Source organism: Pocillopora verrucosa, chromosome 6, assembly GCF_036669915.1.
Source record: "Pocillopora verrucosa isolate sample1 chromosome 6, ASM3666991v2, whole genome shotgun sequence".
In the NCBI taxonomy this organism is placed as follows: domain Eukaryota; kingdom Metazoa; phylum Cnidaria; class Anthozoa; order Scleractinia; family Pocilloporidae; genus Pocillopora; species Pocillopora verrucosa.
This window is the reverse complement of record NC_089317.1, coordinates 1,444,033-1,576,218: the sequence shown is the minus strand read 5'-3', so window position 1 is coordinate 1,576,218 and position 132,186 is coordinate 1,444,033. Positions and strand designations below refer to the sequence as shown.

General features: G+C 37.9%; 14 protein-coding genes and 1 pseudogene across 21 annotated transcripts; 11 read left to right on the top strand and 4 right to left on the bottom strand.

The window, feature by feature from the left end:
* Window positions 1-46,326: 46,326 nt before the first annotated feature.
* On the bottom strand, window positions 46,327-57,467 carry LOC131769289 (DNA excision repair protein ERCC-5-like). Of its 6 annotated transcripts, XM_066168739.1 has the most exons (14): window positions 57,196-57,467; window positions 56,883-57,029; window positions 56,014-56,189; window positions 55,369-55,484; window positions 54,628-54,729; window positions 53,689-53,830; window positions 53,288-53,395; window positions 51,508-51,721; window positions 50,504-50,572; window positions 49,849-49,924; window positions 49,484-49,550; window positions 49,010-49,133; window positions 48,433-48,518; window positions 46,329-47,434 (listed from the first exon to the last, which is right to left on the bottom strand). In XM_066168739.1, the coding sequence occupies exons 2-14, from the start codon at window positions 56,968-56,970 to the stop codon at window positions 47,126-47,128; spliced, it is 1,677 nt and encodes a 558-aa protein (XP_066024836.1). In that variant the 5' UTR covers window positions 56,971-57,029; window positions 57,196-57,467; the 3' UTR covers window positions 46,329-47,125. The 6 variants fall into 6 exon arrangements, 5 of the variants coding, with proteins under 5 accessions (XP_066024837.1, XP_058941005.2, XP_066024836.1 ...); XM_066168738.1 differs by having other exon boundaries at window positions 56,883-57,467; XM_066168740.1 differs by lacking the exons at window positions 56,014-56,189; window positions 56,883-57,029 and having other exon boundaries at window positions 46,327-47,434.
* A 2,501-nt stretch (window positions 57,468-59,968) lies between these two features.
* On the top strand, window positions 59,969-61,069 carry LOC131769796 (C-type lectin domain family 4 member C-like). The gene is made up of 2 exons (XM_059085525.2): window positions 59,969-60,307; window positions 60,638-61,069. The coding sequence occupies exons 1-2, from the start codon at window positions 59,969-59,971 to the stop codon at window positions 61,067-61,069; spliced, it is 771 nt and encodes a 256-aa protein (XP_058941508.2).
* A 1,473-nt stretch (window positions 61,070-62,542) lies between these two features.
* LOC131769245 (uncharacterized) lies at window positions 62,543-68,314 on the bottom strand. Its single transcript, XM_059084991.2, has 5 exons — window positions 67,118-68,314; window positions 66,581-66,692; window positions 65,296-65,335; window positions 64,982-65,111; window positions 62,543-64,597 (listed from the first exon to the last, which is right to left on the bottom strand). The coding sequence occupies exons 1-5, from the start codon at window positions 67,445-67,447 to the stop codon at window positions 64,076-64,078; spliced, it is 1,134 nt and encodes a 377-aa protein (XP_058940974.2). The 5' UTR covers window positions 67,448-68,314; the 3' UTR covers window positions 62,543-64,075.
* LOC131769278 (PI-PLC X domain-containing protein 3-like) lies at window positions 67,935-71,001 on the top strand. The gene is made up of 2 exons (XM_059085014.2): window positions 67,935-67,938; window positions 68,298-71,001. The coding sequence occupies exon 2, from the start codon at window positions 68,299-68,301 to the stop codon at window positions 69,301-69,303; it is 1,005 nt and encodes a 334-aa protein (XP_058940997.2). The 5' UTR covers window positions 67,935-67,938; window position 68,298; the 3' UTR covers window positions 69,304-71,001.
* A 3,008-nt stretch (window positions 71,002-74,009) lies between these two features.
* On the top strand, window positions 74,010-79,990 carry LOC131769405 (uncharacterized). Its single transcript, XM_066169241.1, has 4 exons — window positions 74,010-74,149; window positions 75,195-75,267; window positions 79,476-79,583; window positions 79,865-79,990. Exons 1-4 carry the CDS (start codon window positions 74,133-74,135, stop codon window positions 79,982-79,984), a joined length of 318 nt encoding a protein of 105 aa, XP_066025338.1. The 5' UTR covers window positions 74,010-74,132; the 3' UTR covers window positions 79,985-79,990.
* LOC136281567 (PI-PLC X domain-containing protein 2-like) lies at window positions 75,386-76,928 on the top strand (the record flags this gene model as incomplete). The annotated part of the gene is given in 1 exon segment (XM_066168235.1): window positions 75,386-76,928. A coding segment is annotated over 1 exon segment (753 nt), but the record flags the coding sequence as incomplete, so codon positions are not given.
* Window positions 77,607-79,262, top strand: LOC136281566 (uncharacterized). The gene has a single exon (XM_066168234.1). It carries the CDS (start codon window positions 77,637-77,639, stop codon window positions 79,260-79,262), a length of 1,626 nt encoding a protein of 541 aa, XP_066024331.1. The 5' UTR covers window positions 77,607-77,636.
* A 1,972-nt stretch (window positions 79,991-81,962) lies between the features above and the next one.
* On the top strand, window positions 81,963-85,662 carry LOC131769093 (PI-PLC X domain-containing protein 3 pseudogene; annotated as a pseudogene).
* A 579-nt stretch (window positions 85,663-86,241) lies between these two features.
* LOC131769086 (uncharacterized) lies at window positions 86,242-90,631 on the top strand. The gene is made up of 3 exons (XM_059084824.2): window positions 86,242-87,951; window positions 89,208-89,383; window positions 89,665-90,631. Exons 1-3 carry the CDS (start codon window positions 86,289-86,291, stop codon window positions 90,274-90,276), a joined length of 2,451 nt encoding a protein of 816 aa, XP_058940807.2. The 5' UTR covers window positions 86,242-86,288; the 3' UTR covers window positions 90,277-90,631.
* A 1,586-nt stretch (window positions 90,632-92,217) lies between these two features.
* LOC131769331 (PI-PLC X domain-containing protein 3) lies at window positions 92,218-97,017 on the top strand. The gene is given in 4 exon segments (XM_059085058.2): window positions 92,218-94,309; window positions 94,382-94,454; window positions 95,111-95,898; window positions 95,901-97,017. Coding segments are annotated over 2 exon segments (906 nt in total). The 5' UTR covers window positions 92,218-94,309; window positions 94,382-94,454; window positions 95,111-95,135; the 3' UTR covers window positions 96,044-97,017.
* Window positions 97,018-97,593: 576 nt separating this feature from the next.
* Window positions 97,594-102,146, top strand: LOC131769412 (uncharacterized). The gene is made up of 3 exons (XM_066167973.1): window positions 97,594-99,306; window positions 100,564-100,739; window positions 101,021-102,146. The coding sequence occupies exons 1-3, from the start codon at window positions 97,644-97,646 to the stop codon at window positions 101,630-101,632; spliced, it is 2,451 nt and encodes an 816-aa protein (XP_066024070.1). The 5' UTR covers window positions 97,594-97,643; the 3' UTR covers window positions 101,633-102,146.
* Window positions 102,147-102,265: 119 nt separating this feature from the next.
* LOC131769100 (MORN repeat-containing protein 4-like) lies at window positions 102,266-103,821 on the bottom strand. Its single transcript, XM_059084850.2, has one exon. The coding sequence runs from the start codon at window positions 103,555-103,557 to the stop codon at window positions 103,096-103,098; it is 462 nt and encodes a 153-aa protein (XP_058940833.1). The 5' UTR covers window positions 103,558-103,821; the 3' UTR covers window positions 102,266-103,095.
* A 94-nt stretch (window positions 103,822-103,915) lies between these two features.
* On the top strand, window positions 103,916-110,318 carry LOC131769484 (basic immunoglobulin-like variable motif-containing protein). 2 transcript variants are annotated; one of them, XR_010717818.1, is made up of 6 exons: window positions 103,916-105,210; window positions 106,138-106,233; window positions 106,917-107,021; window positions 107,603-107,841; window positions 108,963-109,046; window positions 109,184-109,212. XR_010717818.1 is itself a non-coding variant. In XM_059085208.2 (6 exons), exons 1-6 carry the CDS (start codon window positions 104,084-104,086, stop codon window positions 109,446-109,448), a joined length of 1,905 nt encoding a protein of 634 aa, XP_058941191.2. In that variant the 5' UTR covers window positions 103,916-104,083; the 3' UTR covers window positions 109,449-110,318. The 2 variants fall into 2 exon arrangements, 1 of the variants encoding a protein (XP_058941191.2); XM_059085208.2 differs by having other exon boundaries at window positions 107,603-107,830; window positions 109,184-110,318.
* A 307-nt stretch (window positions 110,319-110,625) lies between these two features.
* On the bottom strand, window positions 110,626-118,325 carry LOC131769495 (uncharacterized). 2 transcript variants are annotated; one of them, XM_059085218.2, is made up of 9 exons: window positions 118,092-118,325; window positions 116,613-116,734; window positions 115,574-115,687; window positions 115,288-115,353; window positions 114,785-114,856; window positions 113,797-113,947; window positions 113,087-113,395; window positions 112,664-112,717; window positions 110,626-112,335 (listed from the first exon to the last, which is right to left on the bottom strand). In XM_059085218.2, exons 1-9 carry the CDS (start codon window positions 118,225-118,227, stop codon window positions 112,013-112,015), a joined length of 1,347 nt encoding a protein of 448 aa, XP_058941201.1. In that variant the 5' UTR covers window positions 118,228-118,325; the 3' UTR covers window positions 110,626-112,012. The 2 variants fall into 2 exon arrangements, with proteins under 2 accessions (XP_058941201.1, XP_058941211.1); XM_059085228.2 differs by having other exon boundaries at window positions 114,785-114,853.
* Window positions 118,326-123,443: 5,118 nt separating this feature from the next.
* Window positions 123,444-130,288, top strand: LOC131769509 (TWiK family of potassium channels protein 7-like). The gene is made up of 5 exons (XM_059085237.2): window positions 123,444-124,277; window positions 126,515-126,713; window positions 127,863-128,055; window positions 128,677-128,869; window positions 129,768-130,288. Exons 1-5 carry the CDS (start codon window positions 123,981-123,983, stop codon window positions 130,062-130,064), a joined length of 1,179 nt encoding a protein of 392 aa, XP_058941220.1. The 5' UTR covers window positions 123,444-123,980; the 3' UTR covers window positions 130,065-130,288.
* Window positions 130,289-132,186: the final 1,898 nt, after the last annotated feature.

Genomic DNA, 132,186 nt, shown 5'->3' with positions numbered 1-132,186 from the left:
CTAAATTGGCAAACCCCCTTAATTATCTGGTAAAAATGAGACTTTTGCCTGTCGTGAACAATAATATACAATATAGAATATAGAACATACATCGGATTATATAAACAAACGCCAATTGCAAAGTGTCTCACAGGAAAATTAGAGAAGTTTACATCTGCAACATTTTAGTTGTCCAAGTTCTCGATGATCTGAAGAATACAACAAGGGGAATTTTTTTCTTAAAATGTTAGACAATACTGATCAACGTTCGCCTTAACCGTTACGCAAACTAAAAGTTGAATTACCTTCATGGAAAACGTTACATCTTCCTGATGGACGAAGTTAACATTTTCCTCAATAAAGGAGAACTCGTGGTCGTTCAGCTCACAAGTTCCATCGCCGTCCTTCTTAGAGGAGGACCACTTGAAGTTTGTTGAAGAGCAACGTTGGTTTCTCAGGCACTGCTGACAGCACGAAATTAAACTTGCAGAGTCAAACCGTTTGAAAGCGCATCCCAGAAGCTGCCTATTCTCCCATTGTCTGAATTGTGAGGAACGAGATGGCGTTGAGTCGAAATTATCGTTGGTAGCGGAGACTGATGGAGTTTGAATTGACAATAACAAAAGTATGGTTTTCCACTGAGCCATCTGCAACCAAAGAACGTTACCTGTGTTGATGGAGACTTTAGGTTGCAGGGGAGAGAAAGTTATTCTTTCTTCTTCACGATACGTGAAAGATTGAATGCTTTTGAGAGATGTCCGAGCCTAAATTTTCAGTTTCTTTGAAAAATGATAATTGACTGTCAATGAAACTTAACCAAATATGACAAAATGACACTGCTTCTTCGTTTTTGTTTATTGAGGAAAATGTTAACTTCGTCCATCAGGAAGATGTAACGTTTTCCATGAAGGTAATTCAACTTTTAGTTTGCGTAACGGTTAAGGCGAACGTTGATCAGTATTGTCTAACATTTTAATAAAAAAAATTCCCCTTGTTATATTCTACAGATCCTCGAGAACTTGAACGACTAAAATGTTGCAGGTTTAAACTTCTCCAATTTTCCTGTGAGACACCTTGCAATTGACGTTTGTTTATATAATCCGATGTATGTTCTATATTCTATATTGTACATTATTTTTCACGACAGGCTAAAGCATCATGTTTACCAGACAATTAAGGGGGTTTGCCAATTTAGGACTTCAATAGCGAGCAGCTGATTGATGTCTACACTCAGAAAGCTCGGATCTCTTTAAGTAACCAGATCACGTTTTCCTGTGTTTATGCTAATTTACATGAAATCTGACACAAAAGTCCGTTTTAGGCTTTACTTAAGTTCTCAAAACGACCTTCGGGTAACTCATGCGAGCCTATTTATTTCTGAAAGACAGTGCATGGATGCCCACGATCTGAATCAGTTATTATGCCGCTGTGGAAGAAAAACTAATGGAAAACTCAAGTCTATGGCACCTGAAAACAATTCTGATGTTTACAAGTCCGTTTCGGCCTTCGGATAATTAATGTGAGCCAGTTTGCTTCTGAAACTTGCCAATATTGGCTGTTATAGCTACTCCTACTACAAAATTGTTTTCCTGAAATTGATTTATCAAAGGTAGATTTGTAACGCCCTCGGCCCCAGTTGTTCAAGGGGCGGATAACGCTATCCACCGGATATATCGCTATTCAGCGGATAAGTGCCAACAAAACGTACTGCGCTATACAACGGATAGAGATTTACTGAGCGGATAGCTTTATCACCATTTGAAAAATCAGAGGCTAAAGGATATTTTTCAGTCATTTAGCTAGTTTTCAGTCGCTAAAAACACCGCAGCCGTTGGCGGGTAACTTCCAATTTATACAGAATTAACCAATCCAATCATTGGAAACGAACAACTATCCCACATAAATTAAACTGTGCCAGTCATTGTTTGGAGGCCAAAACGAGCACAGATGATAAGGAATTTTTGTAGAACTCATACCTCGTTTCCTGTAATCTGATTGGTCGGTTTTCTCGTAATCGCACTTACAATGATTCTTTTGTCTTTATCGTCACAGATATCTACTTGTGATTGTATTTTTTTGTTTCAATTGTACTTGGTTTCCATCTTTTATAGGTTCGAAAGGTCTGCCCACTTGATTGGATTGTTTTTGGACGCTCGTGTTATCTCCTTTTCGACACCCCTACCCCGAATTGGAGCGATGCCCAGAGAATCTGTCAGACTCATGGGGCACACCTACCCATTATCAGATCTTCCGATGAAAACAACTTTATGTTCCGTCTAGCTCTGAGCCAGCCAAACGGTAAAGTCAGCGGTACATGGCTTGGACTTACACGGAGAAAACCCAAAGGTGCCTTCTACTGGGTTGATGATACACCTTTAGCGGGGCAGTTCTCTTCGTGGGCGGCTGGGGAACCGAATAATTATAAAAACGAAGAGGACTGTGTAAACATATTTTTCCAAGGAAGTCAACAGGGAAAATGGAATGACTGTCGATGTACGTGTGCGTTCCCTGCTCCACACGGGCCTGTGGTTCTTTGTCAGAAGGAAGTCAAGTGAGGGGTCAATTCCTTGGGTGTTTCGAATTGATGCAAGAATTTGTTTTTCAGCAGCAACTACGATGTGTTCGATAGAGTGAAGATAATCACAAGAAAAGGAAATATTAAGATTTTTGATCATCCTTGATCCCTGCATTTGACTTCTTTGTGAGCCTTAGAGCGTAGGATTAGGCCCTAAAAAACAGGATCAATTAATTTTAAATGGGCGATGATTCTTGTTCTCTTTCGAATTTTTTATCTGTAGGTTTAATTTTTATGCTTTTTACACTTTCTTTAACAGTAAAAACACCCTTCCGGTGCTCTCAAGCTCCCCTTGGAAACAAACGATTCGGAATTTGTAGCTCATGGGTGAAATTCTACTATTTTAGCATTAGACTGCTGCTATTTTGCATTTATTTCCTTGGATACACTTTCGGAGTATGATAAACTGATTACTCATAGGAACTCAAAGTATCTTTCCGACCAGATAACCGAAGGATTTTTTCGATTCAGCCAAGTTTAGCCCCTTTGTATGGCTGATATTGCAAAAAGATGATGAATCACTTATATCCAGAAATGCACGCAGTAAGTAAACGGCAGATTTGACGAAATTTTGTTAAAAGTAAATGAATCTTCATTGATTTGACGATTTTGGCGAATTTTGGTCAAATTCTTCAAAGCAAAATCAGCTTGGCGGAATTTACGATTTTGACGAGTTTTTCGCCATTTTCGTTACTGCACGCAATGATTTTGGACATATCTCATAAATCTTCATTCATATTTCACTTTTTATGCAGGTGTCTCTGTAGATAAGAACGTTCGGTTGTCTTAAATTGGATATTTCCCGCTTCTAAGCTATCTTTTTAACTTACTTCAGTGGTAAAAACTTTTGTGATAATAGAACATAAAACTTGCAAAGACTTAAGCGTTGAGTTTTTCACGTTCTTTTGTCCATGACAACAGTAATTTGAGGGCATCTTACCAACATTTCACTTCAGTACGTGTGTCATATATATTTGGTTGGGTTTTACTGAAAGGTAATTATTATTTTTGACATTGTTTGAACAAAGAAAATGAAATCTAAGGGTCAGGTGCAAAAACATCCCATTTGTCACATGACGTTGAGATCAGGTTTCTGAAAAAAGAACACTTTTCTTTCTTCTGTAGCCTGAAGTCTCCATCTACTCAGGGAACTCACTTTAGTTGCAAATGGCTTGGAGTAAAACAATATTACTATTATTGTTAGATCAAACTCTATCATATTTTGTTATCCAGTTAGGTAAATACGACGCAATGTTTTCTCGTTCATTACGGTTTCAACATTGGGAGAACAAGCAGCTTTTGGGGTATGCTTTCAAATCAGGGTTTGTCTCTTCAAGTTTGCTATCTTGCAGTCAGCAATGCCTAAGAAATCAATGGTGTTCTTCCACAAGCTTTAAGTTGTCTTCCTCTAAGACAGATGACGAAGGAACTTGTGAACTGAACAAGCACTTTGTCTTTTTTGTAAACAAAAACAGCAACTTTGATGACCGGACGGAATTTACTTTTTCAATGCTTCTACTGGGAATTTCAGTGCTGCATAATGATATTTGAACTTAGCTCTGCATATTGTTCGCTGTTTTAAATTATTAAAAGATGTTGTAGTGTTGTACCTTTTTGATAACGTTTGTTTAGAACTAGCTTGGACAAGAAAATTTCAAATACTCTCCAGCCCCGAGAAATTGAACGGTTTGAATTGTGCCGCAAGAGAGAATGTTCGCGGTCATTTTGCCTTTATTTCACTTGTTAAACATTACCTGAAAATGATTATTTTTTCGCAAGGAGTGAAGTTAACTTTTCAAACAGGAAGTCAAAGGATTTTGCTCATTTAGCCTAGTTTACGCCTTTGTTTGGCTGATTTTGTAAGTGGCGAGTGATTCTTCACTAATATTCCACGAGTGCAGGTGGTTTTATAGACAGGAAGCTTCGGTTTTCTTTAAATTGACATTTCTTGCTTTTAAGTTTAGTGATGCAAATTTCGACACGACATGTTTTTATCTTCAATTACTTTGGTGGTAAAAGTGATTCATGGGTTTCATAACATGTAATTATTGAGTTTAAAAACTAAAAATTGGTCGATTTTGCACGTAAGTCCTTCAAGGATCTTCGAAAAAATTATTCATTATATTAAGGTTTTCAGATTAAAATTTTGATATAGTTCCCCTTCCCAATCCCCTCCGTTTTTTTTCCACAGCGTAGCAAACAACGGCAAAAAAAATAGTGACAAAACCCAGATTAAAATATCCATTTATTAGCTAGACCGAACGCACTTCACAAATCCCCTTTTGCTAGTTATTATTATCATTAATTTAATCTATAGACCGCTTTGCTTGGAAACAAATCAGGAAAACTGGATCGAGTTAAATTCGTTCCCAGTTTTTATTGCGACTGCACTTTGCGTGTAAAAAGCAAGAGAAGAATGAGGTTAAGTGCATAAAGTCCAAGCTTAAGGGTAATCCTTCATCGAAAGCTTATCAAACAAAAAGCTTGGATTCATTTACTTAACAGTCCTGGCCCCGGTTGTTAAAAAGACGGTTACTGTTGACCCTGGTATCACTTACCACACCAGTTAGAGGTGCGTGAGCGGAAGCAATATGTCCTTACATGTAAATCTCTTTGTCTGTAACAAGTGTGAAAATATAGATCGCTTTTACCGATGGTTAATGATCATTAATTTTTTTTTCGACAATTTGGCGACGGTAAGTCTCTTTAGTTACGGTTACGCAATATATTTTTTAAATTCTTCTTGTGCTTGACATGGCATGAGCAGAGAAAATGGAAATGAAAGCTTATTTAAGTACTTCTCTAAAGAAAAAAATCAGCCATATAGCAAAAAAGAAACAGATTCCCAAGGAACCTGATATCTCCTCTACAGTTTCACTTAGAAAACTCGCTCCAGTTGCGAATGGCTCGGACAGAAACAATACTTCTATTAAGATTACTTCAAACTCCAGAAAGCTCCTCTGTCTCGAATGATAATGATATCTCCATTTCATCTCGTTCCTCTCTAACTAAAGCGTGGGATAAACTGCAGCTTGTGGGATTCTACCGGTTTAATTCTGCAAGTTTAGTATCGTGCAGTCAGCAATGCCTAAGAAATCAGTGGTGTACCTCTACAAACCACAAGTTGCCATCTAAGAAGGACGGAAAAGGAAACTGTGAGCTGAACAAGCACGAAATTTCCATTGCTAAGGAAAATATCAACTTTGTTCACCGGGAAAATGTTCCTTTTTCAGTGCTATTGCGGGCAATTCCTGTTTCACTTTGCCAAACGGTAAGGTCAGCGGTACATGACTTGGACTTACTCAGAGAAGTTCTGATCGTGAATGCTACTGGGTCGACGGAACGCCTTTAGCGGGGTATTTCTCTGTTTGGGCGCAAGGATAATCAAACAATTTTCATAGCGAAGAGGAATGTGTAAACATATCTTTTGAAGGAAGTGAACAAAGAAAGGGAATAACTGTTGATGTACATGTTGGTGGCCTGGTTTGGACGGCCTTGTGGTTCTTGTCAAAAGGAAGTTATGTAAAGGGTCATTGCCTTTGGAGCGCTGTCCTAAGGGAATATTTACTATTTATCGCTACACGAGGGGGAGAGAGGATTTTGGTGTTGGGATGACATAGTTTCAGGGGGAATAGAGGGGAGGGGGGGGCAGTCGTTGCCAACACAGTATGAAGAGGGGAACAAAAGATATAAATTGACTACCAATCAATTGCCCATGATAGAGGGAGGGGGGGGGGGGGGCAACAACTAAAATCCTCCTCCCCAACCCCTTTCCCCCGGCGACAGATAAAGACTGGTCCTTAATGCTAGAGTTGTAATGTTTAAGCTGCTACTAAGATGTTTTCGATAGAGTGAAATTTGAGCAAAATCTAGGTTGATGAACCAAAGAAAATATAAAATGTTAAGGTCCTCAAACCTTTTAGCCCTGGTTTTGATTGGCTTATGAGCCTCAGTGCTCAAGAGAGGAGTTCGGCGAGGAATTTGAGAAGAGGAAGTTTGCAACCATGCTAGATTTTGTTATCATTGAAAATGAAATAAATTCTACCGTTGAGTTATTTTTTCATTTATAATAAGTAATTAATGAATGAATTTAAGCATGATATTTAAAAATTACTCACCTCACTGTCTGTGGCTAGAGCCAAGGTAAGGTAAGTGATGTATTCTAAAGTGTTTTTGTGAACATGGATACCACCAGCTGACAAGCGGCGAGGTACATATCTACCATATGCCACTGACACTAAGATGAAAAATTGTTTAGTATGTACAAAAAAAGTGCGATAAAAGATTAATTTTATTAATCATTTATTCCGCAACGATTACCACATTTTCGGGTGCAAATCCCGCGCGACAGGCTCGAAGGTAAATAGCAAATGATATTCGGAGTTTGAGTAGCCAATCAGAGCGTGCCTTCAACGCTATTCACTGTGGCAGTATATTCTGACATGACTTATCAAAACCGAGATGTGAATTATCTGCCTCAGCCTTTGGCTTCGACAGATTCTACAGACGTGAAGTTTGATAATCCATGATATCATGCGAAAATCTAACTCAATAACTGTTTAATTATACATTTTTAGAACAATCTGCAAAAGGAGGGCTCTTTTTTCCAAGTATGATAAAGTTTGAGAACAATACACGGACGATAGACTTGGCAACTACAGGACTTTGAATGCAAAATCCGCCGCTGATATTGCACTTGTCATGTCAATTTCGAACGCTATTGTGTATCGATTGAATACTCTCGACCAATCATGATTTCATATTGATTTTAATGTATAACGATTAAGCTCAGCAGGAACCGAGCATTACTCTATTCGATCTAGGTAAATAAAAAGATCGCAGATTAACAGTGTACCACGGCACTATAGCGATTTCAGAACAAAAAAGCTGCCACTTTTAATTTCTTTTGATCATAATAGATTCAATTTCTTTGCGCTCTATTCTATATTCAATTTTTAACAACAACGTTTATAATAAAAACATTTCATCTTAAACCGACTTAAAGCCTGATTGATGATGCGATTTTTGTCGCATGGAATAATCTTGACCATCTCTGATACAGAAAAAAATAAACCAGGCGGGGAAAACCTCTATGAAGACAGGTGTTCTGTCTTCACTTTTTTCTAAATGATTCCTGTTTTCATCAAAAAGATTAAGTGCTTCTCGATATTGGATCTTTACAAGAAACATAACTAAATAATGAACAAAAACCGCTTGATTATCGCCCTTACGATGGTTAATGTCTGTTTTAGTCCTTAATTATGAAGTACACTAAATTTTTTATGTCAGTTCTGCTTCGAGTTATTTTGGCTGATAAATTGAAATTCTCCATCGAGAACTATACAACATCTTCCCGTTCATCCTATTTTACAACCCTGAAAGATACAGAGCTTATCGGATACGTAGTTGATCATTTTGATTCTCCCAGTTTGTTATCGTGCGGCCAACACTGTCAGAACACTGCCTGGTGTACTTCCACAAACTTCAAATTGTCCTCTATGAAGAACGGAAAAGGAACTTGTGAACTGAACAAACATGATTTCTCGGTCAACAGCCAAAACAGCAACCTCCGAAACCAGCTGGGAGTTACCTTTTCGCACTTACTTAAGGTAATAAAATCAGAATAATAAGGATAGCCAGTGTAATGTAGCTTGAGAGAACTCTTTGGGCTTGTAATTTGCAAGAGTTTTACGCAAGCAATGGGCCTTGTGTATTCTCTATAAGCCTGGTTTTTTTTTTCGTTAAATAAATGTCTTTCCACAACTTGGTTTGGCCCTATTGACACTGTTTACAAAAGTAAATGTTCAGATAACAGATTCAGCTTAGTTCAAGAAGGCTTAGAACGCGGCTTTGTTAAATAACGGCTAAACTTTGTTTGAATTACCGGCCCTTACTGTCTTAAGAAAGGTATCCGTCATTTTATGTTGCATTGATAAGCCAGAAAAAATCATTACAGTCATGATAATATCTATCTTCAGCCTTGCTATAGACTTGCAACCGTAAAATGGCCTCAAATTCTCCTTTGAAATTATATCAAGCTCGTTGCCAAAAGCATCACATCTCAACATCTTGCGTGCCGAATGAATCGAACATCAAATGGAACATCTTGCACAAGGTTCTAAATCTTAACTCAAGATTCTGTCTTATCCGATTACAACCGAACCAGGTACGGTAGTTTATAGTGCAATACGACTGGAGATTGTATATAACGAGGCTCTCGCACTTCCATTTTATCATAATTATTTGGAAGACATCTGCATTTTTTTTGCTTTTAAAGCGGCCATTGCCGAGCGCGAAAAATTTATTTGGTACGGCACACGAGGGTACAACCACTTTACCTTCCTTAAATGGGTTTGTTTCACCTGTGGGAGGCTTTAAGTTCATCATTCATCATCAGTAAACCACAATAATATCATATTGGACGGCTAGGAAGCAACTACTAAAAGCCTCCAAAAATTTATTAAATACAAATGTTGCTTATCCTCGTTTGGTGGAGTCGATGTCCATTTAATCCTACTTTTGGGCAGGATTCGGGTTTTCTTTAGGTATCTGGAGCCAGATCTTTATAAAAAAAAAAACCAGATATTTCACGGTTTATAAAATGCACCCAATAAACAAGGAACTCGAAAGCGAAGGACAATGCAATTAAAAACTTTTCACCTAATGTGCGAGTGCAGGCTCAATGATTGTATGAAAACCACGCAATCCCTTTCGCAATCCCCATGTCAATGCGGGTCATTTTCCTGAGCTGCTTCATCAGCGGTAACAAAAAATAATAATTATACTCTTTCAGTAATGAGAGTTTTTTTTATTTGTTTAGCATGATTAATCTAAATATAAACTTTGCTATATATTTCAATATTCTTTACCTAAAATAGATGAGTTCTCAATTTTGTGATATCCTGTTTATGCAAGTGAACTTTTAAATCGAGCTAGTTGTTGATGGAGACTTTAGGTTGCAGGGGAGAGAAAGTTATTCTTTCTTCTTCACGATACGTGACAGATTGAATGCTTTTGAGAGATGTCCGAGCCTAAATTTTCAGTTTCTTCGAAAAAATGATAATTGACTGTCAATGAAACCTAACCTAATATGGCAAAAACGAGGAAGCAGATGTTGAAAAGCTGCCATCAAATTATTGCACTGCTCACGAACAAAGAACACTAAAATCACAAAATGTTTGGTCTCTGCGTAGTAAACTTGTTCTTTGTTACGTTAAGTTCAACTTACGATTGTTTTGGTTTTAAAACAAGGAAACGAGTAGAAAGAGATAGACAGTTAAGACACGAACGAGTAGAGCTTATGCAGCTGGGTGGTGAGTCTTATGAATATGCAGGTGCCATAGACTTAAGTTTTCCATCAGTTTTTCTTTCACAGTGGAATGATAAGTGATGCAGACGGTGGGCATCCATGCACAGTCTGGAGAAACAAAAACTTACAGAAGTGCCACTTAGTGTGATTAAACAATGGCATTTGTCCTTAAAAGGTTTCATTTTAACCCACGAAAATACTTTTTTAAATCTCACTCAATTGAAATTTGCTACTGACAAAACAGTTGAAGAAAAATGAATAAAAAGATACGGCGAGACACGCTTTAAAGTAAGAAAGAAGAGGAGATTTTGAGTTTGAAATAAGGCATTTTATATGCATAAATGAGAGTTCACGATCAGTAGACTGTAGAGAGAGATAGCGAAGTTGCGCCGTCGTTAGATAAATGAGTATTTTTTTTTCTCTTTCTCGGTACATGACTAATAAACTGTTCCTTCGACAAGCCACATCTGAGTTTATTTTGTTTTAAGTATCGCTGGATCTTCATAAAAAAAACCCAGATATTTGACTGTTAACAAAATGCACCCAATAAACGAGAAACTCGAAAGCAAAGGACAATGCAATTAAAAACTTTTAACCTGATGTAAGGGTGCAGGCTCAATGATTACATGAAAACCACGCAATCCCTTAAAACCTGACCGATCTGCACAGTATTCAAATAATGTAAACTTTTCTACAATGACATTTTCCAGCGGTCATAGCCAAGATTTTTGAGACTCTTATGTCAATGTAGGCCATTTTCTTGAGCTGCTTCATCAACAGTTACCAAAAATTATAATTATGCTCTTCTAGTAATGAGAATTTTTTTATTTGTTTAGCATAATTAATCTAAATATAAACTTTGCTGTATCTTTCAATATTTTTCACCTAAAATAGATGAGTTCTCAATTTTGTGATATGCCGCTCATGCAAGTGAACTTTTAAATCGAGCTAGATGTAAGCAGGTTTCCACTGAACACAGAATATGTTAAACTATGATGTCTCTTTCGAATGTGGACAAACGACGAACAGGGTCGATTAATAATGGAATAAAAACTAAGAAATCTTTAATCATAGAGAGACAATTATGAAACGATTACAGCATAACTCATAGCAGCGTACAATCTATAACCTCGGGAACATCACATGAACATTAGATAAATTGAGGTGAACTACTGAGGAATCCAACAGTCATAAAATACTTTTTTGGCATAGAACCACTGGGGTTGAAATCCGAGGTGTACCGTTATAAGTACAGCGAGAGTCGATCCAATTTTTTTGTCGATCTTCTATAGTAAGTATGAGAACACATTTTTCGTGAGGGTAGTTTGGTTCTCCCTGCGCCCATGCTGAGAACCGACATTTGATTATCGGCGGATGTGCCCGGTGATTTTGACAAAACGTGAGTGCATCGTTCCATCTTGGAGTAGGAGTGTTATCAATAAGGTAGTATGAATTCTCATGACGAAACCAACCTTGCGGGCAATCCTATTGGTCAGTAGAAGTTGACAAAAAATCAGATCATGTCATTTCCAAAATATTATCATAACAATGAACATGAAAGGGTTGTACGTGACAGCTAATGATCTAAACAAACTATCTTCGAGTGATATGCTAGTTTAGATAACAAATAATTTTGCCATAACAATAATTAAAAGAAGTGGAGGGGAAATGTTATTTCCACCGATGGGTCGAATAATCCCATCAATGGGTAATTTCGAAATCAAAAGTCGCACACAGGCCATTAAAGACGTTACGCAGGTCAAATATCGAAAACTGGCTGCAAACAGAAAAAACTACACTTTTTACTACCTGCTTCCAGCCGTTTGAACACTCAGGTTAAAATATTTGTTACAACCTGGTACAATAGATTGTTAACATGTGTCTCACCATAGTAATGTGAGTTCATAGCAAGTTTAATTTGAGTAATGCAGTATGGTCCATATTAACACAACACTCAGCTTTAAACTTGGGTGTATTTAATCACAGACAACTGAACAAATATCCTGTAGATATGAAGAATGGGTAGGTGTACCCCATGAGTTTGACAGATACTCTGTGCATCGCTCCAATTCGGGGTAGTGTTGTAGAAAAGGAGATCACACGAGCGTCCAACAACAATCCAATCAAAGATGGAAATCAATCACAATTAAAACAAAAACACCGAAATCACACGTAGATATTTGTGACAAAAAGAAAAAAGATTTATTATAAGTGCCATTACAAAAAAAACCGACCAATCAGATTACAGGAGACGAGCTACGAGTTTACAAAAATTTCTGATCGTCTGTGCTTTTTTTGGTATCTAAACAAAGACTGGCACATTTGAATTTACGTAGGATAGTTGTTCGTTTCCAATGATGTGATTGGTTAATTTTGTATAAATTGGAAGTTACGCGTCAACGGCTGCGGTGTCGTGAGCGACTGGGAACTAGCTAAACGACTTAAAAATATCTTTTAGCCTCTGGTTGTTCAAATGGTGGATAAAGCTATCCGTTCAATAAATATCTATCTGTTGGATAGCGCAGTACGTTTTGTTGGCACTTATCCGCTGAATAGCGATATATCCGATGGATAGCGTTATCTGCCCCTTGAACAACTGGGGCTAAGGGTGTTACGTGTTACAATTTAATGGTTACACAAAAACCTTTCTCCGAAACTGCCAAAAACCAGTTACAGTTGACTTTTTATATGAGGGACAGCGGGTTCACACGCAATGTTTAATACGGACCTCTGTTATGCACGATAGTGCGATCGTTCAGCTTTAAATTCCAATTTTAGCCCCCAAACTTCGACACAGACTTACAAGTGGAGTGCTATGACTGATTCTTGAAGAAAATGCAGCTGCAATCCAAAGTTCCAACGGGACATTAAGCGCAAAACATTGGCTTTAGTTTTCGAGTTTAGTTCGCAACAACGAGTCAAAGAAGAGTATCGATAGATGCCGACCGCTGAAGTTTGGAGTTATTTGGTGGAGTTATCATAAAGTTCACCAGTTTGGGGAGCGAGGAATATCTGAAATTTCACATAAACCCAAGATGCGACGAAGGTAAACTGTATTTATGACGAAATCTGCTCCAGTGGTTCGATTTTGGTGTAGGTGAAAAACTCGCGAATGCTCGTACATGTGCTGATTCAAACGGTCATCACTTTTGAAAAAACAAAAACGTACAGGGGTTTTGTACATTTTTTTATTATAAAGGTCTAAAATCAACGGTTGTGTAGAATAGAGTCATCAACCAGGTCCCAAATCCCAAAACTTAACGTCTAAATCAAGGTTATTTACGGCCATCGGCCGATGGAGATTTCTAGTGGTCAGAATATGCTAGAATTCGCCTTTTCAAAAATATTGAGAGGGCGAATTCTAACTTTCTTGGCAAACTTGAAAGGTTTTTAAGCAATCTGATATAAATTCTGGGGCTTAACTATGCGAATCAAATATTTTACAATGTTACAAAATGCCTACTTTTCAATTTTCGAGACGTTGCGACGGTCCCTACGGATTGTGAAATAATTATGGCCCCTAATGCAGTCAGAAAATTATTTCGAATCAAACCAAATCTAATTCCTAGGTAAAGTCTTGGTAAAGTCTTTCTGTTGACAGAGTTTCAGGCAAAATTATTTTTGACGCAAAATTGACCGGGTGGAAATAAGAGAGACAGCCTCTTAAAGAGATCCGAACTTTCTGAGTGTAAACATCAATCAGCTGCTTGCTATGGAAGTCCTAAATTGGCAAACCCCCTTAATTATCTGCTAAAAATGATGGTTTGGCCTGTCGTGAAAAGTAATGTACAATATAGAATATGGTATATAAGTCGGATTATATACACAAATGCCAATTGCAAGGTGTCTCACAGGAAAATTGGAGAAGTTTAGCCCTGCAAAATTTTAGTTGTCCAAGTTCTCGATGATCTGAAGAATATAACAAGGGGAATTTTTTTAAATTAAAATATTAGACAATACTGATCAACGTTCGCCTTAATCTTTACCCAAACTAAAATTTGAATTACCTTCATGGAAAACGTTACATCTTCCTGATGGACGAAGTTAACATTTTCCTTAACAAAGGAAAGCTCGTGGTCGTTCAGCTCACAAGTTCCTTCGTCGTCCTTCTTAGAGGAGGACCACTTGAAGTTTGTTGAAGAGCAACGTTGGTTTCTCAGACACTGTTGACCGCACGATATTAAACTTGTAGAGTCAAACCTTTTGAAAACGTATCCCAGAAGCTGCTTGCTCTCCCATTGTCTGAATTGTGAGGAACGAGATGACGTTGAGTCGAAATTATCGTTGGTAGCGGAAACTGATGGAGTTTGAATTAACAATAATAAAAGTATGCGCTTATTATGCAGCTGGCTGGCGAGTCTTATGAATATGCAGGTGCCATAAACTTAAGTTTTCCATAAGTTCTTCTTCCACAGTGGCATGATAAGTGATCCAGACGGTGGGCATCAATGTATTGTCTGGAGAAACAAAAACACAAGCGAACTGCACCGTCGTCAGATAAGTGAGTGTGTTCTTTCCCTCTTTCTCGGCACATGACTAATAAACTGTTCCTTTGACGAGCCACATCTGAGTTTTTTTTTTTTTTTTAGGTATCTAGAGCTAGATCTTTATAATAAAAAAAAACCCAGATATTTCACGGTTTATAAAATGCACCCAATAAACGAGGAACTCGAAAGCGAAGGACAATGCAATTAAAAACTTTTCACCTAATGTACGGGTGCAGGCTCAATCATTGCATGAAAACCACGTAATCCCTTTCGCAATCCCTGTGTCAATGCAGGTCATTTTCCTGAGCTGCTTCATCAGCGGTAACAAAAAATAATAATTATACTCTTTCAATAATGAGAGTTTTTTTATTTGTTTAGCATGATTAATCTAAATATAAACTTTGCTATATATTTCAACATTTTTACCTAAAATCGATGAGTTCTCAATTTTGTGATATGCCGTTCAGACAAATGAACTTTTAAATCGAACTTAATGTAGGCAGGTTTCAATTAAACACAGAATATGTTAAAATGTGATGTCTCTTTCGAATGCCAAGAAACGACGAACAAGATTGACGAACGATGGAACTGATAAAAACTTAGAAATCCTTTATCATACGAGAGGCTATTATGAAACGATGACAGCATAATTCATAGCAGCGTACAAACTTTAACCTTGGGAACATAACGTGACCATTAGATAAACTGAGGTGAACAATCAAGGAATCCAACAGTCAGAAAATACCTTTTTGGCACAGAACCACTGGGGCTGGAAACGAAGGTGTACCGTTATAAGTACAAGGAGAGTCGATCCAATTTTTTGTCGATCTTTTTTGACGCGTATAAAGACACATTTTTCGTGAAGGTAGTTTGGTTCTCCCTGCGCCCATGCTGAGAACCGGCCCGCTAATGGAGTGTCGTCCACCCAGTAAAACTTATCGTTTATTTTTCTGTTCAGCCCAATCCATGCACGAGGATCTCTCCCGTTTGGTTGGCTCATTATAAGGCGAAATATGAAGTCGTTCTCATCGGCAGATTTGATTATCGGCGGATGTGCCCGGTGATTTTGACAAAACGTGAGTGCATCGTTCCATCTTGGCGTGGGAGTGTTATGAATAAGGTAGCATGAATTCTCATGACGAAACCAACCATGCGGGCAATCCTATTGGTAAGTAGAAGTTGACAAAAAATCAGATCATGTCATTTCCAAAATATTATCATAACAATAAACAATAAAGGGCTGTACGTGACATCTAATGATCTGAACAAACTATCTTCGAGTGATATGCTAGTTTAAATGGCAAATAATTTTTTTAATACCTATGATAAAAAGAAGTGGAGTGGAAATGTTATTTCCACCGATGGGCCGAATGAACCCATCCTTGGGCAATTTTCGAAATAAAAAATCGCACACAGGCCATTAACGACGTTACGCAGGTCAAATATTGAAAACTGGCTGCAAACAGAAAAAGCTACACTTTTTACTGCCTGCTTTCAGCCGTTTGAAAACTCAGATTAAAATATTTGTTACAACCTGGTACAATAGATTTTTAACATGTTTCTCACCATGCACAGTAATTTGAGTTTATTGCAGGTTGAATTTGAGTAATGCAGTATAGTCGATATTCACACAACACTCAGCTTTAAACTTGGGTATATTTAATCTTAGACAACTGGAAAAATATCCTGCGTTTGACAGTTACTCTGTACATCGCTCCAATTCGGGGTAGGGGTGTAAAAAGTAAAAAACACGAGCGTCCAAAAACAATCCAATTAAGTGGGCAATCCTTTCGGACCGGTAAAAGATGGAAATCAATCACAATTAAAACAAAAACACCGAAATCACACGTAGGTATGTGACGATAAAGAAAAAAAAATTACTATAAGTGCGCGGATTACAAAAAAAAACCGACCAATCAGATTACAGGAAACGAGCTACGAGTTCTACAAAAAATTCCTGATCGTCTGTGCTTGTTTTGGTCTCGAAACAATGACTGGCACATTTGAATTTACGTAAGATAGTTGTTCGTTTCTAATGATGTGATTGGTTAATTTTGTATAAATTCGAATTTACCCGCCAACGGCTGCGGTGTCGTGAGCGACTGGGAACCAGCTAACTGACTTAAAAATATCCTTTAGCCTCTGGTTGTTCAAATGGTGGATAAAGCCATCCACTCCATAAATCTCTATCCGTTGGATAGCGCAGTACGTTTTGTTGGCATTTATCCGCTGAATAGCGATATATCCGGTGGATAGCGTTATCTGCCCCTTGAACAACTGGAGCCCAGGGCGTTACGTGTTACAAATCTACTTTTGATAAATCAATTTCAGGAAAACAGTTTTGTAGTTGTTAATAGAAATGACAAGTTCAAACCCGAAATCTTATGTAATTTTATATAGACTTAACGATCGTTATAGGTCTCTCGTGCATAAAGAGACGAACCTGCTCTCATTGGGGGGGAGGGGGGGAGTAACTTTAACAGCCAATATTGGTAAGTTTCAGAAGCAAACTGGCTCACATGAATTATCCGAAGGCCGAAACTGACTTGTAAACATCAGAATCGTTTTCAGGTGCCATAAACTTGAGTTTTCCATTAGTTTTTCTTCCACAGCGGCATAATAAGTGAATCAGATCGTGGGCATCCATGCACTGTCTTTCAGAAATAAATAGGCTCGCATGAATTATTCGAAGGCCGAAACTGACTTGTGAACATCAGAATCGTTTTGAGAACTTAAGAAAGGCCTAAAAAGGACTTTTGTGTCACATTTCATGTAAATTAGCATAAACACAGGAAAACGTGATCTGGTAACTTAAGAGGCTGTCTCTCTTCCACCCGGTTAATTTTGCGTCAAAAATAATTCTCCCTGAAACTCTGTCAACAGAAAGACTTTACCTAGGAAAGAACAATTTGATTCGAAATAATTTTCTGACTGCATTAGGGGCCATAATTATTTCCCAGTCCGTAAGGACCGTCGCAACGTCTCGAAAATTGCAAAATAGTCATATTTTGTAACATTATAAAATATTTGATTCGCATAGTTAAGCCCCAGAATTTATATAAGATTGCTTAAAAACCTTTCTAGTTTGCCAAGAAAGTTAGGATTTGCCCTCTAACTATATCTGAAAAGGCGAATTTTAGCATATCCTGACCACTAGAAATCGCCATCGGCCAATGGCCGTAAATAACCTTGATTTAGACGTTAAGTTTTGGGATTTGGGACCTGGTTGACGACTCTATCCTGTACAACCGTTGAGTTTAGACCTTTTTCGAGTTTAGACCTTTGAGTTTAGACCTTTACCTTGGAATTAGATTTGGTTTGATTCGAAATAATTTTCTGACTGCATTAGGGGCCATAATTATTTCACAATCCGTAGGGACCGTCGCAACGTCTCGAAAATTGAAAAGTAGGCATTTTGTAACATTTTAAAATATTTTATTCGCATAGTTAAGCCCCAGAATTTATATCAGATTGCTTAAAAACCTTTCAAGTTTGCCAAGAAAGTTAGAATTCGCCCTCTCAATATTTTTAAAAAGGCGAATTCTAGCATATTCTGACCACTAGAAATCTCCATCGGCCGATGGCCGTAAATAACCTTGATTTAGACGTTAAGTTTTGGGATGTGGGATGTGGGACCTGGTTGACGACTCTATTCTACACAGCCGTTGAGTTTAGACCTTTATAGTCAAAAATATACAAAACCCCTGTACGTTTTTGTTTTTTCAAAAACCGTTTGAATCAGCACATGTACGAGCATTCGCGAGTTTTTCGCCTACACCAAAATCGAACCACTGGAGTAGATTTCGTCATAAATACAGCTTACCCGCTTTGCAGCCCGGCTTCTAAACTAAAATGCTCAATCTCATTTATACGGAGAGTGTGCTTTGATTCGTCGACTATGCTCACTGCAGCTGTTGTTCCCTTCACTGGGTGTTTCGTCAATGCATCTCTCATGTCCACGACAGTTAGAACATCGTGCCCTTCGTTGCAGGAAGCACGAATAGAGGACTTCATTGGACAGAGGATACGATCGCAAATGTCTTTACCAGACTGCGGCTTCGAGTAGTGATAACTATGAACTTCAACCCCAACTCCTTTTGCGACATCTCTCACAACGGTTACTAGGGAGCTGTTGTGATAGCAACCGGCTTCATCTAACCTCAGATGGACTTTCTGTAGCAAAGGATTCTTGACTTTCAGCTGTTTTAGAAGACCTTCGAGAATTGACGTAACTGCATACCAGTTCTGAGTACACTGATCATAGAGGTGAGCGTACGAGATGACTTCCGTCGTGTTAGACTGGCTTCGAGACACAACTCTACTAATGTGCCAACTTAACCCTCTTTCTCCGTACCGGTCACTTTGCTTCTCTCAATAGCGCAACTGCAGAAACTTGAGAATGAGTTCTTCGTCAGCAATACGCGCAAAAAATTCCGTTCTGTTCACTATCAGCACCACCGCGTGCAATTGTATGGTACATTACTCAACCATTTTCTCTTTTAGGTCATCCAATTTAAAGCCAAAACACTATTTGTCACTTTTTTCGAAAATGTTGCCCATTTTGGCCACGTACCTGTAAACATAACTTGCTTGCTGCATCAGCCATGTTGCACAAAATCAGCCATGTTGCACAAAATGTTATAGTGTGTGGCCACGCCGAGGACAACAATTTTGCTTGCATGCAACATTTCAATTAAACATTTGTCCGTTAAAGTTCTTTAGGTGTCAATGGATATTATGGTCTGCTTTATTTATAGGATCAGGTAGCGTTATATCACCTATAAGGTTCGTCCTCTTGCTGGTTACTTTTATCGGGACGTTGCCCTTGCAACAACGTCATATCCTCCGCGAGTTTGGTCTTGTGAAGCTTGTAACAAGATACGCAGATTACTGAAAAGCACGAAATACAACAATAATGCAAAATGATAATATGCAGAGCAATACTTATAGATAACAAATTAAAATTGTTGCACTATGATCACGTGACCCCGGGTACTCTCTTAAATTTCGGATAGGAGGTGTTGCAAAGGTTGTTAAACTCTGACTCTATTTAGGGATAAAAGGGCGAAAATCGATGCCTGCTTGTTTTTATATCGATAACACAAAAGGGCTCTGTGTAAATGTATAAATGTCTAAAAAAAACAGAAGGAATGTTATCTTGCATCGGCGTAAACATTGGTGTCAAGTTACTTTCCAAGTTTATTTATCTAGTATCTCGCCTTGCGTGTGTGACATAAAAAAATGCTTTTCTAAACATGTAGATGTTAGAGATAAGGTAGGGCAATAAAACCCAATGTATTACGCATTTTTCAGTGCAGTTGCTGTGTTTCCCGATTATATTCATAATTGACTAACGTTACAATTTTGTGGCGTTGGAAACTTAGGTTGTAGATTTTAAGTTTGCTTTAGAGCAATGTTACAAGTCGAAGTGTGATTTAACTTATCAAGTTACACTAGCTGCCACATGGCCTCCATGTGGTATCACGGTACGTCTCTTGGGACGAAATCACAGCAGTTGTTTTGTTTTATACCCACTCGTGTACGGGCTTTGGCCCAAATGTTAATCAAATTTCAAAATACTGAATTCTGTCATTTACCGCACCTCAATATATGTGTAGATATCATCTATATTTAAACCCTGCCCCACATTTCAGGACAATACCTGGTTGGTAAGCTAGAATTTACATAAAAATCACTAACGGGAACCTGTTGGAACGAGTTCTACAAAGATAGTGTTAATTTCCCTTGACATGTCGAGATGAACTGCATTTCTAGTATTTAGCTGCTTTTTCCGGCCGTTGTGCAGCAGGTACTGGCAAGTGCGACGTGGTTGCCAGTTTTTACCCAAGTTTTCTTTATGCTTTTCGCAGATCCAAAGTTCTTCAAGTTGATCAGGGGAAAGGTCGTGTGGCAACCCTGACCCGTTAACGGTAAGCTCATATTCTTGTACCGTTGTACCTAAGTAACATGCTTGTAGATGATCATTGATATCACCCCTCATTCTGAAAGCTTTATCAACTTCGCTGAAGACTCGCTACAGACTGAAGCCTCTCTGGTTTCGAAAAAGCACTTGCATGCCGTACTACACTTGCAGGCCTTCCAGAAAAAAAAAAAGGGCCAGCGGGTTCACCCGCAATGGTTAATACGGACCTCTGTTATGCACGATAGTGCGATCGTTCAGCTTTAAATTCCAATTTTAGCCCTCAAACTTCGACTCATAGACTTACAAGTGGAATGCTATGACTGATTCTTGAAGAAAATGCAGCTGCAATCCAAAGTTCCAACGGGACATTAAGCGCGAAACATGGCTTTAGTTTTTGAGTTTAGTTCGCAACGACGAGTCAAAGAAGAGTATAGATAGATGCCGACCGCTGAAGTTTGGAGTTATTTGCTGGAGTTATCATAAAGTTCACCTGTTTTGGGAGCGAGGAATATCTGAAATTTCACATAAACCCAAGATGCGACGAAGGTAAGCTGTATTTATGACGAAATCTGCTCTAGTGGTTCGATTTTGGTGTAGGCGAAAAAATCGCGAATGCTCGTACATGTGCTGATTCAAACGGTCATCCCTTTTGAAAAAAACAAAAACGTACAGGGGTTTTGTATATTTTTGACTATAAAGGTCTAAACTCAACGGCTGTGTAGAATAGAGTCGTCAACCAGGTCCCAAATCCCAAAACTTAACGTCTAAATCAAGGTTATTTACGGCCATCGGCCGATGGAGATTTCTAGTGGTCAGAATATGCTAAAATTCGCCTTTTCAAAAATATTGAGGGGGCAAATTCTAACTTTCTTGGCAAACTTGAAAGGTTTTTAAGCAATCTGATATAAATTCTGGGGCTTAACTATGCGAATCAAATATTTTACAATGTTACAAAATGCCTACTTTTCAATTTTCGAGACGTTGCGACGGTCCCTACGGATTGTGAAATAATTATGGCCCCTAATGCAGTCAGAAAATTATTTCGAATCAAACCAAATCTAATTCCTAGGTTAAGTTTAGGTAAAGTCTTTCTGTTGACAGAGTTTCAGGCAAAATTATTTTTGACGCAAAATTGACCGGGTGGAAATAAGAGAGAGAGCCTCTTAAAGAGATCCGAACTTTCTGAGTGTAAACATCAATCAGCTGCTCGCTGTGGAGGTCCTAAATTGGCAAACCACCTTAATTATCTGGTAAAAAAGATGGTTTGGCCTGTCGTGAAAAGTAATGTACAATATAGAATATAGTATATAAGTCGGATTATATACACAAATGCCAATTGCAAGGTGTCTCACAGCAAAATTGGAGAAGTTTCACCCTGCAAAATTTTAGTTGTCCAAGTTCTCGATGATCTGAAGAATATAACAAGGGGAGTTTTTTAATTAAAATATTAGACAATACTGATCAACGTTCGCCTTAACCTTTACGCAAACTAAAAGTTGAATTACCTTCATGGAAAACGTTACATCTTCCTGATGGATATAGTTAACATTTTCCTCAATAAAGGAAAACTTGTGGTCGTTCAGCTCACAATGTCCTTCGCCGTCCTTCTTAGAGGAGGACCACTTGAAGTTTGTTGAAGAACAACGTTGGTTTCTCAGACACTGTTGACGGCACGATATTAAACTTGTAGAGTCAAACCTTTTGAAAGCGTATCCCAGAAGCTGCTTGCTCTCCCTTGTCTGAATTGTGAGGAACGAGATGACGTTGAGTCGAAATTATCGTTGGTAGCGGACACTGATGGAGTTTGAATTAACAATAATAAAAGTATGGTTTTCCACCGAGCCATCTGCAACCAAAGAACGTTATCTGTGTTGATGGAGACTTTAGGTTACAGGGGAGAGAAAGTGATTCATTCTTCTTCACGATATGTGACAGATTGAATGCTTTATTAGAGGTGTCTAAGCCTAAATTTTAGGTTTTTTTGCTGAAATATTAGCATTTGAAAAAACTTAAAATTGACTTTCAGTGAAACACAACCAAATATGACAAACACGAGGGTGCAGATGTTGAAAAGCTGCCATCAAATTACTTCACTGCACACGGACAAAGAACGCTAAAAACACAAACGTTTGGTCTTTGCGTAGTAAACTTGTTCTTTGTGACGTAAAGTTCAACTTACGTTATTTTTTTGTTTTAAAACAAGGAAACGAGCAGAAAGAGATAGATAGTTAAGACACGAACGGTGAGCGCTTATGCAGCTGGCTGGCGAGTCTTATGAATATGCAGGTGCCGTTAACTTAAGTTTTCCATAAGTTCTTCTTCTACAGGGGCATGATAAGTGATCCAGACGGTGGGCATCAATGTATTCTCTGGAGAAACAAAAACACAAGCGAACTGCGCCGTCGTCAGATAAGTGAGTGTGTTCTTTCCCTCTTTCTCGGCACATGACTAGTAAACTGTTCCTTTGACGAGCCATACCTGAGTTTATTTTTTTTTAGGTATCTAGAGCTAGATCTTTATAAAAAAAAAACCCAGATATTTCACGGTTTATGAAATGCACCCAATAAACGAGGAACTCGAAAGCGAAGGACAATGCAATTAAAAACTTTTCACCCAATGTACGGGTGCAGGCTCAATGATTGCATGAAAACCACGCAATCCCTTTCGCAATCCCTGTGTCAATGCAGGTCATTTTCCTGAGCTGCTTCATCAGCGGTAACAAAAAATAATAATTATACTCTTCCAGTAATGAGAGTTTTTTTTATTTGTTTAGCATGATTAATCTAAATATAAACTTTGCTATATACTTAGAAATCCTTTATCATACGAGAGGCTATTATGAAACGATTACAGCATAACTCATAGCAGCGTACAAACTTTAACCTCGGGAACATAACGTGAACATTAGATAAACTGAGGTGAACAATCAAGGAATCCAACAGTCAGAAAATACCTTTTTGGCACAGAACCACTGGGGCTGGAAACGAAGGTGTACCGTTATAAGTACAAGGAGAGTCGATCCAATTTTTTTGTCGATCTTTTTCGACGCGAATATAAACACATTTTTCGTGAAGGTAGTTTGGTTCTCCTTTCGCCCATGCTGAGAAACGGCCCGCTAATGGAGTATCGTCCACCCAGTAAAACTTATCGTCTATTTTTCTGTTCAGTCCAATCCATGCACGAAGATTTCTCCCGTTTGCTTGGCTCATTATAAGGCGAAATATGAAGTCGTTCTCATCGGCAGATTTGATTATCGGCGGATGTGCCCGGTGATTTTGACAAAACGTGAGTGCATCGTTCCATCTTGGCGTGAGAGTGTTATGAATAAGGTAGCATGAATTCTCATGACGAAACCAACCATGCGGGCAATCCTATTGGTAAGTAGAAGTTGACAAAAAATCAGATCATGTCATTTCCAAAATATTATCATAACAATAAACAATAAAGGGCTGTACGTGACATCTAATGATCTGAACAAACTATCTTCGAGTGATATGCTAGTTTAAATGACAAATAATTTTTTTAATACCTATGATAAAAAGAAGTGGAGGGGAAATGTTATTTCCACTGATGGGCCGAATGATCCCATCCTTGGGCAAATTTCGAAATAAAAAATCGCACACAGGCCATTAACGACGTTACGCAGGTCAAATATTGAAAACTGGCTGCAGACAGAAAAAGCTACACTTTTTACTGCCTGCTTTCAGCCGTTTGAAAACTCAGATTAAAATATTTGTTACAACCTGGTACAATAGATTTTTAACATGTTTCTCACCATGCACAGTAATTTGAGTTTATTGCAGGTTGAATTTGAGTAATGCAGTATAGTCGATATTCACACAACACTCAGCTTTAAACTTAGGTATATTTAATCTTAGACAACTGGAAAAATATCCTGCGTTTGACAGTTACTCTGTACATCGCTCCAATTCGGGGTAGGGGTGTAAAAAGTAAAAAACACGAGCGTCCAAAAACAATCCAATTAAGTGGGCAATCCTTTCGGACCGGTAAAAGATGGAAATCAATCACAACTAAAACAAAAACACCGAAATCACACGTAGGTATGTGACGATAAAGAAAAAAAATTTATTGTAAGTGCGACTACAAAAAAATCGACCAATCAGATTACAGGAAACGAAACTTTATATTTAATCACTGACAACTGAACAAATATCTGGTAGATATGAAGAATTGGTAGATGTGCCCCATGAGTTTGACAGATACTCTGTGCATCGCTCCAATTCGGGGTACAGTTGTAGGAGATAACACTAGCGTCCAAAAACAATCCAATCAAGTGGGCAATCCTTTCGGACCGGTAAAAGATGGAAATCAATCACAATTAAAACAAAAACAACGAAATCACACGTAGATATTTGTGACGATAAAGAAAAAAGATTTACTATAAGAGCGATTACAAAAACCCGACCAATCAGATTACAGGAAACGAGCTACGAGTTTTATAAAAATTCCTGATCGTCTGTTCTTGTTTTGGTCTCTAAACAATGACTGGCACATTTGAATTTACGTAGGATAGTTGTTCGTTTCTAATGATGTGATTGGTTAATTTTGTATAAATTCGAGGTTACCCGCCAACGGCTGCGGTGTCGTGAGCGACTGGGAACCAGCTAAATGACTTAAAAATATCCTTTATTCCTCTGGTTGTTCAAGTGGTGGATAAAGCCATCCGCTCCATAAATCTCTATCCGTTGTATAGCGCAGTACGTTTTGTTGGCATTTATCCGCTGAATAGCGATATATCCGGTGGATAGCGTTATCTGCCCCTTGAACAACTGGAGCCCAGGGCGTTACGTGTTACAAATCTACTTTTGATAAATCGATTTCAGGAAAACAGTTTTGTAGTTGTTAATAGAAATGACAAGTTCAAACCCGAAACCTATATGTTATTTTATATAGACTTGACGATCGTTATAGGTCTCTCGTGCATAAAGAGACGAGCCTGCTCTCATTGGGGGGGAGGGGGGTAGTAGCTATAACAGCCAATATTGGTAAGTTTCAGAAGCAAACTGGCTCGCATGAATTATCCGAAGGCCGAAACTGACTTGTAAACATCAGAATCGTTTTCAGGCGCCATAAACTTGAGTTTTCCATTAGTTTTTCTTCCACAGTGGAATAATAAGTGATTCAGATCGTGGGCATCCATGCACTGTCTTTCAGAAATAAATGGGCTCGCATGAATTATTCGAAGGCCGAAACTGACTTGTGAACATCAGAACCGTTTTGAGAACTTAAGTAAAGCCTAAAAAGGACTTTTGTGTCACATTTCATGTAAATTAGCATAAACACAGGAAAACGTGATCTGGTAACTTAAGAGGCTGTCTCTCTTTCTTCAACCCGATTAATTTTGCGTCAAAAATAATTTTCCCTGAAACTCTGTCAACAGAAAGACTTTACCTAGGAAAGAACTGAATTAGATTTGGTTTGATTCGAAATCATTTTCTGACTGCATTAGGGGCCATAATTATTTCCCAGTCTGTAGGGACCGTCGCAACGTCTCGAAAATTGAAAAATAGGCATATTTTGTAACATTATAAAATATTTGATTCGCATAGTTAAGCCCCAGAATTTATATCAGATTGCTTAAAAACCTTTCTAGTTTGCCAAGAAAGTTAGAATTTGCCCTCTCAACATATCTGAAAAGGCGAATTTTAGCATATCCTGACCACTAGAAATCGCCATCGGCCGGTGGCCGTAAAAAATAAATAACCTTGATTTAGACGTTAAGTTTTGGGATTTGGGACCTGCTTGACGACTCTATCCTATACAACCTTTGAGTTTAGACCTTTATATTCAAAAACATGCAAAAACCCCTGTACGTTTTCGATTTTCAAAAGTTGTGACCGTTTGAATCAGCACATGTACGAGCATTCGCGAGTTTTTCGCCTACACCAAAATCGAACCACTGGAGTAGATTTCGTCATAAATACAGCTTACCCGCTTTGCAGCCCGGCTTCATGGCTCACTTTAGAATTTTTCTGATAACCAAGCCGGTGAAATCCATGATAACCTCAATAAATAGCTAGGTATTGCCTTCGAAAAGTAGGCGGCGTCCATCGTGATTCGTGGTATCAGAACAAATGTCGGAATTGGCCACATTTCGCGGTGAATCACCCATTTAACATCGCTTCAGAGCTGAATTTTTTCCTAAATCAGAATATAAAGTCTCCATGTCTGGAAGCTGAGGGGAAATGAAGGTTTTAGGCTTCTGAAGTGAAGAAATAATCGCTTAAATTTAGATCACGATGATCCAGTTCGATTTTATACTGTTCTCACAAAGGTCCGCACAAAAGAGAAGACCGCTGATAGCTTGTGCCGTAAGTTCTGCCGTATGGTTTTGTTTTATATTCCAATTTATATCCCAATGTAATATTTGGGGAGAAAAATTTTGGATGAAAAGAATAAATGCTTTTACCTGGAGTTTAATATCATATAATAAATAAATCAATTTCAAATATCCTGAGCTTGCTTCTCTCGGTTCCGCGTCGATTGTGTCCACAGATCAGCAACCTGTCAATAGCCGGAGAAATTGGCTAACAACGTGATAAAAACTTTGACACATGCTTCGTATGAACATATGTTATAAGTGTTGCTTTTGGTAAATTTTCAGTCGTTTTCATCAAAACATTTCCCTGACTACTAGATATTATAATATATTACATTATAACAACGCCGTCAGAACTTGATATCGGAACTAAAGGTAGTTTGCATCTGTAGAGCATAGTCTCCACTTTCAGCCATCGTATAAGACATTGTTTTCATAAGAAACCACATTGACAATCACTAATCACGTCCGACAGTTTTTCTATGAGGACCTGTTTTTTGTCTCTCAATTTTACAGGGATCTCAAAATGACTACAGATGGCTCTCAACAAAACCACATTGAATTTCTGAAGTGTGTTACTATGGTGACGTTCACAGAGGTCATGTGTCGTAGCAGATTGGATGTAAGACTTTGATCTCTTTGTTAACTTTGTCTACCAGATCTTGTCTCTCGGAATTTTCCTTGACGCATTGGACATCTTTCTCCTCATCCAGCGATATCCCGATCACACCCTGATCTTTTCGTCGCATTGCTGCTAGCCGGGAGAAAAATCTCTGAACTTGGCTCTTTGTCAGCCACTGTTCTCTAGTGAACAAACGTGCATTTGATTCATTTTTCGCATTTCGCATGTCCACTGTAACTTGGGCGGGGTCTTCCTTTCGCCCAGTTCTTTCTCCAAGTGTAAACCGTGCCGTTAGATATTCTTTTACCTTTTCTGAAAATCTAACGCTGCCCCTTGGTTGGCTTACGACCCATCCTGTTCATAGAGACGAGTGAGGCGAAGTATCCCCGGAAGAAGTGAGTGGTGTACTGGAATCTAACGAACAGCTCGAACACTCGATACCAGCGGTATCTATCGACGAGAATTTAAGGGCCCAGTTCTTTTGATTGCATCATACTGGCTTAACCTGCTGACTGTATGCTTTCCAACGTCCAGGTGCAGCTCTAGCTGCGAAAACGTTTCGAACACTTCAACACATCCAAGAACAGAGCATTCAAACAATGGTGTTGTACTCTCTGTTTCCTTGATGCCCTTTGAAAGACCCTTGAACACACGCTTTTCAGGAGGATCATAAATTCCTTGAGACTCTATGGTTTGAAGGGACGTTTGACCTTCGTGCTTGATATAAATTACGTCATATGGAATGTAGTTCCCTTTACCGATGCCATAACATTTCCAAACTCTCAGACCGGTATCTCCATATTCGAAGTTGTGGAAGCTACCAAAACGCTCAATCTTATTTATACGGAGAGTGTGCTTTGATTCGTCGACTATGCTCACTGCAGCTGTTGTTCCCTTCACTGGGTGTTGCGTCAATGCATCTCTCATGTCCACGGCAGTTAGAACATCGTGCCCTTCGTTGCAGCAAGCACGAATAGAGGACTTCATTGGACAGAGGATACGATCGCAAATGTCTTTACCAGACTGCGGCTCCGAGTAGCGATAATTATGAACTTCAACCCCAACTCCTTTTGCGACATCTCTCACAACGGTTACTAGGGAGCTGCTGTGATAGCAACCGGCTTCATCTAACCTCAGATGGACTTTCTCAGATGGACTTTCTGTTCGACAATCAGTAGGACTGTATCTTTCCGATTTCTCGCGTTTATTTACGATCTACAGTATCCGAACTTTCTACAGTCATTCGTTCTCCAATCTTCTGTTACAAGATAGTGATTATATTTATCTGCTATTACAACCGAAATACACGCTTGAACTACTTAAATCCAAGACTGACATTACTTATTCGTGATTTACTAAAATCCCAAGCTATTTCCTGTCAACTTGATTTTAACAGCTGTTTCTCATTAAAGACCGATCAGCACTTCTGTAATTTACACCCACACACAATATTTGCTGCACGAACGACACATCACGCAACCTAGAATTTCCCTAGACAATTCCTTATTCAATTATTTCAGACCATTGTAGTCACGTTTCATGAAGTTTTTACAGGCCAAGGCAACTCCAAACTGTTACCAGTGAGGGCGTTTGATGTAGATGTACTCCAGATAACTTTTCACTTGTTTGAAGATACGAATTCAAACGACTGTGCAATTTCTCTAAGAGAGTCTGCTTGAAATGCACCGTGACACTTACGTATCTTCTCCACTAACCGAAAATACAATTTGTCGCCAAATGACAATCACCTTGATGGTTATGAATACTTTCTTTTCAAGTTCTTATCTTCTTTGCTTGTTTTGCTTCTTTTTCTGTTTGGTTTTTACTTTTTCTTGAACATCAAGAGACGAGTTAGTTGATGGAGAAACTCTATTCTGCATGAACGAAGACACTGTCTGAAAAGCCTCATGCCCCCAGCGGGTGTCCGTGCTAAACTACTTGCCAAGATCGAAAAGCTCAAAGCGAGCGAGCAGTCGTCGTTTCCGTTGCCCGGAAAGACCACTGAGATTGCGGAGAATGAACCACTTGCGCACGGTTCACCAACTTGCAGCAAAAACCTGGACGATTCAAACGATATAGCTCTGGCGAAGAAAGGTAACGATTTACAGTTGACTACAAACTAACTAGAGTACAAACTGCCTGAGTCAACATGACCGTAACAGATACATGACGTAATATTCCAATTAAGTTCTGCTATATATCTAAGGCATATTAGGTGATAAGACAAAGAGCGCCGTTTGCGGTTCGTCTTTTCAATTTTGTATATTCGCGATTTAACTTGTTCCTTTAAAGGCAAGATTTGTGCAATATTTCGTAATAACGCTCATTGTGCTGACGTAGGAACCATTTTCAGGCATAGAGTTTTAAAAATTCCCTTAAAGTAGCACTTCGCTGCTCTAGGAATTCTATCAATTAATCACTCCTTCATTTTACAAATTTACTGACAGTTTTTCTATAGCCTGTGAGTGTCTACTTACCTTGACGCCAGAGATTAGCTAGAAATAAGAGAAAACGGACAGAAAAAAGGAAACTGGAGAAAAATGCAGTTCAAGAGTTAAAACAAGAAAAATACAAAAGAAAGGCAGCAAAAGAGAAATTGCTTTACACTGAAAAAAAGAAGGATAAATTTTACCAAATGTGGCGCCAAACAGAGCGAGAAAAAGAAAAATCACATCAGTCCCAGATGTCTCTAGAAAAGAAATCAAGCGATGACTGTTCAAAGGGTGTTGTTCCCATTAAAACACTACTGGATATTCCCGGGGAAATTTTAAATTTGGATTGCAGGATTCAAATGCTACCTTGGGAGAAGGAAAGTTTGGCCAAGTAACACTTGCCTCCTACAAAGGGTTACCTGTTGCTGAGAAGCAGTTCCATGCTGCTGTCTTATAAGCAGAAATAGAACATGAGGCAAACATTATTTCTTCTTTCAAGCACTTAAATCTACTAGTTTTCTTTGGAGTTTCTTGTCCGGAAAAGCTTATCTGCTTGTCTTACAATTCTATAGAGCGGCAGGCAAAGCATTCACTATAAAAGACTGCCTTCAGCCTTCCTTTTGGCACTGCTTAACTATAGAATAAGTGACTGATACAGTTTTGTTTCCTTATTTTATTCTGTAGAATGCTCCTGAAGCAAAAAAAGTGGCCGGAGAGGGAAGGCCTCCCTTCATCGTATTTGAGGGGAAATTATGCTCCCCAAAAATTATCTTTATCAGTGGGGAGCAGAAGCTCTTGATAAAGATAAATGGGGGGCACACAGAGGCGCCGATTACTTTTTTATTGTTGTATTTTGTGTGTTATGTGTAGTATCCAAAAGAATGTGTAAATGCGCATCTCTTCTTGCAGAGATACATTTTAAAAGTTTATGATAGCGCAAGACTGCCAACAAAATTATTGCAACTTTTGAACGTACTAAACTGCTAAGGCTTTATTTTTTATGTTTCGTTGGTGAGTTTGAGATTGCAAATAATAAAGGTGAGAACAAGAGAATCCCATCGCATTCAAATGTCTTCGTAGCTTTGGAGTTAAGGGTGTTGTTTTATAACACTAGTGGAAGTGCTGATTTACACCAATTGAGTGTAAAATTTATAACAGTGTAAAATCACCTCGTCTCAATGTTGGCACAGCTGCAACGCATTTTACACCAATTCAGTGTCAAGAGACACTCTTTAAGAGTTAAAGTACACTAAAACAGTGATAAGTCAGCACCATTGTGGTGTATAGTTACACTCCAATTACATGACATGAAAACGAATTTGCACCACGTTGGTGTAAAAGAACACCGTTTCAGCGTTGATGAAACACTAAAATGGTGCTCACACAGCTGCATAAATTTACACTCTTTTGGTTTCACCACAACACCTTGACTTTTTGTGTGAGGGACAACGGGTTCACCCGCAATGGTTAATACGGACCTCTGTTATGCGCGATAGTGCGATCGTTCAGCTTTAAATTCCAAATTTTGGCCCCCAAACTTCGACACATAGACTTACAAGTGGAGTGCTATGACTGATTCTTGAAGAAAATGCAGCTACAACCCAAAGTTCCAACGGGACATTAAGCGCGAAACATGGCTTTAGTTTTCGAGTTTAGTTCGCACATAGTTAGTAGAGGAGACTAGAGGAGAGTCTCCTCTACTAACTATGGTTCGCAACAACGAGTCAAAGAAGAGTATCGATAGATGCCGACCGCTGAAGTTTGGAATTATTTTCTGGAGTTATCATAAAGTTCACCAGTTTGGGGAGCGAGGAATATCTGAAATTTCACATAAACCCAAGATGCGACGAAGATAAGCTATATTTATGACAAAATCTGCTCCAGTGGTTCGATTTTGGTGTTGGCGAAAAAATCGCGAATGCTCGTACATGTGCTGATTCAAACGGTCATCACTTTTGAAAAATCAAAAACGTACAGGGGTTTTGTACATTTTTGATTATAAAGGTCTAAACTCAACGGCTGTGTAGGATAGAGTCGTCAAGCAGGCCCCAAATCCCAAAAACTTAACGTCTAAATCAAGGTTATTTACGGCCATCGGCCGATGGAGATTTCTAGTGGTCAGAATATGCTAGAATTCGCCTTTTCAAAAATATTGAGAGGGCAAATTCTAACTTTCTTGGCAAACTAGAAAGGTTTTTAAGCAACTGATATAAATTCTGGGGCTTAACTATGCGAATCAAATATTTTACAATGTTACAAAATGCCTATTTTTCAATTTTCGAGACGTTGCGACGGTCCCTTCGGATTATGAAATAATTATGGCCCCTAATGCAGTCAGAAAATTATTTCGAATCAAACCAAATCTAATTTAGTTCTTTCCTAGGTAAAGTCTTTCTGTTGACAGAGTTTCAGGCAAAATTATTTTTGACGCAAAATTGACCGGGTGGAAATAAGAGAGACAGCCTTTTAAAGAGATCCGAACTTTCTGAGTGAAAACATCAATCAGCTGCTCGCTATGGAAGTCCTAAATTGGCAAACCCCCTTAATTTTCTGATAAAAATGATGGTTTGGCCTGTCGTAAAAAGAAATGTACAATATAGAATATAGCATATACGTCGGGTTATATACACAAATGCCAATTGCAAGGTGTCTCGCAGGAAAATTGGAGAAGTTTACACCTGCAACATTTTAGTCGTCCAAGTTCTCGATGATCTGAAGAATATAACAGGGGGAATATCTTTAAATTAAAATATTAGACAATACTGATCAACGTTCGCCTTAATCTTTACCCAAACTAAAATTTGAATTACCTTCATGGAAAACGTTACATCTTCCTGATGGATAAAGTTAACATTTTCCTTAACAAAGGAAAAATCGTGGTCGTTCAGCTCACAAGTTCCTTCGCCGTCCTTCTTAGAGGAGGACCACTTGAAGTTTGTTGAAGAACAACGTTTGTTTCTCAGACACTGTTGAGCGCACGATATTAAACTTGTAGAGTCAAACCTTTTGAAAACGTATCCCAGAAGCTGCTTGTTCTCCCATTGTCTGAATTGTGAGGAACGAGATGACGTTGAGTCGAAATTATCGTTGGTAGCGGAAATTGATGGAGTTTGAATTAACAATAATAAAAGTATGGTTTTCCACCGAGCCATCTGCAACCAAAGAACGTTATCTGTGTTGATGGAGACTTTAGGTTACAGGGGAGAGAAAGTGATTCTTTCTTCTTCGCGATATGTGACAGATTGAATGCTTTATTAGAGGAGTCTGAGCCAAAATTTTCAGTTTATTTGCTGAAATATTAGCATTTGAAAAAACTTAAAATTGACTTTCAGTGAAACACAACCAAATATGACAAACACGAGGGTGCAGATGTTGAAAAGCTGCCATCAAATTACTATATTGCTCACGGACAAAGAACGCTCAAAACACAAACGTTTGGTCTTTGCGTAGTAAACTTGTTCTTTGTGACGTTAAGTTCAACTCACGTTATTTTTTTGTTTTAAAACAAGGAAACGAGCAGAAAGAGATAAATAATTAAGACACGAACGGTGAGCGCTTATTATGCAGCTGGCTGGCGAGTCTTATGAATATGCAGGTGCCATAAACTTAAGTTTTCCATAAGTTCTTCTTCCACAGTGGCATGATAAGTGATCCAGATGGTGGGCATCAATGTATTGTCTGGAGAAACAAAAACACAAGCGAACTGCACCGTCGTCAGATAAGTGAGTGTGTTCTTTCCCTCTTTCTCGGCACATGACTAATAAACTGTTCCTTTGACAAGCCACACCCGAGTTTTTTTTTCTTTAAGTTTGTAGAGCTAGATCTTTATTAAAAAAAAAAAAAAAACCCAGATATTTCACGGTTTATAAAATGCACCCAATAAAAGAGGAACTCGAAAGCGAAGGACGATGTAATTAAAAGCCTTTAACCTAATTTACGAGTGCAGGCTCAATCATTGCATGAAAACCACGCAATCCCTTGATGCAATTACCATGTCAATGCAGGTCATTTTCCTGAGCTGCTTCATCAGTGGTAACAAAAAATAATAATTACACTCTTCCAGTAATTATAGTTTTTTTATTTGTTTAGCATGATTAATCTAAATATAAACTTTCCTATATATTTCAACATTTTTACCTAAAATAGATGAGTTCTCAATTTTGTGATATGCCGTTCATGCAAGTGAACTTTTAAATCGAACTTAATGTAAGCAGGTTTCCATTAAACAAAGAATATGTTAAAATGTGATGTCTCTTTCGAATGCCAACAAACGACGAACAAGATTGATAAACGATTGAACTGATAAAATCTTAGAAATCTTTATTCATACGAGAGGCCATTATGAAACGATGACAGTATAACTCATGGCAGCGTACAAACTTTAACCTCGGGAACATTAGATAAACTGAGGTGAACAATCAAGGAATCCAACAGTCAGAAAAGACCTTTCTGGCACAGAACCACTGGGACTGGAAAATAAGGTGTACCGTTATAAGTACAGGGAGAATCTAAACAATGATGGGCACATTTGAATGTACGTAAGGTAGTTGTTCGTTTCCAATGATGTATCGGTTAATTCTGTATAAATTCGAAGTTACCTGCCAACGGCTGCGATGTCGTGAGCCACTAGGAACCAGCCAAATGACTTAAAAATATCCTTTAGCCTCTGGTTGTTCAAATGGTGGATAAAGCTATCCGCTCAATAAATCTCTATCCGTTGTATAGCGCAGTACGTTTCGTTGGCACTTATCCGCTGAATAGCGATATACCCGGTGGATAGCGCTATCCGTCCCTTGAACAACTGGGGCCCAGGGCGTTACGTGTTACAAATCTACTTTTGATAAATCAGTTTAAGGAAAACAGTTTTGAAGTAATATATTACCAATATTAGTAAGTTTCAGAAGCAAACTGGCTCACATGAATTACCCGAAGGCCGAAACTGACTTGTAAACATCAGAATTTTTTTCAGGTGCCATAGACTTGAGTTTTCCATTAGTTTTTCTTCCACAGCGGCATAATAAGTGATTCAGATCGAAGGCATCCATGCACTGTCTTTCTGAAACAAATCGGCTCGCATGAATTATTATATGTGAACATCAGAATCGTTTTCAGAACTTAAGTAAAGCCTAAAAAGGACTTTTGTCTCAAATTTCATGTAAATTAGCATAAACACAGGAAAACGTGATCTGGTTACTTAAAGAGATCCGAAATTTCTGAGTGTAAACATCAATCAGCTGCTCGCTATGGAAGTCCTAAATTACCAAACCCCCTTAATTACCTTGTAAAAATGAGACTTTGGCCTGTCGTGAACAATAATGTACAATATAGAATATAGAACATACATCGGATTATATAAACAAACGCCAATTGCAAAGTGTCTCACAGGAAAATTGGAAAAGTTTAAACCTGCAAAGTTTTAGTTGTCCAAGTTCTCGATGATCTGAAGAATATAACAAGGGGAATTTTTCTAATTAAAATGTTAGAAAATACTAATCAACGTTCGCCTTAACCTTTACGAAAACTAAAAGTTGAATTACCTTCATGGAAAACGTTACATCTTCCTGATGGACAAAGTTAACATTTTCCTCAGCAAAGGAAAAATCGTGGTCGTTCAGCTCACAAGTTCCTTCGCCTTCCTTCTTAGAGGAGGACCACTTGAAGTTTGTTGAAGAGCAACGTCGGTTTCTCAGACACTGTTGACCGCACGATATTAAACTTGTAGAGTCAAACCGTTTGAAAGCGTATCCCAGAAGCTGCCTATTCTCCCATTGTCTGAATTGAACGAGATGAGGAGATGAGGAACGAGATGACGTTGAGTCGAAATTATCGTTGGAAGCGGAAACTGATGGAGTTTGAATTAACAATAATAAAAGTATGGTTTTCCACCGAGCCATCTGCAACCAAAGAACGTTATCTGTGTTGATGGAGACTTTAGGTTACAGGGGAGAGAAAGTTTTTCTTTCTTCTTCACGATACGTGGCAGATTGAATGTTTTATTAGAGGTGTCTGAGCCTAAATTTTCAGTTTGTTTGCTGAAATATTAGCATTTGAAAAAAAGATAATTGACTTTCAATGAAACACAACCAAATATGTCAAACACGAGGGTGCAGGCGTTGAAAAGCTGCCATCAAATTACTGCACTGCTAACGGAAAAAGAACGCTAAAAACACAAAATGTTTGGTGTTTGCGTAGTAAACTTGTTCTTTGTGACGTTAAGTTCAACTTACGATTTTTTGGGTTTTAAAACAAGGAAACGAGTAGAAAGAGATAGATAGTTAAGACACGAACGGTGAGCGCTTATGCAGCTGGCTGGCGAGTCTTATGAATATACAGGTGCCATAGACTCAAGTTTTCCATTAGTTCTTCTTCCACAGTGGCATGCTAAGTGACGCAGACGGTGGGCATCCATGCACAGTCTGGAGAAACAAAAACTTACAGAAGTGCCACTTAGTGTGATTAAACAATGGCATTTGTCCTTAAAAGGTTTCATTTTAACCCACGAAAATACTTTTTTAAATCTCACTCAATTGAAATTTGCTACTGACAAAACAGTTGAAGAAAAATGAATACAAAGATACGACGAGACACGCTTTAAAGTGAGAAATAAGAGGAGATTTTGAGTTTGAAATAAGGCATTTTATATCTGAGTTTATTTTGTTTTAAGTATCGCTAGATCTTCATAAAAAAACCCAGATATTTGACTGTTAACAAAATGCACCCAATAAACGAGAAACTCGAAAGCAAAGGACAATGCAATTAAAAACTTTTAACCTGATGTACGGGTGCAGGCTCAATGATTACATGAAAACCACGCAATCCCTTAAAACCTGACCGATCTGCACAGTATCAAATAATGTAAACTTTTCTACAATGACATTTTCCAGCGGTCATAGCCAAGATTTTTGAGACTCTTATGTCAATGTAGGCCATTTTCTTGAGCTGCTTCATCAACAGTTACCAAAAATAATAATTATGCTCTTCTAGTAATGAGAATTTTTTTATTTGTTTAGCATAATTAATCTAAATACAAACTTTGCTATAACTTTCAATATTTTTCACCTAAAGTAGATGAGTTCTCAATTTTGTGATATGCCGTTCATGCAAGTGAACTTTTAAATCGAGCTAAATGTAAGCAGGTTTCCACTGAACACAGAATATGTTAAACTATGATGTCTCTTTCGAATGTGGACAAACGACGAACAGCGTTGATTAATAATGGAATAAAAACTTAGAAATCTTTAATCATAGAGAGACAATTATGAAACGATTACAGCATAACTCATAGCAGCGTACAATCTATAACCTCGGGAACATCACGTGAACATTAGATAAACTGAGGTGAACTACTGAGGAATCCAACAGTCATAAAATACTTTTTTGGCATAGAATCACTGGGGCTGAAAACCGAGGTGTACCGTTATAAGTACAGGGAGAGTCGATCCAATTTTTTTGTCGATCTTTTATAGTAAGTATGAGAACACATTTTTCGTGAAGGTAGTTTGGTTCTCCCTGCGCCCATGCTGAGAACCGACCCGCCGATGGAGTACCGTCCATCCAGTAAAACTTATCGTCCATTTTTCTGTTCAGTCCAATCCATGCACTACGATCTCTCCCGTTTGGTTGGCTCATTATAAGGCGAAATATGAAGTCGTTCTCATCGGCAGATTTGATTATCGGCGGATGTGCCCGGTGATTTTGACAAAACGTGAGTGCATCGTTCCATCTTGGAGTAGGAGTGTTATCAATAAGGTAGTATGAATTCTCATGACGAAACCAACCTTGCGGGCAATCCTATTGGTCAGTAGAAGTTGACAAAAAATCAGATCATGTCATTTCCAAAATATTATCATAACAATGAACATGAAAGGGTTGTACGTGACAGCTAATGATCTAAACAAACTATCTTCGAGTGATATGCTAGTTTAGATAACAAATAATTTTGCCATAACAATAATTAAAAGAAGTGGAGGGGAAATGTTATTTCCACCGATGGGTCGAATAATCCCATCAATGGGTAACTTCGAAATCAAAAGTCGCACACAGGCCATTAAAGACGTTACGCAGGTCAAATATCGAAAACTGGCTGCAAACAGAAAAAACTACACTTTTTACTACCTGCTTCCAGCCGTTTGAACACTCAGGTTAAAATATTTGTTACAACCTGGTACAATAGATTGTTAACATGTGTCTCACCATAGTAATGTGAGTTCATAGCAAGTTTAATTTGAGTAATGCAGTATGGTCCATATTAACACAACACTCAGCTTTAAACTTGGGTGTATTTAATCACAGACAACTGAACAAATATCCTGTAGATATGAAGAATGGGTAGGTGTACCCCATGAGTTTGACAGATACTCTGTGCATCGCTCCAATTCGGGGTAGTGTTGTAGAAAAGGAGATAACACGAGCGTCCAAAAACAATCCAATCAAGTGGGCAATCCTTCCAGACTGGTAAAAGATGGAAATCAATCACAATTAAAACAAAAACACCGAAATCACACGTAGATATTTGTGACAAAAAGAAAAAAGATTTATTATGAGTGCCATTACAAAAAAACCGAGCAATCAGATTACAGGAGACGAGCTACGAGTTTACAAAAATTTCTGATCGTCTGTGCTTTTTTTGGTATCTAAACAAAGACTGGCACATTTGAATTTACGTAGGATAGTTGTTCGTTTCCAATGATGTGATTGGTTAATTTTGTATAAATTGGAAGTTACGCGTCAACGGCTGCGGTGTCGTGAGCGACTGGGAACTAGCTAAACGACTTAAAAATATCTTTTAGCCTCTGGTTGTTCAAATGGTGGATAAAGCTATCCGTTCAATAAATATCTATCTGTTGGATAGCGCAGTACGTTTTGTTGGCACTTATCCGCTGAATAGCGATATATCCGATGGATAGCGTTATCTGCCCCTTGAACAACTGGGGCCAAGGGTGTTACGTGTTACAATTTAATGGCTACACAAAAACCTTTCTCCGAAACTGCCAAAAACCAGTTACAGTTGACTTTTTATATGAGGGACAGCGGGTTCACACGCAATGTTTAATACGGACCTCTGTTATGCACGATAGTGCGATCGTTCAGCTTTAAATTCCAATTTTAGCCCCCAAACTTCGACACAGACTTACAAGTGGAGTGCTATGACTGATTCTTGAAGAAAATGCAGCTGCAATCCAAAGTTCCAACGGGACATTAAGCGCAAAACATTGGCTTTAGTTTTCGAGTTTAGTTCGCAACAACGAGTCAAAGAAGAGTATCGATAGATGCCGATCGCTGAAGTTTGGAGTTATTTGGTGGAGTTATCATAAAGTTCACCAGTTTGGGGAGCGAGGAATATCTGAAATTTCACATAAACCCAAGATGCGACGAAGATAAGCTGTATTTATGACGAAATCTGCTCCAGTGGTTCGATTTTGGTGTAGGTGAAAAAATTGCGAATGCTCGTACATGTGCTGATTCAAACGGTCATAACTTTTGAAAAAACAAAAACGTACAGGGGTTTTGTACATTTTTTTACTATAAAGGTCTAAAATCAACGGTTGTGTAGAATACAGTCGTCAACCAGGTCCCAAATCCCAAAACTTAACGTCTAAATCAAGGTTATTTACGGCCATCGGCCGATGGAGATTTCTAGTGGTCAGAATATGCTAGAATTCGCCTTTTCAAAAATATTGAGAGGGCGAATTCTAACTTTCTTGGCAAACTAGAAAGGTTTTTAAGCAATCTGATATAAATTCTGGGGCTTAACTATGCGAATCAAATATTTTACAATGTTACAAAATGCCTACTTTTCAATTTTCGAGACGTTGCGACGGTCCCTACGGATTGTGAAATAATTATGGCCCCTAATGCAGTCAGAAAATTATTTCGAATCAAACCAAATCTAATTCCTAGGTAAAGTCTTGGTAAGGTCTTTCTGTTGACAGAGTTTCAGGCAAAATTATTTTTGACGCAAAATTGACCGGGTGGAAATAAGAGAGACAGCCTCTTAAAGAGATCCGAACTTTCTGAGTGTAAACATCAATCAGCTGCTTGCTATGGAAGTCCTAAATTGGCAAACCCCCTTAATTATCTGCTAAAAATGATGGTTTGGCCTGTCGTGAAAAGTAATGTACAATATAGAATATGGTATATAAGTCGGATTATATACACAAATGCCAATTGCAAGGTGTCTCACAGGAAAATTGGAGAAGTTTACACCTGCAACATTTTAGTTGTCCAAGTTCTCGATGATCTGAAGAATATAACAAGGGGAATTTTTTTAATTAAAATGTTAGACAATACTGATCAACGTTCTCCTTAACCTTTACGAAAACTAAAATTTGAATTACCTTCATGGAAAACGTTACATCTTCCTGATGGACGAAGTTAACATTTTCCTCAACAAAGGAAAGCTCGTGGTCGTTCAGCTCACAAGTTCCTTCGTCGTCCTTCTTAGAGGAGGACCACTTGAAGTTTGTTGAAGAGCAACGTCGGTTTCTCAGACACTGTTGACCGCACGATATTGAACTTGTAGAGTGAAACCGTTTGAAAGCGTATCCCAGAAGCTGCTTGCTCTCCCATTGCCTGAATTGTGAGGAACGAGATGACGTTGAGTCGAAATTATCGTTGGTAGCGGAAACTGATGGAGTTTGAATTAACAATAATAAAAGTATGGTTTTCCACCGAGCCATCTGCAACCAAAGAACGTTATCTGTGTTCATGGAGACTTTAGGTTACAGGGGAGAGAAAGTTATTCTTTCTTCTTTACGATACGTGACAGATTGAATGTTTTATTAGAGGTGTATGAGCCTAAATTTTCAGTTTATTTGTTGAAATATTAACATTTGAAAAAATGATAATTGACTTCCAATGAAACACAACCAAATATGACACGAGGGTGTAGATATTAACAAAACTGCCATCAAATTACTGCACTGCCCGCGGGCAAAGAACGGTAAAAACACAAAATGTTTGGTCTTTGTGTAGTAAACTTGTTCTTTGTGACGTTAAGGCCAACTTACAATTTTTTTGGTTTTAAAACAAGGAAATAAGCATAAAGAGATAAAGATAGTTAAGACACGAACGATAAGTGCCTATACGGCTGGCTGGCGAGTCTTATGAATATGCAGGTGCCATAGACTTAAGTTTTTCATTAGTTTTTCTTCCACAGCGGCATGGTAAGTAATGCAGATCGTAGACATCCACGCCTGTCTGGAGAAAAAAAGTGCCATTTAGTGTGATTAAACAATGGCATTTTTCCGTAGAAGGTTTCATTTTAACCCACGAAAATACTTTTTCAAATTTCACTCAATTGAAAGTTGCTACCGACAAAACGGTTGAAGAAATATGAATACAAAGAGACGACGAGACACGCTTTAAAGTAAGAGATATGAGGAGATTTTGAGTCTGGAATAAGGCATATCATATGCATTAGTGAGAGTTCACGATCAGTAGACTGTGGAGAGAGATAGCGAAGCTGCGCTTTCGTTAGATAAATGAGTGTTTTTTTTCTTTCTCGGCACATGACTAATAAAGTGTTCTTTTGACAAACCACATCTGAGTTTATTTTGTTTTAAGTATCGCTAGATCTTCATAAAAAAAACCCAGATATTTGATTGTTAAAAAAATGCACCCAGTAAACGAGAAACTCGAAAGCGAAGGACAATGCAAACCTTTTGACCTAATGTACGGGTGCAGGCTCAATGATTGCATGAAAACCACGTAATCCCTTAAAACTTGCACCAATCTGCACAGTATTCAAATAATGTAGACTTTTCTGCAATGACATTTACCAGCGGTCAGAGCCAAGATTTTTGAGACTCTTATGTCAATGCAGGCCATTTTCCTGAGCTGCTTCATCAACGGTAACACAAAATAATAATTATGCTCTTCCAGTAAGGACAGTCAATTTTTTTGTTTGTTTAGCATGATTAATCTAAATATAAACTTTGCTATATCTTTCAATGTTTTTCACCTCAAATAGACGAGTTCTCAATTTTGTGATATGCCGTTCATGCAAGTGAACTTTTAAAACGAACTAAATGTAAGCAGGTTTTTATTGAACACAGAATATGTTAGACTGTGATGTCTCTTTCTAATGCCGACAAACGATGAACAAGATTGATGAACGATGGAACTGATAAACTTAGAAGTCTTTAATCATACGAGAGGCCATTATGAAACGATTACAGCATAACTCATAGCGGCGTACAAACTTTAACTTCCGGAACATAACGTGAACATTGGATAAACTGAGGTGAACTATTAAGGAATCCAACAGTCAGAAAATACTTTTTTGGCACAGAACCACCGGGGCTGGAAACGGAGGTGAACCACCAAAAGTACAGGGACAGTCGTACCACTTTTTTCTGAATATAAAAACACATTTTTCGTGAAGGTAGTTTGGTTCTCCCTGCGCCCATGCTGAGAACCGGCCCGCTAACGGAATACCGTCCATCCAGTAAAACTTATCGTCCATTTTTCTGCTCAGTCCAATCCATGCACTAAGATCTCTCCCGTTTGGTTGGCTTATTATGAGGCGAAATATGAAGTCGTTCTCATCGGCAGATTTGATTATCGGCGGATGTGCCCGTTGATTTTGACAAAACGCGAGTGCATCGTTCCATCTTGGAGTAGGAGTGTTATGAATAAGGTAGCATGAACTCTCATGACGAAACCAACCCTGCGGGCAATCCTATTGGTCAGTAGAAGTTGAAAAAAAATCAGATCATGTCATTTCCAAAATATTATCGTAACAATGAACATGAAGGGGTTGTACGTGATCTAAACAAACTATATTCGAGTGATATACCAGTTTTAATAACAAATAATTTTGCCATAATTATGATTAAAAAAAGTGGAGGGGAAGTGTTTCCACCGATGGGTCAAATGATCCCATCAATGGGTAATTTTCGAAATCAAAAATCGCATACAGGCCATAAATGACGTTATGCAGATCAAATATTGAAAACTGGCTGCAAACAGAAAAAAACTACATTTTTCACTACCTGCTTTCAGCCGTTTGAACACTTAGGTTAAAATATTTGTTACAACCTGGTACAATAGATTTTTAACATGTTTCTCACCACAGTAATGTGAGTTTATAGCAAGTGAGTTTGGGTAATGCAGTATGGTCGATGCTCACACAACACTCAGCTTTAAACTTGGGTATATTTAATAAGAGACAACTGAACAAATACCCTGTATTGAACAATCTGCTAAGGTCGATTACGAAAGAAAAATCAATCACACGGTCATAGTGCTTAAGAGCCTGGAAAAAACATTGCTGAAAATTTCTGGTTTCGCTTTATTGCTTTTAGTTTGTCGCTTGTTTTTCTTTGTTTTTGATGTTATGTATGTTGAGGAAACGACAATGTCACCCCTCAATTGAAGAACTTACGCCGTCCAGTTTCTCTGCACGAAGAAGAGAAGATAGAACGAGAAATCTACTCAGAATTGTTAAAGAAACGGAATTGTGTAAAACAACGTTACTAGCTTGTTATGAAAATTTATTTAAATCCTGATAATAGAATTAAAGATGATTAAACCAACACCTCATTAAATCACCTTTAGAAGCAATGAGAAAATGACTCCCTTCTGCTCAGCAAAATTGACGTTTTCGTTAACAACAGAGATGTCGTGCTTGTTCAGCTCACAAGTTCCTTTGCTGTCCTTCTTGGAAAACAACTTGAAGTTTGTGGAAGTACACCAGGCGGTCAAAAGGCACTGCTGAGCGCACGATAACAAACTGGGAGAATTGAACTGTTTGACGACGTATCTCAAAAGCTGTCTGTTATCCCACGGTTTGAAGTGATTGAAACGCGAAAATTCTGAGTTATTGTTCGTGGCCAAGAGATTATAATCTCTTTCCGTGTCCGAGATGGTTGCCGATGTTTGAACCAGCAAAAATAAAAATGCTGTTCCCTTAAATGCCATTTGTGATACCCTAATGCAAATGTTCGCGGTCTATTTGAAGAGGACGTGAGCAGTATCTGCTAAATCGTAATTCGACTACGTATTTTTGACATCTGATTAACTTTTGACAAATGCCTTTAAAGTTTTCTTTGTTCAAAAACCATCACATTACAAACAAATTAATACTCAACTGCCGAAGCCTCACCAAATACGTAATTCAGCCAACAACTTTGGATCTGGCTGAGAATAGCTCGCCAAAGACCCGAATTGGAAAAACGCGATCGAAAATTGATAAAGAGAATGACAATGACAATGACAATGACAATGACTAAAACTAAATAGATATCATGGGCCGGATAGGCTCCGTATGGAAAAAACGCCATAAAATAATGATAATTACTGAAAAAGACAATGACCATGACAATCACTCAGGAAAGGCAATGAACATACGGCGTAAAACGTTATCACGTTCAAAAAATCGCAAGCTCTCTCTCTCCGGCGGAACCAATAGGAAATTTTGAGATAAGATCTTTGATGTCTACAAATTGGAAAAAAGCCCAAATTTTCCACCAAAATTTATATACCTCCGACTTAGTATTCCCAAGATCAATCTTTAATTTTCAGATAACACACAGAGATTTTTCAGTTCATCCTGTATTCAATTATACGGCAAAAAAAATAAAGCGTGCCAAAATGAATGTTTCAGCTTTATAAGGTACTAGTTAAATCTCGAGAGGTATGTGTTTTAAGCCAATTAAATTTTTTATGGCAACGCCACTCATTTGAGATTTTCTGTCAAAGAAAAGCTGGTTCCTGCTGCCGTTCGTCATTAGTCAAGTCACATTACTAAGAGGCTCTGTTCAATTTTTTGGAACAAGAGAATTCCCAACTGGTACAGAAAGCAGTCAGAAAGATTTCAAAGATTTTTTCTTACGGTTCTACCGAAAAATGAATTGGAACCGTCCAATGTCCTCAAATTTACCAAAGATAGAAACAGACGTATTTATCACCAGTAAGATCACAGCCTGAGGCATGATCACTTCATCTACAAGACATATTAATTAACAACCTTTTTGCCATGAGTAAAGAACTCAAAATCTAAAAGTCGAGAAACCGCCAAAAAGAAAAATCTAAATCTCTAGAAACTGCATTTAAAACTGATTATTCTAACAAAAACAGAGTGAAATGAAAAAAGAATCAACTATATTTAATTAAATTTCCTTTTTAATATACGTATATGTTATTTGCCGGCTGGGAGGTTCGTATGGTGAAAAACTGTGACCGAGGTCTTGAAAATACTGCCCGAGGCCGTAGGCCGAGGGCAGCATTTTCAAGACCGAGGTCACAGTTTTTCACGATACGGACCGACCCTTAGCCGGTAAATAACATATTTATTGTTTTTAAACTTAACGAAATTCTTTCCGAAATAACCCGAATGATTTATGCCCGTAAATACGGCAAGATCTTCCATAAACTGAACAATTTTTGAGTGAGTAAATGGTAGTTGTAATAGAGGTGATGCAAATTTAAGAGAGATGTCTCAGCGGAACATTTTCATTTCCGTAACGATAAAGGTGATTTAAAAGGCTTCCAAACAAACTTTGAAACATTATTTTTACAAGTATCTGTCACAATCTGACACCTGTCAATTAGAGAGCGCGCAAGAAAAAAAAAAGCGTAGGAACATTTGAAAACCAAAAGAACTTAGTTTGGCAAGGACTGTCACGACAATGTTTTCTTCAAAATCAGTTAATGATCTAACGGAAAGTATTATTCACTCTCATCGACCACTCATTCATGTATGAAGATTTACCTCTGTTCATTAAGTAAACGGCGAGGAAAGTAATTGTGAGTAAATTCAATTTTTTTTATTTTGAAGTTGTAAGAGTTTGCTCGTTTGTTTGCTGTAATGGCGTGTTTAACTCTGATCTTTCCTTCACAAAAACTAAATTCGAACGGCACACTCCAACGAGACACAAGGGAATGTAATGCGGCCTTTTCTCAAAAAATTCCTTCAATTTCTGTTGTGCAATTTAAGGTACAAATGTCCAAATTGAACGGAATTGGAAAGACTCACCAGAAGCGTATATTTGTTGTAGAATTTAAAACTTCGCTCGCTCTTTCACTATGAACAAATTGCTCGAGAAAATTCAGATATTAAATGAATGAAAGTTCCATCGTTCAGTTTAACTGTAACCAAATACCTCACGTTTCAACTTTCTGGGTACTTTTTGTGAACGATTAAAATTAATTGCAGACGGTTTTTAGGCCGCTTGTCAACCAACGTAATGACGCTATTGTTTATACAAATTCATTCTGAAACCAATATTTTTCTGTCAACCAAAGTGATTTGATAGAGAGAAAAGAGAGGATTCATAAGTTATTTATCGGCTTGAGGTAGTGACCGACGTGTTTGCTTAAAAATACAACCCAGCCAGAAAACGAGGTATATTTATGAAAAATGACAACGAAAGTTGGGATGTACTCGGCGACTCACGAAAGCGTTACCGTGGCCCGTGGGCAGAGATAGGAAAATACTGACCGGGTAAAGAACCAATCAGATTGCAAGATTCGTTACCGTGCCCTCGGTTGTTTAAATAATTTACAACTCTTCTGCAGACAAACTTCTGTTTGCCTGTGCTCAACATTGAAACAATCCTTTTCAACCACTTAGCCGGTCAAAATGTTGGAAAGCTTTTGTTCGTTCCGTAATCCCGCCAACAAGTCCACTTTGGCGGAATCTTTTTACTTCGTGTAGACGGCGGTGGTAAGGCCCTGCCTTGTCCTTGGTAGTTCCTTCCAAATTGTCCTTTGCCTCAACAGACGATACTTCTCCACAAATTCTTTCACAACACTTTCAGTCTCAGGATTAAAAGAGTTCTAATAATGTAAAGTCTTATTAACAACACATCAATTCTAAGATAGCACTTATTTATTGGTTAATAGCAACTGACAAATAAATCAGATACAAGCTCTTCCAGTCTCTCGCGGATGAGAAGCTATCTTCTTGAAGTCAGAACTTAAGTTAAATCTTACTGTAAAACGGCACTGACAATTGCAATAACATGCCTTTAAAAGACCTTCTAGAAAATCTAGATGAAACTGTCTTTTTTCTTTCTTTTCGCAGGACTTATGTCTTCTCCCTTTAAGATTTTTGGTTCAAATGTCGTCAGGCCTGCATCAAAAAGACAAATACTTCATAGGTGATAGAATGCATTCAATAAATAGGTAATTAGGCGCATAGGTCAAGTTTATTTTGCAAACATTTTTTTATCATGATAACTTTTAAGGGGCACAACATTAATTCTCTGGATTTGCCTTCCTCCTCTCTAATTTCTTGGAATTAAGACTTAACTTTTTCTCATAAAAAAACCTATAACCTGTATTCCAATTATTGTACATATATGTTAAAATACGGGTATGGAGAAAAAAAATTAAATTAACAAATACATAAAAAAACAGAGCTTTTGATCTAGTATTTGCTTTACATCTCTAAGAGAGGAATTTTCTCGCTGGTTAATGAATTCTGTAGGTTTATATAACGCACACGTCATCATCATTCCTTCTTTGGTACCTTCGATTGAATAACAGCAGCTTCACTTTTTAATTTATTTCTATGCAGTTCTGTTGAATATGGCCTCTTTTTGTTTTTGAACTGCTTTTCATTGGTTATTTTACGAGGTCTTTTATCAGCTTTTGGATTTCGATTTTTTATGTTTTTGTTCTTGTCTTTTTTGCCACCTTTTCCACTCGATAACTGATTACCAGGTGGTTTTAATACTCGCTGAATACGTTTGCTCTTGACTTTTACGTTGTCACAGTAAACCGTTACGTGGTTGAAAAACTGATCGATCTTCATTTGTGTCTGGAAGTAAAACAACATGAACTTATTAGGTATATGCAAACATGTTGTACGCCACGGGATCTTTAAAATAATAGCCTAGAATAGTTGAAATACACAAAAGAGGTAAAACATAGAAAAAGAATCAACTAATATGGTAGATTATAACGTATATTGTATACACATCACTCAGCCTCCGGCTGCGATATTTATTGAGTATCTCCCTACCTGATAGGAGAACGAGAAAAGGCTTTCAGGAATGAGGAGGATATAAAAGAAGTAACATTTGTCAGTTAGAGTTCTGACTATCTTAGCAAAGTTTAAGTTAGACCGAGATTTCAAACAAAAATTGGACCTCGAGGTTACTGTTTTTGATAAAATTATTAAAGTAAATAGACATTTTTTCGTAATGTTCGTGAGAAACTTTCTCGACATTGCTCAGGACAAAAAACGTTTGGATAAAACTTTTTGCTCAACGGGATCTAGTTATCAACGCGATCACGCAGTATTGTTAAATAACGATTACAGCCAGCCCAATGTCTCCAGATCGAAAAGATACGAACCCTTTCCCTGAAAAAGCTTTTAGCCTACTCAACAGCGGCGCCGCAGGACCGCGTTGTTCAGAACATGATTACACTGGCCTAAGATTAGTGCTCATTTAAGCTCTGTAGAAATTGTTACATTTAATGGGTTAGGGTAGGGTTAGGGTTAGGGGTTTTTGGTTTTTTCAGGTTTGCCTTGCACTTCGATGAAGTGCAACCCAAGTGTTGGATAATTCTAACACTTTCTTCACGAAAAATAAACACCAAGTTAAATCTTTCATATTCAGTTAGGTGCCAACCACTTTTCAGGAAATCGGAAACAGGGACGTGACTTCGTTCCCGCGTGCAATAGCGAGAAGTCGCGCAAAGAAAAAAAAGATTACAAAAGCCCATAATGCGTCGAGTAAAGTCTTGAAATCAGTGTGCACCAAAAATTACCATTACTTTCGCTTAAGGCTAACATGCCTGCCTCTAACTTACCCTTTCTTCACTGAGTCGCTTGATCAAAGGATTTAGAACCTCGTTTGTCTTGGCTTTAGTCCAGCCAAGGATTTTGAAAGCGAATGTGAGAATGTTAAGGAGTTATCAGTGATGCTTATCTCCTTGTGTTATCAACATATTACGAAGCAAGCGGACGACGAGAGTACCGAGTGTTGTGGTTCTCGTTCAAGAACAGGAAGCGTACGAAAACGCACATATGTATAAAACAAAGTACAAAGAACAGAACTAACTAAAAAAAAAACAAAGTCACACTACCAATGAATAATTATTAGATGCCCATTTTTGCATATGGTGGCCCTAGGTACTAGTACCGTGATAACCGCTAGCCGAAATCTAGGCAATATCACGACACAGAGAATAATTAATTACAGGACAAATCTCCATGCATCCTGGTAAAGGAAATTCAAATTTTGAAAAAAATACAATTTTGCATGACAATTTATTTTGCAACAGTTGCATGTTGTCCTTAAAGGACATGTTGCATGGAATGTTCCTGATTCAAGAAAGGCCTTTAAAGATACAAACATACTGATAAGGTTAACTTGGAAAGGATATGATTTAAGGAACTCCAGGTCTGGATGTTTCCATTCAAAATCCCCTGTTTGTTTCTCTACCGCCGGATTGCTATAAGCGTCATAAACTGCTCTAGATGGAAAGTCACTTGGCAGCACCACACCTCTCTACAAAAAAAAAAGGCAGAGAGAAACAATTGATAACCCACAATAGGACTTGAATTATCTATTTTAGTTCTAAGTTAGCATCGAAATATTCACTGGCACGATACTTGAGCAGGTTTCACTGGTTAATTACCCTAATAATGTCCACCATATGGGCTAGTTAAATTGAGCTTCTTAAGGCCTATTTACACGGCACGACTTTGTCGCATGCGACAAGCTTACGACAGGCCTACGACATGACTTAAGAGTCGTAAGCGAGTTGTAGGTTTGATTTACACGAAACAATTCGTGTCGTAAGCCTGTCGTAAGCTTGTCGCATGCGACAAAGTCGTACCGTGTAAATAGGCCCTTACAAGACGTTTCCTAATTCTGCCTTCGTGGGGATTCCTCGGGCCTTTTTGGGCTTCTTCATGCCAGGATCTAAAGAATTGACGCAGATAAAATGCCATTAGCTACCCACAAACACAAAATAACACGATTACGATGATCAGGACGAAATCACGACCAAAAATTTCATGATGATCAGATATGATTATCTATGTGAACCTCGAAAAGCTTCGCTGTGGGTTGAAATTCAAATTTACCCCGATCAATGAGGACAGTGGACATTACAGTAGTAATAAAAATTAATTTTTACATCTATCCCCCGTAGTGTTGACTTGGTCTTAAACTGAACGAACTAGTTATTAAATCAAGCATCAATCCCACAATAACCTACCTAAACTGCTCAAGACCCTCGAAATCTTTAATAGAAAACTCGTGAAGAATCGCCATGGCATCAACTCCTCCAAACCCTGCAAAAGAAAAATCCATAAAACAACTTGTTAGTTGAGTTAGTTAGTTGAAGTCACGTGTTGTTCCAACCGAGAAAAGAAAATCTTAAATTTCTTTGGGGCACATACTCTGACCTCGAACAAGCTCCTCTCCCACATTTAATGAAGTCTTCCGTGAGTAGGAAATTCTGGTTATAACTTCTCCGACGATTTGAGTCGAGCTGACTTCTTATTTTTTAAGACGAGAATCATTATCCGTCATGATAAACATCCAAGACACTTAAAAAGGGAAATCTGAGCTTGCTCTCACAAGAGCTTCTGTCTTACCCTCCCTCCCCACCCTGACGATCCAACGTCACCCATTTGTACTCCTGGATGGAAATGGTAATTTGTGGGAATAAATGTAATAAGTGTCTTGACCAAGAACACCACACCGATGATCATGGGCAAAGACTCGAAACTGCCCAATTTTTATCAATTTGCATTATTTTCTACGACTTATAAACTACACATGTTTTACGGTTCGATCATGAACTTCGTACGACGCAAATCATCGAGGTTGTCCATTATAACATCCTTGTCATACGATGGGCTTCTAACCTTTTAAGCCATCAGTGTAGTCGCTGCCGGTGATGAAGGCGAGGCAGATAAGACTCGAACGGTCTAGAACTAATAAAAACTTATACATTAATAAGTGAAAAGAGAAAGACGACGAACGGAAGAAAATGTGTTAAATACAGAGGTTTTAGCCGCACTGGTTGGCTTTACATTCAACGACTAAAATTGTGGAACCTTTTCTTTTCTTGAAACTGGGAACTGACTTAAAATTAAGCCAACAGTGTTAACCTAACATGTTCAAAAGTATTGGCCAGGACGACTCGTGTCACTTATTCAAGAAATCAAATGGAAAACTATAACCAATCCTACAAGTCGTCCTCAGTCGTCTTTAATTTGACCTCTCACTGGCTCCAAGTAACATTTATCTGTATTCAGAATGACCTTGGCGACTTCTCCGGTTCTTTATGATTGTACAACCGCACTTTAGGATGCACGCTGTCACGATAGAGCGGATCTTTAACGAGTTCATGAGTTTTCATAATCCACACACTCGTTAGAAAGTTATTCTCCCAAGGTTTAAATCAGCCTCGCGTTTTTCACGTAACATTCAGCTCCGGATACAGTCGTTTTTTCTACGCTTTTTCCTGTTAAGTGTTCCACGTTTTTTTTAAGTCAGAGTAATTTTTAACTGAGTGTCAAAAGTAAATCATGATTGCATTAGTTCTGCTTTACTTGTTATGTGATTGGTCCAGAAAACTGGCGCCACTCTCTCAACCAATCAGATGCAAAACGAAAAAACCAAATCACGACTTGGTCGCCTGCGTTTTCCCGCCCTTTAGGCGGTTTGGTTGTTTTCACTTTGAATTCTCATTGGCTTTTAAATGTATTTTCCTTTCTTCTGATTGGCCGTTGTAATGGCCAATCGAAAAGCGCGAAAAGCGCGCTATCACCAATATAACTTTCCCACTTTATATTTCCTATAAACGTTTCAAAAAAGAGATTTCAATTAAAAAATACAGACGGTAATCGACAAACTTCAGACTAACGTAGCTTTCTCTTAACTGCATCACTTGTGTATTCCTCTGCTTCCATTTTAGTGTCGAAGATATTTCTATACACTCGTTTGCTGCCAAAGAGGAATATATCACTGTCGTCTGAAATAGTTCCATCTGATTTACCAGCTAGTTCTAATGCGGCGCACTGGGCTTCGGCTTCGGTCGGACTTATCACATAAGGAACACCAAACTTCAGTAGTAGTTTCTGAGGTAAAAGAAAAAAGTAATTTAATGTACTGCCTGCAGCACGAACTGAAGATTACTTGGCAATCGACACTGCACTAGCTGGAGAAATTCTTCATCTCTTGCATTCAGGAATACTACAATTGACTGAGGTTTCTATGGAAGATAAGATGATGAGCTGCCATCTCATATCAGAAAGAGCACTTAAGGAAGTGAAATGTAATAGCCTCTTCTTCAATTGACGCGTTAGTGCGTTTTTGATGCCTTTAACACGACATTCAACCGTGTTACCTCTCTAATTATTCGGGCTTTTTAAATTACCACAACATTAGTTTTCATGCCGCAAGAAAAATTTCCACTATTTATTCGTAAACGCTAGACTCTGCATCTTTATTCTAATGAAGAACAGAGCCACTGCACAAGCAAGTCTTTCCCTTAAATGCCATTTGTGATACCCTAATGCAAATGTTCGCGGTCTATTTGAAGAGGACGTGAGCAGTATCTGCTAAATCGTAATTCGACTACGTATTTTTGACATCTGATTAACTTTTGACAAATGCCTTTAAAGTTTTCTTTGTTCAAAAACCATCACATTACAAACAAATTAATACTCAACTGCCGAAGCCTCACTAAATACGTAATTCAGCCAACAACTTTGGATCTGGCTTAGAATAGCTCGCCAAAGACCCGAATTGGAAAAACGCGATCGAAAATTGATAAAGAAGAATGACAATGACAATGACAATGAAATGACTAAAACTAAATAGATATCATGGGCCGGATAGGCTCCGTATGGAAAAAACGCCATAAAATAATGATAATTACTGAAAAAGACAATGACCATGACAATCACTCAGGAAAGGCAATGAACATACGGCGTTAAACGTTATCACGTTCAAATAGTCGCAAGCTCTCTATCTCCGGCGGAACCAATAGGAAATTTTGAGATAAGATCTTTCATGTCTACAAATTGAAAAAAAGCCCAAATTTTCCACCAAAATTTATATACCTCCGACTTAGTATTCCCAAGATCAATCTTTAATTTTCAGATAACACACAGAGATTTTTCAGTTCATCCTGTATTCAATCATACGGCAAAAAAAATAAAGCGTGCCAAAATGAAATGCACAAGCAAGTCTTTCCACAATCTATCAACTGAAGGGAAAATGGAAGGAGTACAAAATGGGGAAACGAAAAGAGGAGTAGGAACAGTATAAAACTGAGAATGAAAGGAAGGGTAAGAAAGAAACAGAAGAAGAGGGATGGAAAGGGGCGGAAACAAGATAAAAGAGGCACGAAGAGGGGAGGGACAGCATGGAACTGAGAATTAAAGGAAGGGTAGGAAAGAACTAAGAGAAGAGGAATGGAAAGGGGTGGGAACTGGATTAAAAAGGCACGAGGAGGGGAGGGGAGGGGAGGGGAGGACATAAAGGTTGTGTTCAGGTGTAACCTGCGAGAAGAAATGCACGAGAAGAAGAAGGAGAGAAAGAAAAGGAAGAGAGAACAGAATAAAAGAAGGGATAATGAGTACAACGACATTGTTTTGAAACTAATGGTACACGGAGATGTTAATAATGCTTTGATGTACCTGACAATCGATGTACATCCCAGGGGTCACTGTAGCTGCCCGGCGATTCTGCCTGGCAAGTTCTGCTGCAAGAGACTTCTGTTCTGCCCGTATACCATCCATCTCTTGCTGAAAGTGTTAAGTATGCAATTTATCACCTTCTACCCTGAAGATGGTCAAAAAGCTTAGTTTTCAATGTTCTTCGATCAGTCCATAACCAATATATTCTAAACTTTGGCCACAGGGCAAGGGAAAGTCTCATAGAAACTGTTGAGTATTGTACAAGTTATCTTACTTTATGAGGGCAGTAGTCAACTTATTTCATATATGACATTGGATAAACGGTCATGGTGGTGATAGTGTGATACCTCCTATATTTCCTTAGAAACATGCCATGTCACCTTAAGAATAGACCACCTCACCTTAGGTTCCACAGGACAATCGATTCCAATTTTCAATACTTCCAAAGAATCATGTTTCTCCAAAGCTGGCACGACAGTGTGACTATTTGAAAACAACTGAGAGGAAGTACTCGTATTTGCCTTTACCTTGCCTCGCAATGACCTGAACAAGACAAAAGCCACAAGACTGGTTAGTGGATGAACTTGACTGACAATTATTTCCTTTTTGCATTTAGAGTGCCTTCACTGAGATATGAAGCATGCTTGAAGTTAGAGAGCAAGATAAATTTTCCTTTAGCAATTCCAGCTTCCTGAATGTTTTCCAAAGTTCCCAAGAGTTTTATATTTTAGTGAACGCACAGCTAGCATCAACATGTGTTGGGATAATTCCCCTCTATTAGACTTCAATGGCCACACCTAGGTCATCAGTGTGCACATTGAGAAAATGAAATACCAGAGTATACCTGCTCCACTTAATTTGAGTGCAAAGATTTACAAGTAGAGTCTTATGTTTGTATATAAGGTAACAAAATGTTTTCGAGTGCAATTTTATGTTACTAAGCATGAGTAAATTTTTCAAAGACAACAAAATTGCCCGAGTGCATAGGGCAAGTGCAATTTGAAGTCTCTGAAAAATTTAAGAGTGCTTATTAACACCAAATAGCACTCAAAATCGTTTTGTTGCTTGATAATAATTTACATAAAAAACAAATCACCGAAAGTCAAGACAGACAAAATTTTGGTAGTGGGCACATGCTATTTGTAATTTGCACTTGTGTGACAACTTTGCACTTGTGTTACATGAAAAAAGGCACTCATTTAAAGCCAATCAGACACGTGTAATTTTTTTCATGAATATTATTATTCATTTACAAATGTGAGTCATAAACTTAATCTGCTGAAAAGTTTACCAACAGCTTTTGCTCAATAAAGTCAATTTTCATACTCATAAACTCTCACCTCTTAATACACGATACCAGGGTATCTGAAGGCAGTGGAGTATGTTTTGGTTCAAATGCATCCTGTTTTATCAGGTTTACACTGGCCAGAACTGTACTTGTGCTAAAAAAATATTCACTATAATGCACTTTCACCGACAAAATCCTAAAATTTTTAGATAACTTATTAACTCTTTGACCTCATAGTCAATCAACATGTAACTTCTCCCTATACCAGTAATAGCCATACTTAATCTTGCAAACAGGTTACAAGAATGCTCAAACTTATTATTGTGATCTAACACCAAATTCTTGTAACTAATTTACAAGGAAATGTGTAGCATCTAGAGGGGAGAATTAACAATCAGATCTTGGGAGTTAAAGGGTTAACTTCAGACCAACTATAGATTGAATTGTTTGCCTGACTTGGACTGCCAGCGAAAGAGAACAAGATGTGAAAAACAAACTTTAACAAAGGGAAATCTGACCTGGGAAAAGATAAAATTCATTTTCTTGATAAACAAATAATGAAATTTCAAAATTACAAGTTTTACATAATTATACATCAACTGTTTTCAGGCTGGCTTTTGGAACAAATTTTTGCCCAAACTAATCCAACAGCTGGTAAAATTGTGAGGCATTGCATTAAGTTTACTACCAAAGAAACCTCACTTCAGTCAAGGAAAGGAAGTTTTTTTTTTAAACTTACAAGATTCCAAAATTAATACTAGACTTTTTGTACAATTTATACAGGTAGAGATACCTTTCTTGTTTAATGACTTTTTTGATATCTTCACAACGCAATTTATTTTTCAACATTTTCTCTGCAGCACTCTTAGACTTATGCACAGCCTTAAACCTTTGATCTCTTCTTGCAGCCTGTTAAAGAAAATGACAAAATATATCAAATTTATCATCATTATTGTTTCAAAGATTGACAAAATTTATAACTTGTTATTCCATTGCCTTCGCTGGCAATATAAAACCACACTCTTTATGCCCACACTCCCACAAGTTTTTAAATCTTTCTACGACATCAATACCTCACTGGCAAACTAGTCATGAGAATTAATAGGGTTATCTGCAATATAAATATTATATGCAACTTCATAGGAAAAACAAATTTAAACCAAAAATCTTCAAAAAAAAAAGTTCATTAAAGCTATGTATACACTTATGAATGATGGAAAATTATAAATTGGATCTTAGGGGCTAAAACCTTTAAATATCATGTTATTCAAGGGCACACTGGCTATTTCACTGATTTTAGCAAAAAGTTACTGTAAGGAATAGTTGGTGTCCATAAGATTTATGATTCCAAGGTGTTAGGCACATTTATCACCATCAAATGTGGTTCACATTTGACTGATTTACATGTTCTATTGTTTACTGTTTACTGATTCATTACCAGAGTCTTATCCTTGAGTTCTGGGGCTGCACCATCAAATACAAATATTGGTTTTATTCTATGAGACAGCAGCTTGCAGGTTGAGGAAAACAATCCTGCCAGGTGTGCTGTGGCCAAAGGATTACCATGCCTGCCCCGCATTCCCTTAACAGACTGATTCAGCAGCAAACTAACATCTGTTCATTAGGATCAAGGTTATAATAGACTTTGACATCAAGACAACTGAAAAATCTAGTCAAGTATTTGATGATCAAGATATATCACATAATAATTCGCGGTATATCATAGACTAAGATAGTCGTTATGTAAATAGTGTCTTTTATGTACCTCACTGCAAATAGCGACATGTAAACAATCGACTTCATTGCCTGATAAAGACTAGCAGTATTGCTGTCGAAATGTTGCGATCAGCATCCAAAGTGACTCCATTGTGAGACAAACTAAAAAAGATCATCTCTTGGTGTTTTTTATATGCAATGATTGGCTGAAAATATTTTCAATTTCTTGAAACATCGTTGTCTGGAAAACTGAACCGCACTTGTAAAATATCAACATCCACAATTATCTTGGATTGAAGATTCAGTTGTGAAACCAAATTCAACGGAATGCACAATTGCTTTCAAACAGTTCTGCAGCTCTGATACTTGATTTTATCACAAACTGATAAAATAAATGATTTTCACCCCATAGTTTAATTCCATTCAGCGTGATAGGCTTAATCGTAGCTCACACCCAAGCAGACTCAAGATTGGTGAATACTTTCACATCAGTCTACGTGAGATTACATTAAAGGGTAAAATGTAACAGAACTAGAGGTGCATAAGCTTAAATATTTTGCCTTAAATGTGATCTAAAGACAGCAAGGATACCAACTCCGATAGTCTTGTTCTGAAGGTTCTCTATTGTAACAGGCTTTCCTGCCGGTTTTATTAATTCCCACAATCCTTTCACTCCCATCTCGATTCGCTGATGCCCCCAACACGAACTCCCTTGTTTATATCGAGATTTTGGGGCCGCTGGATTCAAACATAAAGTAATTATTCATGGAACTACGATAGATGTTTCGGTACGTTTTCTCCTGAGGCGATTTGGGATCTCGGTTTGATCGCGCTAAAGTAATAAAACCGCGGAAATGTTCACGAGGATGGAAGCTTACGCGAAATGAAATAGAAGTACTCTGACCTTGTTAATAAACAACATGATTGAACAAGTTAATTACTTGCTATGACTGTCACGCTTCTTGGCAAGTTATTAACCTGATAATCCCTAATAGCTACTTTTAGCCATTGTTGTTCAGAGGGTCTCGTACGTAAAATGTTGATTTCTTGGGCGCTTAGTAAGCAAATCTTGTCTTTCCTGTTTGCCGTGGAAAGTTTCTTGTTGCAGCGTTTAGATCAACCCTGATGAAGGCACTAGTTGGGTTGGGTCTATGAGTTGTAACTTCTTCGGTTACATTCATTAATAAATCTGTTAACCAGAGTAGTATCAATTATTGTTATTAATACCCAGTCCCCAGCATTGCATCTTTGTGAAAAGATTACATGAATAATCTATCAAGTCACACTATGACCGCTGAACTAATGATGATGATGATAATAATAATGATGATAATAATAATAATAATAATAATAATAATAATAATAAGGATTTAAAACATATTAAAGTGAATATTAGCGCCTTATCCGTATGCGCATGGCGCTTTACAACTGAATATTCAAGACCGAAAATTTTGTAGATGAAAAAACTACATCAATAATAAAACAAATATATAGAAGAACATGTTAAAAATTCGTATCTTGAAATTGAGATTAAAAGTAAAAGTAAAAATTAAAATTCTCATCGCAATATTTCTAACATAACTTAAATCAAAGTGCTCTTTGAATAAAAAAGTCTTAGTAGAAGTTTTTTGAAATAACATCATGATTACGCATGGGTTCGGGCAGTGAGTCATCTTAAGATCACTGATCACTTAACGTGCATGTACCTCCGCCAATGTCATTTACTGCATAACTTTAACTTGCAATAAATTATACTTCGTGACGTGGAAAGAAATGACAAGGATGCATCCAAACCAGTCACTAAACACTTAAATCTCCCTAATCATTCTAAACAACATATGGCAGTTTGCGGCCTTTCCTCACATCTAAGCAGTTCGGAAAGCCGCAAAACACGAGAACAAAAATTTATCTTCCAAATCGGCACTGTTAATCCCCACGGTATCAACGAGCGCTTTTCATTCACCTAATTTATTCTTGTTTTCTCGTCACCATACTCCCACCAATAATGTAGCTCCACTTTCTACATAGAAACCCACACACAACCCACAATTCCTCCAATCGCTTTGACGAAGGGCTAACGCTCGAAACGTCAGCTTTTTTATTCTTTACGGTGGCCAATTTACGTTTTCAACTCAGTTGTTAACACTAAATTACCTACTATACTCTCCCACCGACGCAGCACCTCAGTTTCTTTAGAAACTTACCCCCTAACTCTAACAGCGTTCTATTCCAATTACTACCACAGGCGGCTCAAGCTCCAGTTGTGAGACGATCATCGTAATAAGCGTCATGACGAAAACGTAAGAGTTTGTATGGAAATATTAGTAATCACTTCCTGTCTTATGAAACCTAGAAATGGATAACTCGCTAAAATGGGTTCTTTTCAACATAGGGAGTGGTCAGATGACAAGTGATGCACTGTGGAAGTAAGGTGAGGGATTTTCATTGAGAATTTAATGTATTTTTTTATTCCTAAGAGCGATTGTAAATACCACTCAAACTCTTGAATTTGCCCCATGACGCCTATTGCGCAAGATAATCGTCTCACAGCTGGAGTTTGGACCGCCTGTGGTACTACAATCTGATTAGCCACGCCATTCCCTAAGTATTCCGCGATAGCAGAATAGTGAGTAACTAGTAGAGTAAAGTAGAGAAAGTAGTCTCGCAGTGTGAGGTTGTGGATAAAATAAATAGAAACATATGTCTATCTTGTTGTTAATTTTTAGGTATTAAATATATACTTAACAATAACAACTAGATTATTCGCTCTCAATTTTTTATTGATCGGTACCTATCATGCGATAGTAATCTCGAGCTCATAATCTTGACCATCCGAGAGCAGCTGGAATCAGTCAAAATCATGTATAGCCGTCCTGATACAAGAAATGTGAGGCTTCCTGATAAAAACCAGCCAGTCTATTCGTGGAGGAAGGATTTTTTTTGCCTTTTTACAGTGACATATGTATCTAAATCTATTTCTTAATGCGAAATGTTTTCCCATGCGGAGTTGAAATATTGGAAAATGTTTTTCTAAGTGAATATTTGTTAATTTTCTGTCAACTTTTTCAGTAGTATTACTTTTGAGGCGAAACGTTTGACTGACTTGAAAAAGCGGGAGCATAATTTAGACTTACCACTTAACTGACGCCCACAGTGAAGCTCACAGAATGAATTGATGAAATACAAGCGGCTAACATGTTTATATTAATATTTACTACGTGTTCGTGGAAAATCTTGGTTAAAAATTTACACTAGTTTCGAAATTAATTTTTAAAGGGTTCATTTGTTGTTTGCTCTTGGTCATATTTTAAATTTTGCAACGAGAAGCAGTCGTATGAATACCAAATGGTGATCCACCTAAAGATTGCGATCTACCATGAAATAATTTTTTTAAATTCAATTTCGCATGAATTACCACTTTGTCTAGCTACGCGAAACTCTTTTTTAACATTTGGTTTCCTTCTTCTGCCAAGTTCCCACTAGGCTGAATATTTATTCAGAAAGGCTGACCATAAATCAAGGAACAAAGACCTGAACAAAGTCCGTAAAGAAAAGAATTGTTCCTTTAACCCTAAACAATTAATTTTCAATTGTAAGACTGCCAATACAAATCCATGTTATAGAACTTCAAAAGACTACCTGCCATCTGACCTCCAACTAGAAGCTGGCAGTTCATTATGGCTGCACAGAAAACAGTTTTGTTGTTGGTACTAATGGGAACTACGGCATGTTTTTCTGTCGAAGGGTCTGGAAATTCTCATTTTTCTTATTTTGAAGCCTTTCAAAACAAGAGGCTGATAGGATATGTTATCAAACGGTTTGATTCACCGAGTTTGTTATCGTGCGGTCAGAAATGTCTGAGAAACACCTGGTGTACTTCCACCAACTTCAAGTTTTCATCCAAGAAGAAAAGCATTGGAGGGACTTGTGAACTGAACAAGCACGACATCTCTGTTGTGAGTGAAAGAAGCAACTTTGCTGATCAGGAAGAAACAACTTTTTCAAGGTTTCGAAATGTTAGTATTCACTTTGCTTGTTCTAAGCAAGAAGTGGAACCCAGTTTTCACTTTGCATTTATAATCATCGGGTTTAGTAATCATTTATAATTTATCATGTAATATTCTCGGCCAGTGACCAATTGAGAGGCATCAAGTGACGGAATATAAGATACCCTGAATATTATATGTTTCTTGAAGGTAACACTTTTCCACAAGCCACAGATAAGAAATGTCTGTGGATGATATCTGAGTGTATGCGCAAAGAAAATTTTTATGGACACTTCGGGAAATAATTTGCTGGAGTACTTTAACCTAAATGTCTCGTTTTCCATCGAATGATAACAACAGGTTTGCCAGAAAGGATGGGCTCTCCACTCTCAATCATGTTACGTTGTTTTCGACACTCCAACGCAAAATTGGACTGAAGCCCGCAGGGTTTGCAAGAGGTACGGGGGAGATCTGCCTGTAATCAGATCTGCTGATGACAACAACTTCATACTCGATCTGATTCTAAATCAGGAATTAGTGCAACACCTTGGTGTGTGGATTGGACTTTACAGAAAACCTGACAATGAGTTCTACTGGATTGACGATACTCCTGTGACAGGCCAGTTTTCTGCATGGGCAAAAGGAGAACCAAACAGTGGTCAAGAGAAATGTGCCAATGTATATGCCGGAAAACTCTCACCATTGGGAAAGTGGAATGACATCAGCTGTAATTTGGCTCGTGAATTCCAACAGTCTGCCCCTTTCGTTCTTTGCCAGAAAGGCTTACTATAAATCAACCCATCCATAAATTCCATCTAAACGTTATGTAGGTCTAACTTTTGTGAAAAGCGTCAACATAGGACCAAAAAAGGTGGATTTAGTGTGTGTTTGAAACACTAGTAAATGGACTGGACCCTAGTTGGTTTTTGTGAGATGTTCAAGTAAGTGCCACTGAAATCTTACCAAGGCCTAACGTTTGAAACATCAGTTTTGGAAACATTCTAAAATGGTCAATCTACATTATCAACTCATTAGATGAAATCAGATAGTCTTGCAATACTCCCCCTCCCTCCCCCCACGCAGTACAATACCCCCCCTCCCACCCAAGCAGTACCAAAGTTCATGCGAACTTTTTTGTACATTGAGATTTAAATCATCTGAAAATTATTAAGTTTTCTCTCCTTAGGTACGATTTTAATACTATTTATTCCTCTTGGAAAGGACAGATTCAAAGCAGCCGGTCAGAGAAACAAGAAACACCCCCTGATAAAGCCGTTAGAGAATAACTGGCGATGTCAATTGATGTGTAGTGTGGGCGAGGGGGGAGGAAGTGGTTGTGACAGCCACTATCAACTGCAGTTTCAAAACAAACTGGGTCGATTTAATTACCTTGACGCTTTCACCTTAAAATTTATTAAATGGCAGAATTACTTTTGAACCTTTAAAAACGCTGAGAAGAGAATTAGGGGTCATTTCATACAACGTATCTTGAAAGCAGGAAACTATCTGCATAAGTGGAATGGCAGAATTACTTTTGTAATTTTAGAAACGCTGATAAGAGAATCAGGGGTCATTTCATACAACGTATCTTGAAAGCAGGAAACTACCTGCTTAAGTGGAATGGCAGTATTACGTTTTTAATTTTAGAAACGCTGCAAAGAGAATTAGGGGTCATTTCATACCACGTAACTTGAAGCAGGAAACCACCTGCATAAGTGGAATATAAGCAAAAAAATAACCTGACGTCAATTACTTACGTCACCTACGGGATAAACCTTTGCTACATAACAAGGTAAAATTCCTTAATCACTTCGTAAGGTTGATACTTTGAGCTTTCGCGGAAAACACTTAGTAGAACATATACATCACACAAACTGAAATAAACAAACAACTACCGATAGGCTTCTTATGAGAAGATAAGAGAAATTTGACGCTCCTAAATTAAATCTTGTTTTAATCGTCCAATTTTTTGAGGAACTGGAGAATAGCGAAGAGGTTCTCAACGAGGTGATGGCTTTTACGGCTTATGGGTAATGTCATTCCATTTTATTATCTTAAATTTTTTTTACGGTGAACTTTTTTCACGAATATTTGATAAAATTTGTCAGTTTTTACGGTTAACCCCATCGAGACCCTCACCGAAGGGATACCTGTTATTAGAGAAACGAAGGAACCAATTGATTAAAAATTCTATCGATGTAAGAACTAAATTAGTGAAAGCTTAACCTTTAAGTGAAAAAAAAAATTTATTACCTTTAGCAGCATTAGCAAAGTAAACATCCTTCATATAAGCAGAGTTAATATTTTCCTTAACAGTAGGAATTACGTGTGTGTTTATCACAAAGTCCCTTTGACATCTTTCTTGGAGTCCAGCTTAAAACTTGTGCAGAATGCCATCTATTTCTAAGAAATTTCTCACTGCTTGATGGCAAACCAGAAGAGTCAAACCGTCTACATTTTCTCAATGTCACGCTATACGTGTTAAAACTATTATGTGCATCAACTCAATCTTTAATAAGCTACGCGAAGCGAAACTCTTCCCAGCATTCTTCATTTCCTGCCGAGTTTCCCTCCGTCAAAATGTTTGTCTGGCAACTGAAGCCAGATCTGGAAGGAAAACATTTTGTTAATTCAAACCATTCGCACTTAATTGAAAGATAGGATGAACACTTTCAAAGGTTCTTTAACAACGGAATCATATTCAGTACAATGTTACAGTTAACTTGAACTAAAGGCAGGTATGGCTGCGTAAAAGGAAATTTTGTTGTTATTTCTCTTGAGAACTACGGCACGTTTTCTGCCAAAGACAACCCCAAAATTCCTCTTTTTTCTTTTATTTGAAACCTTAGAGGTTGATGGGATACGCCGTCAAACAGTTTGATTCACCCAGTTTGTTATGGTACGGTCAGCAATGTCTGAGAAACACCTGGTGTATTTCCATCAACAACATGTTGTCCTCTACAAGGAGAGACGAAGGAACCTGCGAACTAATTAAACAAACACAGCATGTCCATTAACGAAAACAACCATTTTGCTGACGAAGAGGAAACGGCTTTCTCGCTGTCACTTAAGATCAGATTCATGTAATTGTTACTCTTATTAACGTAGTCACGCCACCCATGAACAGTATCTTTGCACAAGTATTTGACAACTTTTGTTGTTTAAATTGTAACTCGTTAACATGCGGTTGAGACTCCTTCTGCGATAGAGAACCAACCAGCCGACAGTTTAAGTTTGAGCGACATGCATTTCGAGTTTGCATGGCTCTTAGCCGAGACGAAGTATTTTTTCACAAGTATTTGATAATTTTTTAACATAGTTGTCTTATTGTTGCAGTTGAAATCAATCCTTGACGATGCATGGTAACATTATGTTTCAAGAATTCAGCCATTTCGTGCACAAGATAATGGGAAAGGTGGACAGTTCCTATCATTGGTACGATTCAATCCATCGTACATTAATTATAATTTGGCTCTATCACTTTGTGCGTGCAGTCTTAAAATTTAAATTAAATTAAATCGACTGACCAACCAACTAACTAATCATTATTTAACTTGGGCATAAATATGTTCCAGAGTTTACGGCTCGGAGTTTGAGGGCAATGGCTTCTAAAATCTCGCCACTCTCAAGAAAGTTTAGCTAATAAAATCTTTTTGTCTACAAATTTTGTCTGTCACATTTCTTTATTGCCTTTCCCATGTTTTCGATGCCCTGCCGAACAAATTTCCTCTCGGAACTGGCGCCTGACCTTAAAAACGTCAGAGATAAATCTTGGATTTTTGGTACCATTTCGTTTTCTTATTGGACTAAGATGTATCCCATCGCCTTAATGTGTGTATCTCCGTAAGATATAGAAGCTTCATTTCCACAAGAATTATTTCTTACGTCCATCGACGACTCTGCTCCAAAGCCGATCCTAGAATCACAAGAGAAACAGTTATCTTCGTTGTTGCTGAGGATACCAATCCTCACCTTTGGCCACTTTGTGTCGTTATTTTCGGTCACAACGTTAAACCCTTCTTTGTTGCAATTGGGTTGTAAGAAAGCTTGAGAACCAATCAGCTCCTTCCACGTGTCACGACCTAGTGAAGTGTTACGGTGGTTTCCATCAGCGATCAGTGAGTGCAGAGAGCTAGCTTGCTTATTGATAACGGTGAAGTTGATTTGATGTCCGATCTTCATACCGAGACAGATCTTGCTGAAGGGTGTACCCCAGTAGGTTGGTAATTTAGTCTCATGTAAGTCAAACCCAGTCTTTCCTCCTTCTAGATTGAAGGTTTCATTGTTGCTCCAGAGATCAGAATTGTAATGAAACGTGCTCTGCAAGGGTAATTCAAAAACAAATAACCAAAATGGAAAAAGCTTGAAAACCATTACAACAAAGAACAGCTAACGAAACACAGTCTTGGTTTGTTCGGTGTCCTTGTTTTCAACCAGTATTTTGTACACTTAAAATCTCCAACACCTTCTCTTATCGACTGAATTATACCAAGTTACTGCCTACATAACTTTTGAGTGATTGACTTACTGAAGGAACGTGACAGAGAACACAGAAAGACAGGCCATCAGACACACAATAGATAGAAAGGCGGATAGCCTAACCGACTGACAAACCGACTGGCTGGTTAGCTGAAAGAGGGACTACAGACAGATTGACAAACAGGCTTACTGAGTGATCAGTCGCCTAAAGAAACATTTTCGTACCTGTGTGCCATTCATTTTCATAACCAACGTCCATCCGCCTCCACCGCATGCACCAAGGTTAGTCATGTGACAGTACACAGCAACCTCTGCTGATTCTACCTTCAGTAAGTGGGCTTTGTTTGATGAGGACCTGATAAAAAAACAAACAAACAAACAACAAATAAATCCAAACAGGAAAAAATACAGAGACTAAACTGAATCGAGTTTTAATCAATTTACTGAAGATACAACCGTTCCTAGTCACAGTGCACTCCGCCCAGCTACTGAATCAGCTACCAAACAATGTTTTAGATGCACCAGTAATTGTCACTTACAATTTCTTGTTATGTATTTCCTTGCAAGACGTCAGTAGTTCTGAAAGGAAAAAGTTATCTGGTAGTAAATGTTATCACAACTCAGTTAAACAACATGCCGTGTCACAAATTCTAAATCTTTACAAATTATGCGATGTCTAACTATCGTTAGTCAGCGGCAAAAGCGTGGCAAAAGCACTCAGATCGCTGATGATTATTCCCGTTTATTTCAAAACCTTCCAGTCAAATTTCCCCTACCACTTCTCCAACTATCCTCAAATTGTATTGCTAAGCACAGAGAAAACTTTACATTGCACTGAAGGTTGGGAGGGTAAGGCGACCTCCAACAAAGCCAATAAGAAAAACGCCGCTGAGGCCATTTTCTATTGACAGGTGCCAATTCACTCCAGGCTGAAGAAGCTACAAAGCCGGCCATTCAATGTTTTAACAGCTTGCGTGCTGAGCCAATAAGGAATATAAATAAATTAGTGTTTCACTGTTCAGAATCATTCTATCATACTGCCAATATTTTCAACCCTCACTAAACCAAATCGGCTACTTCCACCAAAGACATTTCTTCAGCTGAGATACTTGATTGACGACTTTTGCTTACTTGTTGCTATGTATCGAAAAGACACGTTCGAGCGCACGAAGCTAAAATTATAAGCCTTCATGGTATCAAACATGAAAAACATAATTCCCAAAACAAAAATCTGACGTTATTAAAGAAATGAGGCCTTGGATTTTGTCGCCTTATCGATCCGTTGAAATTGAGTTATGTGAGTTTTGGACAATTTTTAATTGTTCATAATCAGTATTATGATAATACTTTGTTTTCAATTTACTTATATGTACAGAGAAAAGAAACCAATGCTTTCTTTAGAAGGCCTACATTGGTTGAAGGAAATATTTGGATATGAGCACTGTTTTAATTTATTTATTAACAACGGTCCTTCGAATCTTATGTACCGTGAGATTTAAATCCCTTAAAAAAACTACTCATCTTTTTCTCTTTGTATTTACGGTTTTAACACTTTTTATTACGTCCCGTAGTAAGCAATTTGAAACGGTCGGTGAGAAAAACGGCTGGTGGTTAACGATTTGTGTGTGCGTGTGTGTTAAGGGAGGGGGTAGGAATTAGTTTTAACTAAAAAAAAAAAAATCTGGTTGTTTGAATTAGCTGAGTTCCGTCATCTACTTATTATTCATCAGAACTAATTTTGCAATTTATTTTATAAGTGAGCTCTTATTTTCAGGTTACTGTTCCGATTCTTTCGTGGAAGTCAAAATGCTTTGAATCACCTACCACTTTCGCATCTGTCCCCGGTCCAAGGCAGTTTGCACGAGCAGGAAAAAGTTCGTTTTTCTTTGTCAGGCAAACACGATCCTCCATTAAGGCAGCTGGCGAGCAAACATCCCTAAAAAATGAAAAACGTTGGGATACGTATCGCATATACTGCGGTCATAAAAAGAAATAAGCGAAATGAGAATTTTGTCTGTTTGTATGAAATATTGACGGCCGCGATGTAAGCCACTACCAGATAGACATAGCGATAAAAAAATGGATTTAAACATAAAAATTAATTTAAAAGATTTTAATCTTTTTATTTGCTGCTGCTGCTGGCATTATCGAAGACAAGCCAAATTGTTCTGTCTCAGATATTTCTAACCATATTCGTCACAATTCGATATAAATTCTTATATTCCTTTGAAATTTGGGACAATGCGATATAACGGAACCCTTTCCTCCACTGTGTCGAATCTGTCGGGAAATGTTCACTTCGGTGTTTCTTAGTTGCTCTTGCGTGATATGAAATAATTTGTATAATTTTCTACTGTTTACCTTTAGGAAAATAGAAAATATCGCTCCTTCCTGATAGTCAAAGTTGTTGCTCTCGTGTACAGCAGTGACGTCGTGTTTGTTCAGCTCACAAGTTCCTTCTTCTTCCTTCTTGGAGAAAAACTTGAAGTTTGTGGATGAACAGGACGGAGATCTCAAACATTCTTGACCGCACGACAACACACTAGCAGAGTTGAACCGTTTGAAAGCATACCCTAGAAGCTGCTTATTCTCCCTTGTCTGAAAATACGACGAACGAGCCACTAAGTTTCCTTCAGTAACAAAAACGAATGTTGCTTGCAGCATCATGAAAAGCGCTTCTTTAAAATCCATTTTTGAGCACAAATTCAGCTCACTTCAATTCTAGTGTGGCAATGTTTAGTTTCCACGCACGCCCTGTTTGCCTTGAATTAATAATGAATCTGAAAGCATAGACAAGGCTATGTCACTTAGCAGTCTTGACAGTAAAAGATTCCATTATAACATTAATATTCAAAGAATTTTGCATTAAACTGCAACTTTTGGACACCCTTAGGTAATGGCTGGGTGTATTGTCCAGAGTTTTGGAATATTTTGTCATTTTTTCGTAGTTATTCCTCTATTCCGTCGCTCCATGTCTTCCTTTAAATTACTTTATTGAATCGAGAATAGTGTTTTAATCAGCCGTCAGGTTCTATAAGAGGAAACGCACCTGTGGATGTAAATTGCATTTCAGTTTCGGTAAGACATGGCATTCTATGTCCGAGATGTCTTAAATAGAAAACATCTGTCTTAAAGCGACACCTCAATGTTTATATCTTCAGCAAGTCTGCACCGCTGCGCAAGTGAGAAATTTTCTTTTTCCGTTTCAGAAATCATTTGCTTCGCAAATTAACGCTTAAAGTTATAGTAATTTTCCGTTTTAAGCCATTACCTGATTACGTGATATTATTTAATTTTTGGCTTTCGAATGACGTAATGTTTTCTCTCGCAAATATTGGGCTGCACGGAGAAGCAACTTGAAGTTAACGAATGTTTTTTTTTTTTTTCCAACAAAAGTAAATTCGCTGGATCCATCCCATGAAAAATGTTATATTGAGATCTCAATTAAAATACTCTTTTTTATGTAATTATTCCTTAACTGACGGAATTGAAAGAGGACTGAGTTCCACAACAATAACTGCTTCCTTACCCCTCCCTACAGAATGGCTTTGCACAGGCAGAAAATTATGGCGCAAAATTTAGTCGACGAGTTTGAAGTTCTTAACATAAAAGCTCTGGAAGACAACGATTATTCTCGATGGATGGAAAATTTGCCAAATGAAAAGCAACTAAGTCCACTGAAAGATTTAGTGATCCCAGGATCTCATGATTCGGGAACGTTTTTTCTGGATCAAAACATGGAGATTGGTCCCGATGAATCATCTGCCATTCACACGCTCGGGAGTATTTTTGGGAAAGTAGCAAAGTCTGTGATCCACAGTTGGTCCGTCACACAGTCAATGACAATTTACGAGCAGCTACTGTCGGGCATTCGCTATCTGGATCTCCGTGTCGCGTACAGAGCCGAAGATAAAAAGATACGTGTTGTACACGGTTTGTTTGGTTGGACGATTGATCAAGTCTTGGACGAAGTGAACCGATTTGTGGCGAATTATCCGAAAGAAATTGTCATTTTAGACTTCAATCATTTCTACAAAATGGATCAAGCTGCTCATGAAACACTCGCAGATACTCTGCTTGCTTCGTTCAGCGAGATTTTCCGCGCTCCTGGCGCAGATGGCCCGAATGTCACCCTTCAAGAGATGTGGGGAAACGAAGAGAAGGTCATCATTATTTATCACGACTATGATGTGGTTGATACTTACCCCTGTTTCTGGCCACCCCATCTAATCTGCTCCCCGTGGCCGAACACAGCGGATAAGAAACTGCTGTTGGAATTCCTCAACAAACAGTCAGAAGCGTCCAGTTTTTCGGAAGATGCTTTACAAGTAACACAAGCTATCCTCACGCCACAAACTTCAACTGTGTTTCAAAACATGACAAGCACTTTAAAAGATGTTTTGGCTTCAAGATGCAACTGCTATGTGACCGGGTGGCTGAAGGCCCTTTGTGGCACCAAGTGTCACAAGTTTAATATTATCATCGCTGACTTCGTTGAATTTGGCGATTTTATCCCAACTGTTATCAGCCTGAATTATTTTTTCTGACCTGCTAATATATTGACAGACTATATAAAAGTGAAGCCTAAATTTTTGTTACTAAAGACAAGGCTGTTGAAAAGGGCTATCTGAAAAAAGTGATTTGTGTGGATATCAACCATCCTTAATTTCAGCTGTGCCCCTAACTTTCTTGATGTCCTGCAATGAGTCAGCAAATTAAATGGCTGACTGATGCTTTGCTCACACCAGGTTTGGGCATGAGTTTCAGGCCTTTGGACTAAAAACATTGATCACAGTGCAGCTTATGCCTGATGCCTTACCATAAACCTTGCTTTGTGACAGCTTTGCGAGAAACACTCTTTAAAAGTATAAGAAACAAGCTAGAACTAATCTGAGTAAAATTGATACTGTAAATAAGTGCAATTTGCCCAAAATCTCAGTGTTTCAAGGAAAGTTTATAGGAGAGGAGATTGTGTTGGAGCAATGTCAAGATGTGTTGGTAAGGAATGATTATTTCCTCTCCAAAAAAAAAAATGTCATTGTCTGGTAAAAAAGATGACAGCTACTATGAACTTGCTCTTGACCTCTTGGTAAAGCCAAGGAAGGTCTGTAGGGCATCTATCTGTAATAAACAGACATAATATCTTGGCGGAGAGATTGCTGAAATATACTTTGGTTATCAGTGGTGAAATATTCCACAGCTACGCCAAATTCACATCTAAGTGAGACTATAAAAAGTCTGTGAGGTATCTTTCTGTAATATACAAACATAAATTCAGCCTTAAAAATTATATGTTGGCCTAGAGATAGCAGAGATATGGCTTTGGTTAATTTTGGTCAGTGAAAAATCAACATAGATAGACTGATTCATCAGTTAACCCTGAAACAGCCATAGGTGACCAAGACAGAATTTCTCATCACAATATCAATACAATATCAAGCAGAAAAGTAATGTGAATACAGAAATTAAATTAAATTAAGGGATTCTCAGTTGATCCATTACCAAATTATTTAAAACCAAAATCAACAATTATGTAGCAGTCAGTAGGGAGAATTACTTATGAGATCATGTGAGTGAAAGAGTTAACTTAACCCTTTGAGTTGAATCATGACCTGGCGTTCTGGGAAGTTAACCTTGAAAGGCCATGTTTGGTCACTTTAATATCAGAGTGTTTATATATTCAGTGGCCAATATCTTGACCAAGAGAATTGCTTCTTTTAAGAGCATGCTCTAGTCAAGATAAATTTAGGGAGATCATATCTAATGCTTGTTACTAGACATACGCTGGAAGAAAGTTATTCTTATTGTCTTTGCTGATTAAATAAGTTTTTCATGAGAGAGATTTAACACAATTAAATATAAAAAAATTCAATTTTGTCAAGTTCAAAAGAGCTCATTATTAGGAGATCCTTGTTCTGGATTTAAACATTCCTGGGAGAGTACATTTTAAACAGCAAAGCATTGCAATATTCGAATGTTTTTTTTTTTCCATTTTAACCTCTTTTGCGTGAAATCATAAGCTAAACAGGTTTATCTTTCAGCATCATCCATGATGTCTATGTGAAAATTAAAATATGTATCAATGAAATATTATTAAAAAATAAAAAATCATTACCAACCAACTCTGTTCTGAATGTACATACATCTGTTTTAAACTTAAAAGCAAAGCTGAACTTGTAAAATTCATTGAAGGAGGCGTGCTTTTGAGAAGTATAAGGTTGATCAGCACTTGGCTATCAATTAGTTGTGATGAAGAGAGAAATCTTTTTTTGCACTGTCCTTTCATACTTGTATTGTCAAAGAAATGCACTGTCCCCTCCCCCCTGATTAGAAAATGGTCTGGCAACCCCAAGTACCTCTGTGAATGTGTTACTTGTCAGTGGTCAATAAGTCTAGTTTTGCCTTAGTCAAACCACTACAAATTTAGATCAATGTCAGTATCTGAGCAACTGCCCAGCTACTCCTCCTCTAACCCCAACAACAGTCAACTGGTAACAAGTCAGGGTTAATGTTGGGTTGGGGGAGGGGTAAGCGTGCAGTTACATTACAGTGACATTGATCATCAGAAAAGAAGTATGTGGGTACAGGCAATACAAGAAAGACAAGATCTGATTTGACACTATTACAGCCTCTTGGAGGAGAACAAAAACACATCTGATGTATGTCACGCAAATTTTGACCTGAATGAGAAGTCTTCCTGACTTCTAGCACAACAGGTCTTCCCTGTTCATGGATTCATGGCATATCTTATACCAAACAGTTTGATCAGATTCATTTACTGAAATAAAAAGGGAAATTAGCCGAAAACTGGTGTTGTGCAATGAGGCCATGATCCAAGGGTTATACAAGTCTGGTGTAGTGGAACCCCTGGAGACCATCAAGTCAAAGGCTTTGACAAACTCCTCAGTTACTGTTTCTTTTGCAGAATTGACTCCAGAGAAGAAATTGTTGTCCTTCAGCATGTTGAAAAGCTCATTAAGTTGTGCAAGCTAGAATTCTGCATGGCTACCATAGATATTTCAGAAAACTGGAACTGCAAGTGTTGTAAATTCAAAGTATCTTGGTCATTAGGACATTCCACACACTTTGTTGAGTGGCAAGATAGATCACCATTGTAAACACATCATATGAAGTGCTTTTGCTGAGAAACTTTTGTTGTGTCAAAGATGCTATCTCTACGACCAGACAAACTGGTACAAGGTAAGTTCAAAGAAGTCCAGAAATGAAAAGCCGAGAAATTCAGCTCTGAACCCTCACTTGCCTACCTTTAACCCTTTACACCCTTACATCAGTATGCATATTCTCTATACTGTTCAATATACAGTTTTCTAAGGTGCTGACAGGGAGAATTTGTATGAAAATCAAGAGCTTCTTTATTTGGTGGTCATTTCCTTTATTCTCATGACCTTAATGTTTGATTAAGGAGTAATGTTGTAAGGAGAAATCAGATTTTAGTCACTCCTAGGGGTTAAAGGGTTAAAAATTCAGTCAGCAAGCCAAGTGGCCCATCTTGCTAGGAGCCAGTCTGGTTTCTTTAGATGATTCATGGGGTGACCAGGATTGTACCATTATAATTGAATGCAAACTGAATCCCTGATATGTTTTCCCTTCCCTTGCAATTGCATAGCAATTTAAATAACAGTTGATAATTGAATAAATGGGAATTTAGGAGTGGCAGCTCTTCAGGGTGGCTGGAAAAACCATTGGTGCATGATTAACATTTGGCACCATGTGTTGGACTTGAACGTATTCTACTGTCCCTACCTCTGTGGTGGTTCCTGGTGTAGAGTAGCGAGTCTTGCTCAAATAAAACATACAATGTGCAAGCATGGGTCTTGTTCCTTGTAAACCCTGTGTATCAACATATTTTATTATACATCAGACTTATTATTAAAACTCTGATTGGTCAGTAGCCCACGTGTAGCCGTACCTTTCCTCCCCATGCAGTTGATCACGTAAAATTAGTATATCACATAAAAAACAAATGGAGTCACTCAACTAGCATTAAAGTCATGACTTTCAATTCTTCCTTTCTATCTCCCTGTATTGGGATATATTGAGATTTGCTTTTTTTAATTTTTTTTATGTATTTATTCTTTAACTTACCCTCCTCACACAGTGGCTTTACCCAGGCAAAACGTTATGGCGGAAAATTTAGACGACGATTCTGAAGTTCTTTACTCAAAAGCTCTGAAAGGCAACGAGTGCGCTCATAGAATAATTTTTTAATTTTTGCTTCCGCGTGAATAGTCTAAATCAGAATTAGGCATATTTTCGCACCAAACGGAGGCTAGTGTTCATACAGTTATCTATCACGCGTGACAATAGTTTCCTCAGCAAATAAGAGTTCTTTACGTGTTCTCATATTTGATGTAACCTCAGTGGCTGAGTTATAAATGACAACAAGGGAATTTCCCGATATCAGTTTTGGAAAAATTTCCGCACCGCCCCATACTTCATTAGGCATGCAAGACATAATACAACGAAGACGAAGAAACAAACACGTACAAACGGAGGAAGGACCAACAGCAGAGGAAGTATGAAGAACGATTCAAAAACGGGAGATGAGAATACGATATAAATTGAGGGAAATAAAATTATAACTGTTAATATTATGAAGATGATTTTTTAAGAAGCCACTGATTAGCAATGAAATTTATTAGAAAGGCTGCACTTTTATGCTTCGATTAAACAAAGATTAACATTTCATTTCTTCGTGAAAAATCCAACATGTTTTAAAGGTGAGGGAAATGATTTCATGTTAATTTTTGGAATTTAAATAAGGTATTAGAAATATAATTTTGAAAGTTACCCTTTATTGGAAACAAACACGTGTAGAACAATGGTATAGAGGACAGACTGCTAGTCTGATGAAGAAGATAGAAGATTGAGAGTTCGAACCCTACAGATAACGTAAAAAAAAAGAAAAAATAGACTGAGAGGGGCCTTGGAGTAAGGATAGATAGTAGGAAGTGCCCGCCAGAGAAATGGGGAAGAGAAATGGGGAAGAGAAAGAGGGGAACTTTTATTAATGTAAGTAATAATTAGGGATGTATATATTCAATTACCAAGGGAATTGTCTATTGTATTCAAAGACAAAGAGTAGAATGCATAATTAATAAGATGTGCATGCATAATGAAGTATGGGGCTGTGCGGAAATTTTTCCGAGGAATGTAATTCCGCGACGCCATCAAAGGTAACAAAGAGACTTTATGCTTATAATTTTCCATCCCGTAACTAACCGTAGCACACCCTAATCGCCAAATGAAGTCGATGTCAGTTCTCAGTTAATTCGATGTTTGCTGCATAAGTTTAGAGAGTTTTGGCGCTCAAGACCTTACACTGAAACCATTGCAAGGGAAGGTTAGCCTAAGTATGCTTCAGCTTAAAGTGTAAGTAAACCATGACACGAATTACTTATCGTGTTTGTCATAATTAAGCTCCATCACTTACGAGTGGTAAACCTCGCACCCTTAAATTGAAATGTCTCCATTGGCGTCCTTTGTTGAGGGTCTTGAAACCTGTTTTTTGTTCCACTCTGATCTTCAAACGCGTATATATCCTACAGAATTCAAGCATTGCACCCAGATATAGATCAAAATATGGACATGTAGAACAAGGAATATTTCACTGAGATTAAATTCGCGTGAACAGACGAACGGCTCAACCTCAACCAACAACAAGATGGCTGTTGATAGTTATGTCTGTTGTTTGTGAGTGTCATTTAAATAGAGACACCTGCGTGTTGTGTTCGGCTTCAGTTTTGGTTATAATATTTTTTAATATCTCACCTCGCTTCTCTGCAAACATTCTAGACCCTGCAAAGAGTTATTTTCAATATTTCTCATAAGCTGTTCGTAAACAATTCAGTTTCCCGCGCTTTGCGAATATTTGAAGGATAATAAACACCGATAGCCTCTATTTGGCGAAAAATATGCTCGTAAATTTATCTTTAATTTGGACATGATTTGCTCCTCGATGCTCACAGTTTTCCTCGAGTTTCGTTCTCGGAAACTTTGCATTTTTGAACAGATAATGTCTGCAGACATATCTTCGCACAGTTGTACAGCATTTTTCTGTTGCACTCAGTCATCCGGAAATGCTTTTGATTCTTTGGTATAAGGCAATTGACTTATTATGATCGTCTGTGATCGCTTGATCTGACAGACGAGGCCCAAATTCTCCAGGCATAACAATACATCATTGCATCATTGCGAAGCAACACTGCCTCGACGGACGCGAACTAAATGCAGCGTCTTTAAAATTCGTAAAGATCAACTCACTTGTTGACTTGTAAAAAATGAGTTTTGGGGCCAGAAGCACGGGTACGAGACAGACGATTTGAAGGGCAACTTTCAACTTGAGGTATTTGATTGAGAATCGAAATCGAGCAGTTTAAGTTGATCGAGTTGAATTCATATCAGTTTTTTCCAACAGCTGTTGTTCGAGTCGATTTCAAGCGTTGTGTGACAGATTGTGTCTATATCGAGAGAGAAGCTCAAAGCTAAAGGTAAGACAAAGCTTTTAGCAAACCATCTTAAAATATTTACGTGGGGATATTTACGAGTCGTACATAAAGAAACGCACACCGTCAATAATATCCTTGTCACAGCTTCCCAGTTCTTTAAGCTAAGCAAGCTTATGGGTATTGGTCTGTCACACAGTCCATGACAATTTACGAACAGCTTAGGTCGGGCATTCGCTATCTGGATCTCCGTGTCGCGTACAGAACCGCAGATAAAAACTCTGAGATACGTGTTTTACACGGTTTGTTTGGTTGGACGATTGATCAAGTCTTGGACGAAGTGAACCGATTTGTGGCGAATTACCCGAAAGAAATTGTCATTTTAGACTTCAATCATTTCTACAAAATGGATCAAGCTGCTCATAAAAAACTTGCAGATACTCTGGATGCTTCGTTCAGCAAGATTTTACGCGCTCCCGGCCGCCAAGGCCCGAATGTCACCCTTCAAGAGATGTGGGGAAACGAAGAGAAGGTCATCATTATTTATCACGACTATGATGTGGTCGATACTTACCCCTGTTTCTGGCCACCCCATCTAATCTGCTCCCCGTGGCCGAACACAGATGATACGAAACAACTGTTGGAAATTCTAAACAAACAGTCAGAAGCGTCCAGTGTTTCCGAAGATGCCTTGCAGGTAACACAAGCTCTCCTCACGCCACAAAATTTAACTATAGTTAAACACGTGACAAGCACTTTAAAAGATGTTCTGGCTTCGAAATGCAACCGCCAAGTGACCGAGTGGCTGAAGACTCTTCGTGGCACCAAGAGTCACAAATTTAATATTATCATCGCTGACTTCGTCGAACTAAGCGGTTTTATCACAACTGTCATCAGTCTAAATTAATTTTTCTAACCTGCTAATATATTGACAGACCATATAGAAGTTGTTAAGGATAACAGCCAATTTTATTGATTGTTAACTACCTTGATAATGAATTTCTTCTTGTTTTTTACGATTTTATATAGTTACATTTGTTTATTCGAGTTGATGTACCTATCTATTGTTCTTGAAACCCGACCCTGTATTAGCGTCCTCTTTGCGTCCCACGCACACATAAATGGCGACCTTAGCGTCCTTTCTTTAATTGTAGTTAGTAACTTTTAGGATCTTGACCTTTGCTACCTTTCCAACTTTAAAACCTCTGAAATCTTTGGTGCAAGTGGGACCAATATGTAAGTTTATCCCTTTATTTTGATTAGACAAAGGTATTTGAAAATCTATTGCGCTGTGTACCTTTTTAATTGCATTGTGATAAGCAGCCAGAATAACGCGTCTACCAGTGTACATCCACCTTTTAGTTTGAGAACGTTAGGGCCATTAACTGTTTGCGTGAATCTCTAAATGTAGCGGTTTTTTTGCCTTTTATGTTTTCATCGCGATTTGAGTTGTAATTAAGTTAGATTCGTTTTACACGCTTTTATCTTATATTTTGGAAGTTTTCGCCTTGATTGATAGGAATTTACTGTATTTTATAACAATTTACTAGATGCATACTGGAAGAAAGCTATCCTTATTGCCTTTGCTGATTGAATAAGTTTTTCATGAGAGAGGTTTAAAACAGCAAAGCATTGCAATATTCGAGTGGTTTATATTACATTTTAACTTTTTTTTTAGTTAAATCATAAGTTAAACAGGTTTATCTTTCAGCTCTATCAGTGATATATATGTACAAATTAAAATATGTATCAATAAAGTATTACAAATAAGAAAATAATTACTGACCATCTCTGTTCTGAGTGTACATACATCTACTTTAAACTTAAAAGTAAAGTTGGGCTTGTAAAATCCATTGAAAGACGAGCACCTTTGATAAGTGGAAGGTTGATCAGCCCATGACCATCAATTATTTGTGATTAAGAGATTAAGAGAGAAATCTCTTTTTCGCAAGGGGAGGGGTGGGTGCGCAGTTGCTCATATACTAACGTTGATCCCAAAGTTCAAGTAACAGCACATTCTTAACACGACTATTATGGCTGTGGTAGCCAAGATTTTCTTACTCAGTCTGTTTCTCCACCCTCCGCAGTTTCCATCCGCGCGTCCGAAGTATTTGTCCTCACCCCCATTGTATCAAAATAATGATGTCATCGTTTCAGCTCAGATATGAGTAGCTTTGGGAACCAGCTAAGTCATGATGGAGTAGTTGACGGAGTATGATCATAGAGTACGTGAGTTTTGTGTCCGGTTAGGCTCGATTTCCGCCGCTCTCTCGTATCCGGTCTTCGCTCCTCCCCAGGAAGATGAGAGAGAAGCGCGGGCTCATACACCCGATCAGCGGCTGGTAATCGAGCCCAGTTTCCGGCCAGATCAGCAAAGTTTCGAAAAGTTAGTCTTCAGACATAAGTTTGTGTCGATGGCTCAAGAGTCATCGTCAGAAAAATCTATCAGCCTTAGTTTGACTGCTCGATATGCACCCTCATGGAAGACTTGGGAAGGAATCCGTGAAGTTGTCCAAAACTGGCACGATGGGGTGTATTTCTCGTTGGAGAAACTGAGAGCCGTATCGAGTTCAAGATTGGCCTTTCACCATACGAAAGAAAAAGATTCACTCTCGTATAAAGCAATTTTAACAGCTGAAAATTGCCTAAAATTAGAAAGGAAAGCAGCAGAAGACAGAGACTCAGATGATCAAAAAGTGAGTGGCAGGAATCAAACGCGAAAACCTGGTCATCAAACCTTCGATTCTTCCGTAACTGACAACAGAGCCAGAGGCGATGACAGGGAAGGCTCTATCGACATTGAACTGGGACGAATAGATTATAATCCAACCAGACAAAAACTAACCATGATAAACCATGACACAGAGCTTATGAGGAAAGTGTTGCTTCTTGGGTTCTCAAAGAAAGCTTCAAACAAAGAAGTGATTGGACAGTTTGGAGAAGGACTGAAAGTTGGTGCACTGGCTTTGGTGAGAGAAGGAAGAGTGGTTACCATGAAGACTGGTAAAGAGCGGTGGAGATTTGGATTATCTCACGATGAGACGTTTGACGAAGAAGTTCTGACAGTATTTGTTGATGGCAGGTGGAAGGAAAGTAACGATGATGATGATGACGACAATGACGACCAACATGACAAGTATAATGACAATTACGAGACAAACCTTGAACAGATGAACACATCTGTGACTGTCTTTCCTCTCTGTCGTGAGGACTGGGAAGTTTACTTAAAGCGGTTCCTCTTTCTTAGCCCACCTACAGCAGACTCTGTTAAGTCTGTGGCAGGAACTTTGCTTTTAGGTGATCATTACAAAGGTCAACTTTATGTCAAAGGTGTCTGGGTGTCGGACCTTTCTAAGGATGGATTAGCATCAGGAGTTGACTTTGTTCACCTCAGGATTGATAGGGATAGAAGAGCTGTCATTCATCTCAGTGACATTGATCATCAGATAAGCAGCATGTGGATACAGGCAATACAAGAAAGACCAGATCTGATTCCATACTATTATAGCCTCTTGGAGGAGAACAAAACTTGTGATGTGCGTCATGCAGACTTTTACCTTAGTGAGACATCTTCCTCGCTTCTAGCACAACACTTCTTTGCTGTTCATGGATCTATGGCATATCCTGTACCAAACACAGTTTCATCAGATTTACTGACAGAAATAAAAAGGGAAATTAGTAAAAAACTGGTGATGTGCAATGAGGTCTTGATTCAAGTGTTATACAAGTCTGGTGTAGTGGAACCCCTGGAGACCATTATGTCAAAGGCTTCGACAAAGAAATCAGCTACTGTTCCTTTTGCAGAATTGACTCCAGAAGAAATTGATGTTCTGCAGCATGTTGAAAAGCTTATGAAGATGTGCAAGCCAGAATTCTGCATGGCTACTATAGATATTTTAGAATCTTCAGGAACTGCAAGTGTTGTAAATTCAAAGGATCTTGGTCATTATGACATTCCACACACTTTGTTGAGTGGCAAGATAGATCACCATTGTGAAACACATCAAAGGAAGTGTTTTTGCAGAGTGTTTTTGTCATGAGTTATCAAACCTTGTGTCTATATTATCTGCCTTGGACTTCAGCTTCAGCTGATAATTCAGACCTTGGCACTTGGCAACCTCACCCAATACTTGCTTTTTCACTGTGCTCATTTGTTTAGTTATTTTTGTCATATTTTTCTTGCAGCTAGAAATAGGCTGTCAAATGACTGCAATGACAGTTTTGTTAAACTGTTAGCATCATTTTCAATGCAGGTTTGCAAACTGAATCCTCCATTTTGCCAAGATTTCCATGAAGTTCCACAATCCATGCAAATGTCCCTAAACTTGTCAGTGATCAAGAAGAGAGAAGAGACTTTGCAGGTATTAGTGTCCAAAGAGATGACATTGCATAATGAGAAGTTGAAATTGGAACATAAGCCAATTGGCTATTTCTACCACAGCTTGTTACAAAATTTGTAACATGAATGAAAGGAAAAGCAGAAATTGCTACTCCCTGTAGGTGTGATGCCAGTACATAGCAGGTTACAGGGAGCCCAGTAATTCAATAGCTTTCCTGGCCTAACTGTTCATACTCTTGGGTCAAGACCATTTTTTTAAACTTGCCTTGTGTAACAAGAATTAAAACTTTGTTTACATTTCAGAAAGAGAAGGATTTTCTGAGTGCACAGTGTGACGCTTGCGACGAAAGAGGAAACTTCGAGGGGTGTCGCTATGCGTGTTTTCTAAGTGTCGCTGATGTGGGACTATTTTACCGGTCGTAATGAAACCACGAAATCCAAGATGACTATCAACGGTGTTTATTTAGATCACGGTCACGATCACGATCGTAAACTGAAATTGCAATAATATTATAACGAAAGCATGAATCTAATTGAATTGGTGCGAAAGGCATGAAAGAAACGCTTTACGTGCTTATGTCGATAACGCGATTAAAATAACGACAATTAACGTGAATTAACATAAACAAATCATAAAAGGCTAAATTAAAACTACTCGAGAATCAAAGATCGGCTACACAATGACCATTTGCGGCTGATTAACACCCCAAAGACTAAAATGTGGGCGTTACTTTGCGGGCGTCTAGTTATTTCAAAATACTCCTTTGATTTCAAGATAATTAGTTGTACTGTTGTACAACACAGTACATATGTGCGCTATCGCCCAAGGTGAAAAACTAAACTTAAACATATTGAATTAAAGCTAACAAAATCACTTACATATCGGTCCCGCTTGTGCCAAAGGTTTGGAACGAAAGACGAAGTTATTGCTGTTCAAGGTGAAATCTTACGAAACTCTGGCTTATAGGGACGCTAATTTAGCTTTTATATGCGCGTGGTGACGCTAAAATATCCGATTTCAAACCAATAGGGAAAAAGATAAACATTGTAACTAAGATCGTAACTAGGCACGCAAATTAAAGTAATTGACAATTGATCTAATCAACAAAAAAGGCTGTTCTTTGTTCGATATCCTTAACACACAGCTTTCTGAAAGAGATACAAGCCATGCTCAGGAGCTCTTTAAACTTCAGTCTAAGATCTCTGCCCTTGAGAAAGACCTGGTACTTCAACAAGTAAACTTGGTCAATGTCGAACAGGAGATCAGGGAGAGATGGAAGAAATCTCTACAAGACTTGCGCATGGAAATGTCTAACAAAACAACTGATCTTGAAAGAGACAAGATCTTCTACCAGGAAAGGTTAGCAGCTGCAGAGGAAGATGTGAAGAACCAGAAAAAGGCACACTCTCATAAAGTAAGCATTTTAAATGACAGGAATGATATTCTGCGGAAAAGACTTGCTGATAAGTTTGAGAGGCTCTCCAAGGTTGTGGTGGCTAAAGGCCTTGAGTTCAGCTTGCATGGATGACCCTCTGACATTGTGAAGATATTGCTTGCAGTAAGCTTGTCATCATCCTTCAGGAATGTTGTTCTGTAGTCTTGCACAGAGATGTTATATTGGGCCAGCTTCTGCTGAAGGTCATCACTGGGCAGCATTTTATAAAAAATTTTCAGTTTGTTGATGACTTTAAATATGCCAAGACCAGCAGCTGCCAGATCTTGCATGGACATTTGGACCTGATTGATTATACATGGGACCAGGGAGAGTAGGATTTCAGGGGGAGGTGGAGGTTTCGTTCGATTCTCGTATTTCATGTACGTGACATGTTGTCGTTTCGCCTTATTTTAGACATTTATGCCTTGTTTTAGATGGTTTTAGATAGCTTGCGAGTGGCTGTAGATGTTTTTGAGGTGGTTGTAGGTGGTTGTTGAAATTTTTGAGGTGGTTGTAGGCGGTTGTAGGTGGTTTTAAGTGGTTTTAGGTCGTTCCATGTTTTTTACCCCCCTTACATTGTGATCACTGTCTCTCGCATTCTACAAATCTCCCTCGAATAGATTCTACACGATTGATTACTTGCATCATTTGTGCATATAACTCGAGGAATGTAATTCCGCAACGCGATCAAAGGTAACAAACAGACCTTATGCTAATAATTTTCCTTCACGTAACTAATCGTAGCATACCCTATCGCAAAATGAAGTCGATGTCAGTTCTCAGTTAAATCGATGTTTGCTGTATAAGTTTACAAAGCAATTTTGGTGCTTAAGGCTTTGCACTGAAAGCATTGCAAGCGACTTTCAATTCTTCTGTTCTATCTCCCTGTATTGGAATATATTGAGATTTGCTTTTTTTTTATAATTTTTTTATTTAATTATTCTTTAACTTACCCCTCCCCACAGAGTGGCTTTGCCCAGGCAAAACGTTATGGCGGAAAATTTAGTCGACAGTTCCTTATTTTGGACGATTCTAAAGTTCTTCACCCAAAAGCTCTGAAAGGCAACGAGTGCGCTCATAGAATACTTTTTAATTTTTGCTTCCGCGTGAATAGTCTAAATCAGAATTCGGCATGTTTTCGCACCAAACGGAGGCTAGTGTTCATACAGTTATCTATCACGCGTGACAATAGTTTTTTCAGCAAATACGTGTTCTTTATGTGTTCTCGTATTTGATGTAACCTCAGTAGCGGAGATATAAATGACAACAAGGGAATTTCCCGACGTCAGTTTTCGTCTATTCCACCTGATCAACTCGTGATCTCATTGTTTGGTATTAAACGCCAAACAAGTAATTTCCCGATATCAGTTTTCGTCTATTCCGCCTGATCAAATCGTGATCTCATTGTTTGATATTAAAGGCCCACAATTTTTTTTTATGAAAACCTCATAAGCTGTTCGTAAACAATTCAGTTTCCCGCGCTTTGCGAATATTTGAAGGGTAATAAACACCGATAGCCTCTATTTGGCGGAAAAATATGCTCGTAAATTTATCTTTGGACATGATTTGCTCCTCGAAGCTCACAGTTTTCCTCGAGTTTCGTTCTTGGAAACTTTGCATTTTTGAACAGATAATGTTTGCAGACATATTTTCGCACAGTTGTACAGCATTGTTCTGTTGCACTCAGTCATCCGGATGAGTGCTTTTTTATTCTTTGGTATAAGGTGATTGACGTATTATGATCGTCTGTGATCTCGTGATCAGACAGACGAGGCCCAAGTTCAATAATACATCATTGCATCATTGCGAAGCAACACTGCATCGACGGACGCGAACTAAATGCAGCGTCTTTAAAATTCGTAAAGATCAACTCACTTGTTGACTTGTAAAAAATGGGTTTTGGAGCCAGAAGCACGGGTACGAGACAGACGATTTGAAGGGCAACTTTCAACTTGAGGTATTTGATTGAGAATCGAAATCGAGCAGTTTAAGTTGATCGAGTTGAATTCATATCAGTTTTTTCCAACAGCTGTTGTTCGAGTCGATTTCAAGCGTTGTGTGACAGATTGTGTCTATATCGGGAGAGAAGCTCAAAGCTAAAGGTAAGACAAAGCTTTTAGCAAACTATCTTAAAATATTTACGTGGGGATATTTACGAGTCGCACATAAAGAAACGCACACCGTCAATAATATCCTTGTCACAGCTTCCCAGTTCTTTAAGCTAAGCAAGCTTATTGGTATGTGTAATATAAATTTTTTCCGTGGGTAAAATCTGAATTTCGAAAGAAGTTTCTCTTTGGTCTGACGTATAACGCAAAGATGCTTGAGTCAAATTTGTTTTCGAGAATTATTGAAGGCGGAAATCGAAAGTGAAATGGTCTGAAATGGAATGACTTGGAAATATTCCTAAAGCTGAGTTATTTTAGGAATCAATTTGTCTTTGCTTCATTTTTAAAAATGAGCGTGATTTTCTTGCACGATTTTTAAATTTAAAAATTTGCTATAGTTTTCCATTTTAAGTTATTATTTGATTACATGATATATTCGCTTTAAGAGATATTCGATTTATACTTTTGAATGACGTAATGTTTTCTCTTGCAAATATTGGGTTGGATGGAAAAGCAACTTGAAGCCATGGAAAGTTTTTTTTTTCAACATAATTAAATTCGCTGGATCTATCCTATGAAAAATGTTTCATTGAGATTTGCTTTTTTTCTTTTTCTTCTGTATTTATTCTTTGACTTACCCCTCCCCACAGAGTGGCTTTACCCAGGCAAAACGTTATGGCGGGAAATTCAGTCGACGTCTCTCCATGGATGGAAAAATTGCCAAAGAAAAAGAAACTGAAAGATTTAGTGATCCCAGGATCTCACGATTCGGGAACGTTTTCTCTTGATAAAAACATGGAGATTGGTCCCGATGAACCCAACCTCATTCGTAAGTTTGGGAAATTGGTAAAGCCTGTGGTCTACAATTGGTCTGTCACACAGTCCATGACAATTTACCAACAGCTTTCGTCGGGCATTCGCTATCTGGATCTCCGTGTCGCGTACAGAACCGCAGATGGAAAGATACGTGTTTTACACGGTTTGTTTGGTTGCACGATTGATCAAGTCTTGGACGAAGTGAACCGATTTGTGGCGAATTATCCGAAAGAAATTGTCATTTTAGACTTCAATCATTTCTACAAAATGGATCAAGCTGCTCATAAAACACTTGCAGATACTCTGGATGCTTCGTTCAGCAAGATTTTACGCGCTCCCGGCGCCCAAGGCCCGAATGTCACCCTTCAGGAGATGTGGAAAAAAAAAGAAAATGTCATTGTTATTTATAACGAAACTGACGTGGTCGATGCTCATCCCCATTTCTGGTCACCCCATTTCATCCACTCCCCGTGGCCGAACACAGATGATACGAACCAACTGTTGGAAATTCTCAACAAACAGTCAGAAGCGTCCAGTGTTTCCGAAGATGCCTTGCAGGTAACACAAGCTCTGCTCACGCCACAAACTTCAACTATAGTTAAACACGTGACAAGCACTTTAAAAAATGTTCTGGCTTCGAAATGCAACCGCCAAGTGACCGAGTGGCTGAAGACCCTTCGTGGCACCACGAGTCACAAATTTAATATTATCATCGCTGACTTCGTTGAACTAAGCGATTTTATCCCAACTGTCATCAGTCTGAATTAATTTTTCTAACCTACTAATATATTGACAGACCATATAGAAGTTGTTTAGGATAACAGCCAATTTTATTGATTGTTAACTACCTTGATAACGAATTTCTTCTTGTTTTTTACGATTTTATATAGTTATAATGTTTATTCGAGTTGATGTACCTATCTATTGTTCTTGAAACCCGACCCTGTATTAGCGTCCTCTTTGCTTCCCACGCACACATAAATGGCGACCTTAGCGTCCTTTCTTTAGTTGTAGTTAGTAATTCAAAGGATCTTGACCTTTGCTACCTTTCTAACCTTAAAACCTTTGAAATCTTTGGTGCAAGTGGGACCAATATATAAGTTTATCCTTTTATTTTGATTAGACAAAGGTACTTGAAAATCTATTGCGCTGTGTACCTTTTTAATTGCATTGTGATAAGCAGCCAGAATAACGCTTAGCGTCTACCAGTGTACATCCACCTTTTAGTTTGAGAACGTTAGGGCCATTAACTGTTTGCGTGAATCTCTTAATGTAGCGGTTTTTTTTGCCTTTTATGTTTTCATCGCGATTTGAGTTGTAATTAAGTTAGATTCGTTTTACACGCTTGTATCTTATATTTTGGAAGTTTTCGCCTTGATTGATAGGAATTTATTGTATTTTATTTCAATTTACTAGATGCATACTGGAAGAAAGTTATCCTTATTGCCTTTACTGATTGAATACGTTTTTCATGAGAGAGATTTAAAACAATTAAATATAGCAAAAATTCAATATTCTCAAGTTCAAAGCAGCTCTTTATTAGGATATCCTTGTTCTGTATTTAAACATTCCTGGGTGAGTACATTTTAAACAGCAAAGCATTGTAATATTCGAGTGGTTTATAACTTTTGAGTAAAATCATAAGCTAAACAGGTTTATCTTTCAGCTCTATCAGTGATATATATGTACAAATTAAAATATGTATCAATAAAGTATTACAAAAAAGAAAATTATTACTGACCATCTCTGTTCTGAGTGTACATACATCTACTTTAAACTTAAAAGTAAAGTTGGGCTTGTAAAATCCATTGAAAGACGAGCACCTTTGATAAGTAGAAGGTTGATCAGCCCATGACCATCAATTATTTGTGATTAAGAGATTAAGAGAGAAATCTCTTTTTCGCAAGGGGAGGGGTGGGTGCGCAGTTGCTCATATACTAACGTTGATACCAAAGTTCAAATAACAGCACATTCTTAACACGACTATTATGGCTGTGATAGCCAAGATTTTCTTACCCAGTCTCTCTCTACCCTCAGCAGTTTCCATCCCCACGTCCGAAGTATTTGTCCTCACCCCCATTGTATCAAAATAATGATGTCATCGTTTCAGCTCAGATATGAGTAGCTTTGGGAACCAGCTAAGTCATGATGGAGTAGTTGACGGAGTATGATCACAGAGTACGTGAGTTTTGTGTCCGGTTAGGCTCGATTTCCGCCGCTCTCTCGTATCCGGTCTTCGCTCCTCCCCGGGAAGATGAGAGGGGAGCGCGGGCTCATACACCCGAACAGCGGCTGGTAATCGAGCCCAGTTTCCGGCCAGATCAGCAAAGTTTCGAAAAGTTAGTCTTCAGACATAAGTTTGTGTCGATGGCTCAAGAGTCACCGTCAGAAAAATCTATCAGCCTTAGTTTGACTGCTCGATATGCACCCTCATGGAAGTCTTGGGAAGGAATCCGTGAAGTTGTCCAAAACTGGCACGATGGGGTGTATTTCTCGCTGGAGAAACTGAGAGCCGTATCGAGTTCAAGATTGGCCTTTCACCATACGAAAGAAAAAGATTCACTCTCGTATAAAGCAATTTTAACAGCTGAAAATTGCCTAAAATTAGAAAGGAAAGCAGCAGAAGACAGAGACTCAGGTGATCAAGAAGTGAGTGGCAGGAATCAAACGCGAAAACCTGGTCATCAAACCTTCGATTCTTCCGTAACTGACAACAGAGCCAGAGGCGATGACAGGGAAGGCTCTATCGACATTGAACTGGGACGAATAGATTATGATCCAACCAGACAAAAACTAACCTTGATAAACCATGACACAGAGCTTATGAGGAAAGTGTTGCTTCTTGGGTTCTCAAAGAAAGCATCAAACAAAGAAGTGATTGGACAGTTTGGAGAAGGACTGAAAGTTGGTGCACTGGCTTTGGTGAGAGAAGGAAGAGTGGTTACCATGAAGACTGGTAAAGAGCGGTGGAGATTTGGATTATCTCACGATGAGACGTTTGACGAAGAAGTTCTGACAGTATTTGTTGATGGCAGGTGGAAGGAAAGTAACGATGATGATGATGACGACAACGACGACCAACATGACAAGTATAATGACAATTATGAGACAAACCTTGAACAGATGAACACATCTGTGACTGTCTTTCCTCTCTGTCGTGAGGACTGGGAAGTTTACCTAAAGCGGTTCCTCTTTCTTAGCCCACCTAAAGACTCTGTAAAGTCTGTGGCAGGAACTTTGCTTTTAGGTGATCATTACAAAGGTCAACTTTATGTCAAAGGTGTCTGGGTGTCGGACCTTTCTAAGGATGGATTAGCATCAGGAGTTGACTTTGTTCACCTCAGGATTGATAGGGATAGAAGAGCTGTCATTCATCTCAGTGACATTGATCATCAGATAAGCAGCATGTGGATACAGGCAATACAAGAAAGACCAGATCTGATTCCATACTATTATAGCCTCTTGGAGGAGAACAAAACTTGTGATGTGCGTCATGCAGACTTTTACCTTAGTGAGACATCTTCCTCGCTTCTAGCACAACACTTCTTTTCTGTTCATGGATCTATGGCATATCCTGTACCAAACACAGTTTCATCAGATTTACTGACAGAAATAAAAAGGGAAATTAGTAAAAAACTGGTGATGTGCAATGAGGTCTTGATTCAAGTGTTATACAAGTCTGGTGTAGTGGAACCCCTGGAGACCATCATGTCAAAGGCTTCGACAAAGAAATCAGCTATTGTTCCTTTTGCAGAATTGACTCCAGAAGAAATTGATGTTCTGCAGCATGTTGAAAAGCTTATGAAGTTGTGCAAGCCAGAATTCTGCATGGCTACTATAGATATTTTAGAATCTTCAGGAACTGCAAGTGTTGTAAATTCAAAGGATCTTGGTCATTATGACATTCCACGCACATTGTTGAGTGGCAAGATAGATCACCATTGTGAAACACATCAAAGGAAGTGTTTTTGCAGAGAAGCTTTGATTGTGTTTAACATCTTGTCTCTGCAATCAGACAAGCTGTTACAAGGTAAGTTCATTTAATGAAAAGCAGAGAAATTCAGCTCTGAACCCTCAGGGTGAAGATTGAGAAACTAAGGCCTATGATGCATCTGCTTAACTTTAACTCTTTACACCCTAACATCATTATGCATATTCTCCATACTGTTTACTGCACATTTTCTAAGGTGCTGATAGGGAGAATTTGTTTAAAAATCAAGAGCTTCTTTATTCGGTGATCATTTCCTTTATTCTCAAAACCTTAATGTTTGATTCAGAGGTGACGTTGTGAGGAGAAATTAGGTGTTAATCACTCTAGGGTTAAGGAGTTAATCGGCAAGCCGAGTGGCCCATCTTGCCAGGAGCCAGTCTGGTTTCTTGAGATGATTCATGAGGTGATTGAATGCTAATCCCTGATATGTTTTCACCTTCTCTTGCACAACATTTTGAATATGTTTACTGTTGATAATTGAATAACTAGGGATTTAGGAGTGGCAGCTCTTCAGGGTGACTGGAAAAACCCTTGTTGCATGGATGAACTTGATCCACATTTGACATCATGTGTAGGAGCTAAACCTTTTCTACCATCCCTACCCCCCCCTTGGTGGTTCCTGGTGGAGAATAAAGAGTCTTGCACAAGTAGAATTTACAATGTGCAAACAAGGGTCTTGTTCCTCTTGACTGAGAGAGGGGCATGATTACTAGCCCCCTCTCCTTGTAAACCAACATATAATATATTTTATTGTACATTGGACTTTCTATGGAATCTCTTATCGGTCAATAGCCTATGTGTAGCTGTACCCTCCTACCCTAAGGAGGAAGGATTTGTGTCAAGTTTTCATATTTCTCTAGGGGGGGGGGAAGGGGGAGGGTATGGCTACAAGTAGGCCATTTTTTCTAGAGTATTCAGTCAATATACAATAGCGTGTGAAGTAGACATGATAACTGAATATCTGCAGCAGCAGTTATTGGGTTATCATGTCCAGTTCAAAAGTCTGCCTAGTTTCCAAGCCCTTTGTTCGTGCAGTGTTCTCAAACTTTTGCTATCTTACAGATTGCAGATTGTTTGAAAATAAATGTATAATAAAATAATTATTAAATTTAGTTTTCACATTATGTCATGAGTTATCAAACTTTGTGTCTATATTATCTACCTCAGACTTCAGCTTCAGCTGATAATTCAGACCTTGGCACTGATAATTCATAATATCATGCCCAACCTCACCCTATAGTTGCTTCTTCACTGTGCTTATTTATTTACTTATTTTTGTCATATTTTTCTTGCAGCTGGAAATAGGCCGTCAAACGGCTGCAATGACAGTTTTGTCAAACTGTTGGCATCATTATCGATGCAGGTTTGCGAACTGAACCCTCCATTTTGCCAAGATTTCCATGAAGTTCCACAATCCATGCAAACGTCCCCAAACTTGTCAGTGATCAAGAAGAGAGAAGAGACTTTGCAGGTATTAGTGTCCGAAGAGATGACATTGCATAATGAGAAGTTGAAATTGGAACATAAGCCAATTGGCTATTTCTACCACAGCTTGTTACAAAATCTGTAACATGAATGAAAGGAAAAGCAGAAATTGCTACTCCCTGTAGGTGTGATGCCAGTACATAGCAGGTTACAGGGAGCCCAGTAATTCAATAGCTTTCCTGGCCTAACTGTTCATACTCTTGGGTCAAGACCGTTTTTTTTAACTTGCCTTGTGTAACAAGAATTAAAACTTTGTTTACATTTCAGAAAGAGAAAGATTTTCTGAGTGCACAGCTTTCTGAAAGAGATACAAGCCATGCTCAGGAGCTCTTGAAACTTCAGTCAAAGATTTCTGCCCTTGAGAAAGACCTGGTACTTCAGCAAGTAAACTTGGTCAATGTCGAACAGGAGATCAGTGAGAGATGGAAGAAATCTCTACAAGACTTGCACATGGAAATGTCTAACAAAACAACTGATCTTGAAAGAGACAAGATCTTCTACCAGGAAAGGTTAGCAGCTGCAGAGGAAGACGTGAAGAACCAGAAAAAGGCACACTCTCATAAAGTAAGCATTTTAAACGACAGGAATGATATTCTGCGGAAAAGACTTGCTGATAAGTTTGAGAGGCTCTCCAAGGTTGTGGTGGCTTCTAAGGATGCTGATAACTCCATTGTTGAAATCTTGAAATCAGCAACTAAAGAGATGGAGGAAATGTGGTTTCAAAAGGACAATTGCATTATATGCACTCTTGAGAAACCGAACTGTGTAGTCATTCCTTGTCGTCATCAGATCACTTGTTTTAAGTGCACTTCACTCTTGGAGAAGTGTTCATATTGCAGAGGGCCCATAGAGCAAAAAATTCTCACTTATAGTTTGTAGAAATGTTTTACCCTTGAACTCTCAGAAGTGATTAACATGTAATTTCTCCACATAATGTCCATACATTTTTCAGCAAACTAGACAGAATACTCAAACTTATCAGTCAGAAGTTGTCATCTTAATCTGATGCCAAATTCTCCTAATTCCATCAGTAATCATGCGAGTGATTAACAAAATTGGACAACCGTAAAGTGGGAGTCTGATTTGTCAATCACAAGTATGATTACAGACAGAATTGGACAACACAAAGTCCTGTTACCAATTAATCATAACCATTACAATTTCCAGAAAAAAAAATTTAGGACAAACATCTCCAGTAAGAACAATGTTTAAAGCAAAATATTCGGAAATTTCCTAGTTTTTTTTTTCATGGTAAGTGGTTGTTGCTATGGTTATTGTTATCAATTCTGTGATTGGTGGATTTAGCTGAGTGGACTTAGTGTGATTGGCTGCTTCAACTGTCTGATTCCAGGTGTTTGATTACAGCATACTGTATGATTACAACTGTACAGAGTGATAAGTGAAATAGAAAGGACATGATGCACCAGTCACATTTGAGGAAATTGTAATGGTTTTGACTAACAGGGAAATGTGTAGAAGATGAGGGAAGAATTTTCAATCAGATCTTGGGATTTAAAAGGTGAACTGCAAATTTATTCATACACAAGTCTGTGGGACAAATTGCTTTATGAAAACTGTTTCCAAAGTAAGTCAGTGACTTAAGTTATAATTACAATTGAGGGAAAAATTATAATGACCCATTCACCCCTTAAAAAGGATAGCATCTAATTTCTCCTCACAGTATCACCCCTGGATCAAACATAAAAGTAAAGAGAAAAAAAGGAAATAGCTTTCCTGGCCTAACTGTTCATACTCTTGGGTCAAGACCATTTTTTTAAACTTGCCTTGTGTAACAAGAATTAAAACTTTGTTTACATTTCAGAAAGAGAAGGATTTTCTGAGTGCACAGTGTGACGCTTGCGACGAAAGAGGAAACTTCGAGGGGTGTCGCTATGCGTGTTTTCTAAGTGTCGCTGATGTGGGACTATTTTACCGGTCGTAATGAAACCACGAAATCCAAGATGACTATCAACGGTGTTTATTTAGATCACGGTCACGATCACGATCGTAAACTGAAATTGCAATAATATTATAACGAAAGCATGAATCTAATTGAATTGGTGCGAAAGGCATGAAAGAAACGCTTTACGTGCTTATGTCGATAACGCGATTAAAATAACGACAATTAACGTGAATTAACATAAACAAATCATAAAAGGCTAAATTAAAACTACTCGAGAATCAAAGATCGGCTACACAATGACCATTTGCGGCTGATTAACACCCCAAAGACTAAAATGTGGGCGTTACTTTGCGGGCGTCTAGTTATTTCAAAATACTCCTTTGATTTCAAGATAATTAGTTGTACTGTTGTACAACACAGTACATATGTGCGCTATCGCCCAAGGTGAAAAACTAAACTTAAACATATTGAATTAAAGCTAACAAAATCACTTACATATCGGTCCCGCTTGTGCCAAAGGTTTGGAACGAAAGACGAAGTTATTGCTGTTCAAGGTGAAATCTTACGAAACTCTGGCTTATAGGGACGCTAATTTAGCTTTTATATGCGCGTGGTGACGCTAAAATATCCGATTTCAAACCAATAGGGAAAAAGATAAACATTGTAACTAAGATCGTAACTAGGCACGCAAATTAAAGTAATTGACAATTGATCTAATCAACAAAAAAGGCTGTTCTTTGTTCGATATCCTTAACACACAGCTTTCTGAAAGAGATACAAGCCATGCTCAGGAGCTCTTTAAACTTCAGTCTAAGATCTCTGCCCTTGAGAAAGACCTGGTACTTCAACAAGTAAACTTGGTCAATGTCGAACAGGAGATCAGGGAGAGATGGAAGAAATCTCTACAAGACTTGCGCATGGAAATGTCTAACAAAACAACTGATCTTGAAAGAGACAAGATCTTCTACCAGGAAAGGTTAGCAGCTGCAGAGGAAGATGTGAAGAACCAGAAAAAGGCACACTCTCATAAAGTAAGCATTTTAAATGACAGGAATGATATTCTGCGGAAAAGACTTGCTGATAAGTTTGAGAGGCTCTCCAAGGTTGTGGTGGCTAAAGGCCTTGAGTTCAGCTTGCATGGATGACCCTCTGACATTGTGAAGATATTGCTTGCAGTAAGCTTGTCATCATCCTTCAGGAATGTTGTTCTGTAGTCTTGCACAGAGATGTTATATTGGGCCAGCTTCTGCTGAAGGTCATCACTGGGCAGCATTTTATAAAAAATTTTCAGTTTGTTGATGACTTTAAATATGCCAAGACCAGCAGCTGCCAGATCTTGCATGGACATTTGGACCTGATTGATTATACATGGGACCAGGGAGAGTAGGATTTCAGGGGGAGGTGGAGGTTTCGTTCGATTCTCGTATTTCATGTACGTGACATGTTGTCGTTTCGCCTTATTTTAGACATTTATGCCTTGTTTTAGATGGTTTTAGATAGCTTGCGAGTGGCTGTAGATGTTTTTGAGGTGGTTGTAGGTGGTTGTTGAAATTTTTGAGGTGGTTGTAGGCGGTTGTAGGTGGTTTTAAGTGGTTTTAGGTCGTTCCATGTTTTTTACCCCCCTTACATTGTGATCACTGTCTCTCGCATTCTACAAATCTCCCTCGAATAGATTCTACACGATTGATTACTTGCATCATTTGTGCATATAACTCGAGGAATGTAATTCCGCAACGCGATCAAAGGTAACAAACAGACCTTATGCTAATAATTTTCCTTCACGTAACTAATCGTAGCATACCCTATCGCAAAATGAAGTCGATGTCAGTTCTCAGTTAAATCGATGTTTGCTGTATAAGTTTACAAAGCAATTTTGGTGCTTAAGGCTTTGCACTGAAAGCATTGCAAGCGACTTTCAATTCTTCTGTTCTATCTCCCTGTATTGGAATATATTGAGATTTGCTTTTTTTTTATAATTTTTTTATTTAATTATTCTTTAACTTACCCCTCCCCACAGAGTGGCTTTGCCCAGGCAAAACGTTATGGCGGAAAATTTAGTCGACAGTTCCTTATTTTGGACGATTCTAAAGTTCTTCACCCAAAAGCTCTGAAAGGCAACGAGTGCGCTCATAGAATACTTTTTAATTTTTGCTTCCGCGTGAATAGTCTAAATCAGAATTCGGCATGTTTTCGCACCAAACGGAGGCTAGTGTTCATACAGTTATCTATCACGCGTGACAATAGTTTTTTCAGCAAATACGTGTTCTTTATGTGTTCTCGTATTTGATGTAACCTCAGTAGCGGAGATATAAATGACAACAAGGGAATTTCCCGACGTCAGTTTTCGTCTATTCCACCTGATCAACTCGTGATCTCATTGTTTGGTATTAAACGCCAAACAAGTAATTTCCCGATATCAGTTTTCGTCTATTCCGCCTGATCAAATCGTGATCTCATTGTTTGATATTAAAGGCCCACAATTTTTTTTTATGAAAACCTCATAAGCTGTTCGTAAACAATTCAGTTTCCCGCGCTTTGCGAATATTTGAAGGGTAATAAACACCGATAGCCTCTATTTGGCGGAAAAATATGCTCGTAAATTTATCTTTGGACATGATTTGCTCCTCGAAGCTCACAGTTTTCCTCGAGTTTCGTTCTTGGAAACTTTGCATTTTTGAACAGATAATGTTTGCAGACATATTTTCGCACAGTTGTACAGCATTGTTCTGTTGCACTCAGTCATCCGGATGAGTGCTTTTTTATTCTTTGGTATAAGGTGATTGACGTATTATGATCGTCTGTGATCTCGTGATCAGACAGACGAGGCCCAAGTTCAATAATACATCATTGCATCATTGCGAAGCAACACTGCATCGACGGACGCGAACTAAATGCAGCGTCTTTAAAATTCGTAAAGATCAACTCACTTGTTGACTTGTAAAAAATGGGTTTTGGAGCCAGAAGCACGGGTACGAGACAGACGATTTGAAGGGCAACTTTCAACTTGAGGTATTTGATTGAGAATCGAAATCGAGCAGTTTAAGTTGATCGAGTTGAATTCATATCAGTTTTTTCCAACAGCTGTTGTTCGAGTCGATTTCAAGCGTTGTGTGACAGATTGTGTCTATATCGGGAGAGAAGCTCAAAGCTAAAGGTAAGACAAAGCTTTTAGCAAACTATCTTAAAATATTTACGTGGGGATATTTACGAGTCGCACATAAAGAAACGCACACCGTCAATAATATCCTTGTCACAGCTTCCCAGTTCTTTAAGCTAAGCAAGCTTATTGGTATGTGTAATATAAATTTTTTCCGTGGGTAAAATCTGAATTTCGAAAGAAGTTTCTCTTTGGTCTGACGTATAACGCAAAGATGCTTGAGTCAAATTTGTTTTCGAGAATTATTGAAGGCGGAAATCGAAAGTGAAATGGTCTGAAATGGAATGACTTGGAAATATTCCTAAAGCTGAGTTATTTTAGGAATCAATTTGTCTTTGCTTCATTTTTAAAAATGAGCGTGATTTTCTTGCACGATTTTTAAATTTAAAAATTTGCTATAGTTTTCCATTTTAAGTTATTATTTGATTACATGATATATTCGCTTTAAGAGATATTCGATTTATACTTTTGAATGACGTAATGTTTTCTCTTGCAAATATTGGGTTGGATGGAAAAGCAACTTGAAGCCATGGAAAGTTTTTTTTTTCAACATAATTAAATTCGCTGGATCTATCCTATGAAAAATGTTTCATTGAGATTTGCTTTTTTTCTTTTTCTTCTGTATTTATTCTTTGACTTACCCCTCCCCACAGAGTGGCTTTACCCAGGCAAAACGTTATGGCGGGAAATTCAGTCGACGTCTCTCCATGGATGGAAAAATTGCCAAAGAAAAAGAAACTGAAAGATTTAGTGATCCCAGGATCTCACGATTCGGGAACGTTTTCTCTTGATAAAAACATGGAGATTGGTCCCGATGAACCCAACCTCATTCGTAAGTTTGGGAAATTGGTAAAGCCTGTGGTCTACAATTGGTCTGTCACACAGTCCATGACAATTTACCAACAGCTTTCGTCGGGCATTCGCTATCTGGATCTCCGTGTCGCGTACAGAACCGCAGATGGAAAGATACGTGTTTTACACGGTTTGTTTGGTTGCACGATTGATCAAGTCTTGGACGAAGTGAACCGATTTGTGGCGAATTATCCGAAAGAAATTGTCATTTTAGACTTCAATCATTTCTACAAAATGGATCAAGCTGCTCATAAAACACTTGCAGATACTCTGGATGCTTCGTTCAGCAAGATTTTACGCGCTCCCGGCGCCCAAGGCCCGAATGTCACCCTTCAGGAGATGTGGAAAAAAAAAGAAAATGTCATTGTTATTTATAACGAAACTGACGTGGTCGATGCTCATCCCCATTTCTGGTCACCCCATTTCATCCACTCCCCGTGGCCGAACACAGATGATACGAACCAACTGTTGGAAATTCTCAACAAACAGTCAGAAGCGTCCAGTGTTTCCGAAGATGCCTTGCAGGTAACACAAGCTCTGCTCACGCCACAAACTTCAACTATAGTTAAACACGTGACAAGCACTTTAAAAATGTTCTGGCTTCGAAATGCAACCGCCAAGTGACCGAGTGGCTGAAGACCCTTCGTGGCACCACGAGTCACAAATTTAATATTATCATCGCTGACTTCGTTGAACTAAGCGATTTTATCCCAACTGTCATCAGTCTGAATTAATTTTTCTAACCTACTAATATATTGACAGACCATATAGAAGTTGTTTAGGATAACAGCCAATTTTATTGATTGTTAACTACCTTGATAACGAATTTCTTCTTGTTTTTTACGATTTTATATAGTTATAATGTTTATTCGAGTTGATGTACCTATCTATTGTTCTTGAAACCCGACCCTGTATTAGCGTCCTCTTTGCTTCCCACGCACACATAAATGGCGACCTTAGCGTCCTTTCTTTAGTTGTAGTTAGTAATTCAAAGGATCTTGACCTTTGCTACCTTTCTAACCTTAAAACCTTTGAAATCTTTGGTGCAAGTGGGACCAATATATAAGTTTATCCTTTTATTTTGATTAGACAAAGGTACTTGAAAATCTATTGCGCTGTGTACCTTTTTAATTGCATTGTGATAAGCAGCCAGAATAACGCTTAGCGTCTACCAGTGTACATCCACCTTTTAGTTTGAGAACGTTAGGGCCATTAACTGTTTGCGTGAATCTCTTAATGTAGCGGTTTTTTTTTGCCTTTTATGTTTTCATCGCGATTTGAGTTGTAATTAAGTTAGATTCGTTTTACACGCTTGTATCTTATATTTTGGAAGTTTTCGCCTTGATTGATAGGAATTTATTGTATTTTATTTCAATTTACTAGATGCATACTGGAAGAAAGTTATCCTTATTGCCTTTACTGATTGAATACGTTTTTCATGAGAGAGATTTAAAACAATTAAATATAGCAAAAATTCAATATTCTCAAGTTCAAAGCAGCTCTTTATTAGGATATCCTTGTTCTGTATTTAAACATTCCTGGGTGAGTACATTTTAAACAGCAAAGCATTGTAATATTCGAGTGGTTTATAACTTTTGAGTAAAATCATAAGCTAAACAGGTTTATCTTTCAGCTCTATCAGTGATATATATGTACAAATTAAAATATGTATCAATAAAGTATTACAAAAAAGAAAATTATTACTGACCATCTCTGTTCTGAGTGTACATACATCTACTTTAAACTTAAAAGTAAAGTTGGGCTTGTAAAATCCATTGAAAGACGAGCACCTTTGATAAGTAGAAGGTTGATCAGCCCATGACCATCAATTATTTGTGATTAAGAGATTAAGAGAGAAATCTCTTTTTCGCAAGGGGAGGGGTGGGTGCGCAGTTGCTCATATACTAACGTTGATACCAAAGTTCAAATAACAGCACATTCTTAACACGACTATTATGGCTGTGATAGCCAAGATTTTCTTACCCAGTCTCTCTCTACCCTCAGCAGTTTCCATCCCCACGTCCGAAGTATTTGTCCTCACCCCCATTGTATCAAAATAATGATGTCATCGTTTCAGCTCAGATATGAGTAGCTTTGGGAACCAGCTAAGTCATGATGGAGTAGTTGACGGAGTATGATCACAGAGTACGTGAGTTTTGTGTCCGGTTAGGCTCGATTTCCGCCGCTCTCTCGTATCCGGTCTTCGCTCCTCCCCGGGAAGATGAGAGGGGAGCGCGGGCTCATACACCCGAACAGCGGCTGGTAATCGAGCCCAGTTTCCGGCCAGATCAGCAAAGTTTCGAAAAGTTAGTCTTCAGACATAAGTTTGTGTCGATGGCTCAAGAGTCACCGTCAGAAAAATCTATCAGCCTTAGTTTGACTGCTCGATATGCACCCTCATGGAAGTCTTGGGAAGGAATCCGTGAAGTTGTCCAAAACTGGCACGATGGGGTGTATTTCTCGCTGGAGAAACTGAGAGCCGTATCGAGTTCAAGATTGGCCTTTCACCATACGAAAGAAAAAGATTCACTCTCGTATAAAGCAATTTTAACAGCTGAAAATTGCCTAAAATTAGAAAGGAAAGCAGCAGAAGACAGAGACTCAGGTGATCAAGAAGTGAGTGGCAGGAATCAAACGCGAAAACCTGGTCATCAAACCTTCGATTCTTCCGTAACTGACAACAGAGCCAGAGGCGATGACAGGGAAGGCTCTATCGACATTGAACTGGGACGAATAGATTATGATCCAACCAGACAAAAACTAACCTTGATAAACCATGACACAGAGCTTATGAGGAAAGTGTTGCTTCTTGGGTTCTCAAAGAAAGCATCAAACAAAGAAGTGATTGGACAGTTTGGAGAAGGACTGAAAGTTGGTGCACTGGCTTTGGTGAGAGAAGGAAGAGTGGTTACCATGAAGACTGGTAAAGAGCGGTGGAGATTTGGATTATCTCACGATGAGACGTTTGACGAAGAAGTTCTGACAGTATTTGTTGATGGCAGGTGGAAGGAAAGTAACGATGATGATGATGACGACAACGACGACCAACATGACAAGTATAATGACAATTATGAGACAAACCTTGAACAGATGAACACATCTGTGACTGTCTTTCCTCTCTGTCGTGAGGACTGGGAAGTTTACCTAAAGCGGTTCCTCTTTCTTAGCCCACCTAAAGACTCTGTAAAGTCTGTGGCAGGAACTTTGCTTTTAGGTGATCATTACAAAGGTCAACTTTATGTCAAAGGTGTCTGGGTGTCGGACCTTTCTAAGGATGGATTAGCATCAGGAGTTGACTTTGTTCACCTCAGGATTGATAGGGATAGAAGAGCTGTCATTCATCTCAGTGACATTGATCATCAGATAAGCAGCATGTGGATACAGGCAATACAAGAAAGACCAGATCTGATTCCATACTATTATAGCCTCTTGGAGGAGAACAAAACTTGTGATGTGCGTCATGCAGACTTTTACCTTAGTGAGACATCTTCCTCGCTTCTAGCACAACACTTCTTTTCTGTTCATGGATCTATGGCATATCCTGTACCAAACACAGTTTCATCAGATTTACTGACAGAAATAAAAAGGGAAATTAGTAAAAAACTGGTGATGTGCAATGAGGTCTTGATTCAAGTGTTATACAAGTCTGGTGTAGTGGAACCCCTGGAGACCATCATGTCAAAGGCTTCGACAAAGAAATCAGCTATTGTTCCTTTTGCAGAATTGACTCCAGAAGAAATTGATGTTCTGCAGCATGTTGAAAAGCTTATGAAGTTGTGCAAGCCAGAATTCTGCATGGCTACTATAGATATTTTAGAATCTTCAGGAACTGCAAGTGTTGTAAATTCAAAGGATCTTGGTCATTATGACATTCCACGCACATTGTTGAGTGGCAAGATAGATCACCATTGTGAAACACATCAAAGGAAGTGTTTTTGCAGAGAAGCTTTGATTGTGTTTAACATCTTGTCTCTGCAATCAGACAAGCTGTTACAAGGTAAGTTCATTTAATGAAAAGCAGAGAAATTCAGCTCTGAACCCTCAGGGTGAAGATTGAGAAACTAAGGCCTATGATGCATCTGCTTAACTTTAACTCTTTACACCCTAACATCATTATGCATATTCTCCATACTGTTTACTGCACATTTTCTAAGGTGCTGATAGGGAGAATTTGTTTAAAAATCAAGAGCTTCTTTATTCGGTGATCATTTCCTTTATTCTCAAAACCTTAATGTTTGATTCAGAGGTGACGTTGTGAGGAGAAATTAGGTGTTAATCACTCTAGGGTTAAGGAGTTAATCGGCAAGCCGAGTGGCCCATCTTGCCAGGAGCCAGTCTGGTTTCTTGAGATGATTCATGAGGTGATTGAATGCTAATCCCTGATATGTTTTCACCTTCTCTTGCACAACATTTTGAATATGTTTACTGTTGATAATTGAATAACTAGGGATTTAGGAGTGGCAGCTCTTCAGGGTGACTGGAAAAACCCTTGTTGCATGGATGAACTTGATCCACATTTGACATCATGTGTAGGAGCTAAACCTTTTCTACCATCCCTACCCCCCCCTTGGTGGTTCCTGGTGGAGAATAAAGAGTCTTGCACAAGTAGAATTTACAATGTGCAAACAAGGGTCTTGTTCCTCTTGACTGAGAGAGGGGCATGATTACTAGCCCCCTCTCCTTGTAAACCAACATATAATATATTTTATTGTACATTGGACTTTCTATGGAATCTCTTATCGGTCAATAGCCTATGTGTAGCTGTACCCTCCTACCCTAAGGAGGAAGGATTTGTGTCAAGTTTTCATATTTCTCTAGGGGGGGGGGGAAGGGGGAGGGTATGGCTACAAGTAGGCCATTTTTTCTAGAGTATTCAGTCAATATACAATAGCGTGTGAAGTAGACATGATAACTGAATATCTGCAGCAGCAGTTATTGGGTTATCATGTCCAGTTCAAAAGTCTGCCTAGTTTCCAAGCCCTTTGTTCGTGCAGTGTTCTCAAACTTTTGCTATCTTACAGATTGCAGATTGTTTGAAAATAAATGTATAATAAAATAATTATTAAATTTAGTTTTCACATTATGTCATGAGTTATCAAACTTTGTGTCTATATTATCTACCTCAGACTTCAGCTTCAGCTGATAATTCAGACCTTGGCACTGATAATTCATAATATCATGCCCAACCTCACCCTATAGTTGCTTCTTCACTGTGCTTATTTATTTACTTATTTTTGTCATATTTTTCTTGCAGCTGGAAATAGGCCGTCAAACGGCTGCAATGACAGTTTTGTCAAACTGTTGGCATCATTATCGATGCAGGTTTGCGAACTGAACCCTCCATTTTGCCAAGATTTCCATGAAGTTCCACAATCCATGCAAACGTCCCCAAACTTGTCAGTGATCAAGAAGAGAGAAGAGACTTTGCAGGTATTAGTGTCCGAAGAGATGACATTGCATAATGAGAAGTTGAAATTGGAACATAAGCCAATTGGCTATTTCTACCACAGCTTGTTACAAAATCTGTAACATGAATGAAAGGAAAAGCAGAAATTGCTACTCCCTGTAGGTGTGATGCCAGTACATAGCAGGTTACAGGGAGCCCAGTAATTCAATAGCTTTCCTGGCCTAACTGTTCATACTCTTGGGTCAAGACCGTTTTTTTTAACTTGCCTTGTGTAACAAGAATTAAAACTTTGTTTACATTTCAGAAAGAGAAAGATTTTCTGAGTGCACAGCTTTCTGAAAGAGATACAAGCCATGCTCAGGAGCTCTTGAAACTTCAGTCAAAGATTTCTGCCCTTGAGAAAGACCTGGTACTTCAGCAAGTAAACTTGGTCAATGTCGAACAGGAGATCAGTGAGAGATGGAAGAAATCTCTACAAGACTTGCACATGGAAATGTCTAACAAAACAACTGATCTTGAAAGAGACAAGATCTTCTACCAGGAAAGGTTAGCAGCTGCAGAGGAAGACGTGAAGAACCAGAAAAAGGCACACTCTCATAAAGTAAGCATTTTAAACGACAGGAATGATATTCTGCGGAAAAGACTTGCTGATAAGTTTGAGAGGCTCTCCAAGGTTGTGGTGGCTTCTAAGGATGCTGATAACTCCATTGTTGAAATCTTGAAATCAGCAACTAAAGAGATGGAGGAAATGTGGTTTCAAAAGGACAATTGCATTATATGCACTCTTGAGAAACCGAACTGTGTAGTCATTCCTTGTCGTCATCAGATCACTTGTTTTAAGTGCACTTCACTCTTGGAGAAGTGTTCATATTGCAGAGGGCCCATAGAGCAAAAAATTCTCACTTATAGTTTGTAGAAATGTTTTACCCTTGAACTCTCAGAAGTGATTAACATGTAATTTCTCCACATAATGTCCATACATTTTTCAGCAAACTAGACAGAATACTCAAACTTATCAGTCAGAAGTTGTCATCTTAATCTGATGCCAAATTCTCCTAATTCCATCAGTAATCATGCGAGTGATTAACAAAATTGGACAACCGTAAAGTGGGAGTCTGATTTGTCAATCACAAGTATGATTACAGACAGAATTGGACAACACAAAGTCCTGTTACCAATTAATCATAACCATTACAATTTCCAGAAAAAAAAATTTAGGACAAACATCTCCAGTAAGAACAATGTTTAAAGCAAAATATTCGGAAATTTCCTAGTTTTTTTTTTTCATGGTAAGTGGTTGTTGCTATGGTTATTGTTATCAATTCTGTGATTGGTGGATTTAGCTGAGTGGACTTAGTGTGATTGGCTGCTTCAACTGTCTGATTCCAGGTGTTTGATTACAGCATACTGTATGATTACAACTGTACAGAGTGATAAGTGAAATAGAAAGGACATGATGCACCAGTCACATTTGAGGAAATTGTAATGGTTTTGACTAACAGGGAAATGTGTAGAAGATGAGGGAAGAATTTTCAATCAGATCTTGGGATTTAAAAGGTGAACTGCAAATTTATTCATACACAAGTCTGTGGGACAAATTGCTTTATGAAAACTGTTTCCAAAGTAAGTCAGTGACTTAAGTTATAATTACAATTGAGGGAAAAATTATAATGACCCATTCACCCCTTAAAAAGGATAGCATCTAATTTCTCCTCACAGTATCACCCCTGGATCAAACATAAAAGTAAAGAGAAAAAAAGGAAATAATTGCCAAGCAAAGAAGCCATTGACTGGTGGACAATTTCCCTCGTCAGTAGTTCAGAAAATGTTTTGAAATTGGTGTGGAGGATATGTATAAAAATCCTAGGGTATAAAGAGTTAGGAGTGATTAAAATTTAATTTTTCCTTTCAGTAGCATTCATGAATCAACCATTGAGGTCATGAGAATTAAGGACATGATCACCACCTGAAGAAGCTCTTGTTTGTTAAACAAATTCTCCCAGCCATTTCCATAGGAAATGTAAAGAGATCAGTATGGAAAATACGCATACGAATATTCGGATGGTTAGGGTTACCGGAAGCTCCTATTTACACGAGAGAGGGTTAGTGACAAATTTCCGTATCAAGTTCCCACGATGACTTATCTTTTATGCCATGCATACTCAACAAGTCATAGGGGTGTAACAATATATATTGACCTGTCAGATTATTTTTTTCATAAACGATCATTTAACTTAAAGCTTCGCGTAAGATAAAATACTTAAGTAAGAGCATAATATGCCTCAGTTGACTTCGTCACTGTAATTACATGTTATGCGGCAGAAAAAAGTTAAAGCAACTAAAACTTATTTCAACTAGTTACTTGGAATGACTTCTTTCTCAGATCGTTATATTTCGAGCCATTTTAAGAGCCTGTTGTGCTTTGAGAACGGATTCGTTCACTCGATGTCTCTCTACAAGTTCAGTTCCCATGAAATAGCCTTCTTGTCGAGGTCTCCCATGGCTCCCGTCTGGGAAGGTAATTCGGCCTTCGCCATCGACTCTTCCACTCTGAAACCTGCCTTCAAAGCGCATCCCATCACTTCGCGTGAAAACTCCATAGCCATGGTATTTTCCGTTTTCGAATTCGCCCTCGTACAAGGAACCGTCGGGAAACTTCGCAACACCATGTCCGTGACAAAACCCATTTTGAAATTGTCCAGTATATTTCGTTCCGTCGACCAGGGTAAGTTCACCAATTCCGTGCTTTCTGCCATCGTTATTCCATTCCCCATCGTATGTGTCTCCGATAGGGTACCTGAATTTATGTCTAGCTATCGCTTGGGAGCTGGGAGAAGACATCTCAAAGAATTCTTTAAGTTTTCTTAACTTTGATTATTACCAAAGAGTGGTTCGAAACCCCCGAAAGAAAAATCAAGACAGATGTTCCTAGCACCTTTGGCACCCTGGTGATGGAGAAATCAGCTGAAAAGTCAAAATAACAATACCCTTACGGCCTCCTGCAAATAACATGGGACGAAACTATGCTAGAATCTAATCAAAGCTGGTAAACAAAAGTTTGCATTTGCATCGTAATCGAAGCCGGATTTATATTCCAGGCGTTCGTGTAAATTTCCCACAATCCTTCAAGCGGCTCCTGCCACGGTCAGCGGTAGCTCTTTTAGCGCCACTTTCAGAATACTTGGAAAAATTTCAAAATTTGATACACAGATTTAAATTGTTGGCAGCGATTTTGACGAAATAGTTCGTTTCCCGTTGATTTTAGCAGGTTACTGCGTGCTGAGTTGGTAGCAGTTTTCTTCAGTTGCAAATAAGACTGCACACTCGTTCTGCATTTTCATTTGATGTACATATAGCAGTTGTAAACATGGGGTTGGTTTGGAGTTCAAACCGAGACAAATTTGAGAACATTTTGCAGGAGGATGGAGGGAAAACTTGTTTATCTTCTGTGGATGACAGCTGGGATGATTCCGAGGAAAGCTTCTATGAAACTGTTGAGAGGCAATCACAGTCATCAAGTTGTGATAATCTTGTGCCAAAACTCGAGATCGACTCTGAAAATTTTGGTAAAGAATCGCCGACAACAACGTGTACTCCATGCGATGTACAACATGAAGAAAATATTTCACAGCCTGTTCTCCAAGTAATGTCCGGCAACACGGGTGGATCTTCAGGAAAATATTCCGAGACTAACTTTAAATGTATAGCTGATGGAGAAAAAAGTGACTGCATCGATTACAACATTGATAGATGGAAGACAGAAGTTGGCATTGATAGAGTTGACCCATCATTGGTTGAAAGGGAAGACCAAATCACAGAATGCAGCACCTTTTCGCTGCCATTAATTTCAGAGGAAAAACTGCTACAGGGAAAGTATTCAGGTAAAAGCCCATCCAATCCTGCAATGCATCATGAAGAGAAGCTGATTCCACAACCTGCTCTTCAAGGAATGTCTAGCAACATATGCGGTTTAAACACAGGTGAAACTTTCAGAGGATCCTCAGAGACTAACACAAAATGCATAGCTAATGAAGAAGACAGTGACCGCAGTGTTAATGGTGTTGATAGATGGATGACACAACATAATAAAAGAACTGGTCCATCATGGGTTGAAGGAGAGGATCAAATAACAGAATGCAGCACTTTTTCACTGCCTTTAATCTCAGAGGAAAAGTTGTTGCAGGGAAAGTGTGCAAGTAAAAGCCTATCTGAACCTGTAATGTCTGTGGCAGTTGATAATATACAGCAACAACAGTCTGAAGCACCTCTGCCTTGTGCATGGCAAGTTGATATAGACTGTTTCAAATCCAAGAAAAAGAAGAAACTACCCAAAAAGTATTTAAGAGACAGAGATGAAGACTTGCCAGCTGATTATGATTATATTGATGGCATGTCTGTTCATAATCAAGGACCACACAGGAGATTTTTGGCTTCTACAAATATTGCAACTCAAGAAATGATGGCTGGAAGAAAAGTGCTAGACCTGAGAAGATGGTATAAATACTTATAATGCATTTGCACCAAAGCTGAAACATGTTTTAACCCTTAAACTCCCATGAGTGACCAAGACAGAATTTCTCATTGCATCATCAAATCAATATCAACCAGATAAGTGATGAGAATAAAGAGAAATATCAATTTGGGAATAAGTTGTTGATCCAACATTAAATTCTCGGAACTAACATAAGAATTGTATGGTTGACAGTAAGGAGAATTACAAATTTGATCTGGGAGTTAAAGGGTTAAAGCTGCTTTTTCAAACATGGTAGGAAATTTTTTTTCATCACTAAATTTTCTCCAAGTGATATTTTTGGGTTCAAGTTTAGCACAGTAAAAGTAACTGTTAGTGATAACTTAAAGTTTTAAACCTTATGTAAAATTTACATGTAGTCTTTCAGATTTCTCTTGCTTATCTTTTTTAAGTTAAACCTGCTTTAACCACCTGCTTTAACCAAACATGTTTTGCTGGACAGGTGTTATTGGGGCATTCATCAAAACAGCTAAATTTGCCAACCATATAACCTCAGTGTAGAGCCTGTAACATTTATTTCAAACTTGGGCCAGCAAACACAGTATTTATTGGGAGCCAGTAGTCGCTGATGGAGTGCATGTAATTTTCTGTCATTTGTCTGAGGTTGGTTATTTCTATTTCCCATCCTCTGAGACCCAAGGGTAGTTGGTCAAGATAGCTTCATTTTCCCTTTGTCCAGTTGCTGTTGCTCAGCCAAAAAGTCCTTTACCAAAATTATCAACTAGGAAATATTCTTTGATAACTACCAAAAAATTCTCAAAAGTGGCTAACAAAAAAGAAAATGTGAAATCATCAGTTCAGAGAATGAGCTTTTCTGATCTTTGGAGGTTTAAGTGAAATCAAAAAGCTAACATCTAAAATACATCAAATTTTATATAATATATTGCCAGGTATTGTATAAGCCGGCCTCAGTACAAGAAGTCTTGTGGTATTTCATCTGTGGTGTCTTGCTGGAATTTCCTGTTTAGCTCTCTTGGTGCAGGCAGGTGAGTTCTTTAAAATTTCTACTCTGTATGCAGTGAACTCATGCCTGCAGAAAGCCCTTATTTGTACAGGCAATTGCATGATTTTTAATGCAATTTGGAATAAATATGTCCATAAGTTTTCTTAAAGACCCCAAAATTGCATGAGGCCATGAGATTTATGAGTTGTGGTACTTATTCTGAATTGCACAAGAAAATGTATGTGATAAATTATAAATGATATACTTAAAATGATATGGAGTAGCATTTCATACTTATTTTTTTTTGTTTTGTATTTTATTTGTTTTTGGGTTTTTACACTTTTTACAAGTACGCAAGATACATCACAAATTTCTACATGCATAAATTTAAATTACACTACTCTATTACACAAAGAAAATACCACTAAACTGGACTACGAGAATAAAAGAAAAGAAAATGCAAAAGCATATATGCAAATTATTTTAAAAGATGATTCATTTTAAACCCTGTGAATGTAATTTTGTAGTTGGTCAAAACAACCACATCCAGTTAAAAAAGCAGTTTTTCTCTGTAGTTTTAAAACTTCTCAGAGAAACAGTGTGTTTCCTATTTGCACTGCAAAGCCAGCTATGGAAGGACAAATGTTTTGGCTTTTAAGCTGATTCATGGAATGTAATTCAAAATTTTTATTTGGGAATAATTGTTTTGCGCGCACTATCTTCTAGTTTACAGCCCCTCAGTCAAGAGGACGCACTAAACATACTGGGATTCAAACCACCATTTGGAGAAATAAGGTTTGGACCTTTCACTGGAAATGCAACTTTAATGAGGTAAGAGATATCAAATTTAAGTCTGAACATTTTTTTTCACAAAGTGTAATTTTCAATATTACTTAGGTAAATCTGAAAGGAAGCAGGCCATCAAATATTCCTTAGCCAAAAAGTGTATTTTGAATGCAATTTCAAGCCAAATGCAAAAAAAAATGGGGAATAAATTAGTTCATAGAAAAACACCAAGAAAATGGATTTTTTTTCAGAATTTTTGTCCATGGTAGTTTTTATGGTGTTGAGAATATTTTTTCTCTCCTAACCCTTAAGAGGGAAGCACACTAACATCAGTATGCATATTCCCCATACTGTTTGCTATACATTTCTAAGGGTGCTGACAAAAAGAATTTGTTCATCAATCTTGAGAATATTGAGTTGGTGATCATTTCGTTTACTCTCATCACCTTACTGTGTGATGCAGGGGTTATACTATTGGGAGAAATTATATGCTATTCACTCGCAGTGATTAAAGAGTTAAGTGGCAGAAAGCAATGCAGAATTCTTCAAAATTCTTTTCTAAGAGAAATCAGAACTTAAGTTCTTTCTACATTACTAACAAAGAGGAACATAAATTTATGCTCTAGATGGTTCAAACAACTCTGCAATCACTTTGGAGTGGATGGGGATACCTATATTCTGTATAAACCAAAGGGAAAGAGTCGAACCATTGGTTTGAGTGGAGAGGAAGCCTTACGTCAGCTCAAGAAGGGCCTACATAACCCTCAGATGTCTTACATTTATCATTGTTATAACCACTATTTTTGTCCCATTGGATATGAGGATTCACCCATTAAAGCTGCTGATGCATACAGGTGAACTTTAGGTGACTAATTTTTAACTTTTTCTCTCTGCTTCTCTTTAACTCCCAGAAGTGATTGACATGTAACCTCTCCCTAGAATTTCCATACATTATCCAGCAAACAGGTAATGAAAATACTCAAACTTATCATGTAGAAGTTTTTGTAATCTTACACCACATTCTTGTGACTGATTTACAAGGGCATATGTAGCAACTAGAGGGGAGAATTAACAATCAGATCTTGGAGGTTAAAGGGGATGTGACCACTACACTAGTTTTGCTTGTCACATTAGTCAGTGAGCAAATCATGGGACCTGTCTTATGGTGACTTATTCCAATTTTAGTGGCAATTTACTTCAGTCTCTTACTCAGACCTGCTTCTCTGGAAGGAGAGGCCCTCTTGTCTGGTAGTACAACATTTTGATAAGGCCAGAGTTTGAATTTGGGAAAAATGTTGAGTCCAGCAGACCAACCAGGAGATACAGTGACCTATCACTTGGTGGGTTTGACTCATGGTTGAGAGGTCTGTAGACTCAACACCTGGTTAGGCCATTGTGTTGTGTTCTTGGAGGTGGAACATAATTATCTCTTACATAGCCTCTGTCCACCCAGGAGTAAGAATGGGTACCAGTTAACTGTCAGGGAAATCTTATGAAATGCTGAGGAGGTGTTGGGGGGGGAGGGGGGGGGAGATGGGGGTCATGGGAAGTAGCAATATTCCCAATTGCTTCATGTGACAGAAACCAGGTGAGGATAAAGCTCTGGCCAAATGAACCATTTGGCTCAAGTACAGATGTCACCGCACTTTTACCAGCTTGCCAACCACGAAGTAACTGCATTTCCTGCTTTATAATTACCATTAGTTTCATTACCTGTTCTTTTACCATCTTGATGAACCCTTTAACTCCAAGATCAAATTTGTAATTCTCCCTACTCTCAACCATACAATTCTTATAATGTTAGTTTAGAGAATTTAGTATTGGATCAACTTATTATCCCAAATTGATATTTTTCTTTATTCTCATCTCTTATCTGGTTGATATTGTATTGATATTGTAAGGAGAAATTCTGTCTTGGTCACTCATGGGAGTTTAAGGGTTAAGATTTAAATGTTAGCGCTGAATATTGGATATTAATTTTTATAGGCCACAGTTGTATGAAGATGAAGTGGAAACATGGATTTTGATTGGAGACCCAAGTTGCAAACATCCAAGCATTCACTGCAAGAGGTACAAAACCACTGTTAGAATTTACATCCATCCATGGTTTCATGCATTGTTAATATGATTTTGTTGCAAACACTTTCAGTTTAAATCTAGTGCTTTTTTTTTTTTAATAATTGGTAACCTGTATCCCTTTGTCTCAGGTGGACTGACATTCAAACAGATTTAAATAATGAAGCCCCATTCTACCTCAACATTCGTCAACTCCATAAAGGAATCCTGCAAAGAAATGTCAAAAAGACAGGTGGAAATCTTCATTGTATCATGGCTTTCCAGAAAAGAACTTGGCACCATCATAGGAAACCTGTGGCTGCTGTAGGGAAGAGAGTGTTTCTTGACGAAGAAGAAAGTCAGAGTAATGGAGACCTAACAGAAGAACACCTGCCAAGTGACTCTAGTGACTCATAACTGTTTTCACTTCCAAGATCTCTTTAGTAATTCTCCTTACTATCTGCCATACAATTCTTATGATGTTAGTTCTGAGAATTTGGTATTGGATCAACTAATACTTTGCTGAATGATATCTTTATTTATTTTCATCACTTGTCTGGCCGATATTGTATTGATATTGTACGCAGAAATTCCATCCTGATTACTTATGGGAGTTTTGAGGTTTAAGACGAAACATTTGAGCACAATTGACTCCTCATAACTGAAATCTCACACTTACTCAAATCACAACTGATTTGCTCTTAATTTTCTTCTTACTTACAAGTACAGTATTTGTCTCAAATAAGTCAAAACCTAAATTCAAAGTGATTTTTCTCTGTCAAGTCCTTCAGTGCACAATACTTGTAAATAACTCAAACCCCTTTGTCAAAGTACATCGCAGTGTTCTTTTTAAATCTGTTGTGTTATTTTCGTTGTTGACAAAACATTATCCAATATTTTAGAAGAGAGGTGAGGTTAACAGAACTGTCTAGTTTGACCCTTCATTCTCTGCCCTACATTATATCTGTGCAGCTTCTAGAGACAAACAGGATGAGATGTTCACTGTAGGAACTATGGAACAATTTAGGTAAGTTTGGTATAAGGTAATTCAGTGTTAACAACTGAGGTGAAAACATAAATTGATCACCGTAAAGAGTTTAAAGGCTGATGTTCTGAGCATTAGCCCTTCGTCAGAGCAATAGTATAAGGTAGTCATGTAAACGGTTGTTTTTATGCTCTAAGAAGGTTGAAAAAAGTGTGTACCTGTGGGTGAGGAAGGAGTTCTTATCAACTTTGGTTTTCCTGTCACTAAACCCAAAAGCTGCAATTCACTTAATGAGATTGGACAGAAATTAATGCATATAATGGTTATTGTGACCAAGAACCTACTGTAGATGGAGTCAGTGACAAAGATATTTTGATGTTTTCATCAGTTTAACCTGTATAAAAACTTAATCATTAAGTGAAAATGAATTTTTATTAGTTTTGACACAAATTGAAAGATTTTCTGGGAGCAAACTGTTAGTGCTAACAGCCATGACTTTTTACAACTATAAACCAAACAAATGACAACTACAATCATGTTCAATCTTTTCTAATGATTGCAATAATTTATTTCTAATAATCACTTAATGTACAATAATTATCTGCTTTGCAATATTTCATTCTGTGCAGTCAAATACTGCTAATTTGTTTTCTTTCAACTCAGCTTCATTGTGAATAAAACTACTAAAACTTCATGGGTTAAAAAACTAGATTTCTCTGTCTAAAAAATACATTCTCTGAACACTTTCTAAACCTTAGAAAAGTAAAAAGTCAAGCCACAGAATTGAATACTCTTTTGTTCTAGTCTACTTGAACATGGTTGAATAGTGACATACATTTAATACTACCCTGAGAAAACTTGAAACTTTATAAAAATACAGAGATTCAGTATTATTATTGATAATAATTATTATTATACCTGTAATAGTACTGAATGACAACTGAAATAACATCATGATAATGGCAACTTAATGTTCAACATTAAGGTGGCTTCATTTCAAAATTTCCACCATGGAAAAGAAAATTGCATGTTCAGAAGTGAACACAATCATTAAACCTCAAAGATTTTGGCAAAGAACCAACACAAGGCTGATTGAGCACATTTAGTAGTTATATATGCAATGTTGAAACAGTCCAGGCTGTAGTTTTATCCCACTTAGATTCATGCTTTATATTTTAACATATTTCAATATATATAGAATTTTTTAATATTATCTTAAAAATCAGTTTTTGATTTATTTTCTGGGATTCATTTGTAATTTCAAGTATTGTAAAGTTTTTGTAATTATTGCATAATTCAGCCTTTGGCTGCAATGCAGTTTTAATAAACTATCTATCTATCTATCTATCTATCTATCCTCTGTGATGTAAACAATCACTTGAATTATATATTGTTAGGACTTATTTTACAAAGGTTAATTTGGTCCATTGTTTGCTGGAACTGCTCTAAGTAAGTAACGATTCATGAATTTTACAAATTTCCAGAAAAATGAATCAAAATTAATCTTAAATTACAAAACTAAAACCATAATTTGGAACTTGTTGACTATTAAAATAGCAGAAAACCTGGTAGTTGAAATAGATAATATCGATTTTCTTTAGTTAGTAAATAAAAAGTTGATGTACAATTTAAATTCACTATTAAAATATAATTTGCAACACTAATGTGTATAACGGTTATCTGTAATAAGTGTATACTAGAATTGTGGATGGCATTGAAGGCATGCTCTGATGGACTACTAAGACTCTGAATATACTTTGGTATTTACCTAAAAGCATGCAAGCAGGATTTACACCCAAGAATATTGAAATTGTTGTAAGAATAAATGAGTTAAAATCATCATTTTGGGCTATGTCATCCCACTATTTTTAATTAGCACATACAAAAAAAACAACTATTCACCTCAGCATCTGTGACTAGCATTGAATATTTACCTCTCCCTTTTTCTGCTTAGTAAATATCCAACACTAGCTACCTCCACTTTGGTGAATAGTTGTTAATTATTAATCAGATCAACGTAGCTCGCAGGTTCATTTTCTTCAATAACCTTGTCCTCTCCTGAGGGTCTTTTTTCCAGTTGATGGTAAAAATTTGTGCTAGTTGATGCATAGCCAGTTTCTCTACTAGCATAAGTGTGAACCCCCACCTGGTCTATAGCACCATCACTTAGTACTTTGCAAAGCATGTTTTTCCTTCTTTCAAAGAATGAAGCATCTGTAACAGGTTCCGTGTATCCATCACTGTCAGAATCTGAAGTGCTTGAGATGGTTGTCCTTGCATACCAGATTTTTCCAGTTGACTGTTTGGAATTCATCTTAGCTGGGGTAGAAATTAAGCACATTTAGTCAGCATTTAACCATAACTCAAGCTTTTATGAATGTATTATTCTTTTCGTCACAATCACTTAGTGTTACAATTAACATAAAAATTAAAAAAAAGTTAAAATTATACTTAAAATTATATTTATTATAAATAATTAAAGTTTGTTTTCTGAAAAAACTTAAAAAGCTAATTGTGGATAGATTAAGTTAAAAAAAATTAGTTAATCCATGTTTCCATGGACACTTGAAAAATTCAGAGAATGGAAATTTTTCATTTGCAGTTACTGTTATATTTATTTATTTTATAATAATTAGTTTGTACTCACTTTTCCGTACTATGCTTTCCTTTGCTGAATTTGTTCTAAAAACAACTGGCTTTGCTGCAAATCATTGAAAAATACAAAATTGGGTAATTAGCTTAAAATGTTTGAAATGTGCTCTTAAGAAGAAAAGAAAAGGAAAGAAAATTTACAATACTTGACATGAATAGAAAGTATTCTTTCTTCGTCACGTCAAGTGTTTGGAAGTTATGAATTTTTCAAACATACTTAGGAACAAAGTAAGTTGATATTGTGTCTGTGGTATGTTCAGTGCATTTATGCCCAAAATTTACATCTATCTTGTAACTCAACCAACTTGAGAGATTGGTTGCAGCAATCAATCCACTTAGCTAAACACAGGACACCCAAGCTTACAAAACACATACTCCTGACTTGAGCCACAAGGTCTGTAATATCCATGCTGCTTACCATTTTTTGGCAGAGGGGGTGGGGGTGAGGTTGGTGGTGGCCTCAGGTCATTCAGTGACAACGGCCTCCTCGCATGTTGGTCCACAAGACTGTCCTTGATTCGTAGATGCTGATGAGGCATTTTTGACGGCTTCTGGTCTATTGCAGCATTTAATTCTGCATAATGTCTGTCTTGCTTCACAGGCCCAGACACGGCATACAGATAAGAGTGGGTAGACTGTGACATTGTTGCCAACTGGGCAGAAATTTCAGGATCAATAGAAATTTGTCGAGCAAGATCATTTACAATGCTTCTTGATTGCCCAGCTCCTGGGAATGAATTAAAAAGAAAATAAATTGTCGCTGTTTTTTACAAAATACATCCCCTTACCCATCCAGGTAGTATTGACCAAAATTTTACGAATGAGACCCAACCTCAATTTGGTTTTTCTAATCTCCAAATTTTTGGGAGACACATGATCATTCCCAACCACAGTCTCTTTTGAGGGAGGAAAAGAGAGAACCCTGGGAACTAGATTGAAAAACAACAAAATTACTGGACAATAGTAAACTAACAGCAGCCAAGCTCTCTTTTTACTGAGATAGCAAACAAGCAAATATGGCATGGGTCTAGGTTATAGGGCTGTTTACAAACTAAGTGCAAAGCACTGGAAATGTCTCTAAAAAAATTCAAATTGTTATCATTTATTTCAATAAATCAAAGCAAATACCATGAAAAACTTTGCTTTCTGAGAGTTGAGTTGGAGTATCTGTGATAAGATCAGCAAGTTTCTTGTATGTCTCTGCAACTGATTTTGTCTTGGATGCCCATTGCTGAAGCCCATCTGAAATCTTGTTCAATGACTCCCTCAATTTACGAGCCTGGGAAAGAAAATTTTTGTTGTGAGATATTAACAAGTAAACTCTTTCTTTGGAATCATCTTAACTGTGTTAGTAATCAAAATCCTTCAGAGCACATAATCTTCTACCAGATATTGAAGATGAAACCACCTGATTTGATAGTATAGTCAAAGCTCATGAGGACTGGGTAAATAGCCCAGATAATAGTCCATTTTACAGTTGTGTGCTTGGTTGCCAAGCCTTTGAACAGGAGTGAGGCTGAGGGTGACCTTGTTATGATACAAACCTTGCTGCTTTTGAAATGCAAATTAATTTGTTATCATGCTAACTAGATTCTGGTCTCTAACACAACAAGGTCACCTTCAGCCTCACTCCAAATCAAAGGCTTGGCAACTAAGTACACAACTGTAAAATGGCCTATTGAAGACATTTATATTATGACCAACAACATTTTAAATCTACCTAAAATGCTGGTACAAATCAGTGTGTGCTCGCAATAAATTCTATCATTCCTTGATGCTTCAATAGTGGAATAGCACCAACATTGTTTTGTATAACCATCTAAAGTATATTAAAAACATCCCCTAAAACATCCCACAGCTATGAAAAGTGGAAAAAGTTCCAACAGGAGTTTCATAAAATGTGCTTAATTTGATGGAAAAAAGTTTTTATGGATCTTGATCATGACTTATCAAAATATTCATAAAAAATGGGACTGGAGTAATAAGAGCACATATGATAAAAAAATCAGGACAATCAAGGTAATCACAGTTAGCAAGGTTTGACTATAATAATTTTGTCTCTGAAAAAATTTGTTCTAATAATTAGAATTGTCTAATTTAGACATGAGTTTTAAACCTTAAAGATCTCGTGCTTGGTTGTTTTCACTTCAAGTTCAGCTTGCTCCTGCTCAGCTTGTGAAATGATCTGCTGAAAAAAATTCATTATTGAAAAGAAATCCAAAATGATGCCAACAAATACATCACTGGAAAGAGGTATTTACACCCAGGCTCCCTTGATCTGATTCAAGATTCTCTCCTAACAAGCCCATATTTGCATCAGGATTATTGGCCCTTTCACACCCCTGAGTGACTGGAGTTTCCCTTGAGAAATCAAACATTTCCAAGCAGAAAAGTGATGAGAAGAGATTAACATTGAGTACCCAAATGAATCTTTTTGTCTCTTCTCAACACTTTTTTGCAGAAATATGTGTTGATGTTAGTGGAAGTACTATATTAGACATTTCTGAGAGTCTTTTTTAGGGTTGATATTAAATTATGAAGCTACCAGGACCAAAATTTTTTATTTCAATCTGGTTTTACAATAAAATCAGATTCTAGAAAATTGTAACCTACTCGTACCTCAACCATTTCATTGGATATTGTTCTTGGTCTGGCTCCATCAGATTTCTTTCTGTTTTGATCCAGCTGAAAATGAAAAAAAAAACAAAAATGACATAACACCAATTGAAGTTAGGAATATATTTTGGTTTCTGGATCTATAAGTGTAAGTTCTTACTGGTTTGATCAGGTTTAAAAATGGAAATTAAATTAAAACATGACAACTTTGAATAAACTAACTTAAAAACCACTCTCCTGTATAATTACATTCTAGTAAGTAACTGCCTGAAATATTTTAAATTTCAACCTGCTTTTGAATTTTGTTCATCTTTGTTACATGAACTGCCTCCCTCTTTCTTGATTCATTCAGAACTTTCTCTTGCTGAAGAATTTCCTTGAAACTTTTGCGATATTTGTGATACTGCAATGCAAAGAATGGAAGTGTCTAGATTGTGATCCATAATTAATCTGCATATGGCCATCTCCCATATTTAGCCCTTGGACTCAAGAGTGAGTAGCATCTAATTTCTCCATACAATATCACCCCTAAGTCAAACATTTATCATTGGAATAAAGGAATTGGCCACTAACTATAAAAGCTCTTGATTGTTTAACAAATTCTCCTCCTCAGCACCTTAGGAAATGTAAGGGGACAGTATAGAGAATATGCCTACTGGTGCTAGGGTGTGAAGGATAAGAGAGGTAGGTCACAATATCTGAAATAGCTAAAAGTTCCTTAACATCACACAACAATATATCATACGAAAATTTCTAACAAATCTCAGTCATAAAAGCTAAGTTTTTTCGTTTATCTCACGATGTAGTCATGTGATGTACATCGCAACGTTTCAAAGGCATACTGCTAGTCTTCTTCAGGCAAAGAAGACTAGCAGTATACAGTCAAAACATCGCGATCTACATCACACGTGACTACGTCATGAGACAAACGAAAAAACTTAGCTTTTATTGTTATTCACCTCGATGAAAACCACAACCTTTTTTATGAAATTAATCTCACTCATGATTTCATAAACAATCTAGTTAATCCTTTAACTCCCAAGACCTCATTGGTAATTCTCCTTACTGTCTGCCATTTCATTCTTGTGATGTTAGTTTGGAGAATTTGGTATTGGATCAACTAATAATCCCCTAGTTAATATTTTTCTTTATTCTCATCATTTTTTTGCTTGACTTTGCATTGATATTGTAAGGAGAAATTTTGTCTTGGTTGCTCATGGGACTTAAAGGGTTAACAATTACTTTCCCTATAAAGCAATACAATAATTTGAAAATATATTTTTGTTTAAGAAATAATAAAGATTAAGAAGTACAAATATTATAAATACCTCTTCGGTAAAATCCTTCATAACTGTTGTCCACATTGTGGACACCTCAAACACTTTGCTGAACACATCCTGCAGAGCGAGATTCTCTTCATTCTTGGCCCATTTTAACATACCTAAGGATGCTGTGGGAGATGAATCATTTATGTTAACAAATACGTATCTAATTTCTCCCAACAGAACCATCCCTAAATCAAACATTAAGGTCATGAGGATCAAGAAGAAAATTGTGAACTCAAGAAGCTCTTGATTGTTGGTTGATAAATTCTCCTTATAAGTATCACAAAAAATGTGTAGAGAACAGTATTGAGAACTTGCATACTGATGTAAGAGTGTAAAGGATTTATGGCATGTGTTAAAGGTGATCTTAGGGTTAAGAGGGAGATCCCTTGACCAAGCGGTTTGTGCTCTAACATCAGTATGTAAATTCTCTATACCGTTCTCTGTACAATTCCTAAGATGCTGACAAAGAGAATTTGTTTAACAATCAAGATTATATTTATTTGGGGATCATTTTCTTAATTCTCATGACTTGAATGTTTGATTCAGGGGTGATATTGTATGGAGAAATTAGAGGCTGGTCACTCTTGGGGAGGGTGGGAGACTGTAACCTACAATGCACAAGCATATATTATCCAGAAACTGAAAACTTTGATAGAAATAAAAAAAATTCACTCTGACTGAAAGTGCCAACCTTTCTGTGATTAGTAGTTCTTACTCCTGACTGTTTCATTTTCCTCATATATTGGTTTAGAGAAACTGAAATGTGTCTACACGTGAAGGTATTGATCTCGCACAAAAATTTAACCTTGATCACTCCTGAGAGTGAGAAAAACTATATATGCGCATTCATGACTCAAAAATCCTCTGCTAGGGGAGTCCCCATAAGGAACCTTCACTCGCGTCACTCGCTTAACCCTTGGACTCTCCTGTTTATTTTCTCTCACATCAACCACTATTATTCGTACCAAACATGGCGAAATTCCTTTCTAAATCTAAATAAGCGGATATTCGATGTCTCAGGAAAAAAATTCAATTGCAACTCCAACTAATGACATATTTCACTCGATTAAATATCCCCTAGCTTCCGGTAATACATCTAGGAGTATCGAAGCTTGACGTTATCGTGGCAAATTCAAAGTTCAAAGCGACAGCACCACGCTAATATGAATCGTTCTATTGAGAATTCGAGTGAGACTTGCTGAAGAAGGCTTGATCGTCTAATATTCACTGATTTGCCACCTGATCGAAACTTCGAATTGAAACAGAGTCAACGGTGCGTGACAAGCTACATGGATTGTGATTACAAAACTCGTAACAAAAAAATTCTAAACAAGTAGAAGCCTGTTTGAGCTGAAATTTTGTACACGAGAAACTCTCGACAGCGATCCAGATCTACTCTCCAAGCATTAATGCCTAAGTCAGTAAGCCAATGCAGAAAATATCCTGTAAACAACGCTTTCCAACACAAATGAAACTTACCGTCCGCTTTTGCAATGATCAGCTTTTGGAAACTCTCGTACACAACTTTTTCGTCGAAGATGAGCAGACCAAGAGAGCCGTGACCATCCCTGGAGTTTATAACCTTATTCGCAGCTCGACGAAAGATCCTTGCCATCGCTGTACCTTGAATGGAAATACGATCGAGCGCAAATATACTTAAATACTCTCCGATTGTTTGAAGAACCCTTCGCAATAAGTGATTTACAAGAGATGTACGACGGAAATAGAATGTACGTAAGCGTCCAGTCTCTATTCAGCGTTAAGGGCCCCGTCGGAAGTGAGGGTGAAGGTTGGGCCGGAACCGGAAGCGGAAAAAGTATGTAACCAAATTGTGCGTAGAATGAGTCTATGGCGAATAAAAAGCGACAATAAAGAACTTGAAGATTACTTATGGCCATGAGAATAAGCCGTTTGCATTTATTTGAACGAGTATTGTTAGCTATTTGAAAAAAAAAGGGAAAAGAGAAAACGGATAAAGAGATTTAGCCGATCCTCCGGAACTAGTCTTGGTGTGTTTGGTGCCTCCAGTCAATGTTTCTTCAAACCCCTGCCTCATAAAGGTGATGATAAGCAATCTTCTAAAAAGGGATGAGGTGGGGCAGGGGGATATTCACAAGAGAGCTTTTATTTTCGGAAATTTCTTCACTTAAACCAATATCATATTCCAAATTCTTATTCTACATCCGAACAATTTATAACCTCTTGATCCGAATTTTTTTTGCAATTCCATGTATGGCTTGAAAATTCTTTTTCTCGAAACATTTTCTTCGACATACCTTAATTAAGATTTTTTGTTCTTCAAATAATTCCGATTTCGTATAAGATTCTTGAACTGCGTCAAGACGGGGGGGGGGTGGGTGGGGACAGAATTTAAAGTTAGCAAAAAAATAAACTTTGTATGAATAGAATAGCGTGTAATGTTTACCTTGATCTGAATAATACTATATATCTCGCATCCCAGCTCGGTTGGGATCTGTTGACCATCGTATCATTTCGCAATTATCTTCGTGTCTTCGGAAGTGCTCGGTAACCATATGCAAGAGAACGACGGCTCATCAGCGAGAGAGACCCCCAGTGACTCTCCACAAAAGGACGGGGAGTTAAGACCGAAACATGACCTTTAATTGTTATTTAGTGCGCTGCTGACTTACTCAGGTAACGTGTGTTATTCAGTTAATTTTTTTGTTCCCAGTGGAAAACAAAATTCGTTCTGTAAAGAGATTCTGATTGCTTAGATTCCGTAGTTTTAAGTCTGACCACTGAAACAAACGTTCTTGGTCGACTGTGCGTATTTTTTCGTTTTTTGGTCAGAGTTACAGTCAAGCGCTCAAATGATTATTAGCGCAAAGTTTAACATTGATAACCTACAATAAATTTTCAAAAAGCTGATTTTGAGTCAAATGAGGGAATAAGGCCTTTTAAAACTTCGCTAACGTGACGGTAATTTATCCACGCTAAACAATTTTTCGTCAATAATCAACTAAGTGTTTCAGTTCCTTGCCTGCCTACAAAGCACAACAGTTTTTTTTTTCAGTAAGTAATAGCTCTCGATCTGCTTTTCACACAGTAACTAACGTTATCAGTTTATTCCACTTCGTCGACCACGAAAACGTTATTTCGGCTCCATTTCTCGAGACAAAACGAAGGAACATGTTGCAATGAATAATCTTTTTTTTAAAGTTTACTTAGAAAAATTTGTTTTTCGAAAACGTGTTATTTTCTCAGCTGATGTGACAAACTTGGCACTGTATAAGCGTTGAAATGATTCAACGCTTTTTCAAACATTTTACACTGTGGAAGATGTACTTTCTCGTGGGCATTCGGTCAGAAAAACTAGGACTCGTTTAAATGTTTCTTCCGAAGAAACATTGGCAATCTTGGCAAGATTAAAAAAAAAAAATGTCAAAATTTATTTTAAGATTTGCGCTGGGAAGGGCAATTATCACGATAAAAAGTTCTCTTCGCTGTATACATTGGCAATGAATACTTGTCAAAAATACTCATCAGCACAATAGAAAAAGACTTGTCGAAGAATAGTTAAATTTTCGATAAGCCCTTTACCGTTTTGGAACTAGTCGGCCTTGGATGATTATAGACACCAGCTAGAAAGTCTCTTCTCCAAAAAAATTACATTGATACTACCTAGTGCACACCAACAAAACGTGTTTAGTTGAACCGGGTTTAACTGAATGAAAATTAGAAACATATAACTGAAAAACTGAATTTAACATTGGTTTCAAAAAGTCAGTACTTTGTATTTTCAACGTGCTTAATTTGAAGTCGACAAACATCGGTTTAAGCAGCTTCAGTGTTAAAAAAAGATTATTCCGTGTTTAACAAAATAGATTAAAACATGTTTAATGAGCTTTGGTGTGAATGGGCGCCTCGTAAAAAAAAAGAGAATAATTTTTTTTTAAAGAGGAGTTGTCAAGGAAAATTTTTGATCTTTCTCCATCTCCTCTAACGAGGAAAACGTAACTCGAGTCATCGTAAAATCGTTTATTGTTAGTCTTGGAGAGAAGAACGTTCGACGAAGAGTCTTTAATTTAGGACTTCTCACTCACTCTATTTATCCGCCTGAATCCCCCCCTGACACTACCTGTGTCTTGTGTCCCTCAGGCTATGAAGCCAACTGAATGCGCGTGCGTGCTTCATTGGTGACACGCAAATAGTCGACCGTATCGCCTGAAGAAGCTCAAGACTAGAATTAGCCAAAATATCGCGATTTACATCTGAAGTGACTACATTTTGAAAGAAAATAAATACTTTGTTGGCAGTACTTTCACCACAATTAATAACCACAACCTTTTTTGTTTAGAATAGATTCTAGAATGGAAGATCTCGACTAAGAGCTTAGGGCAATAGAGAGAACAACTGTGCGTGTTATAAGCCCGCCATGTGGCTGAATTGATCTGGCTTTAGGCGGTCTCCTCACGTGACCCCCCACCTGTCTTCTGATTGGTCACAATGATTGATAAGCCACGCGGAAACGAACTGGACTGGATGGAAAAACCCTAAGTGCATATCGGTTACCTAAATTTCAATGTAATATCGTCATACTTACCGACGTTAATTTTCCCGAAAATTTTTAAAACGTTTTGGTTTCCACAGAGAGTTTTATTTAAAATCAATTATCATTTGACGGAAGGAATTCTCAGTTGAAGAGAAACATCACCAAAACGTCTAAAACTGTAAGTAAATTAAATCTATTTATTTATTGATTCATTTATTTGTGTCATTCAGAGAGACTGACTCATTTCAGCTTTATAGCTGCCTGTATCACGGAAACAATAACAATGCCAGACCACCTAACCAAGCACGGTTTTACAGTATAATTTGTTGACAACATTGCATTGGTAATTTGAATATTTAAATTGTGCATGTAATCCTCAGTGATTAGAGATTTCACGAAAGTTATCAAATTAGAACTTTCGCGAGATGCAACTCTGAGTTGTGATGTTTGAATTGAGAGTTTATAATTTTTCGTTATTTAATTTGTTTTATTATTGAAATTCGTGTTGGGGCATGTGATGTGTACCTTGTAGCTTGCGTTGGGAAGTTAGGGGAAGATATAGCCTGAGCAAACTCGCTAAGCGAGGAACACCAGGAATCTTGGATCACAATAGTTTCGTTTTTTAATGTACCACTGTCTTACTGCCAACACGTCTATGATATTCGTTTTTAAACTTACTCCGAATTTTATTGCCAAAACGTAATGCACTTTATATATTCTCATTTGGTGGTGTTTTCTTAATCTTGGAAGTTGACAACACGCCTGTACTCTATGCGAGACAGTAGCGGCTCATATGACCGTGTGATTAAAAAAATATGAAGCACTACAGGCTTAAAATAAGAGATAACCTCCGTTGTTAGATAACATTCTTAGAAGTGGGCCTTGCACTGACAACAAGGCCAGCAGTTTCAAACTGAAAATAAAACTCTTAAAATTGGTTTTAACTATAGAAACATCGAGAACGTATCAAGGTGGTAATGTGACTCAGTTTCGTATGCAGGCCTTATCTTATTAACGATTCAGTGTCTACTGCTTTGATTCCACAATCAAGGTAGTAGCAACAGCCAATCATGATCTGAGGAGAGGAAGAAAAGGAGCGAGCCAATGAGAATTCAATTTGAAAGGGCGGGAAAACGCGAGTGACCAAGTCGTCATAGGTTTAACTTTTAAATCTTGTTGGTCGAGAAAGTAGCGCAAATTTTCTGGGCCAATCACACGTACAATGAAATAAGGCGAAACCAAAGCAATCCGAATTATTTCCGACTCTAATTTGAACGCTGTTCTAAGCACAAAACTATTTAATAGTTGAATGCTGATCGTTCTGCTATACTTGGAAACGAAATTTGAAAAGCAATAGCTTTTTCTTTGATTCCGCCTATCATCCATGCTCGGAAACGATGTTTTTTCGATCTCTGCAAAAAGCATGAAAAAAATGGTTTGTTAATTGGTGTAAGCAACCGCAAACGAAGCCCTTATCTCTGTCCCAGTCCTTCTCGATCACAGTGTCTGCCAGCTTCATTTTATTAATTTAGTTAAAAGCACAGTTAATTTATCGAGTCTAGATAAAATTATTTTTGTAAAATACCCGAAACCCAATGTGTTGACGGAAATATTTACCCATTTTGGGGCAGAAACGTTCTTGTCAATTTTATCCAGAATTGTGACGTGGGAACAGGTTCGAAGTCGTTGATTTTCAATTTTTTTTCCTTATATCTAACAAACAAATTACTGAAGCTTGTGTATGGCAACCGATATTAAACATTGAGGCCAACATGCAAATTTACGAAAGCACTCAACATTCCTTTCAATTCAATCTTTTAACAAGATTTTAGACTGTCTAGTCACAGGTAGAACGATCACGTTACAACAAACTGCGATTTTCATTCCACTATCACTGGGAAACATTTTTTGTCACGACTCCACGGTTTTTCCGTAGTATTTGGTATCCCAAGACAACACTCCAGTGAGTTTTTGAGAGTACAGGAAAAAGGGAGTGAATTGATACATATAAAGTGCTAATTAAATGACAATCACTTCCTATAATGTTCACACATGCACATGATTATTTGAAATGCAGTCGATCGTGAAAAAAAAAAAAAAGTTGTTTCGATCTTGTTTCAATTCCTAAACAGTACAATATTCACATTTGCCATAAAATTTTGTGTCGATTCTACCGTGTCTGCGCGCTATTTTTAACGATCTAAACAAAAAAAAATTGCTATTACCCTGTTTGTGTTTGCATTGCATATTAAATGGAATCGTAATATAATTATTCTATTCTTTGCAGGAATCCATGCGTAGGCTTGGGGACAGAAAGCCGAAGAGTGAAGTTTGTTTTCAGAAAGTTCTAATGGAGTCGGAATGCTGAATGTAAAGAGATACAAATGCAAGAAAACTTTTCCTGATTCGATTTCTCATCAAGGAATTTGAACTCTTAAGTGAGAAACTAGGCGCCGAGTAATTGTTCAAGTATGATTGAGGACTGCAGATTTTTGAATACTTTATGTGGTCCAATGCGTTTTTAACAATCTCGTGGGCTGTGGTTTTTAGCTTCGCTCCAATGGTTTTAAAATCTCGAAGGAATATCAAGTGTGAATTTTTTTTCTTCCTTGCAATCATGTGACGTCGATTCGATCGAAGCAAGTTGTCTTTAAACAACGGATAACTCTCAAAGGAAAGAAGCAAAACTTCTTGTGAACAGAAAGTTAACAGTTTTGACGTTCAGAGAATAGCGCGTGTTTACTGTACGGGCTGATCATCGAACTGTGTAGCAGTTGACATAATTTCAGCGTCTGGACGCCCAGAACGCCCAAAGAATTTTATCGTCAAATTACGCGCAGTATTCACAGTGGAACATGCCACTTTTCAAAGGAAAAGACAAAGAAGATGACACTGAAGGAGATCGGAAGAAAATGCTGCCGAATATGAATCTCCCAAGCATTGACAAAACCAAAATCAAAAGCTCACTGAAATGTGTGAAATGGATCCAAAAGAAGATACAGAAGAAAGGAGCTGCATTTCCGCTCTTTATGATTCTCCTGAACGCCGCTTACCTAACTTTAGGGGGACTTATATTCATGGCTCTAGAGCGGCAACCTAAAGTTGTTGTAAATACTTCCCAAGAATTGGTGGACATTTTCAATGTTTTGAAGGTAAGTTGGTGAAAAATGCTAGATCAATTATGCCGCCCCGCGCGGGCGCAATTTCAGTTGAAACGCTCGATAGAGTCAAGTTTTGCTTCGGAGACTTTGAAATCGCTAGGACGCTATAATACCGTTTAGACAATTTTAAACGTACGAGATTTCTAGATCATGTATAATTCAATACTGATAATTCGGAACAAAAAAACATAGCACACAAAATATTTCTTCTATAGAGAAATAACGAATATTTTGGAACGTTATCAAATTTTGATCGGATACGTCTATTTACTTGTAGCTGTGACTACGTTTGAAAGAAAAGCAAACTCGCATCAATTGATTTTTTTCAACGCGAAATTCCATTAGATGAAAGCAGCAGTTATCTATTATTAATGAAGCATCTTCCGTTACAGTGTGATCAAGTAGAATACTCTTCTGTTTCAATATCTCGAGGCAAGAGAACTCTATTTCAAGCAATCGAAAACACAAAAAATTGAGTTTGGCAAGCCTCCAATTCCTCACAAATCAGGTATAACTTAAAAATTCATAACCCGATGGTAAACCCATTGATAAATAAATCCCACGGTACTTTAAAGTATGCAAATTCTGTTTATTAACTCTATTTTGATCATCAATTCCCCATCGGGCTCAGAAAATTTCTTTGCCGCTTTTGTACAAATTTCATAACTTTAAAGCAGACGGTAACATGCAAATTAAGCCCTACATGCATGCGTTTCGAATCATTCGAGAGCCATCTCTGATAAATTTATTAGTCAATCTCAGTATATGTAAATTTTCGGTTCGGGAAATGTAACAACAAAACTGGAACGCTAAAAATGCTCGTAAGATTTTTGCGCCAGTTTTCTCGAAGTCTTAAGAGAAACGCTTATTCTTTGCTAGCTTTGTCCATGCTCCGTGACTTAAAAATCTCACATTTACCATCCGCGTTATCAGTTTAAACTCACAGACTTTCAACTATCTTTTCCACTAGTTTAGATTGTGGGCTTCCTGAACGAGGAGATTCATCAATATTTAACAATTTTAATTAAGACCCGTTTAACGATACTCGTTCAAGATCATGTAGAAATTGAGGGCTTGCATTGCACAGAAAAAACTCGCAAGATGTTTGGCAAGTCCGTAAAGAAAACATTTTTATTTATCACTGGAGCTTAATGCCTTAAGGACTAAATTCCGATATGAAAATCAATTATTTTTGAGGATAATTCAATCTGTATAGCCTTTTGTGTGGCTTTCTCTGGCGGAAATCCAGCAGTTCTCTTAATAATGCTTGGAAACAAAGGGACAGTGGGAATCGAAAATTCTATCCATATTTCTACCTTAATTTACTGTTAATCGAAGGGATGGCTTTCATGTGAAGATTGTTCTGCTCTTTACGATCACTTATCACCAATAATCCCTTTTTTGCGAAATGTTTCTTACAAAAGCGAAATCATGCACGGAGAACAACTCCACCTTTAAAAAAGCCCAGAAGAGGAAGTTGAACCATTAAGAGCGCCCTTTATCGAATAAAAGGCAATTAATGACCTTGGGGAAATGTTCGCACGCACGAAAAAAGTGTAAAGCCGAAGGCGAGTGATTCAATCATTTTCTAGTGTTCAACCAACATTCAACGTAGGTTATGCGTCAAGTAACTGATTGAGACTAAGGTATATTGTTTTTATAAACTAGCTATGGGTTAATCACTGTGATATACGATAGGTGTATGACCGTTCGACCAATTAGTACATGTGGAATATCTTACATATTTTATAAACGTGAAATAGGGCTGCTAAAGCGGGAAATTGACGTCCGAGTGATGAAACGATCACGGCCAAAGCTTTGTATTGTCTTTCCGCTTTGAACTGATTGAAAGCTGGTCCTAAGGGACCGGCCTTTGTTTATCTCCAGGGAGGGAGGGGAAGGGGAATTTTTGGTTGTGATCCCCGCATAAGGCTTTGTAATAATCCTATGACCCTTCCCCCCCCCCCCCCTTCATTAGCCTTTAAATGGCATTCAACTTCCTATAGTACCCTTTCTCATACTCTTTTGGCAACGACAAATCCCACTCCGTTCCCCCCTGAAAACCATATGATCCCCCTAAAAATCCTCCGACCCACCCTTCCAAGTGACAAATCATTACTGGTCTCCTAGGAGGGACGTGATGCTTGTAAAAAGTCTGCACGCACATCTGCGCTGAAAATGTTTCATGAACAATAGTTTACCATTTACTGCCCTTTTTATCTCTACAGAATTCTGAAATAAGTCAGAACTTGTCGCTATCCGATGGAATAAATGTACCTGGTTTAGTGCAAAATCTCACTTCGAAAGATCTAGAAAAACTTGAAGGTGTTCTTTCTCGAATAACCAACCAACGTACGGCTGCAGCCAAAAAGGAATGGAACATCTATAATTCTATCTTCTTCTGTATGACTGTAACAACTACAATTGGTAAGTAACATGTATCAGCAATATATAGCAGTTTTAATCATGTGTCTAATCTGGTATTTGGGGTAATCGACTTTTAGGAGCACCTTTAGCCAGCACTGTTTATCCTGCTGCTCTCTATTAATTAACCCTTTGTACCCTAACATCAGTATGTACACTGTCCATACAGTTCTCTATACATTTCCTAAAGTGCTAACAGGAATAACCATCTAGGGCTTCTTGGTGATCGTTTCTTTTGTTCTCGTAACCGTAATTGTAATTTTGTACTAAGTGTTTCTAACCTTGAAATCTGTGTATCAAAACTTTTTTTTTTAAATTTTTATTTTCATTTTATTCTATATACAATACTTACATAAGTACTTACCCTATACTTATTTCTTACACAATGCTTACACTACATTAACTTGCACTACTTACAATACATATATTACAATACAATTACACTAGTCAAATTGAGTTACAGTTGATCTATTTACGTTATTGTTTGCGTGTTAATTGTTCGAGTCACTAATAAGAATTCTGTTTGTTGATTACACTACATAGGGTATTAATTTTCTAGAATTTAATAGATTATTAAATAAATAGGTAGCGAAAAGAAACAAATCAAAATACAAAAGTTGAGAAGAAAAAGGACACAATACAATTTTATAAAGACAGAAAAAATTTCCATTTGTTCCTGAGTTCCTTCTCCTTATTACGAGTGACTGCAGTATATTTTTCTAGATTAATTTTTTCGCGCACAAGTGGATCAAAACTTACCAGGTGACTGTCCAAGGAAACGCTACTGAGCTATACTACAAGCAGTCTCTGCTATTCGACGAGGTCTGCCGTACAAGTCAAACTTCCAGAGTTCAGCGCAGCGTGCTAACATAATGTTTCTCTTTTCAATGTGTCTTTTTGACTTGCGGGACTTCACCGAAAAACAGGGACTGCTCGTAGTCTTCTATTGAGCAGTCTGAGGGGCACTATCATGTGGGACTGTTAAGTACGCTTTGCAAATGATTTAAATTATTAAGCCTGTAGATCGGATACGTCTGTAAATTGTAACCATTAATTTGGCTGCCCATTAGATCAAGAAATGCTGTGAATACATAATTATTTTGATATACTTTATGCAAATGTTTTTAGTTCAATATAACTCATTTTTCTTAGGTTATGGAAACTTGTCCCCAGTAACAGTAGCTGGCCGCGTCATTTGTGTCATTTACGCACTACTAGGAATACCACTGACCCTAGCACTCCTTGCTATCGTTGGTAAAATTTTGGGTGATTACATAAACGACGCATGCGCTTGGCTTCTTAAATGGTATAGGAAAGTTCACAAGTCGTACGAATATGAACGAACGTAAGTTTTATGTTATCATTCATGCGATTCTTAGCATAAAACCCATTGTGTCGTCTTTTTCTGTGCTTTATCTTTACGCTAAATGGCAGACGCAAAGGTAGGGTGGTTGATGCGCTGGACTGGGAATAGAGGGGTCTGAGTTCGAGCCCTGGCTGTGTTTTTGGGTAGGAAACTCTTCTCACAATGTCTGCTTTCCACCTAAGAGTAAACGAGGAATCACGAAAACTTGACGAATCGCCGGTGGTTCTGTGGAAAAACATGCAATTCAAATAGAGTAAAAATGCATTAAGTCGCTTTAAGCTTTTGAAACTGGGAAAAGTGCATGGGCACCAAAAGGCTTTTGGGGAAGCAATTTTATGCCTCTTCCTATAATGAGTTTTAAGCCTGTTCTAGGCGTTTTGGCAGTAAAACAAAGTGCAAAAGTAAACGACCCGGTGATAGCGGTAGGGTGGAAAAAACGAGGAAGGCCTGGGTCGAGTCGCGCAGATCTCAACGCGACCCGACCCAGGCCTCCCGGGCAGCGTTTTCCTCCTGTACCACTACTGCGCCGTCTACAATTTCGCTTCGTTTTGCTAACTGAACACCTGGAACAGGCTAATACCTTTGTCTATTTTCTTCCAGTGTCCAAGACGGAGATGATGGCCAAGTGGACGCTCCTTTGTGGATGGGTCTGTTAATTCTTCTTATCTTCACCACTCTTATGGCTGGGCTGTTTTGTTGGATAGAAGGATGGGATTTTGGCACCTCTCTTTATTTTCAATACATAACGTATCTTACCATTGGGTTTGGAGACGTCGTACCACAGAAAGAGCAGGTATATTGCGATTCCTTGCATACATCTACATATACCATGCAATTAAGCACGCAGCGATATAATCACGAGTATCTGTTGGATGAACATATTGTGTAAAAAAAGATCAGTAGATAGAAATTAGGAATTAATGTATTCAACTTTAAGTGACGAGTTTCAAGAACTGTCACCAGATAGAGCTATCAGTTTCATGGCAATGAATGCATACCAGCTGTACAATTTACCCTCTAAACCAAAGCGTTAGTATAAATATTCTCCATGCTGTTTGTTATACATATCAAAGGTGCTGACAAGGAGAATTTGTTTAACAATCAAGAGTTTCTTAAGTTGGTGATCATTTCCTTTATTCTCATGACCTCAATGTGTGATGCAGGGGTGATATTGTAAAGAGAAATTACATGCTAATCACTCATCATTACTGACCAGAATTTCTGAAATCACATTTGAAGAGTAGGTTATGTGACTTTTACAGACCCATTTAAAACAGATAATTTTAGCGACCGGCTCCATATAATCGAGTTATTGCTTGTTTTTATTTTTTCTTAATTTTGTATGCCTTTCGAATGCTTAACATCTTATCAAGCGTACATATAAGAGCAATTTTTAATTGACTGTCGAAAGGAATCCGGGATTGCCTTGTTTTTACTCTACTTCGCTCTGTGATTGGTCCAGGAAACAAACTCGTGCCACTCTCTCAACCAATCAAGTGTAAAAATAAAATCAATCACGACGTGGTTTCCCGCGTTTTCCCGCGCTTTTGAGTTCATGGACACTTAACGTTTCTTCTGATTGGCTGTTGTGATTACTTTGGTTGTAGTTTTATGACACCCAATCGAAAAGAGCTCTACCTACTGGTGTAATCCATAATTGCAAACTTAGTTCTTTAATCTTCTTTTCCCAGCTCGTCTTCGTGAATATTTTCCTCGTATTCCTTGGCCTGTCAGTCCTTTCCATCACACTCAGTATGATCGCATCTAACATTCACCATCAAATGCAGAAAGCCTCATTTATTGAGAAACTTAAAGACACTGAGTTGTCAGATTCTTCCTTCGTTGGCTCAGCCGTGGGGATTGGGGACGAGGAGATGGGTGATGGCAACGGAAATAAAGGAAGGAGAGGGTCTGGAGATGACAGCGCAATCACCAAACAGGACTCAAATGGTGGAAAATCTTACGGGAGCACAGAAAATGGTCCATGAAACGTCTTTCTTTTCAGAGAACAACCGTGTTCCGTCAGAATTCAGTGTTAATTTTGGTTTGCGAACTTCTTTAAGTCAAGAACTAACCCCTAACATAGGTAGAAGTGGCTATTGCAATTCTGAATGAAACATTTAATTATTTTCCCCTATACAGGGCTACTCTGGAAATGTTTATTCATCATAATAATGGCAATTAAACTTATCTGTAGCTCCTAGAGGAGACATTTGAGAACCAAAACATTATGTTCCAAATTTAAAGGCCTTCTGTGTGTGCTTGAGATGCGTACAGCCATGTGCGCACGAATGCGCGTTTCCCGTGCTTCGTAAATGTTACACGCGCATGTAATGTCTCTGTCGGTGACTTATAATTTACCGACGATCTCTTCTCCTTCGGCACAGTTGTTTATTGAGGAGGAAAATTAAAGAAAACTGGCCGTAATCTGGATAATAAGAAAAGAAAAAGGAGTAAATTTCTCTTTTCACGGTGTAATAGTTGTGCTTTCCTTCTTCCTGCCTTTTATTAAAGGCTATTTTCCTAAATCGATTGAGATGAAAATATCTCTTTCCACTGAGCTTCGCTAAGGCAAGGAAAAGTTTTATGTGAAAAAAATTGATGCCACTGGACGCGAATTAGAGAACCGAAATCTATTGCCATACGGCAAGTTTGAACAAAAATACGCAAAGCTGTCGTAATTTGGCAGCTAAAAAGTGTCTAAAATTATCCAAAGTTATCTTATACGAGTATATCGTTATTATTTTCTGCTTTTCCGATAAGGTCAATGTATATTGATTACCATCAATCAGCCTGGAATTCTTGAAAAGAAACAATTATTCAAAGTTATTTTTGTATCCATTTTAAAAGGGCATTCATTACTGTAAAATCTGTAAAATTTTTCTTTTCTTTGTTCACAGAGTGCGCGTACAACTATTGAATGATTATGTGATGTTAGAGATTTTCATAAAGTTTTTTTTTCCAGTTTTTGATTAAGAGTGAATCTTGAGAGAGAGCAAAAGATATGTTCAGTTGTAAACTAATTAAAAGCATGTCTCTCAGTCATTGTGTCTTTGCTGCTTACTACTTCGAATAAATGTCTCGAAGTGTGTTATGATATACATTTTCATCCGCTTTATGCACACTGACTCGCCGCCTTCCATTGAATCAGTGTTACAGTTCATATCCTCAGTGACTTTATATCATTCACATTTAAGACTCCAACCGGAACATACGCGCCCTCTAGATTTTCCAAATGATTTTTTTGTTTTGTTTATATATATATATATATATATATATATATATATATATATATATATATATATAAATGAATGTGGGTAGAGTCTACCTTGGCATAAAGTGCTCAATGCTGTGGTAGCAGAGCTAAGTATACATAAGTTAAAGAATTAAAGAGGACGTATCGATTCTTTGTGACTCTGAGTTTCGCGCCAAAGCGCTCGTCAGACAGAACTTTTTTTTCAGAGAAAGTTCTATCTGACGAGCGCTTAGGCGCGAAACTCAGAGTAACAGAGAATCGATGCGTTCCCTTTAATTCTTTAGCTTATGTATATATATATATATAAATATAAATGAGTGAAAGGTAGACTCGAAGTAGACTAGAAGTCGCAATCATTGCAAATAGATTTTTAGTTTTTAATTTTTAACCTGAAGAAGGCCGAACGGCCGAAACGTCGTGCATTAAACTCGTCCAGAACAGTCAAGAGTTGGCCTCTTCGTTACGTCCTTATAGTACAATTAACTATAAATTCACGTCGAGACATTGTATCCAGTGGATCCTCTTACTGGGAGTTCATCGTTAGGTATACCAATTCTACGCTGCTTATATATATATATATATATATATATATATATTTATATATTTAGTTATTTATTTATTTATTTATATCTATATATATAGGGATAGAAATCAGCTGAAACGACATCTTTGCTAAATTGGATTTTTTTCTCCTGTAGAAATTTGGGATCAATATCAGTATCTGGGCAACTACCCACCTACCCCTCCCCTAACCCAACAACAGTCAATTGATGACAAGTTAGGGTTAGGGTTAGGGTTAGGGTTAGGTTAGGTTAGGGGAGGGGTAGGTGGGCAGTTGCCCAGATACTTATATT

Bases quoted from the DNA above. Each gene is read 5' to 3' on its own strand.
- LOC131769245 (XM_059084991.2), bottom strand. From the start codon at position 67,447: ATGGATTTTAAAGAAGCGCTTTTCATGATGCTGCAAGCAACATTCGTT. The intron at 65,336-66,580 runs GTAGGTGATTCA...TTTTCCTTTCAG, and splicing joins CGGGGACAGATGCGAAAGTG to AACTACTGACGTCTTGCAAG. The intron at 64,598-64,981 runs GTACGAAAATGT...TTACCCTTGCAG, and splicing joins TGAAAATGAATGGCACACAG to AGCACGTTTCATTACAATTC.
- LOC131769086 (XM_059084824.2), top strand. From the start codon at position 86,289: ATGGCTCAAGAGTCACCGTCAGAAAAATCTATCAGCCTTAGTTTGACT. The intron at 87,952-89,207 runs GTAAGTTCATTT...TTTTTCTTGCAG, and splicing joins ATCAGACAAGCTGTTACAAG to CTGGAAATAGGCCGTCAAAC. The intron at 89,384-89,664 runs GTATTAGTGTCC...TTTACATTTCAG, and splicing joins AGAGAGAAGAGACTTTGCAG to AAAGAGAAAGATTTTCTGAG.
- LOC131769100 (XM_059084850.2), bottom strand. From the start codon at position 103,557: ATGTCTTCTCCCAGCTCCCAAGCGATAGCTAGACATAAATTCAGGTAC.
- LOC131769289 (XM_066168738.1), bottom strand. From the start codon at position 56,970: ATGGGAGTGAAAGGATTGTGGGAATTAATAAAACCGGCAGGAAAGCCT. The intron at 49,925-50,503 runs GTTAGAAGCCCA...TTTCTTTTGCAG, and splicing joins CTACACTGATGGCTTAAAAG to GGTTTGGAGGAGTTGATGCC. The intron at 49,551-49,848 runs GTAGGTTATTGT...TCAATTCTTTAG, and splicing joins GAGGGTCTTGAGCAGTTTAG to ATCCTGGCATGAAGAAGCCC.
- LOC131769509 (XM_059085237.2), top strand. From the start codon at position 123,981: ATGCCACTTTTCAAAGGAAAAGACAAAGAAGATGACACTGAAGGAGAT. The intron at 126,714-127,862 runs GTAAGTAACATG...CATTTTTCTTAG, and splicing joins GACTGTAACAACTACAATTG to GTTATGGAAACTTGTCCCCA. The intron at 128,056-128,676 runs GTAAGTTTTATG...ATTTTCTTCCAG, and splicing joins TCGTACGAATATGAACGAAC to TGTCCAAGACGGAGATGATG.
- LOC131769796 (XM_059085525.2), top strand. From the start codon at position 59,969: ATGGCTGCACAGAAAACAGTTTTGTTGTTGGTACTAATGGGAACTACG. The intron at 60,308-60,637 runs GTTAGTATTCAC...TGATAACAACAG, and splicing joins CTTTTTCAAGGTTTCGAAAT to GTTTGCCAGAAAGGATGGGC.
- LOC131769405 (XM_066169241.1), top strand. The intron at 75,268-79,475 runs GTAAGACAAAGC...TTTTCAATGCAG, and splicing joins AGAGAAGCTCAAAGCTAAAG to GTTTGCAAACTGAATCCTCC. The intron at 79,584-79,864 runs GTATTAGTGTCC...TTTACATTTCAG, and splicing joins AGAGAGAAGAGACTTTGCAG to AAAGAGAAGGATTTTCTGAG.
- LOC131769412 (XM_066167973.1), top strand. From the start codon at position 97,644: ATGGCTCAAGAGTCACCGTCAGAAAAATCTATCAGCCTTAGTTTGACT. The intron at 99,307-100,563 runs GTAAGTTCATTT...TTTTTCTTGCAG, and splicing joins ATCAGACAAGCTGTTACAAG to CTGGAAATAGGCCGTCAAAC. The intron at 100,740-101,020 runs GTATTAGTGTCC...TTTACATTTCAG, and splicing joins AGAGAGAAGAGACTTTGCAG to AAAGAGAAAGATTTTCTGAG.
- LOC136281566 (XM_066168234.1), top strand. From the start codon at position 77,637: ATGGCTCAAGAGTCATCGTCAGAAAAATCTATCAGCCTTAGTTTGACT.
- LOC131769484 (XM_059085208.2), top strand. From the start codon at position 104,084: ATGGGGTTGGTTTGGAGTTCAAACCGAGACAAATTTGAGAACATTTTG. The intron at 105,211-106,137 runs GTATAAATACTT...ATATATTGCCAG, and splicing joins GTGCTAGACCTGAGAAGATG to GTATTGTATAAGCCGGCCTC. The intron at 109,047-109,183 runs GTACAAAACCAC...CCTTTGTCTCAG, and splicing joins CCAAGCATTCACTGCAAGAG to GTGGACTGACATTCAAACAG.
- LOC131769278 (XM_059085014.2), top strand. From the start codon at position 68,299: ATGGCTTTGCACAGGCAGAAAATTATGGCGCAAAATTTAGTCGACGAG.
- LOC131769495 (XM_059085218.2), bottom strand. From the start codon at position 118,227: ATGGCAAGGATCTTTCGTCGAGCTGCGAATAAGGTTATAAACTCCAGG. The intron at 116,735-118,091 runs GTAAGTTTCATT...CATCTCCCACAG, and splicing joins GATCATTGCAAAAGCGGACG to CATCCTTAGGTATGTTAAAA. The intron at 112,718-113,086 runs GTAAGCAGCATG...AATGATTTGCAG, and splicing joins ACCCCCTCTGCCAAAAAATG to CAAAGCCAGTTGTTTTTAGA.